At 44.0% G+C, this 144,179-nt stretch overlaps 2 pseudogenes; both read right to left on the reverse strand.

The window, feature by feature from the left end:
- Positions 1-27,667: 27,667 nt before the first annotated feature.
- LOC134730181 (small nucleolar RNA SNORA70) lies at positions 27,668-27,782 on the reverse strand (annotated as a pseudogene).
- A 33,443-nt stretch (positions 27,783-61,225) lies between these two features.
- Positions 61,226-99,890, reverse strand: LOC134730170 (protein FAM27D1-like; annotated as a pseudogene).
- Between the last annotated feature and the right edge of the window lie 44,289 nt (positions 99,891-144,179).

A 144,179-nucleotide genomic window follows, 5' to 3' on the forward strand; every position in this document is an offset into this window, starting at 1 on the left:
GTGGTAATGCATGTTGAAGAAAAGAGTCAAACTCTGTGAAATATTTGAAGAGATTTATTCTGAGGCAAATATGAGTGACCTCGGCCTGTCACACAGCCCAGGAGATCCTGAGAACATGTGCCAAGGTTGTTGGGCTACAGCTTGGATTTATACATGTGAGGGAGACATAAGACATCAATCAGTACACCTAAGATATACATTGGTAAAATCGGGAAAGGTGAGACAACTCAAAGCAGGCGGGGGTGGGGTGGGTGAAGGCTTCCAGGTTAAAGGTGAATTCGAAGATTTTCTGATTGGCATTTGACAACTGGCTAAAATAATTTATCTAAAGACCGGAATCAATAGACAGGAGTGTATGGGTTAAGATAAGGTGTTTTAGAGACCGAGGTTCTTATGCAGATGAAGCTTGCAGGTAGCAGGCTTCACTGAGAATAGATTGTAAATGATTTTTATCAGACATAAAAAGGAAAAAGGACTTGGAATCAGGAAAAATCAGGAAAAAGACTTGGAAAGAGAAGGGGATTCTCTACAAAATGGAGATTTTCCCCACAGAAACAGCCTTGTAGGGCCATTTCAAAATATGTCAAAGAAATGTATTTTTGTGGTGAAATACTTTGATTTCTTTCAAGGCCTGCTATCTGTCATGTTGATATCTTATTGCTATGAAGGGTCTGTTTTGTCATTCTTAAGTCTCTACTTTAATGTTAACACTGTTCAGCTATGCATGAATTCCAAAAGGATGAAAGTAAATAACGAAGCATGTTCAACCACCCATTTCCATCATGGCCTCCATTACTGTTTCAGGTTTAGTTTAAAATGCCCTTGGCCAAGATAAAGGGCCCATTTAGTTGGTTAACGGACATTGAATTTTATTTTTGGCTTACATGCAGGTGCCATGCTCTCCTTAGGTTGCTCCCTGCCAGTGCTGAGCAAGGAAGATATTATAGGGCTTTTCATTCTTGTCCCACATGGACTCATCTAAAGGTCAAAGTTCACTTTGTGCTCTTTCAGTGTGGCTGACAGTTTCTCAGATCTGCACTCTTCTCTGAGGCTCCTCCTTTCCAATTATCTCTCATGCTCTCTCTTCTTTTGAGGTGCCAGGCTTGCATCATGATCTGGAGGCTCTTGCAGCCTCCTTTTGCTCTATCTTCTCTTTATTCTTCAAAGATGTTTTCTCTGGTTACTCTCTTATATGTGTAATTCCATCTTGGTGTCTGATTCTTGGGAAACCCAAACTGGCTTATAATTTTTCTTACTTTCAGTAAAACCTTCTTTGCTGATGCATCATTCATTAATTCATTAAATGTATTGTGTTTTGTATGGGAAAACAATGATGCCAAAGTGTCTATAGCTGTATAGTCTGATATGTGCTATAATAAGAATTTGGAAAAAGTATTATTGGTTCACAAAGGCAGAAATTTAGGAGGTTAGATACATTTAAAGTAAAATTTGATTAAAAAGTGTGAACTTAAATAGATTAAGATAACATGGGTTGTTTGTAAAATATATTAGTAAAATACAATGACATACCCAAAGTCCTGTTAAATCAAATTAAATATGGCCTGAGAAAAACACCATACTTCTATATTTCAGTCCTTGTGAATGAACTGCAACCTAACTCAATAGGTACACAAGACTAAAACCTAACTTAGGAATATGCACCTGTAACAATCGCTGAGTCTTGGCCAATTCCAGCAGCCATACTTCAACTAGTCACATACAGCTGAGTGTTCAAATAATGCAAGTGCCAAGCTGTAACCAATCCAGCTGTTTCTGTACCTCACTTCTGATTTCTATACGTCACTTTACTTTGTATTGTCTATAAATTCATTCTGACCATGAGACACCCCTGGAGTCTCTCTGAATCTGCTGTGATTGTGGGGGCTTTCCAATTTATGAATCATTCATTACTCAATTAAACTGTAAATTTATTTTGGCTGAAGGTGTTTTTTTTTGTTTTTTTTTTTTTTTTTAGCAGTCCTCACCATAATGATCCATACACGTAAGTGTCTAATATAGTCTTTCTAGCTTTCTTTTTTGGTTGTGTTTAGTCATACTGTTGCTGATTCAGCTTTGTATAAAATGTCAGAGCAAAATGGCTATCAATAATATAGAGATGTGCAAGAATTCCCACACAGGTGAAATATGCATGGTGGAAAGAGGCAATTCTTAAGGCAAAGAGCCAAGCATGTACCAAACACCAATGCCCTTGTATACCAAAGCTAAAGATTCTACAATTTGCCAAAGATAAGAATGTACCTTTCACAACAGCAAGGACCTCATATATTGTCTTATTATATATCCCTAAAATCTAGCACAGTGTTGAATAAGAGGAAGTAGAAATAATTTTGAGAAGGAATTAAACATGTATTTGTAGAAGTCAAGCCTTACCCATTGAAAAAATATCTCCCCCATATTTGTAATTCATTAAATTGTTTGGAAGGGAAAAGAAACTAAAGGGACTACTCCATAGAGAAAGTTGTTTCAGAAATTATGTAAATTTATTCTAATAACTAAGAAATAGTGAAAATGTATTAGAAAGGTTAGGTAGAGGCACATTTCAGATTTAGACTAAGGTGCAAATGGCTTTCTACTTAATGATAGAGAAAAGCATAAATAAAAGTACATTGTATACATGAAATGGTTTTGTTTGAATTGGGTATAGAATATCAAATGAGAAATATATAGGAAGGAATTGAATATATGGAAATACAGATATAGACGGCCAGAGCACCTACTTGTAGCTCTTGATAGAAGAATTATCAGTCAACTGAAAAGATATTTTAAGACCTCCAAGAATAAGTAGATAATTTCTATTCTGTATTTTGTTAATGAAAGAAAACCAGGGTAAGAACTGCTTGAATTTTCATCACTAGCATGTTTCCTACATACATAAACATAGTGAGTAGTGAGTATATTCACATATAAAGTAACAAAGAATTATAGTAAACCCCAACATCCAATCGGGAAAAATGTTGTAACTCTATATATTCATTAAATTGTTCACAAACTGACATCTTTTAGCATATAATATGGTTTCCTTTAGCTTGTTAAAGAGCATGGACTCATGACTAAAACATAAGAACACCCAATGAAGTTCAACTAAATCAATTCAACTATGAAAAATAAAATGACTAGTGATCATCTCTTTATTATTATTGGAAGAATAACTTACAAGTAAAAACATTCAATTTTTGAAAACAGCTTTATATTTATTGAATTTATGCATATAATGTTAGTTGCATTTCAAAATAAAATGGCTGCCTTAAAAGTGATGCAAAATTACATATTTATACATTCTCTGAATTAAGCAGGATTAATTGAAAAGTGGTTATGAAGGCATGACTGCAAGCTACAAATTGAGCCTATTTTTAGTAACTTGCTCTAGCTGAGATGTTATATGTTCAGATTTGTTGACACGAAGCTTTATTGAGAAGCATTACTTATTCCCAATAACTCAAGGAGGAGCCTGTTTTGGGAGGAAAAACCACATCAAGTATGTTTTGTTGAATCAAGAGGATTTTATTTTTAGAAAACTACTAATGATTTTTACTGAAAACGTGACTATTTTGAAATCTAAGAAAAATCAAATATTTGATACTTAACATAATTTGCAACTTGACATAAAACTACTCAGTTTAGTTGGTGATAATATACTCATTCCTAACTTATTCCACTTTACAAAAAAAGTAAAAGAAAAGCATAAATAAATAAGTAAGGAAAGAGAAACAAACAAACAAAAAACATTGGAAACGTACTAGGTAAAAATTTATAGAATCAAGGATTAATTTCCACCAATTATGGCATGAGTAAAACCAATCAACTAAAATATATTTTAAAAATCAAGAAGATAGTAGGAAAACAGCCTCTGAGGACCCCTGGAACAGTAATTAGGCGGGCACTCTGTGCCTGTTGGACATTACCATTTTCTTTAATGTTTGTATGAAATGACGCCAATTTATCTTTAAGCAATTTATCTTTAAGTTGCTAAAGTGATGCAAACAGCTGTCATGTAACAATCACCAAGAGAGGACCCATTCTAGTTCACAAACTGCCCTGATGCTTTTTATAAAAAACAATCCACTTCAGGATAATGTGTTGTTCCTGGTTCCTATGTCTCTTTAACTTCTTTAAATCAGAAGCATTCCATAGTCCTTCTTCAACCTTCATAGCATCCTAAACATTTTTTGAAGGTAATATTCCAATGGATTCTATTTTTAGAATGTCTCCCAATTTCGATTTGTCTGGTGTTTTCTCATAATGAGATGTCAAGACATGCATTATTGGCAATAAAATCACCAACATGATGCTATGCTCTTCTTATCATATTTCTTCAGGTTATATATGAAATTAATTTTTCCCATCAGTGGTGATTTTAATTTTGATCATTTGAAAGGTAATGTCTTCCAGATTTCTCTATTGCAGAGGTACTCCTCATTTTCTTTATATTAATATAACATGACATAAAATGATATTTTATATATAGACTATCTATTGTATACATGTATATATACATGTAATTAATCTAAAATTAAGTGTTTTGTGGACAGATACTTTGAGACTGTGAAAATATCCTGTTTCTTCTCCAACATTTACCCACTAGGTTTTGCATCCATTGATGCCTCAACACTCAATCAAATACAATGTGAAGATTTTCAAATGATAATTTTTTAACATACAATATCAACCCTTTTCCTTTTATTGGTTGGCACTCTGTGGGAAAATAATAGTGTTTCCTTCTTTTATTCATTCATTAATTCATGGATTTATCTCACGTGGACCCATGGATTCCTATTTCTTTCAGTGGCCCATGATCTGTTCCTTTACTTATTTTATTGATTCAGTTTTGCTAATTTTGTTAGTAGGAACTATTCAAGTTTCTCAGCTCTTTTAACATGTCTTTCTTAGCATTTGAGCACTCCCTTATTTTCCTTGTTTTTTTTTATCTCAGATTATGAATGGTCATTGCAAATCTATCAAAATATACTGGATTTCTGTATATTATTATTATATCCTGTGATCTACATAAACACACAATTTTACTAACTTTTTTGAAAATATCTTTTTTATTTTCTGCACAGAATATAATAATATCTGTGAAGAAAGACATCTTTCTTTCTAAATTGTATGTATTCTTACCTCTCTCAATGCATTGCTAAGACGTGTAGTATAAGCTTCAAAAGAATTTATCAGAGGAAGCATGCTTGTCTTTTTCTAGGTATCAGGGCAAAAATATTCAGTCACCTTAATGTTATTGGAAAGTTAAGGTACATAGTATAAACCTTAGAGCACCTAACAGGACAAAATAAGCAAAAACATATGACTAATAATCTTATTAGTTGAAATAAAATAAAATTAAAAATTAAACACTTAATCCAAGATAAAGCATCAAAAGTGGAAAATAGTAATAAAGAACAGATTAAATTTTATGGAAAATAAATTTTATGATAGTAGATTTAAGGCCAAAATATAGATAACAATATTAAATATAAGTAGTCTAAAACTACTATTTAAAGTAGGAATTTTAAGACTAAATTTAAAAAGTAATGTTAAATCAATATAAAGACAAAGATTGGTCAGAATAAATAGGTTGAAGATAGCTGTACTTCACCATGATACAGTAAGAGGAACTAAACTAAATTCTTTACAAAACAAACAAACAAAAAACAAAAACACACACACACAAATAAAAACTAACTGCAGACAAAATACAATCAACAGTGATTTTTTAACCATTGACAAGAAGCTGAGGATGCTGATCCCTGACAAAAGAAAAAATAAAATCTGACTTATCCCAAGCTTTCTCTCAGTTTCCAGAAGACACAGTGAAAGGATAATCCAAAGAAAGGATAACTCTCCCTGTACATTGAGAAATTGAAGATTGGGGCTTAGAAAGGAAAATTTAGCTAGAATTGCAGAGCTAAATAGAAGAGAGAGAGCATTTGCACAGAGATGGTGATATGGTATGGCTTTGTCCCCACCCACATCTCATCTTGAATTCCCATGTGTTGTGGGAGGGACCAGGTGGGAGATAATTGAATCATGGTGGCAGGCCATCCCATCCTCATGATAGTGAATAAGTCCCACAAGATCTTATGGTTAAAGAAGAGGGAGTTTTTCTGAACAAGCTCTCTCTTTGCCTGCCTCCATCCATGTAAGATGTGACTTGCTCTTCCTGGCCATCTGCCATGATTGTGAGGTTTCCCCAGCCATGTGGAACCATAAGTCCATTAAACCTCTTTCTTTTGTAAATTTCCCAGGCTGGGGTATGTCTTTATCAGTAGCATTAAAATGGATGAATACAGGAATATAGGAAGTGTCTGCTTTTTCCTGGCTTTTATCTTCGCCTGTAACATTCCACCCCAGAGACTCACATGGCTTCTCCTTTCTCTTCAAGTCTTGCTAATCATTCCTTGTTGATTCCTTAAAATCAACACATATAAATGTGTATCCCTTTCTTAAGCAAGAGATCCCTTTCATCCTTTACCTTTCTGTATTTGTTAGTAGAATTAACCATCTGCTAGTATACTATAAAATTTACTTATGTATTATATATATTATCTATTCTAGTGATATGATTTGGCTCCATTCCCACACAAAATCTCATCTTGAATTATAATCAGATTTATAATCCCCATGTGTTGGGGGAGGGATCTCCGGGAGGTGATTAGATCATGGGGTGGTTCTCCCATGTTGTTCTCATGATAGTGAGTGAGTTCTCATGAGATTTGGTGGTTTTATAAAAAGCTTTTACCCCCTTCACTCTGCACTTTTCCTTCCTGCCACAATGTGCAGAAGGACATGGTTTGCTTCCCCTTCTGGCATGATTGTAAGTTTTCTGAGGCCTCCCCAGACCTGCAGAATTCTGAGTCAATTAAGCCTCTTTCCTTTATATATTAACCAGCATCTAGCAGCTCTTTATAGCAGTGTGAGAATGGACCAATACAACAAGTGAACAGGTATTTTTGCTTATTGTCCATTGTCAAAACCACTTATTTATTTTTACATTGACTATTGTCTATCTTCTATGGTTTGTTACCTCCAACAATAAGGTAATCAAGGGTCAAAATTTTTTGTTTATTCAGTAAAATGTTCTCAGTGAATTGGGCATTGGGTGGCACAGAGTATTTAATGTATCTATTAATTTTGTATATAAATGAATAAATTTTCTAAATTTTCCTAATAATGTTAATAGAAGACCTAAAAAGTATAATCAGTAAATTAGTTGTATTTTGAAGAAAAAAAAGTTAATCTATGTAACAAATTATTGTAAAAATTCTCAGGATATACACTTGAGTAATAATCACTGTAACATTTAGCTATTTAAAAAGAATGAAATTTAACAGTGAAGGCACCTGAGTCTGGAATTTGTTTCCCCTAAGAAGGTATTAAATTAAAATTCAGTATCTTTAACAAATCTAAAGATATGAAGAAATTTTATTTATTCTAGAGTAATTATAAAGATTATTTTGCTAACGATACAATTTATTCAACCATTATCAAATTTATTGGCATACAGTTTTTATAATTTAAGTTATTATCATTTTGATATTTGTAGTATCTTTACAACACCCACCATCTTCCCAACCTTGCCCACTTTATTTCCTGAAAGTGGTTGCTGACAGATTTCTGTCTTGTATCTTTCTCAGACTATCGAGAATTTAATTCAGTTTATTCCTTTTATCAAAGAATCAGTTTTAAATTTCATCTTTTCCTTTTGTATTTCTGTTATGTCTTTATAAAATTTTAGTTTTTCTCTATATTTTACTTTCTACTTCTTGTTTAATTTGGTTTTCTTTTCACTTTTTCTGGTAGACATTTGTGTCATTAATTTTAGACATTTCTCCTTTTTCTAATACAAACATTAAAAACTTCGTATTTCTCCAAAGGATTCCTGAAGTTGTAGTGTTTTTATTTTTATCCAGACCAAAATACTTTCTAATTTATCTTTTGATTTACTATTTGCTTCAAGGCATCATTAGAAGTTTATTATATCTAACTATTTGGGGATTTCATTGTAGTTTTGGTTTTGTTTTTTATTTTAAATTTAATTCTATTGGATCAGAGAACATACTCTCCATGATCTAATCCTGTTAAATTTGTTGAAACTTTATTACTTGTTGCCTAACATGTGATGAATGTTAGTGCATGTGGAAAATAAAATAAGTTTTTGCTGGTGATGAGTATAATATTCCATGCATCCTAGAACTTGTTAGGTTATAATGTCATTAAATTTGTAGATATTTTCTTTAAAATTTTTTATTTACTTGTTTAATAATATCAGAAAATAGTTTTCAAATCTTTAAATATATTGTGGATTTGTATATTTTTCTTCTCAATTCTGTAAGTTTTTGGCTTGGGTATTTTAAATGCAGAATTGTTTGTTAATGTGTGAAAAAACATTTTGCATTATCAGGTTCTCTTGATGAATTGGACCAATTATATTGATCTTTATCCTGCTAAAAATATTTCTTGATTTGTGGCCCATTTTGTCTGATATTAATAGAAGTCTTCAGTTTTTATATACTTAGTGTTTATACCATAGAAACACTGCCATCCTCTTATCTTAAAAGGCTCCAGAAATTTGAACTTTCATGTAAAATATTTTCAATATTAATTTATAATATTTTATAACATTACATAGTAATTTTGAAAAAATATTTGTTATTTATATAAAAAGCCTACTGAGATTTGGACTGATATTGCAATTAATCTAGAAATCAATTTAGTAGAACTACCTTCTTAACACTATAAAGCATTCAAATTATTGAACTTGGTTTATCTCTCCATTTATTTAGGTCTGCCTTAATGTCTCTCAGCACTGTATTGCAGTTTTCTAAGTATCAAACAGAATGGTTCATAGTGGATATTTTTGCATTCTTTCTTATAGTAGGAGGAACCATTTGGCATTTCACTATATTAACTATTTTTATATATGTTTATTACTTTTGAAATAATTTGTTTCTCTTGCCTACTTTTCTGTAAGTCTTTATTATGAATATGTGTGAAATGTCATCAAATGCTTTTCTACTTTTAATAAAATAATCCTATACAAATTTTTTAAATCAAAATGTAGGTCTGTAGTTTTCTGTTAATCTCTACCTATTTTTTTCCTTTAGGGTAATCTGTACCTCATATAATGTACTGTTAGGGTTGCTTCCTCTTTTATTTCTGAAAGACTTTGCATAGAATTGTTACCATTTATTCTTTAAACATTGTGAGAATACAAGAGTGAAACCTTCCTGACCTGGAATTATTTTGTGTGTGAGTTTCAAATTATAGATTTAATGTATTTAATAGATGCAGGATTATTCATGGTGTCTCTTTATTTTTAAGTGAATTTTGTAAACTCTTTTCTCTCAAGTAATGTGTCCGTTTACCAAACTTTTAAAATGTATTTGCATAAAGTTTAAACATTGTGTGTTTACTATCATTTTATAACCTACAGTATAATTAGTGACAGTCTTTCATTACTGGCTTTAGTATTTAGTATTTTTTCTCTTTTTTGTTACATATAGCTAGAATTTTTTCATGTTTTAATAAATTAGCTTTTTATTTTATTGATATTCCATTTTTGTGTTCTTTCAATTTTTATTGATTTTTGTTCTTATATGTATTTTATTATTTCTTTGTACCTTAGTACATTTCGACTGCAATAGAAAAATACCTTTTTGTTGTGGCTTATAAACAACATAATTTTATAATTTATAATAATATAAACTTATAACTTATAAATTTACTTCTCATAGTTCTGGAGGCTGAGAGGTCTGAAATCAAGGCTCTCAAAGATTTGATGTCTGGTGAGGGCCCATTTCCTGGTTCATAGATGGTTCCTTCTCTCTGCATCTTCACATAATGGAAAGAGCAAGGTAGCTCTCTGGGGTCTCTTTTGTAAGAAAACTACTCATTTACTATCCTTAATGTAGTACTAATTTAGTACCCTTATAAAAGAGCCCCAGATCTCTACTTTCATGATCTAAGCATCTCCCAAAAGACCCCATCCCCTAATACCATAAGTTTGGGAGTTAGGATTTCTACATAGGAAATTCGAGGAGACACAAACATTCAGACAACAGCATTCTGTTTTGTTTGGGTTTAATTTGATTTAGGAACTGATTAGATTCTTTTTTCTTTTCTGACATAAATACATGGCACTATTACATTTATCTAATTATTTATTTCTAAAAAATTTTTAATTATTATGGATACATAATAGTTGCACATATGTATGGGGTACATATGCATACAAGCATACGACGTACAATTATCAAATCAGGATTCTGATATTCATCACCTTAACATGTATAGTTTCTTTGTGTTAATATTGTTTAGTTATCTTAATAAATTGACCCCTTTATAATCAGTGAGTATATTTTCTATCACTGGTAATATATTTCGTTCTGAAATATATTTAGTTTGACATTAATATAGTAACTCTAGTTTTCTATAAATTTTTGTTTGTACTACACACACAGATATCTATGTATTTATATTTACAGTAGAATTTTAGTAGACAGAATTAGATTTCTGATTTTTCATTGATGTGTATGAATGATTTACATGTAATGTAATGTGATTATGAATAAGCTTAGGTTTAAATATACCTTCTTGCTATGTTTTCTATTTATCTTATAGGCTCCTTGTTCAATTATTTATCCTTTTTTTACATTTTGTAGATTAGTTAAATATGTACTTCATTATTTTATGTTACTTCTATTATTGGTTTACTAATGTACTTCTTTTTTAGGTTCTGCTTTAAGGTTTAAAATATAAATACTTCTGTTTTAAGGTTTAAAATATAAATACTTCTGTTTTAAGGTTTAAAATATAAATACTTCTACTTTAAGTTTTAAAATATAAATACTTAACTCATCACTGCCTATTTTCAAATAATGGTATATCACTTGATATGCAGTAAAATACACTTCCAGTTTTTTCTGCAGACACACATATACATCTCATAAAATTTTACTTCTGCCTTAGGACCCTTTCTTATAAATGACAATGGAGGATGGCTGACAATGAAATTCTTTAGATTTTGTTCAGTGCTGAGACAACGTTGAGATGAGCAAATTACCTCTGGTGAAAAACTTAATGAGGCATTCTCTCGGGTCACACAAGGCACAAGTCTTGCACTCTCAATCTCAAATATATAACTCTGAAAGTGAATAGCTCTTTAGGTTTTGGGACCTAGTTGTGTCATTTACTTTACCCTAGTTCCAAACCTATTTTTAATTTTCTAAAAATAAACGAGCCCTATTTTACTTTAGTGCTTAAAATTTTCTACTTGTTATAAAAATGTAGATAAAGCTGTTTTTTATTATTTAATTATTTATGATCGCTCCATTGTCTCCAAGCTTTCATAGTTTCTGAAGAAAATTGCCCGTATTTTTGTGGTGTGTGTGTATTTCTTTTGATGTGGATTATTTTTTCATCTCTGATGCCTTTTAAGATTTTTCTCTTTATCACTGATTTTCAGAAATTAGACAATAGTTTACCTTGCCATTTTGTCTTTATTTGTGATTCTAATAACATTTTGGCAATCGTTTCTTCGAATTTTTGGTTTTGTTCTTCCCTACCACATACTCACACACATACATCCACTCAGTGTTCTTCTGGGACTCCATCTCTTCTTGTATTATGCTGCTTGATATTGTCCAACACAGTGTGGTTGTTTTTTCAAATGTGTCTATGTTTTCTGTTTTGGATAGTTTATATTGTTATGTTATCAAAATCACTGGTATCTTTTCTACAATGGTTAAAGTGCTGTTAAATTTATTCATACATTTTTAATCTAATATACTTATTTTTTCTGTTTTAGGAGTCTGCTTGTTTTTATTTCTTCCATTTTAATTTTCTCATAATATACATATTTTCCCATCTTATTTGAAAAAATAAAGCATATTTTAACATCTGAATTAACATGCTTCAACGCTAATTATTATGTTCACCAAAACCAGATATTGTGAATTCTATATTGTTATGTGATGGATTTTGTTGAATTCCTTTTGTATATTTGTATTTTGTTCTCAAACACAGTTAAATTATTTGGAATCAGTTTGATGCTTTTAGAGATTGCTATAAAATTTTCTTAGAGAAGATGTAGAGTTGCTTTAGGTTTAGGAATGAGTGAGTTCCATCACAAAAGCAGGATTCTTCCAAAGATTCTACCTAATAGCTCATATATGACCCTGTCTTCTACTTTGGTTTGTGGCAACAATAATATTTGCAGAGCTTTCTGAGCTTTGAGAATTGTTCTTCAAACCCTTTGTGTTGGCATTTTACCCCAGGCTTCAGTTATTTTCTCTCATGTATTCACAGTTTAGTATTCGATGAAGGACTCAATAATTTCCTAGGAAGGTCTGCAGACACACGGTCATCTGTATTCATTAGCGTGGGCTGCTATAACAAAATGCCATAGACTGAGCAGCTTATAAACCACAGAGATGTATTTCTCAGTCTAACCTCACATGGTGGAAGAGGGAGGGGTCTCTCTGGCACCTTTCATAAGGGCTCCACTCCCATGATCCAGTCACCTACCAAATTGCCCATTTTTTAATATTATCAACTTGGTGGTGAGAATTTTAATATACAAATTTGGGGAGGTCAATTAGACCAGAGCATAATTCTTGGCAGATAAAAGAAGCCATAAGAAATCTGGTGTGATCAGACCAGAATGAGCCAGAGGGAAGTTTTAAGATATAATAAAATATTACACTAGACTATTAAAGTACTTTGTCATTAGAAATTATATCTTTCAGATGAAATCTACCCAATCCTCGCTTGTACATCTTGCTAAAGTTTTAACTTTTCCATTGATTTCATTATATTTGTCATGTCTTTCCTATCAATTTAATTTTCAATTATCTTCACTTCTTATACATACTGCTATATATTATTTAATCATTCTGTGTTAAATTATTTTGTGTACAGTTATAATACTTCAGCCTAGTTTACTAGGAACTCATTACAGTTCTTCCTCTGTATTTGTGGGGTACTGGTTCTAGGAACCCTCAGACACAAAAATCTACAGATGCTCAAGACCCTTCCATAAAATGATGTATAATAGTATTTTATACACCTACATCCACACTGTCACATACTTTAAATCATCTCTAGATTTCTTAAGATACCAAGTACAATGTAAATGCTATGTAGGTAGTTATAGTGTGTTCTTTAGGGGATAATGACAAGGCAGAATTCCATGTGTGTTCACTTTTTCATAAATGTTTTTCCAAATATTTCTCCATGGGTGGTTGAATCCACACATGCAGAACCTATGGATATGGAGGGTCCACTGTAGTTTTTTCTATCCTCCTAACTACATATTGGTTTCTATTTTTGTCTTTATTAAATCTTAATTGTAGTCATACTACAAATTCGATCTTTTCTATTGTTTCATTTTTTTCTATTTCTTGAACAGTATTCTGTTTCTGTTTCAATGCATTAGTATCCACTTATTTATGTTTACCAAAATATTATACAGTCAAATAATTCAGGAAGACTTTGAAAATTTAAAGTCAACAGATTTGTATTAGCCTCAATTATATCATCTGTAATAAATCAGATTATCCTGTCATTAGGATTAAATATTAAAATCTATTTAAGACATCTTAAAGAATATTTGAGATATTATGTATACTTAATATGGATATTTGTTTTCTTTCCTTCATTTTCTGATTTATTTTAGCCTTTTCATTTGTATTGTTTTATGTACCTTACAGTTACATAAACTCCTTAGTATCTGGAAACTTGTCTTCTTATTTTAATGTGCCATTCATCTCCTTAGCACAATTTCTTACACATATATGTTCTACAAATGTTTATTAAATGAATTAGTGTCAACTACATGCATGCTTTATTCATTAAGCTGTCAAAGGATTGATCTGCTTTACAGCTTTGTCAAACTATAGAACTTTAATTCTTTTGCCATATTTTAAAAATAATACATGTTTAGGTAATAATAAAATCAATATTCATACTCACAAAATAACAGATTGTAAAAGCATTGTAGGCTAACCACATACATTTTGGAAAAGAAACTGAAATTAATTCTTAAATTCTTTCAAATTCTTCATCTTATTTACTCTTTTTGTAAAGTAAATGTTTATCTTGTATTTTAGTTTTAAGCTCTTAGAATCTTCAACAATATAGTTTTTTGTACATAAAATATTTAAATCAACTTAATCTATGTACATGTTATCAACTAAGTTCAAGTAAAATTACATAAAATGCAACAATGCATTTTATTTTTCTATTCATATTTTTCTAATAAATCTTGTAAGTTTAAGTAATTATTTTAGTTAACGCTATGAAATTCTACCTAGGCAGGTTAGGTGTTAATTTCCCAATTTGTATGCAAACTGAACAATTTTCTCTGGGCTCTTCATCATTTCATCTTTCCACTTAACTTTCTCTATTTTAACCAAATAATATTTATTGTATTTTGCCCCATTTAAACTAATGAATAAAAATTTCCCTCAGTGTAAACTCTATTTTGATGTTTCAAATAGAATATTTTATTCCCTGTGTGTTTTGAGTTGTAGCACCTTTAATGTTTTATCTATTTATATTTGTACAAGGCATATTACACATCTGAAATGAACACAGTACTAATTAGCATAAAGTCAATGTTAGCCTTAGACTTTACAGGTAAGTCTACAGAATACAGAAAGAAAAAATATAATGTCAAATGTACTTCTTAAACAGTTGTATCAGTGGAAAAACCGATGATGCATTCATGTTTTCCTCAATATTTAGTGAGGAGAGCAAAAATGAGTAATAAGAAGGCAAGAAAAAATATCCACTGCATCACTGTAACAGGCACTAGATGATGAGGTCATAGAATGTATTCATCTTTATTTATTCAGAAATTAGCTCCATACCTAGCACATAAACACTCCCATCTCAGGTCTCAGTTCACTTGTGCTTCTGTAACAAAATAGCTGAGACTGATAAGAACAGAAAATTGTTTCTCACAGTCCAGGAGGCTGAAAAGTTCAAAACCATGGTTCTGGCAGGTTTGGCACCAAGTGAGGTCCCAGTTTCTGCTTCTAAATTGGTAACTTGAATGCTGTGTCCTTACATTAGCTAGTTCCCTTCAGCCCTTTTGTAATGCACTAATCCCATCTATGAGTACAGAGTTCTCATGGCCTAATTACTCCTAAAGGCCTGACTTCCTAATACTGCTGCATTGAGGATTAAGTTTCAAAATGGCTTTTAGAGGGGAGACAAACATTTAAGCTAAAGTACAATAATCCATAATTTTTGAATGAATGAACAAAAAGTCACTTGCATTTAAATGTGAAAAGGTAGATACTTTTGGTGTCAGTTATTTTCTGTACAATTGCAATTATTCCTCATAAAAATTCAGAGCAATAAGTTGGCTTTCAATTAAATTTACACATTAGTTATAAACATTTTAAATGTTAACTCTGTTTCTACCCTTCATGATATTTAATATGTATATTAATTTTACAAGAATTACTTAAATATTTTTCTTCCAATTTTCTAATTCTCTTTCCCTTGTTGAAATGAGCAAACACACAAAATATCAAGTGACAGACAATGCATTGCTAATGTCTTACTTTGGTAAGACACTTTCATTAGTATTTCGAATAGAACTGAGATTTTTATTTTTATATATTTGTTAACCAAACCCGACTCATATTATAGATGATCTAAAGTATTATTGCAATACAAAACCATTGTATTTCTTGGCACAAAGAAAAAACGTGGGTCATGTCAAACACCTGCCATGACAGTAAAATCATGTCACAAATAGATAAGCTAATTATGTGGAAAATGATTATGCACACACTATGTAAAGCATTGTCCTTTTCCTTTGTTGGAGGGCATTTATTCATAGACATCATGTGTACTTTCTTCCCAAAGGGTAAGGTTGACCTAGAACCCTATGGATGACCCTTTATAGTTAAGCTTGCCAACTACTTGTCAGAAATGATTAGTAAGAAATGTAGGAAAGAAAATTTCCCCTGTTGATAACAGGGGGCAAATAGAAGATGCCCTGAAGTTGTCATAAGGAATCACATTTTTTTCAATAAGAGTATTTTTTATTCGATAATATCTAATATCACAGATCAACCTTTATTTATACATATTCTAGACATGTGTTGAACTTGACAGGTTTCGGTAATAGAAAATTCTGTAGCAACTCACAAAAGAGTATGTGTGCATTGTAATCATTTTTATTATAAATAATAACTGTGTCTTTTTTTGATAAAATGAAGATATAATAAATCATGATTTCCCCTCAATCATATCTTTAAGAAACTGAGTTTATGTTTCTTTGGATTTATAATAATCCCAAACTCACATTTTATGTTAAAATACTCATTAAAATGTGATAATTTATTACAACTTTATTTTGGATTATATTCTGAATGTGTTACAACATGAAAGCTAAAGAATGCTATACATTATTTGAAACAGATTTACATAAGCCTCACAGTCTGTATTATGAAATTATTAATGTTAGAGTGACATTTTGATCTACTAGATTCATAAAATTAGTGAGAATTCTTCAGCTATTATTTTGAATCCTCTCTATATCTCTTAATAATACAGATAACACAGATTTGAGCTACAGGAAAATGTAATATGCATTGTGTTTGAACAAAGTGTGTTATAATTTTGGATGTACATCAACCTATACTGTATCCCTATGTTGTGTAAGATGAATATCCTAGATCATATTGGATTATTACAGTTAATAATATTTTACATTAAACATCAAAAAATAATATGGCATTCATTTATAACCCAGAAAAAGGAGTAACTCCCAGGAGAAATTTAGTTTTCATTGCTCCTTATGCTAACAACTTTAAAGTTCAAATGCTAACTTTCTATCTCCATTTTATTTAGAATGTATAATAAATCTTTCATGAAAAAAGATGAATTTCTATTTTTTTTTTTTTTTTGAGATGGAGTCTCTCTCTGTTACCCAGGCTGGAGTCCTGTGGCGTGATCTCGGCTCACTGCAAGCTCCACCTCGTGGGTTAACACCATTCTCCTGCCTCAGCCTCCCAAGTAGCTGGGACTACAGGCACCTGACACCATGCCCGGCTAATTTTTTTTGTATTTTTAGTAGAGGCGGGATTTCACCGTGTTAGCCAGGATAGTCTCAATTTCCTGACCTCGTGATCTGCCCGCCTTGGCCTCCCAAAGTGCTGGGATTACAGGCGTGAGCCACCACGCCTGGCCTCTATTTTTGAAAGTTACCTTTTGTCATTTTTTTATCTGCAGTAGTATGGATTAGAAACCTGGCTCAGTCCTACCACTAAAATAATTCTTAAAAGTTGGATGAAACATTAAAAAAATCTTGCTTTAGTGTCACAATGATCAGGCAAGAAGACAACAATTTTATGAAAATTAAGGTTTTATGTTGAGAGCATTCTCTGGTCCTGATAAGGATGAGGCCATGTTTCTTGGGGCTGTAAAAAGCAGGGGACCAGAGACAAAGCTCAAAGTCCAGCCAAATTGGAAGTGTAGTAAGAGAACACTCTTACACTATTGGTGGGAGTGTAAATTAGTTCAACCATTGTGGAAGACAGTATGGTGATTCCTCAAGGATCTAGAACTAGAAATACCATTTGAGCCAGCAATCTTATTACTGGGTATATACTCAAAGGATTATAAATTATTCTACTCTAAAGACACAGGCACACATATGTTTATTGCAGCACTATTTACAATAGCAAAGACTTGGAACCAACCCAAATGTCCATCAATGATAGACTGGATAAAGAAAATGTGGCACATATACACCATGGAATACTATGCAGCCATAAAAAAGGATGAGTTTGTGTCCTTTGCAGGGACATGGATGAAGCTGGAAGCCATCACTCTCAGCGGACTAACACAGGAACAGAAAACCAAACACCACCTGTTTTCATAAGTGGGAGTTGAAGAGTGAGAACCCATGGTCACAGGGAGAGGATCATCAGGGAGGGGCTGTAGGGGGTGGGGGCCTAGGGGAAGGATAACATTAGGAGAAATACCTAATGTAGGTGACGAGTTGAAGGGTGAAGCAAACCACCATGGCACATGTATACCTATGTAACAAAACTGCAGGTTCTGCACATGGACACAGGGAGAGGAACATTACACACTGGGACCTGTTGGGGGTGGAGGGCAAGGGGAGGGAGAGCATTAAGACAAATACCTGCATGTGGGGCTTAAAACCTAGATGATGGGTTGATAGGTGCAGCAAACAACCATGGCACATGTATACCTATGTAACAAACCTGTACGTTCTGCACATGTATTCCAGGACGTAAAGTGAAATATATAAAAAAAAAGAATGCCCTTTTCTGGGATTCTCACTAATATGACCTGTGTAACTTGAAAATCCTCAAGACAGAAATTTAAAGTGATCTCATTCTGTTTATAACCCTGGGCCCTTGGTACAAACAAATTTATATAATCCTTTTGGGAACCCTATTTCAATTCTATCCTAAAATTATTTGCATAAATATACTTCCATTAGTTAGGAATTGACAGTAAAACAAAACAAAACACACAGAGAAAGATGGTGCATGAAAAGAATATAGGAGGAAAACAGGGAGATAAAAGAATCACATGAAGAAAGACTCCAGATACTGGAATTATAAGAATGTATAACAAACAAGTTTGAATTAAGTAAGAATTAAAATGAATGATTTAAAAGTTTAATTCAAACAATAGTAAACACACAACTGACACATTCATAATATATTAGAGATAGCTAAAGTGAGAATAACCACATAACGTAAAACATAGTTAAATTCACTGTGACTATTAAGAGATGTATAAAAATGAACAATAAAGAGAAAGGATTCAGTGATATGAAAGACAGAATGAAAATGACTATCATATATTAAACTGGAGTCTAATATATTCATTAGTGAGATTTACTGACATCCCTAACGAAAGACATCAAATTCTCAGATTCAGGAGAAATAAGACATTACACTCAAGATACATAAGATGAATTCATTCCTCGGCACACCTAAGTTTTTATCATAACCTGTACCTTCAATCATCTTCATTCTTCCTGACCTGATCTATTTTTCTTGTCGTATTTACCACCTTCAAACATATGGTACACATCCTATTTACTTTGGGTATCTTATATTACAATATAATCTCAAAACAGATTTTGTTGATTTTATCTACAAGATGTAATCAAAGGGCCTAGATTATCTTTATAGCATAGTACATGTTCAAAATTTATTACCAAATAAATATAAAGTACATTTATGAAAGGTGAAGGAGAATATAAAACGAGGGAAGATCTTCAGAACTACCACAACAAAATGACACATAACTTAAATGTCAAAATACCAACACTGACTTCTTATCAACAGCAATAAAAAGTAGGAAAAAATTTGGAAAATATCCTCAATGAGTTTAGACACACTTCTATACATTAGAGGTTTATAAAACACAAAAACTCCTTTTATAAATGAGTCAAAATAATGACATTTTAGACAAAGAATAACAGAAAATTTATCATCCAAAAGCACCTTCTAAAGAAATCTCAAAAGACAAATTTCAAGCAAAGGAAAATGATCACAGATAAAAGATTTCGGATAAAATAAATAATAATGAGAAAAATAGAATACATATGGGAGGTATAAAAAAGAAAATAAAATTTACTTGAATACAAAATTGAAATGTGTAAAGATATTTTGGTGGGGGTCTCCATTGCTCTTCAGCTTTGATTATTTATTTAAAAAACTCTCAGAACTCAGAGAAGCAATTATACTCATGTTTACAGTTTATTAAAACAAAAGGATGCAGAGTCATATCAACAAAGGAAAAAGATTCTCAGGGCAAAGTCCAGGAGACTCCAGGCACAAACTTACAAGTGTCCATCACAGTAGAATCACATGCAGATACACTTCAATCTCCCAGTAATGCTGCATACAACCACATGTGAATTCTTGGCAATTAGAGCAGCTTATTTATTCTTTGATGTCCCAGGTTTTTATTGATGGTTAATCACATAGGCATGCAATGCCCACGTGGCAAAACTCAGCAAATTCAGCTTCCTTTCCATGATCCCTCTAGAACAAAACCAGGCATTCAGCATAAATCATATCTTAGAATAAATGTATCAGGTTAAATTGATACCACATGGTTCAAATAAATACAGCATGGCTCAGGGCCTCAGGCATATAAAGTCAGTCATTCACCATAAACCCAAGGCCTCAGATATACAAAAACACTCTTCACGGTAAGACTATTTCCAGAACTCAGAGGCTAGCAAGTCCTAAAACCAAACCTTACCTTTGAATGTGCAGGGTTGAAGAAACCCTGGCCTGCTGAGTTAACACATTCTTGCCTAATCCATATTTATTGTCCCTGGTCTAATCTCTCCTGTAGCAAAACAGTCATATTTTTCTGAGCATCTACATTGAATACGGCATTTATATGACAGTAACAACAGTAATATTAACATGAATATGCCTAGCATTTTATGAACACAGTGTAGGGTAAAGATTGATTTTTAAAAATTACTAATGCATCCTACAAGGCCATTACATACACTTTAATATTTTGTACAAACGAAATTACTCATTCCTCCTCTCAGTCTGCTTTTATTTGTACTTTCTGATAAATATGTGCAGAACTAGCATTGAAATTAGATAATGGTTAGCTAAATTCTGTTTTCTCAGGCCATTTATTATTCACCCAGATTACATTCTGAAGAGGCTTTAACTCAATATCTTAATACATTTGATTATCAATATAAGCATTATATAACTTCTCTACATAAGATAGTTGAATCTTACCAACAATGCTAGTGTAATGTCATATTGCAGTATGATCATGTTACAATTCAGTTTTATTACAGAAAAAGTTATTACGAATGATAGAGCTATTTGTTACAGCTACTCAACATAATTGGTTCTTGTCTTTATACCGTATAGTATTATAAATAAGTGTTATTACTACTTAGCATGATTTGATTATTTCTGGGTTTCTAACGGGTTGTGGACTTAGCCAGTCACCCTGTCTCAGTTCACAGGCCCTAATTGACAATGGTCTCTACTATATGCTGTCATACACCAGGATACACTCCCTTCCTATAGACAAGACACAAGAATAAGAATAGTTTATATCTCTGCTACCTGTACTACAGGGTGTCTTATCCTTATCTATTCTTGGGGCAATGGCAATAACAATGAATTAATATAAATTATGAGTGACCTCAGAGATGGGGTCCCTAAGATTATATAAATGTGTCCTTCTGCATCTAAGAAGAACCATTGCCCTATGGTTATTTAGGCCTCCATCTGTGTTAAAGTGATAAAGTGATGCTATTGAGTCATAATACAAGCTCATTACCAGTGTTGGGTCCTAGCATTATCCATCATTAATTGTTGAGTCTACCTTACCAAGTTCACTAAAACTTCATCATTTTTTCCAGGTTGAATCCCATCCCTCCCTCCCTCATAGATGAGAATTCCCTCTAATCTATTTATTTTAGTTAATAAATCTTCTTTCCTTAAAAGCCATTCATGATTAAAAATGAATTCAGCTTTTCTCACAATGCCTAGATCAGCATCTATCTCCCTGAAGGTTTTTTTCCGTTTGTAGGCCAATGCTTAACCCAAGATGGTTGTTGTCATTGTGTACTAGATTTAACTGAAATGAGGAACCATGTTTTGCACTCCAGACTGTTTGGTTCTCAGTATGAGGATAAAAATAAGAAAAAACAAAACAACAAACAAATAACAACAAAAAACAAGAGTTCTCTACAATTTTCGAGAAACAGAAGAGGAAGAAATGCTTCTCAATTCATTTTATGAAGCAAGCATGACACTTAAACAGAAGAAGACAAAGATGATAAAAAAAAGAAAAGGAAAACAAAGAAACAAACAAAACTTTAGACCAACATAACCTAGATGCAAATCTACAAATATACCCTAGATGCAAAATCCTCAACAACTTGAATATGACACTATGTAAAAAAGTGACACATGACCAAGCCATGTTTATTCCAGAAATGCAAGACAGTTGCAATATTTTAAAAAATCTAATAATATAGTTCATCATATTAATATTCTAAAATAGGAAAATGCATGATCAGTTCAATAAATGCAGGGGGAAAAGACACTATTCAAGAGTTACTTGTGATAAAAATTCAGCAAACCAAAAATAGCAGAAAATTCCTTCATCTTGATAAAGAGCATACAAAAAATCCATCATATTTAGCTGTGAAACACTGAATGTTTTCCACATGTATGCTCAGGAATAAAGCAAAGATGTTTGCTTTTATCACTCTTTTTCAACAAAATACTTAGAGTTCTATCCAGTGTGTAAGGAAAAAAAGGAAGAATAAAATAAATGCAGACTGGAAAGAAATAAGTAAAACTCTTCCTATTTGTAAATAATATGATTATATATGTGGAAATCTATACAGCATTTAGGAGAGAGAAGGAATGTAGAAAAGGGAGAGGAAGGGGGAGGCAAAAACAAAGGGGAAGGAGAAAGTAAAAGAACAGTGGAAGGAGAAGCAGTGTCTCATAAAATTAAGAAGGATTTAGCAAGATTAGGACAAAAGGTAAAAACAGGTTTCCTGATATTTTTAATTGCATTTCAATAGCTTTCCAAACATAAATATTTCTCAGGTAGTTGAATGCTTTGGTCAATTTCGAGAGTGATGGAAGGCTGTTTTAATGAATTTCTAGTGGCCTTTTGTGTAGAGGATTTGCTGGTCTTTTCAAGTGACCATAGTCCACGTTGATGGGTTGATTGAATGTGGAAACCATCTTGAGCTCCCAAGATAAACGCCAATTAGTAATGATATATTTTACAAACACACGTGCATGCACACCCATACACACACAGACATGAGAGGATTTAATTGGATAATATTTTGCTGAAGTTTTTGAAATCTAAATTCATCATCTCAATACATATTTGTCTACAGGACATTTTCTTGAAATGTCGTTTTTATGGTTTTGGTATGGGGATAATGGTAGACTCATAAAACATGTTGAAAAGTGTTTCCTCTTATTATTTTGAAATACGTCCCATCAATACCTAATTTATTGAGGGTTTTTAGCATGAAGGGTTGTTGAATTTTGTCAAAGGCTTTTTCTGCATCTATTGAGATAATCATGTGGTTTTTGTCTTTGCTCTGTTTATATGCTGGATTACATTTATTGATTTGCGTATATTGAACCAGCCTTGCATCCCAGGGATGAAGCCCATTTGATCATGGTGAATAAGCTTTCTGATGTGCTGCTGGATTCGTTTTGCCAGTAATTTATTGAGGATTTTTGCATCAATGTTCATCAAGGATATTGGTCTAAAATTCTCTTTTTTTGTTGTGTCTCTGCCTGGCTTTGGTATCAGAATGATGCTGGCCTCGTAAAAAGAGTTAGGGAGGATTCCCTCCTTTTCTATTCATTGCAATAGTTTCAGAAGGAATGGTACCAGTTCCTCCTTGTACCAAATGCTCATCATCACTGGCCATCAGAGAAATACAAATCAAAACCACTATGAGATATCATCTCACACCAGTTAGAATGGCAATCATTAAAAAGTCAGGAAACAACAGGTGCTGGAGAGGATGTGGAGAAATAGGAACACTTTTACACTGTTGGTGGGACTGTAAACTAGTTCAACCATTGTGGAAGTCAGTGTGGCGATTCCTCAGGGATCTAGAACTGGAAATGCCATTTGACCCAGCCATCCCATTACTGGGTATATACCCAAAGGACTATAAATCATGCTGCTATAAAGACACATGCACACTTATGTTTATTGCGGCATTATTCACAATAGCAAAGACTTGGAACCAACCCAAATGTCCAACAATGATAGACTGGATTAAGAAAATGTGGCACATATACACGATGGAATACTATGCAGCCATAAAAAATGATGAGTTCATATCCTTTGTAGGGACATGGATGAAATTGGAAATCATCATTCTCAGTAAACTATCGCAAGAACAAAAAACCAAACACCGCATATTCTCACTCAGAGGTGGGAATTGAACAATGAGATCACATGGACACAGGAAAGGGAATATCACACTCTGGGGACTGTTGTGGGGTGGGGGGAGGGGGGAGGGATAGCATTGGGAGATATACCTAATGCTAGATGACGAGTTAGTGGGTGCAGTGCACCAGCATGGCACATGTATACATATGTAACTAACCTGCACAATGTGCGCGTGTACCCTAAAACTTAAAGTATAGTAAAAAAAAATACAAAGCAACCTCTTATTAAAAAAAAAGTGTTTCCTCTTTTTTATTTCTTAAGCTTTTGTGTAATGTATAAATTATATCTCCTTAAATATTAGTAAAATTTGTCAGTTCGTTTATCTAGGTGGGTATTAATAAATTTAAGACATATATATAGGGATGTGCATGTTATTGCTTTCTTTTTGAGTTTGCCTTAGTTTGTATCTTTTGAGGGATTTATACACTTAATCTAAATTAACTAATTTACATTTATAAATTTCATCATGGTATTCATTTAGTTATCCTTAAACTGTTGTAGGACAATGGAAATGTTACTTCTATCATTCTTTTTTTGTTGTTTGTTTATTTGTTTTGAGACAGAGTCCCGTTCTGTCGCCCGGGCTTGAGTGCAGTGGCCTGATCTCTACTCACTGCAAATTCCACCTCTCAGCTTCAAGCAACTCTTGTGCCTCAGCCCCCTGAGTAGCTGGGAATGCAGGCATGCGTCATCACGCTCAGCTAATTTTTGTATTTTTAGTAGAGACAGGGTTTCACTATGTTGGCCAGGCTGGTCTGGAACTCCTGACCTCAAACGATCCGCCTGCCTTGGCCTCCCAAAGTGCTGGGATTACAGGCATGAGCCACCACCCCCAGCCACTTCTATCATTCTTAAAATTTGTAAATTATTTATTTCCTATTATTTTCTCCTTAGTCTGGCCAGAGATTTAACAATTTTATTGATCACTTCAAAGATCTAAATTTAGTTTAATTTACTTAGCTATATAGTTTTTCTCTGTTTAATGTTGTTTATTTCTTCATTAACCTTTATTATTTTCTTCTTTCTGATTGCTTCAGAATTAATTTGTTCTCATTTTTATAATAACAAGTTGGAAGCTTTCATCATAATTTCAAGGTAATTTTTCTTTTCTAATGCAAGCTCTTAATGGGATAGATTTTTCCCTAAACACAGAAATTTCCACATTTTGATATGTTATACTTTTATAAATTTCTCTTACTTTTGGCTAGGTTCATGTTTAAATATACATATGTGCAAGAATATTTTCCCTTGATTTATACGGATTTAGAGGTTAAAAAAAGGCAAAAAAATTATTTTGGAAATTTCTAGGAGACTTAGTTCACCATAATTGTTACATAATTGTGCATATGTTGCAAGTAATGTATTGAGAAAAGTATTTATATCTGTATACACATTTGGTCCTTAATGACGAAATTAATGCACAGTTGTCTAACTATAATAATTTCCTTATAATCACACTGGTTTTCCTTTGGTGCCACAAGATGATGAATCTCACTTTAGTGTGACCAAGCAAAATGAGGTACAAAAACAGTCCAATCAATGTGAAAATATCTCAAATTCATATGAATTTTTAAAATATTTTATATGTAAATTAAATTAGAAATTAAATATATATAATATATTTTATTTCAGACATATTTGCTTGCCTTTTGGAACTCAAAGTTCAAAACCTTCTATTGTCATCTTTAAATAACTAATTTTTAAGTTAATTTCTACTTGGTTCTATGAAAATACTACCACACAATGTGGAGATAAAGAAAACATTTACAGAAAAATTGTCCATATGGACACATTTTAAACAGATGATCTAATTAGCATAATAGCCACCAAACTGGTAAATAAACAGTTTTGTTGATTTGCTGCTTAATCAGCATCTATTCAGAATTCTGTAATATTGTTTAGTAAAACCGTTTATTTCCATCCATAAATGTGTTTTATAAATTTATGCCCAGTAAACTTCCAGGTAAACCATCGAAATATTAACTGTTTTCTACAAGTGATGGTCTTTTTTTTAAGCTGCTTTCTATAGTGAATTGATGAGAGTGAATGAAGATTAAAATGCTTATTCTGTAATAAAAGCCAATGCCAGCATGCTGATATATAATCTCTATAGATCAAAAAATATTCATGACTTATTCTCAGATTTTTAATAGTGGCTCTAAGCAGTCTTAAAAATTTATTATTTAGACACCCTATCCTATATTTTAAAAATATTTTCTTAGTATGCTGTGGATGTTATACAAGTCATATAATGGATAGAGAATTTCTTACATAAATTTACAATATAATTTTTTTAAATAAAACTTTTGTGAAATTATTTTCAAATGTTATAAATGTTAATGAGTTTTGTTATATTGGTTCCAATATTTCTCATATATGGAAAATGTCATTTTCCCTGGGAATTAATATTTGGAGCTGGTGTTTAAGAAAAACCATGTTTAATGTTGGAAAATGCTATGTCCGGTATAACTATAGATGTTTGGAAAGCAGCTCAGTTATGCTAAAGATAAAGAAAGGAGAGAAAAATGACAGAAGGGGAGGTTTGAACAAAACAAAATAATACCTGAAAATGTTGAATGGATATGTAATATTTGTGAATGTTTATGTTCTCTATTTCACCATTATTTAAACATTTATATTTTCAAAGGGAGACAATCATTATATTTTGAAATCATTTTATTTTTTTATAGAGTGCTGTATTTTTTCTTTTCAATTTCAATTTGGTGAGCAAACAAAATCAGTCAGAATATTATACATAATTAGGTTTCCTTTTTGAGATTTGTTGAAACTCTTTATCCTTTATGTATGTATTTCAAGTAGTATAATAAAAAAGAAATATAAAATGATTAGATATACATAAAAGTATTGTAGATTATGTTTTTCATATTTTCTTTCTTTTAATGTATTTTGCAGATATAGCCATTCCAGATTATGATTTCACAAACTAAGATGATTCTCAGCAGGGAAGCTTTACTGCATGTCGTTTTCATCAAAGGGAGCTTAGTTTATTTGCCTGTCTGAATATTGACATTATATTACTAATTTACACATTGGGGAAAGGGTCAAGAGAACTCCAAATTTTTGTTGACTTGATATTAACCTGAAAGGGGAATGTTAATAACTGACAAAATATATCCACGGTAGTTAGACATCAAGTTGTGTTTATTTTTTAATCTACTGCATATTATTGAATTATTTATATAGATAGATAGATAGATAGATAGATAGATAGATAGATAGATTTATTAGATGTACAGGAAATAGAATTCACTGGTGGGCATGCGTAAAGAGGGGGCAGCTCTTTTCTAATGCAGGGCTAGCTGCTTGTCCAGGGGCCCATGATTCCAGGGCTATATTTGGCCCCACAGCCATCCAGGATGAGTTGTTTCTCAGCCACCAAGTCTTAAAATGTATATGCATTAAACTTAGTAAAATCGCACTTCTTTGAGATGTGGCTTTTTGGGCATTCACTGAACTTGAATTTGGCCCTAAATAAGGCCTCAATCACATGCTCCAGGGTTTGCAGCTTGGTATGGATGAACATGGCCAATGTGAACTCTGACCTCTGGGTCCTGAGGCTTTCCAAAGGCATACTACATCCGGTCTTAAACCTAGACTAGGGAAAGCACTAGATCCAAGACATAAATGTCCAATGGCAAAGGCTGTTGCACACAAGGAACAGGCTGCTGTACACTACCTAGGATGCTGCTGTTTGCAGCCCTTGCACACCAGGCCCCATGTGGCTTAATTGATTGTAGAAATTATTTTATATATTAAGTTTTTGGGGATTCATATCTTTTATTCAAGATAGCTAAATGTAATTTATATTAGACCATATACAGTAAGTTGTAAATTATAGAAGTTGTGCTTATCAAAATCATATTCAGTGGGCAATATGGCCTTTAATATAATGAAGTTTACTGATAAAAATTAAAATAAAATAAAGTGGTTTTGTAGTGCTCTTGTATGTCAACTAAAACAAATTAACAAAACCTATTGAAACCCATAATCATTTAGACTATATACTTACACTTTGGGAGGCCAAGGTGGGCAGATCACCTGAGGTCAGGAGTTCAAGACGAGCCTGGCCAACATAATGACATCCCATCTTTACTAAAAACACAAAAATTAAACAGGCGTGGTGGTGCATGCCTGTAATTTCAGCTACTCAGGAGGCTGAGGCAGGGAGAACTGCTTGAACTTGGGAAGGGGAGGTTACAGTGAGCCAAGACTGGGCCACTGAACTCCAACCTGGGTGACAGAGGGAGACTCAATCTCAAAAACAAACAAACAAACAAACAAAAACACAACAAAAAAACTATCTACTTAAATACCATTCTATTAAAATAAATATTTTTCTGTGATCTTAGGTTTGTTTTGTCTCAATAATATAAATAGTGTATTGGTTGTCTCAAAGTGTTAAATGGAAGCATATTTTATGGCATTGCTGAAATATCTACCAACTTTTCTTACTGTAAGTTATGCAATGGTGCATTGATTAATGCATTGGAACTTGTTAAGCAATTTGCATGTCTGAAAAACCAAGGTTCAGAGGTATGTAGGTTAAATCCGGCAATCAAATATCAGAGATATTTCAGAATATTATTTTTGTATACCAGAAAACACTTTTCAAAAAAAAAAAGTAAGGTCATTAGGAAGGCATTGTAAGGTTAATCTTTTCCAGCAAAGCTATTACATTTATTTTTCTGGAGTTCTTTAGTTATAAAAAGTAGAATGTAGTTATAGGATCTAGTCAGCGTTAAATTGATTGAAAAAATGAAAAACACTGTTTCATTTTTAAATAGATTAACAATTAAGCAAGTTGTTTATATTGTCCCACTGATATACTAGAATGTGCTACATTCTTTTGGGCATCTTTTAGACCATAGGGCAAAAATTTTGAGAATGACAGAGAGACAATTAGGAGCTCAGCACAAAGCAAAATGTTATGAATCAGGAAAATAAATAGAACAGAGATCAAAATTAGATAGATGCAGAATTGGAATGATACTGAAAACAAGAGATGGAACTGCAGAAAATACTATGGCAGATCATTCATTCCTTTGAATGGTGAAGGTAGTTAATACAATGGCTAACAATTGAAATGAAAAACCAGACCCAGATGAAAAAATGCAAACCAGTAAACTTACCTAGTCCTATTATTTTACTCAATTGTAGGAAATACATGAAAAGAAAGTTGTTCATTATGAATCCTTTGTTCTAACATGGGCAGAAGGCACCACTAAACATTTCTCATTTTTTTACTCAAATGTTTGTGTTTTCTCATAGAACTTATAATTTTAATTTATTTTTCAATATATGTTTCCCGTACAGTCTAGTTGGATTCATAGTTGCAATGTTTCATGTGGTATATTTGCTCCCTATGGAATAGAACATAATATTAATCTTTAGATGTGTCACTAGAGATTTATATATCCACATAAATCTACAGTTGCAACTAGAAAAATTATCCTGTGAAAATTTTGTGATATGAATGTCTTTCAACTTTTTAAAAAGTAAAGAGAAAGTGATGAACAAATATGAGTTGGAAATCAGAATGAACAAATCATGAAATTATAGTGTACCCCTTCAAAAATTTGGAAAATTAAGAGAAATCGGTAGAACAGCTGTATTATCATTTACAAAAATGTTTCTCTACCTATAGAACAAACAATTACTTTGTCTTCTAATTTCCAAATAACTTACAGAACATTTATTTCCTACTGTCACTGGAATGGCAGGCTGGCAGGCTCAGTTGGTAGCCCAACTGGTTCCTCACATCAAAAGATTCCCTTTATTATTTCCTTATTTTCTCTTTAATTCTGGCACTCCTTCATGATTGAACTTACAGATGTTCTTTTGTCTGCTAATTTTCGAGTAAGCCTGTGCTCTCTATAACTTTCAGTCTCAATATCCTTCTACCATCAGCCTTTTGTCTAAACATTCTTATTCTGGTTTGTTTCCCTGAACTCTTGACATCGATCTCCGTTCCTTCAATATTCTGTTTCTTCTACTGGAAGCACTCTTTCCCAGATTTCACCCACTTTACTCTTCTCAATCTCTGTGTCTGAGTTAAATGCTTCCTTAGGTTTCTATGTAGGACTGTCTGTCCATCTGTAATTTTTCTATATCTATCATGTTAACATACTTACATCCTTTACTGAAAAATGTCTCCTTTAAAAAAAAAAATCAATGTGTTTGTTTACTTCCTTAAAATGCCCTCTAAACTGCAAGGTCAAAGAAGGTAAGTATGATATTTGGATATTAATATCTACCACTTAATACAGAAACTATTCTAGCACTTGTATAGGCAGTATAAGACATAATTTTAGAACTCTAAAATAAAAACTCATAAACTGAAGTTAAATATCCATTTCCCACTGCTATCTCCTTTTCCTTTTAACACATTGATATCATTTGGATCTGTGTCCCCACCCAAATCGCATGTCAAACTGTAAGTCCCACTGTTGGAGGTGGGGCCTGTTGGGAGGCAATTGGATCATTGGGCGGTTTCTCTTAAATGGTTTAGCACCATCTCCTTGGTGTTGTTCTTGTGACAGTGAGTGAGTTATTGTGAGTCTGGTTGGTAAAAGTGTATAGCACCTCCCCACCTCTCACTCTTCTTCCTGCTTCCAGCCATGTGAAGTGCTGGCTCCCCCTTCACCTTCTGCCATGATTGTTAGCTTACTGAGGCCCCTGCAGAAGCCCAGCAGATGCATCATGCTTTCTGTATAACGTGCAGAGCCATGAGCCAATTAAACTGCTTTTCTTTATAAATTACCCAGTCTCAGGTATTTCTTTAGAGCAATGTAAGAAAGGACTAATATAGAAAATTGGTAGAGGAATATGATATTGTTGTAAACATACTGGAAAATGTGAAAGTGGCTTTGAAACTGGATAGTGGGCAGAGATTGGAAGGGTTTGGAGAGATCAGAAGAAGACAGGAAGATGAGGGCAAGTTTTGAACTTACTAGAGTCTTGTTACATTGTTGTGACCAAGCTACTGATAGAGACACACAATGAAGTCCAGGCTGAGGAGGTCTCAGATGGAGATAAGGAACTTAATGGGAACTGGAGCAAAGGTGACTTTAGTTAGGCATTAGTAAAAAGGTTGGCTGCACTGTGCGCCTGCTCTAGGGATCTGTGGAATTTTGAACTTGAGAGTATCTCAAGTTCTGGTGGGTATCTGGTGGAAAAAATTTCTAAGCAGCAAAGCATTCAGGAGGTAATCTCACTACTTCTAACAAACTATTTTGATGTGTGTGAGCAAAGAAATGACCTCAAACTGAAACTTATATTTAGAAGGGAAGCAGAGTGTAGAAACTTGAAAAATTTGCAGTCTGGCCATGTGGTAGAACAAAAAGCCCATTTTCAGGAGAGAAATTCAAGCAAGCTGCAGAAACTTGCTTAACTAAAAGGAAGGCACATGCTGATAGCCAAGAAAATGAGGGATACCCTCCAGGACATTTCAGAGACCTTTGTGGCAGCTCCTCCCATCACAGGCTCAGAGGACAATGAAGGAAGAATGGGACACCACTACATGCATCTCATCTGTTGCAGCTCTAGCCATGGCTCCAAGTGGCCCAGGTACCACTCAGGATGCTGCTCCAGAGGGTTCAAGCCATAAGTCTTGATGGCTTCCATGTGGCATTAAGCCTGAGGGTGCACAGAGTACAAGAGTTGAGGCTAGATTTCAGAGAATGTATGAACAAACCTAGATGTACAGTCAGAAATCTGCTGCAGGGTCAGAGCCCTGATGGAGAATCTCTACAAGGGCACTGAAGAGGGGAAAGGTGGGGTTGGAGCCACCACACAGTGTCCCTACTGGACCACTATGTAGGGGAGCTATGAGAAGAGGGACACTATCTTCCAGACCCCAGAATGGTAGATCCACCAGCACTTGTACCGTGTGCCTGGAAATGGTGCAAGCACTCAACACCAGCCCTTGAGAGCAGCTGTAGGAGCTGAACCCTGCAAAGTCACAGGAGTGGAGCAGCACAAGGCTTTGGGAGCTCACCCCTTGCAGTGGTATGCCCTGGATGGCATCAAAGGAGATTGTTAAGCTTTAAGACTTAATAACTTTCCTACTGGGTTTCAGACTTGCATGGGGCCCGTAGCCCCTTACTTTTGGCCAATTTCTCCCTTTTGAAATGGGAGTATTTATCCAATCCCTGTACCCCCATTATACATTATATCTCGGGAGTTTTTTTTTTTTTAATTTTACAGGGTCTTAGGCAGAAGGGGCTTGCCTCATCTCAGATAAGACTTCAGACTTTGGATGTTTGAGTTAATGCTGAAGTGAGTTAAGACTTTGGGGGACTGATGGGAAGGCATGATTATATTTTGCAAACTGAGAGAGACATAAAATTTGGGAGGGACTAGGGCAAAATAATATGGTTTGGATCTATGTTCCCAACCAAATCTCATGTCAAATTGTAATACCCAGTGTCGGAGGTGGGGCCTGATGGGAGGTTATTGGAATGTGGAGTGGTTTCTTTTTAATGGTTTAATACCATTTCCTTGGTGCTATTCTTATGATAGTGAGTGAGTGAGTTATTATGAAATCTGGTTGTTAAAAGGGTGTAGCACCTCCCCACCTCTCACTTTTCTTCCTGCTCCCAGCTATATGAAGCACCGGCTCCCTCTTCATTTTCCCACCATGGTTATACATTTCATGAGGCCTCCCCAGATGCCCGGCAGATGCAACATTCTTTCTGTACAGCATGCAGAACTGTGAGTCAGTTAAACCTCTTTTCTTTATAAATTACCCAATCTCAGGTATTTCTTTATAGCAATGCAATAATGGACTAATACACACCTAATAATATTATTTCCTTGAATCACGCAATCAATTACCAAAATTCTCTGTGTGAAATGGCTGGCTTCGGAGACTAGCGGAGGAGCCAAGATGGCCGAATAGGAACAGTTCCTGTCTACAGCTCCCAGCGTGAGCGACGCAGAAGACGGTGATTTCTGCATTTCCATCTGAGGTACCAGGTTCATCTCACTAGGGAGTGCCAGACAGTGGGCGCAGGCCAGTGGGTGCGTGCACCGGGCGTGAGCCGAAGCAGGGCGAGGCATTACCTCACCCGGGAAGCGCAAGGGGTCAGGGAGTTCCCTTTCTGAGTCAAAGAAAGAGGTGACGGACTCACCTGGAAAACCGGGTCACTCCCACCCGAATATTGCGCTTTTCAGACCGGCTTAAAAAACGGCGCACCACGAGACTGTATCCCACACCTGGCTCGGAGGGTCCTACACCCACGGAATCTCGCTGATTGCTAGCACAGCAGTCTGAGATCAAACTGCAAGGCGGCAGCGAGGCTGGGGGAGGGGCGCCCGCCATTGCCCAGGCTTGCTTAGGTAAACAAAGCAGCCAGGAAGCTCGAACTGGGTGGAGCCCACCACAGCTCAAGGAGGCCTGCCTGCCTCTGTAGGCTCCACCTCTGGGGGCAGGGCACAGACAAACAAAAAGACAGCAGTAACCTCTGCAGACTTAAATGTCCCTGTCTGACAGCTTTGAAGAGAGCAGTGGTTCTCCCAGCACGCAGCTGGAGATCTGAGAACGGGCAGACTGCCTCCTCAAGTGGGTCCCTGACCCCTGACCCCCGAGCAGCCTAACTGGGAGTCACCCCCCAGCAGGGGCACACTGACACCTCACACGGCAGGGTATGCCAACACACCTGCAGCTGAGGGTCCTGTCTGTTAGAAGGAAAACTAACAAACAGAAAGGACATCCACACCAAAAACCCATCTGTACATCACCATCATCAAAGACCAAAAGTAGATAAAACCACAAAGATGGGGAAAAAACAGAACAGAAAAACAGGAAACTCTAAAATGCAGAGCGCCTCTCCTCCTCCAAAGGAAGGCAGTTCCTCACCAGCAATGGAACAAAGCTGGATGGAGAATGATTTTGACGAGCTGAGAGAAGAAGGCTTCAGACGATCAAATTACTCCGAGCTATGGGAGGACATTCAAACCAAAGGCAAAGAAGTTGAAAACTTTGAAAAAAATTTAGAAGAATGTATAACTAGAATAACCAATACAGAGAAGTGCTTAAAGGAGCTGATGGAGCTGAAAACCAAGGCTCAAGAACTACGTGAAGAATGCAGAAGCCTCAGGAGCCAATGCGATCAACTGGAAGAAAGGGTATCAGCAATGGAAGATGAAATGAATGAAATGAAGTGAGAAGGGAAGTCTAGAGAAAAAAGAATAAAAAGAAATGAGCAAAGCCTCCAAGAAATATGGGACTATGTGAAAAGACCAAATCTACGTCTGATTGGTGTACCTGAAAGTGATGCGGAGAATGAAACCAAGTTGGAAAACACTCTGCAGGATATTATCCAGGAGAACTTCCCCAATCTAGCAAGGCAGGCCAACGTTCAGATTCAGGAAATACAGAGAACGCCACAAAGATACTCCTCGAGAAGAGCAACTCCAAGACACATAATTGTCAGATTCACCAAAGTTGAAATGAAGGAAAAAATGTTAAGGGCATCCAGACAGAAAGGTCGGGTTACCCTCAAAGGGAAGCCCATCAGACTAACAGCGGATCTCTCGGCAGAAACCCTACAAGCCAGAAGAGAGTGGGGGCCAATATTCAACATTCTTAAAGAAAAGAATTTTCAACTCAGAATTTCATATCCAGCCAAACTAAGCTTCATAAGTGAAGGAGAAATAAAATACTTTACAGACAAGCAAATGCTGACCGATTTTGTCACCACCAGGCCTGCCCTAAAAGAGCTCCTGAAGGAAGCACTAAACATGGAAAGGAACAACCAGTAACAGCCGCTGCAAAATCATGCCAAAATGTAAAGACCATCAAGACTAGGAAGAAACTGCATAAACTAACGAGCAAAATCACCAGCTAACATCATAATGACAGGATCAAATTCACACATAACAATATTAACTTTAAATGTAAATGGACTAAATTCTCCAATTAAAAGACACAGACTGGCAAGCTGGATAAAGAGTCAAGACCCATCAGTGTGCTGTATTCAGGAAACCCATCTCACGTGCAGAGACACACATAGGCTCAAAATAAAAGGATGGAGGAAGATCTAGCAAGCAAATGGAAAACAAAAAAAGGCAGGGGTTGCAATCCTAGTCTCTGATAAAACAGACTTTAAACCAACAAAGATCAAAAGAGACAAAGAAGGCCATTACATAATGGTAAAGGGATCAATTCAACAAGAGGAGCTAACTATCCTAAATATATATGCACCCAATACAGGAGCACCCAGATTCATAAAGCAAGTCCTGAGTGACCTACAAAGAGACTTAGACTCCCACACATTAATAATGGGAGACTTTAACACCCCACTGTCAACATTAGACAGATCAACGAGACAGAAAGTCAACAAGGATACCCAGGAATTGAACTCAGCTCTGCACCAAGCGGACCTAATAGACATCTACAGAACTCTCCACCCCAAATCAACAGAATATACATTTTTTTCAGCACCACACCACACCTATTCCAAAATTGACCACATACTTGGAAGTAAAGCTCTCCTCAGCAAGTGTAAAAGAACAGAAATTATAACAAACTATCTCTCAGACCACAGTGCAATCAAACTAGAACTCAGGATTAAGAATCTCACTCAAAGCCGCTCAACTACATGGAAACTGAACAACCTGCTCCTGAATGACTACTGGGTACATAACGAAATGAAGGCAGAAATAAAGATGTTCTTTGAAACCAACGAGAACAAAGACACAACATACCAGAATCTCTGGGATGCATTCAAAGCAGTGTGTAGAGGGAAATTTATAGCACTAAATGCCCACAAGAGAAAGCAGGAAAGATCCAAAATTGACACCCTAACATCACAATTAAAAGAACTAGAAAAGCAAGAGCAAACACATTCAAAAGCTAGCAGAAGGCAAGAAATAACTAAAATCAGAGCAGAACTGAGGAAATAGAGACACAAAAAACCCTTCAAAAAATCAATGAATCCAGGAGCTGGTTTTTTGAAAGGATCAACAAAATTGATAGACCGCTAGCAAGACTAATAAAGAAAAAAAGAGAGAAGAATCAAATAGACGCAATAAAAAATGATAAAGGGGATATCACCACCGATCCCACAGAAATACAAACTACCATCAGAGAATACTACAAACACCTCTACGCAAATAAACTAGAAAATCTTGAAGAAATGGATACATTCCTTGACACATACACTCTCCCAAGACTAAACCAGGAAGAAGTTGAATCTCTGAATAGACCAATAACAGGAGCTGAAATTGTGGCAATAATCAATAGTTTACCAACCAAAAAGAGTCCAGGACCAGATGGATTCACAGCCGAATTCTACCAGAGGTACAAGGAGGAACTGGTACCATTCCTTCTGAAACTATTCCAATCAATAGAAAAAGAGGGAATCCTCCCTAACTCATTTTATGAGGCCAGCATCATTCTGATACCAAAGCCGGGCAGAGACACAACCAAAAAAGAGAATTTTAGACCAATATCCTTGATGAACATTGATGCAAAAATCCTCAATAAAATACTGGCAAACCGAATCCAGCAGCACATCAAAAAGCTTATCCACCATGATCAAGTGGGCTTCATCCCTGGGATGCAAGGCTGGTTCAATATACGCAAATCAATAAATGTAATCCAGCATATAAACAGAGCCAAAGACAAAAACCACATGATTATCTCAATAGATGCAGAAAAAGCCTTTGACAAAATTCAACAACCCTTCATGCTAAAAACTCTCAATAAATTAGGTGTTGATGGGACGTATTTCAAAATAATAAGAGCTATCTATGACAAACCCACAGCCAATATCATACTGAATGGGCAAAAACTGGAAGCATTCCCTTTGAAAACTGGCACAAGACAGGGATGCCCTCTCTCACCGCTCCTATTCAACATAGTGTTGGAAGTTCTGGCCAGGGCAATCAGGCAGGAGAAGGAAATAAAGGGTATTCAATTAGGAAAAGAGGAAGTCAAATTGTCCCTGTTTGCAGACGACATGATTGTATATCTAGAAAACCCCATTGTCTCAGCCCAAAATCTCCTTAAGCTGATAAGCAACTTCAGCAAAGTCTCAGGATACAAAATCAATGTACAAAAATCACAAGCATTCCTATACACCAACAACAGACAAACAGAGAGCCAAATCATGAGTGAACTCCCATTTACAATTGCTTCAAAGAGAATAAAATACCTAGGAATCCAACTTACAAGGGATGTGAAGCACCTCTTCAAGGAGAACTACAAACCACTGCTCAAGGAAATAAAAGAGGATACAAACAAATGGAAGAACATTCCATGCTCATGGGTAGGAAGAATCAATATTGTGAAAATGGCCATACTGCCCAAGGTAATTTACAGATTCAATGCCATCCCCATCAAGCTACCAATGACTTTCTTCACAGAATTGGAAAAAACTACTTTAAAGTTCATATGGAACCAAAAGAGAGCCCACATCACCAAGTCAATCCTAAGCCAAAAGAACAAAGCTGGAGGCATCACACTACCTGACTTCAAACTATACTACAAGGCTACAGTAACCAAAACAGCATGGTACTGGTACCAAAACAGAAATATAGATCAATGGAACAGAACAGAGCCCTCAGAAATAACGCCACTTACCTACAACTATCTGATCTTTGACAAACCTGAGAAAAACAAGCAATGGGGAAAGGATTCCCTATTTAATAAATGGTGCTGGGAAAACTGGCTAGCCATATGTAGAAAGCTGAAACTGGATCCCTTCCTTACACCTTATACAAAAATCAATTCAAGATGGATTAAAGATTTATACGTTAGACCTAAAACCATAAAAACCCTAGAAGAAAACCTAGGCCTTACCATTCAGGACATAGGTGTTGGCAAGGACTTCATGTCTAAAACACCAAAAGCAATGGCAACAAAAGCCAAAATTGACAAATGGGATCTAATTAAACTAAAGAGCTTCTGCACAGCAAAAGAAACTACCATCAGAGTCAATAGGCAACCTACAACATGGGAGAAAATTTTCGCAACCTACTCATCTGACAAAGGGCTAATATCCAGAATCTACAGTGAACTCAAACAAATTTACAAGAAAAAAACAAACAACCCCATCAAAAAGTGGGCGAAGGACATGAACAGACACTTCTCAAAAGAAGACATTTATGCAGCCAAAAAACACATGAAAAAATGCTCATCATCACTGGCCATCAGAGAAATGCAAATCAAAACCACTATGAGATATCATCTCACACCAGTTAGAATGGCAATCATTAAAAAGTCAGGAAACAACAGGTGCTGGAGAGGATGTGGAGAAATAGGAACACTTTTACACTGTTGGTGGGACTGTAAACTAGTTCAACCATTGTGGAAGTCAGTGTGGCGATTCCTCAGGGATCTAGAACTAGAAATACCATTTGACCCAGCCATCCCATTACTGGGTATATACCCAAGTGACTCTAAATCATGCTGCTATAAAGGCACATGCACACGTATGTTTATTGCGGCATTATTCACAATAGCAAAGACTTGGAACCAATCCAAATGTCCAACAATGATAGACTGGATTAAGAAAATGTGGCACATATACACCATGGAATACTATGCAGCCATAAAAAATGATGAGTTCATATCCTTTGTAGGGACATGGATGAAATTGGAAACCATCATTCTCAGTAAACTATCACAAGAACAAAAAACCAAACACCGCATATTCTCACTCAGAGGTGGGAATTGAACAATGAGATCACATGGACACAGGAAAGGGAATATCACACTCTGGGGACTGTTGTGGGGAGGGGGGAGGGGGGAGGGATAGCATTGGGAGATATACCTAATGCTAGATGACGAGTTAGTGGGTGCAGCGCACCAGCATGGCACACGTATACATATGTAACTAACCTGCACATTGTGCACATGTACCCTAAAACTTAAAGTATAATTAAAAAAAAAAAAAAAAAGAAATGGCTGGCTTCCTTTTATTGGTGGTTAACCGCTAATTAAACAATATTTTTGGCATTTCAATTTTGTTGTTATTATTGTTCAAAGCTTGTACAAAGCCTCCATCAAGTAGTCCAATTCTCCAGCTTCTGTCACTCCTGGACAACATTTGTATTTAAAAATACCTTTCAGCCAGGTGACACACACCTGTAGTCCCAGCTACTCAGGATGCTGAGGCGGGAGAAACACTTGAGCCCAGGAGTTCTGGGTTGTATGCACTATGCTGATGAAGTGTCTGCACTAAGTTTGGCATCAATATGTTAGCTTCCAGGGAGCAGAGGACCACCAGGTTGCCTAAGGAGTGGTCAACTCAAAAACTGAGCAGAATAAAACTCCTCTGCTTATCAGTAGTGGGATGACCCCTTTGAATAGTCACTGCACTACAACCTGGACAACATAGTGAGACCCTATTTCTTAACAAAAAAAAAGAAAGAAATACCTTCCATATTTCTGCAAGTATGTGAGTTATCTTTGATGTAGTGTTACCTTTTCGCAGTGAATGAAGTGTAATAACCTCTTGCTCATTTTGTTTACAAAAATAAATAAATAAATAAAAGCAGGCACATTCTAAGTGGAATCAAGTTCCAAGTAATACAGACGTAATACTATTTATAGAATAATTCAATTTTATGATATATTTCATGTGTTGCTATCCTCAGTTATATTTACTCATGTATAGTTACACTTGTCAATGTCCTAGCTATAATCACCTATTTTTAGATTTTAATAAATATAATTAAATTAATAGCATTTCTATTTTTATAACAAGTTCTAAAATTAAGCCACAGTTGAAAATTCATGATAAGATTAAGTTTGATTTTTATTTCACTTTTATATGTATGAATCTTAAGAATTTGGTATTTCCTATCTAATATTTGTCTTCTGTTCTTGGAAACTAATTTCAAATTATTTACAAGTTTCAGAAGTATGCAGCCAGTGAAAAATCCAATATCATTTTGTTCAATATACCTATAATTTGAACTTAAATATGTATACTTCCACAAATGTCACTGAAGCAAGTATTTCAAGTATTTATTTCCAGGTATAATTTCAATTATGGGGTATTCAGATATCTTGTTATATCAACAACTAAACATAATATATTAAATTATTTGAGATATAAAAAGTATATCTTGAAAACAGTGCAGTTCTAAATCTTTAAGGTAGGAAAGCAGCTCAACAAATGTTTTCCTCCACTGTCCATGAGGCAAATATCTAATGACTGTACACACACACTCACACTCACACACATACATACACATTCTGTCTCAAATATAGATATATATTCACACTCTGATTCAATGAATTCAACCTCATGACTAAGGATTTGAGTAGTGTTTTTTAACCTTCATCCTTTCCTCTACTGCAATTTATAATTGAATTAGCTTACTTATTTCCTAGTAAAAACATTCCAGCATTGTGATACTATGATAAGGTTAAGATGTGAAAGTGTTTTTTACCATTTATTGTAGAAAAACTATCTTATTTTCAGATTTATAACAACCTTTTCAAATCCACTAAGGAAAAGTGTCTATGCCTTATAGATTGAAAAGCTCATCTTTACCAGTTAATTTACGTTTTACTTTTTCCTAAAATAAAAGGCGCTCCATATCTGTAGGTACACAGTTTGACTTAATTATCCTATGTTATATCTTGTATATAATTATATGAGAGGTAGTGGAAATTTAAACAAATAAAATGATGGCTATTTCTTTTTATTAACTTCACCATATTTCACTGAGGTTTTCCTTACTTTAGGCTTCCTTGATGGCTGCAATGTATGCTAAAAGTAAATTTTTATGTGAAATGTTTAAAATATTTGAAAATGATGCTTATTGTTTGTCAGGTTTTGCCACTATTAGCATGACTCAGTACCCATAGAGTCTGTCTCTTAGGGATGTGAAGCAAATGATTTCTCTGATCCAAAACTTTTCATATGCCTTAAAAGTCAAACAATGCAAAGATGTGATATTTAGAATACTAGTTACATAATAATGGATAATGACTTAGCTTTGAAAACAACTGCTTTAAACATGACACATTTAAAGCTAATTTGTAACTTTCATATGTTTCTGAAACTTTTACAGTCATTAAATAATTTGAGTAAAGCAAATGGGTTTCAGACCGATTACAATTTGGAAAGATTGATTATAAATTTTGAATAATATGTAACAAAGAAAAATGTGGTCACTTGGTTATATACCTCTTACCCAAGATCAAGTAAATACTTTATCAATAGAAAAAAGAAAGAAAAGCAAAAAGAAAAGAAAAAGAAAGCAACACTGTTATATAGAACATTTTTTTTTTCTAAATGGAATCCAGCAGCAAAAAAAAAAAGATAATTGAAGATACTATTAAAAGATACAATTTAATATTAATATTGACCACATTTATAAATTCACATAATTTTATAAAACATATGCACTTCTGAGTATAAAACACACATAATACAAAAAGATTATTACATTTTAAATTGTTAAAATTTCCTCAATAGTTTTTCCACACCTGATGATTACTCTCAGTCTCAACAATATAATTATAAATGATGTTTATTATTCAAAATAGATTATTCTGTGTGTGTGTGTTTTATTCAATTAGGTGGTAAATTATAAGATTTTGCCAGGTGATTCAGAGAAGTAGCCTGGAAAAGTTTATATAGATGGTACTAAATGAAAGATAGAAAATTACAAATTTATAGTTAAATTTATTAGAAACTTAAAATTCTTTAAAAAAATTATAGTTAGGTAAATAAATCAACTAAATTTTTCCTTTTTCCTTCATATTGCAGAGTGTATTATTCCAGCTGGTTTACAATGCAGGCTTCCCATTTTGATACTAATTTTAACCTGACTTTTATATATCAATATTAAGGAGACGAAAAATAAATGTGATTTTCTCCAGCTCTATATCCCTCCAAGGAGAGCTTTGGAACTGAAATCCTAATCAGGGGTTACATTTTTAATATTTTTGTCTCAAATGAATTTGGAGTCCTCCATAGTATTTCCAAAGTTGCAGAGCAGAAGAGGTTACCAATAAAATTGGGTAGTTCTCATCCCAATTACAGAATTAGGCCAAGTTATCAGATATGCAACAAATATCCACTCGGAAAGATTGAATATTTAAATATTTTAATTTATGAAGTATTAGCCTATTGCTCAGTTAAAGTATTTTGGAAATTTTTCTTTAAAAAAATGTATCAAACTTGTGGCTAGATGACATTACTGACTCATTTTGCATCTGATCAAAACAAATAATGCATAAAACAAAGCAATGTAAGTTATAAAGCATTTTAAAATTGAAATAAGAGAACTTTATTTCTGTTGCATATCAAATGGGATTTATTGACTTCCTTTTCTCAAAAATGTCATATAGAAAACATTTCTACCCTCTAAAAATTACTAATAACATTAGCATCAATGACTTACAAGTAGACACAAGTAAGATGAAACACAGATTAACTCATACCATCAAATTCATATGGTCAAGTATAATCCCATTATATAACTATTTTCTATCACTAAGCATAGTCCAGCTATAAGTGTAAAAGGATGACGAAAAATGTTGCTAAAACATTAAGTGAAAATATACTGAAAAGAATCCCCAAAGACAAGAAATACAAGAACACACCAATTTGCCATCACACTTTATGTTCAGCCCTTTAGTGAAAAAAAAAGTTTTCTAATTAATATTTCATTTACATTGGGGACAAGTACATAATGTAGTCATCAATTTGCTTAGATACTGAAATACCATTCATTTATGTACATATTTTCTCTATTCAAATGTACTATTCACATCACTTGTCAATTTGCATATATTAAATCATCATGCAAAATTTACCATATTTTGAATATTTTATTAATAATGACCCTTTTCTACAATTTTTATATGCACTTAAATTTTAAACAGCCAAACATTCAAAGGCTTAAAAATCAACACTTGAATTTTAAAATACTATTTGTATGAAATGAAATATTTAATTACAAATGCTAACTATATGTTATTGTTGTAACTATTGGGATAGACAGTGGGCAGTTAGTATAAACTACTTTGTTAATAAATAAAATTTTAAAAATAATCAATGGAATGTTCATTTCAAACTACTTTGTTATCTCATTTCATTTAAATTTAGCATAAACTTTACTTCGGCAGCCAATTCCTTAGTTGTTCTTCTCCATTAACTCATGACTACTTTAGCTCTTGATGCCAAGCATCTCTCCATATATATATATGAATTGTTTGGCTCATTATAATCTTACGGGACCACTGTTCTGTAGGTAGTTCATCATTGACCGAAATGTTGTTATTAGGCAGGGCATGATTGTATATTATTTTTATTTACCACTGAATGGCAATATTAAATATGTTACAAGAATGGTTTGGATATTAAATCCTTATTATTCTTATTATTGTTATTGAGACAGAGTCTTGCTCTGTCGTCCAGGCTGGAGTGAAATGGCACTATCGTCTCGGCTCACTGCAACCTTCGCCTCCCGGGTTCAAGTGATTCTCCCGCCTCAGCCTCCCGAGTAGCTGGGACTACAGGCGCACTTTACCATGCCTGGCTAATTTTTGCGTTTTTAGTAGAGATGGGATTCACTCACCACGTTGGCCAGGCTGGTCTCAAACTCCTGACCTCAGTTGATCCACCCGCCTTGGCCTCCCAAAGTGTTGTGATTACAAGTGACCACTCCCAGCCTTAATTCCTTGTTATGAAGACATGTAATTCATATAACAAAAGCAGTAAAAGTGTCTAGAATCCTATGTACTTTCCAGAATGCTGTCAAGAGCTAAGCTGCCATGGAGTTGAAATAGCTAATTAAAACAATAAGCCAAAATGACAGTAACAGTCAAATCTTTACTAACTGAGATAGTTTAAGTAAGAAACTAAAGAGGAGAGATCACTAGCTCCTCCAATGTTCCATTTTGTCCCATGAAACAGCTCCAGGCCAAGGTCATGTAGATCAGCACAAATGCAGATGTGGGAATTTTCTCAGCAAGGATCTTTTGACCAAGGAACCATGAACAAAAAGCTCCTTTCATCTTATGGACCTGGGTCCTTGGGACAGAAAGAGGAGGAAGGGCTAAGAATGGGAAAATACTGAGTTCTGATTCAGAATAGAGAATAATGATTTCAGGGTTTCCCCTTTCTCCTCTCCCTTATCCTTCTCTCCCTATCATAAGGAGTTCTCTGCAGAGGTTTTCTATTGAGGGTCCCTGATAAGGATAGCTCAGATGGGGGTGCCTGAGACTTGAATGGCAGAATGCACAGGAGGATGGTTGGCTAGCGGGGAATGAGTCCTAGACTGCAGCTCCCATTAGACATTGTAATGCACTGGCTGTTTGCCAATTCTGGTATAGGGAGAGTATCTTTCTCTAGTGAGGCCTGCCAGGTAAAGCCATTGTCATGGCCTATGGTTAGGCCTGAAAGACTACACATAGGGTTTCTGCCTGGAGTTGGACTCCTCAAATGCCTTTTGGATTTTCTGTCAAGTGGTAAACATTAATGGAAGATTAAAACAACTCCAATTTGACAAGACAACTAAGGGCACTGTTCATGAAGAGTGGGCTCTTGCTGTGGAAACTTGGATAATTTAGGATACTATAGAGAAGTGTGGAATGAATAATATAAAAAGAATGGTACAAATACCATCCACAGTTCCATGATCAGTTATAAAATTAAGTATGTAATACATTCTTGGGTTTTCTTCTCTTCTGCATTGTCATGTATATAATTGTTTGTCTTATTTTATCTTCCATTTTTCCCATCATTTTTAGGGTAGGCTGGTTTGAATAACTTCATAATTTATTATCTTATTTCAGGATATTAAGACATAGTTGAGACTGAAGCTGAAGAGGAGTGAATATCATGGATACCTATTTTGGATAGGACCACTGCATTTTAATTTGTGCAACATATATTTGAATTTTATTTGACAGGATCATGTACTTGTTACTGTTACTCTTTTGAAGTTTAAGCTTTAGAAAAGGCAGGTGCATGGACATTGAATAGTCTTAAGCTGGACCATTGGCTATTTCAGACTGGCTTACTCAGGCATATTCCAAAACTCTGGTAGTTTGACTAAGTACTTGCTCAATTTGGAACAACTAAAAATGATATCCCCAGGCTTACTCACAATTCAGGTTTTACATTAAACCTACCTTCTTTAAGGAAAAGAGCCTGAGATAGAAGGTGCCTTCCTATTCTTTTTCCTGACAAGCAGTGTAACAAAACCATTTACTTTCCTGTAACGACAGTCACAAAGTACCAAATGTCCAGTCCTTAGTTCTGTGGCCAACATTCTGTGTTATTCAAATATGAACCATGGCTGAGATCCTATGATCAAGAAGCAAGCAGCTATGACAGAAGTATTTTAATGCTTAGAGGAAAAAAAAAAACGTGAGTTAGGGTTAGTCTGCAGATACCTGGATTAAGATATTTTAAGCCACTGTGTGGTCCCTGGCTGACCAGTGTGAGTTCATTTATATCTATCTCCTCTATTTGGATAACAATAAAAACATAACAGAGGGAGATGGATTCCATAAATATGACTGTTGAAAATGTTATAGCTACAGAGGATCTAAGATGTATGTTTGGTAGTTGGACTAATGTATTGTTTGGATCAAATAAAATATGTGTTAGAGAATGCAACTGTTTATTCACAGTATAGGGGCACAGTTTAGGCCCAGATCAGTCAGGAAGGTAGCAAACTGTTTCACACATTTCCTGCCATGTAAATCAGAAATGTTGTGTAGAACAGAACTTATATACGAGCTAAAATAAGTAAACACAAAACAAAAGATAGTGACCAAAATCTTTAGCAAGAAGAGGTGCATCACAAAAGGAAAGAGGAACAGGAATGACCTGATATGAAACTATAAGGTACCCCTTTAAGAGATATGAATGGAGGCTGCTACAGTAAGTCTAAGGCCAACAATGTAGAGAGAAACAGATGAAATTTTTCTTTGTGTTGTTAAATTAAAATGTAAACATTCGAGCTCCCCAGCTTCCACATCAAAGTAGAAAAAAAAAAAGAAATTTGCATTAGAAATGTGTGTCTAACTTCTATGAAGGATGACAGAAAAATTATTGTTTCTCAAAGCAGTTTTTCTAAAAGTACATTTGTAAAATGGACAATGTGCCTCAAGTTACAAAAAATTATTTTATTATTCTCTATGTAAATATGTTTCCCATGAGTACATTTAATGATGTTTAGACTAACAATTTTGTTTAAATTTTAAGTTAATAAGATAAACTTTGAAACTGGGAAAAAAACAAATAGCAAAGTTAGCATAATTTTAGTGCCAGTGGTTGCACAGGAGATCCTGATTCTCCAGCTTCTCAGTCATGGCAAAAGGAACAACAGTCCCAGCTCTGTCGTTTTTCTGGAGGAGTTCTAGCAATCATTTAGAAGATCAGCCCAAAACCTGCTCCACCAACTCTCCAATCGTGTAAGAAACTAATTCTACATATTAAATTTTGTTTGCCTATATTACCTAAAGATTTATTCTTATAATCTATAATGGAAAATTGAAATATTGAGTATGCTGATGAAAAAGGTTACATTTTCTTAAACAAATGTTCACTCCTAAATGATAAATTCAATTATAGGAACAAATTTAGGTAGGCATAAAAAGAGAAAAGTGAAAATACAACTGAAAAATTGAGGCCGGGCATGGTGGCTCACACCTGTAATCCCAGCACTTTGGGAGGCCGAGGCGGGTGGATCACGAGGTCAGGAGATCGAGACCACGGTGAAACCCCGTCTCTACTAAAAATACAAAAAATTAGCTGGGCGCGATGGCGGGCGCTTGTAGTCCCAGCTGCTCGGGAGGCTGAGGCGGGAGAATGGCGTGAACCCAGGAGGCGGAGCTTGCAGTGAGTGGAGATCCCACCACTGCACTCCAGCCTGAGCGACAGAGCGAGACTCTGTCTCAAAAAAACAAACAAACAAACAAAAAAGAAAAATTGAAGCAACTCCACATGCATTCCAGCTTTACAGAGTGAAAGTGTACATGAAATTTAATTAAGAGACAATAATTTATAATGCATAATTAACTCAAGAATTATTTGACACAATTTTGAGCATACTAAAAGGTAACTGGATTTTATAATCTAATTAAAAAGTCATATAAGTAAATACAATGACTATTACCTTTATAAATACTTTAAGACGCATTCGAGTATATGCTATAATGGAAATATTCGGCCGGGCGCAGTGGCTCACGCCTGTAATCCCAGCACTTTGGGAGGCCGAGGCGGGCAGATCACGAGGTCAGGAGGTTGAGACCATCCTGGTTAACATGTTGAAACCCCGTCTCTACTCAAAATGCAAAAAAAATTAGCCGGGCGTGGTGGCAGGCGCCTGTAGTCCCAGCTACTCAGGAGGCTGAGGCAGGAGAATGGCATGAACCCAGGAGGCGGAGCTTGCAGTGAGCCGAGATTGCGCTGCTGCACTCCAGCCTGAGGAACAGAGCGAGACTCCGTCTCAAAAAATAAATAAATAAATAAATAAATAAATAAATAAATAAATAAATTAGTAAATTTTGCATAAGTAAATTATACCTCAGTAAATCTGGCTAAAATACAATGTAAATATGTGTATCAACCACCATTAATTTAAAAATTCTAGGGCCAGGCATGATGGCTTATACCTGTCATTTTGGGAGGCTGAGGCGGGAGGATCCCTTGAGCCCAGGAGTTCAAGACAAGCCTGGGTAACAGGGAGAGCCTCATCTCTATAGAAAATTAAAAAATTTAATTAGCCTATCGTGGTGGCTCACACCTGTAATCTCAGATACTTGGGAGGCTTTTTTGAGGTTATACTGAGTTATGATCCAGCTACTGTACTCCAGCCTGGTGACAGAATGACATCTTCTCTCTATAAAAATAAAAATAAAACCTATGACATTTAACTGATTACTTATTTAATCAATTAATTGGAATAAATGATATCCTGATTATGACATTTCAATAGACATATTATTATTTATTTTAATATTTGAATAGATAAATAAAGTCCTATTTTTCTTTCAATTTGTCATTTATTTTATGTTGCTTTGAATAGAAAACTAATGCTGCAATTGTGTACACCATTAAATCATTAGGTTCTAATTTCCTTGATCTATTACGGAAAGTGATTTTCAATTTGAATATCAAGGGCATTATTTGCAGAATATTGTTATTCTGCAAATATATTCTGCAAATACATTCTATAATATTTAAATATCATAATCAAGCAAACTCTTAAATGTGACACCTGAAACAATTATAGGCAAAGAAATTACTAGTAATATAGCTCACAGATAAAGCTTATTTAGTATAAAGTATGCAAGGAACTTTGGATTCAGACAATATGGCACAGATCCATGTTTTTCCCGCCTCTTTTTGTTATGCACAACTCTATATTTTGAAAATGACACATGTGACTAACATGAAAAAGCTCTAAGAGATGGAGGTAAACAGAAGAAGAGTTAGTTTGATATGCAAGGAATGGTGAAACAGCACAACAGCAAGGCATCTTGTGTATCCTCACTGGACAGAAGAAGGCCTTCAGACTTATTTTTCCTAATCCCCCAATCTAGCAACAGAAGATACCTCAAGTAAGCTCCTTCCTCCCTTGGATCAATCAGGAGCCGCTAGCTTGAGACACCCACCACCATCCAGGAGAAGCAGCTAGGAGAAATGGTAAGAGAGGTTCTCTCCTTCCCAGTACAGCTTGAGGCTTCCTTTTCTACCAGGAAGCACAAAGGTGGGAAAATAGAACCAGGAAGAGGGATCTAGTAGAGAAAGTGGCCTGGCTTAAGAAGATGCTTTGTCCCTGCAGGCCTAAGACTCTCTTCCCAATGACCCCAGAGTAGCCAGGGGACATTGGTTGGGGGATTCTACCACACCCCTCACAACATACCTCAGACACCTGGTAGCCTAACCTGGAGAAACTGCTTCCACTGCCATAGGCAGCACTAACAGGGAGCAGTGGAATTCCCAGCAGCACCATATTAATCAAAGAGTCTGAAATCACAATGCAAAAGCTCTAAACATTAAGGTGGTATTGAAACTACAGCCAAAACAATTGGCCAGTGCAGGACAGCTCTCCATGTGGCCTTGGATTGACCCAGTTCTCTTCCCTTTCTTCCTTGTAGGTCTTAATAATTACTGTAGATTATGCTGGGAATACATTATGGTGAGATAAGGAGGGGCTGACTGGACTAGCTGGGCCTGTTGCTCTTTCCTCTGGAAGCAGGATGTCCTTCAAAGCTTTAAGTCAATGTTTCACATTGGCTCTGAGGTATATAACCCTGAACAGGCTGTCTTAAAGAGTCCTGGCTGGGCGTGGTGGCTCATGCCTTGTAATCCCAGCACTTTAGGAGGCCAAGGTGGGTGGATCACCTGAGGTCAGGAATTCGAGACCAGCCTGGCCAACATAGTGAAACCCTGTCTCTACTAAAAATACAAAAAACTTAGCGTGGTGGCAGGCGCCTGTAATCCCAGCTACTTGGGAGGCTGAGGCACGAGAATCGCTTGAACCCAGGAGGCAGAGGTTGCAGTGAGCCAAGACCATGCCATTGCACTCCAGCCTGGGCAACAAGAACCAAGCTCCATCTCAAAAAACAAAAAAAAAAGCCCCTCAGCTGTGGTGCAAGTGGGGAATGCACAGCTGAGACTCGATGTGCCCTAGGCAGCTTTCTTGAGTCTTCAGGAACCAGCTCATCATAGATCCTAGCATTCTTTTTGTCCCTTGCTGCCTACCTGTAAGTCACAAATCTGCTTTGTGTAACTTGTTGCATATGAATGTATTCTGTCTCCTGCACTCAGACAAGCTGGTAAGCAGCACACAGCAAACCTAATACACAAAATGCGTCCAGCAAGCAGGGCCCCATCTAATGTAATCATAGCTTATTTGAGAAGCAGGAGGGGTGATACTTCCTAGTACCCAGCCCAGGGGAAAGACAGCAGCCTGGGGGCATGGGGATTGAATATTTTCAGAGGAAGGAAGGGTGATAAGTGGGATGTAGGTCTGCCACTTCCCACAAATGTGAATGAGATGGCTGCATGGATCAAGGCAAACAAAAGGCAATGAGGAAATAGAGGAGCATAGGTCCCTTGGTTGGGGATATTTATTTAATTAACCTGTCATTCATGGGGGCAGAGAGTGAGGGAAGTGTGTACTCAACCAGACACTAAGGCACCTGAGAGGGAAAGAAGAAAGGGGTCCTCAGATCTTCCTTGAGGCATCTGAGAAGGAATCAATACATGTGATAAAGGCCTTCACAGAAAGGGAGACTCATTATCTAAAGGACAGATATAGAGAAAGGCCAGGTATGTTTCTTTGATGAAAGGACATTGCAAATCCAATGTCTTGGGCTGAATGGCAGAGTCAGAAATGGGACCAAGGTCTCAGGGTCCCCAGATGGAGGCCAAAGGCCTTACATTTCTGTCAAGGTAAGAGGAGAAAAGAAAGAAATTCAGACTTTTTTTTTTTTTGATACAGGAGTCCACATAATATTTCCAGGTCCTGTTAGGGAGAAAAACTGGTGACATTGGAAAGTTTTAGAATGAATGCATTGACCAGTAGTGCTTATCTACCTGTGATATGGCTTTGGTCCATATTGGATGTCAGTGAACATGGTTCTCACTTGTGAGTGCATTATTGTCATTGACCCCCCGACTTCTTGTAGCACAAAAATCACCATTACCTGAGGGGACATACTCTTTGACAACTCAGAATTCAAGCCATAACAGTGGGGCATATCCTGCCTGCCACCTAAACTACCCAAGCCCCAGTGGATTATTTAACAAAAGCAGTACTACATGGTAGGTGGATAACAGGACATTACTTTATTAATTCAGGACTACAACAAACTATCCCTTTTAAGCAACCTGTAAGGATCCATTGGATTCTCCTGTGGTGACCTGGGGCCCAGGACTCAGAGACATGCTTACGGACAGCATGGCATTGTCATGCATCAGTTCATCAGTGTGAAGAGACCACCAAACAGGCTTTTTGTGAGCAACAAGACTGTTTATTTCACCTGGGTGCAGGCAGGCTGAGTCCAAAAAGAGAGTCAGTGAAGGAAGATGGGGTGGGGCCATTTTATAGGATTTGGGTAGGTAGTGGAAAATTACAATCAAAGGGGGTTATTCTCTGGCAGGCAGGGGTGGGGGGCACAAGGTGCTCAGTGGGGGAGCTTCTGAGCCAGGAGAAGGAATTTCACAAAGTAATGTCATCAGTTAAGGCAGGAACCAGCCATTTTCACTTCTTTTGTGATCCTTCACTTGCTTCAGGCCACCTGGATGTATACGTGCAGGTCACAGGGGATATGATGGCTTAGCTTGGGCTCAGAGGCCTGACAGGCATGGTTAACTGATAGCTCTGCCAGACGACATGCACTGGACCACCATTCAGCCAGTGGATGGCTATCTTTTGACTGAGACTGGACATGGGCATTCTACCCAATGGGCCAAACTAAATGCAGTGGTGATGGCCATGCAGGCTACCTCTATCACATATCTTGCTATATTTTCAGTGACTTATGGGCCATTGCCAAAAGCCTAGCCATCTGATCAGGACAATGGCAATGGAAGGATTGGACTGTTAGAGGATATCCATGTGAGGACAAGGACTAAGAAAAACAGCTTGTTGTCTGAAAAAGACAAATATATGTCAATCATATGGGTGCTGAGGCAACTATAGCCACACTTGAGAGGAATTTATGCCATCCTTTTACATAGCCCATGGGATTTTACTTGGACCAAGGAATATTTTTTGCTATTCAAGCAACTAGATAATGGGTACACATTAGTGAAAAAAGATGGGCTTTTTAAATACATTGTCATCCTCAGGCCAATAGAGTTATTGAATAATGGAACTCACAAAGCAACTGAAGAAAGAACATCAAGATGTCCTGCTAGTGAGGGGGTAGCCCACCTGACTAGGGCAGTAGGAACACTAAACACTATGCACCAATGCAAAGGAAACAGCACTGCAGTGCATATTGAGGGACACTGAGCTCGGTTGGGTTGGAGGTGGATGAGAAACCCACCTGACTCGGCTGTCTGTGCCTGTAAAGTCTCAGTCTGTGTTCTCAACCATTCTTTTTCCTTTTCCCCTATAGAGTACATGTCCTGGGGATGAATTGCAGTTCAGGGTGCCATAGTACCCCAGAGAGGCCACCCTGTCTCTAATCTGGAGTTTATACTTCCCTTGGGTACCTCCCCTATAAGGGGATTCCACAGGGGTGGAGGACAGGACTAAGGAATGACAGACTGCTAGAATCCCTCTAATGATGCTGGATACCTCTGATCCTTCCATTTGGGTGGATGATGTTATGAGATATGCCAACTTTGTACTGGAGTGGATGATTGAGGCAGAAAGGTTTGAGTCAAGCAACAAGGGCAATGGGTGTCTGCAGAAGTAGCTTGGGACTAAAACAGACAGACCGGGTTGCTATACCAACTCAGCCTAATTCTTATCCAATAGGTAGAGAACATCTGAGACCCTGGAAAGGGTGAGAGGTGGGCATTAAACTGTCAGTCTGCTTTTCCACAAGGATGGGGCATTATAGGCCTGTGAGCATAATGCCTTAGTGGCCTCTTCCAAAGTGCCATGGTTACACCATGGGTAACCTGACAAAGTGCTGGATGCTCCATCCACGACCTCGTTCTCTCATTGACTAGAATGATCCTTTCATCTTGCCAGTGGTTAACTACTCCAGCACTCCTAATGCCACAGAGTACAGTAATGGACCCTAAGTCCTAGCTTACTGAGTGAGGACCTAGCACATGCCACATAGGAAGAATTCAAAGGTGCTATCTTTTAACTTAAATAACTTTGTGGAAAAATGTCATGACCACAACTAACGAATCTTTGGTGGGCAGGTGCTTTGATGCACCAGGCTCCTTTAATTCCAAAGATGTGTGTTCATGATGATGAAGAGAACAAGTATCGGAGAGTGCTAGCCCTCTGCGTAGAGGCTTTAGGATTGTATGGGGTAAACTGTATGAGGAAAACTCAGGCAACTACTGCCATCAATGAGACTTAGCTAGTGAGTGCCAATACCTTCATCCTCATAAATAATACTAGCACAGGGGGTCTGTGTGTGCCAGAGGGCTACATCTTTATCTGTGGGCAATCTGGGGTGACTCAAATGCGGGGTGGGCAAAGTCATGCCTGGAAAACTTACAGGTCCTACCCCATTGAGTGTGCTAGGGATGCTCCTAGAATTCACCCCCAAAATGAAGTGCTCCATTGACTCAGGAGCCTAATGCTGTATACCAGACTTACCAAAGACCTGACTGGATGTGTAACTGACTTTGGGTTTATGTCTTTTATGAGATCTTTGGTACCATTCATAGGAGTTATTGCTCATAAAAAATGAAAAGAAACCTGCCCCAAACCATGGCAAATATTGCCTCCTCCATTGCCACTGTCTTAGAAGCCAAGGAAACATCTCCCAGATCCACCCAGAAAGTTATTTTAAACAACAGAATTGTTCCAGACTTTTTTTGTTTGAGATGGAGTTTCACTCTCATTGCCCATGCTGGAGTGCAGTGGTATGATCTCAGCTCACTGCAACCTCTGCCTCCCGGGTCTAAGTGATTCTCTTGCCTCAGACTCCAGAGTAGCTGGTATTATAGGTGTGCACCACAACTCCTGGCTAATTTTGTATTTGTTTTTTGTAGAGACAGGGTTTCTGCATGTTTGTCTGGCTGGTCTCGAACTCCTGACCTCAGGTGATCCACCTATCTTGGCCTCCCAAAGTGCTGGGATTACAGGCATGAGCCACCACACTCGGCCCTCCAGACTTTCTTTTAGCTCAACTTGGAGAAGTGTATACAATTGCCAACACCTCTTACTGTATTGGGATAAACATCTTAGGTATTGTAGAAACATAGGTAGAGGAGATCCAGAAGCTGACCCATTGGTTGTAGACAGTGGGGCCACCTGAAGAATCCTTCTTTAACCTCTATGGCCACCTCTTACCTAGATCTTTGAGACCCAGGGCTAGATTACTACTGCAGAGAGGTCTGGCTGTGCTGCTAGTGGTAGTAGTCCTCCTGGGACTAGTAAAATGTATTCTGGCTATGACTCAATGATGTTTCACTGAGACAGAGTCAGCCAAGGTGTTACATTGATCTGACAAGACAAACCTCCACCTCCAGATCTGGAGAGGTCAATGGGCATATGAAATACACCAGCTTTTCTAAGGGAAATATCTCGGTTGGAGCAGGAGACTGCAGGTCAACTTTCCAGGTGTCCTTGGACTGACCCAATTATCCCATCTTTCTTGCTTGCAGTTGTCAAGAGCAACTGTAGTGTATGCTGAGAATGCAATATCCTGAGACAGGGAAGAACTGCCTGAAAGAGCCTAGGCCTTGTTACTCTCTCCCTTGACAGAGAATGTTCTTCAAAACTTTAGGCCATAGTTTCCCATTGGTCCTGAGGTGTATAACCTAGGGCAAGCTGTCTTGTGGGGCCCCTCAACTGTGGTACAAGTGGGGCATGCACAATCACTGCATCCACCTCAGGCACTTCACATGCACTCCATCCACTTCAGGCAACTTTGTTGAGCCTTGAGCTACTGGCTCATAATGGACCGGCTCACATAGGTACCTGTTGTCTCTTGCTGTTTGTCTGTAAATGATACATCTGCTTTATGTAATTTGTTGCATATGAGTGTGTTCTGTTTAACCGAACTCAGACAAGCTAGTAAATAGTACACAGTGTACCTGCCCCACACCCAGGATGTACATGCTAAAGCTAAACAGTGTGACTGCCTGCCAAAAGGAACAGTTTAAATAGAGCTCAGAATTGTCTGCCATGATAGACAAAATGTCCAGAATATAATTACAAATCACCGATCATACAAAGAACCAAGAAAATAACAATTTGAGCGAAAAAAGACAGTTAACTGACACCAACACCAAAACGCATCAGATGTTGGAATCATCTGAATATGATTTTAAAATATCTAGCAAAAATGTTTCAACATCAAATAGAAATTATCTTAAAATATATAACAAAATCGCAAAATATTAACCAAACTTGAGTTGTAAAAAAACAACAAAAAGAACTAAATGTAAATTATAAAAGCAAACAAACACAGTAACAGAAATGAAAAATGTGTTGGATGGAGTCAATAGTGCCATTGAGATGCGAGAAGGTAAAATCAGTGAATGTGAGGGCAGAATAGTAGAATTTAACCAATTTGAACAACATAAATAAAATAGACTGATACATAAAATGAACACAGATGTAGGTATGTGTGAGGCAACAACAAAAGATCCAACATTTTTATTACGTGTACCAGAAAAGAAGTAAAATGAGGTTGAAAGAATACTTGAAGAAATAGTGCTTCAAAAAAACCTCAAATTTGCAGAAGACACAAATGTATAGATTCAAGAAGCCTAAGATACCCTACACGGAATAAACACATTTCAAGAAACATTTTGATTAAACTTTTAAAAACTAAAGACAAAATATTTTATTTGGTAGTTTAGAAACATAAATCTATCATTTTAAAATTATAAAGGTCAGAAGTCTTAAATGGTTTTCATTAGGCTAAAATCAAGGTGTCAGCAGCACTGCTTTCCTTCTGGGGACTCTAAAGGAGCATACATGTTCTTGCCTTTTCCAGCTTCTAGGGGCTGTCTTCATTTCTTGTCTCTTGTCCACTTCCCCATTCCTTGTCTCTTGGTTCTTTCCTCCAGTACAATTAACAATGTAATATCTTTAAATATTTTCTACCACACTCTTCGACATTTAAAGGATCCTTGTGATTAAATTGGCCCCCCTAGATAATTATGATCTCTTATTTTAAGTTCTGCTGTTTAGTAAGCTTAATGTCATGTGCAACCTTAATACTTTCTTGCATTGTAACAACATATATTCTTATATAACATAGCATATCCTTCCTGACATGGAGAATAGGACAGGGACAGACTTGTCGGAGGTGGGGGGGGCATTATTCTGCTTATCACAGTTAGCAAACAAAGATTTTGTGCCATGAAAACATGGAGGAAATACCCTTATCCTTATTTTTCTTCAGTCTTTCTCATCAAATAGATCTTTAGATCCAAAAGAGAAGACTCAACATTGCTTTTAATTAAATCTCAAGATGAACGAAGAGGCACTATGAGCTCTGGTCCCTAGTATTGGAGTAGAACTCACTCCAAAACAATAAGAAAGTTTAGGAAAGAGATTTTTAAGTTGCTCTATATATCTTTGAGGATTATGGAGAATAGTAAAAGTTTTAGAAGACAAGAAATGGGCAGTGTACTAATTTTTTAAAGGAAGATAGATCTCATAAACTATAGGTGAATGAGTTTGACATTACTTCTGGAAGCAATTTTAAGAAGCATGAAAACAATACTTTACAAGCACTTAGAAGAACGCTTTGCAATCATGAAACAACATGGGCACACCGAGAAGAAATTGTATCAGAAAAATGATATTTCTTCCTATTTTTTGAATCTTTATCTTGTCCTTTTATTGTTAGTTGGCATGCAATAATTGTACATATTTATGGAAACAGAGTGATATTTTGATACAGGTGTACAATGCATAATGATCAAATCAGGGTAATTAGCATTTCAAACACCTCAAACATTTATCATACTTTTGTGTTGACAACATTCAAAATCCTCTCTTCTAGCTTTTTGAAAATATACCATAAATTATAGTTATTTCCATGCGACCAGCTATAGAGCACTACAACAGAACTTATTCCTCCCATATAGCTATAATTTTGTGTCCATTAACCAACCTCCCCTCCCACATCCTTCCCAACATCTAATAACCACAATTCTACCATTTACTTTAATGAGCTCAAATTTGTTTAGCTCCTGCATATGGGTAAGGACAGACAGTATTAATTTTTCTGTGTCTGACTTATTCCACTTAACATAATGTTCGCTAGTCTTATCCATCATTCTGCAAATGACAGAATTTCATTCTTTTTATGGCAGAATAGTATTCATATATATAATATATATATATGAATGTATATACAAATTTGATATATGTATATACCACATTTTTTATCTATCCACCCATTGATGGATATTTAGCTTAATTCCATATCTTGGTTATTGTGAAGACAGCTGCAATAAATATGGAGGTGCAGATGCCTCTTAAGTGTAATGATTTCCTTTCCTTTGGATAAACACCTAGTAGTGGGATCACTAGATCATATGGTGTCTCTATTTTTGTTTTGATAAGTGAAATAATTTAACTTACCACCAACAGTGTATGGCAGTCTAATTTTTCATGTCTTACACTTCAATTTTTAATCCATTTTGAGTTTATTTTTGTATAAGGTGAGTGATAGGAGTTTAGTTTCATTCTTCTGCATATGGATATCCAATTTTTCCAGAAGCATGTATTGGAGATTGTGTCCTTTCCCAAATGTAGGTCCTTGACAAAACTAAAGACAAAGTCTTAAAAGCAGCCACATAGAAACAGTCACCTACAGGTGAAACATCACCTATAGAGGAAAACGAATGTAAATGAAAATACGTTTTTTCATCTGAAACAATGGAGGTCAGAAACAAGTTACACAATATTTTTCAGGTAGTGAAAGAAAAGAGCTGCCAACTCTGAATGCTACAGATGTTGTAACTATGCTTCTGGAGTAAAGGAAAATTATATTTTTTGAACTGTTTAAAAATTTGTTGTTAGCAAGCTTACCATTAAATGTTTATTAAAACTGTTATTCAAACAAAATAAAGAAAAAAAGGAATTTTGAACATCAAGAAAGAAGGAAGGTATATTAATAGAATTAGCAGAAATATGAATACATCCAATAGATGTGTTTTCCTAGTGAGTATTATAAATCATAGTTGATGATAGAAACAAAAATTATAACTCCACTTGATACTAAAGGAAGTGATACTTAAAAGTATAGAAGATAAAGGAAAATAAATATAAGCTGAGCTTCCTTGCTTTAATCAAAAGGGTAAAACCATTGGTATTTATATATTGTTTTATAAATTGGATATTAAATCAGGTATTAAAATATGAAGAGTAGCATAAAAAGTATATACAAATTTCCAAAGCAAAGAGTGTATATTGTAGATGTATTCAAACATTGTAAGTAAAGCATCATGAAAACTCGAGTAGCACAGAGTAAGTCCAAAAAAAAAGGAAAACTGAAAAATGAGAACAAAACAAATGAATATGTAGTAAATAATAAAATGAAATGCTTAGGTTTTAGTACATTAATAATTACATTAAATATAAGTGACATAAATACACCAATCAAAAGAGAAATTAGCTGAATAAATAAAAAAATGCAACCTGAACTATTGCTATAGTAAGAAATACACTTTAATTCAATAGTATCAGTAGGTTGCAAGTAAAATAATATAAAAATACATACCATAGAAATATTTATCAATAAAAGGGCAAAAGTGGCTATATTAATATCTGATAATCTAGAAGTTAGATTCAAAAAATCTTACAAAGAACATTACTAACAACAGAGGAGGCAGTTAGAGGCTGGCAAGGCAGATAGAGAGGAAGGGTCTTGGGAGAAAGACAGTGCCCATGGGAATGAACCTGCACTACCTTTGTGGTGTAGCTAGAATGTGGAAATGTGGTTAACAACTTCCTTTTATACCAAGATGTCTCTCAGAAGGGACAGTCCCAATTATGTTTCAATAAATCAACTAAATGTCCTTAACTTGATCCAGAGATAATTGTAATATCATTAGCATTGCAGTTTTGGTGTCCCCATGAATTTTGCTTAGGCACTTATGCCTAATAATCAAGATGGAGTCACTACTGCCAACCCTAGGTATGCACAGACAGAACACTCCCAGCAGGGAATTTTACCCCTTCCATTAAGGCAGGACCCACAAAGGACTTTCTTGTTTCTGTCACATAAAAGAATCAGAACTCAGCCCCATTTCTGGCAATGCTTGTTTGGGTCCCCTCTTGCTGCTGAGAGCTTTTCTGTTGCTTAATGAATGCTAATTTGCCTTACTCACTCTCTGGTATTTGTGTGCCTTATTCTCTTGGTTGTGGGACAAGATCTTGGACCTCACTAAATTAAGGAGTGAGGAGACTGCAACACTAATTATAAATGGATCAATTCACCAGTAAACATAACAATTCCAAATATATATGCACCAAATAACAAAGTCTTAAACAACATGAAGAGAAAAATTATAGAACTAAAAAATAATAAATTATAGTTGTGGGTTTTAACAGCCTTATCTCAGCAATTGATAGAATTATTGGACAAAAATTTAACAATCAGCAAGCATGTAGAAGATCTGTACAGCACAATCAACCAACAAGATTTTATTCACACACACAAACACACACACACACACACACACAGACACACATATATAGATAAATATATATGTCAATTATATATATATATATCTAAATACAGAATCAGTCCACACAAAACAGCAGAATATACAGTTTTTCAGGAGCTCATGAAATATTAACTAAAATACTAGATGATTTCTTGCACCATAAAACAAACCCTGATACATTTAAAAGAACTTATGTCATATAGAGTATGTTCTCTGACCATAGTGGAATTAAAATAAAAGTCAGTAACAGAAAGACAGCAGGAAAATGTTTAAATGCATTTTAACTACACAACACAGTTCCAAATGATCTATGGATTCAATATAAAGTCTTAAATAAAAATCCAAAAATATATTTAAACAAATGAAAGAAAAATACAACATATCAAAATATAGGAAATACAGCTAAGGCTGTGGTGGGAAAGAAATTTATAGTACTAAATGCATCATTAAAAATGAGAAAAGATCTCAAATCAATAACATACACTTGTATCTCAAGAAACTAGAAAAAGAACAGAGTAAACTGAAAGCAGGCAGAAGAAGAAAAATAATCATGACAATAACAAAAATTCACGAAATTGAAAACAGAAAAAAATGTGAAACAAAAAGCTGGTTTATTGAAAAAATCAATCAATTGATAAACATCTATCAAAACTGACAAAAATAAATAGAGATGACACAAAACTCAACAGCAAATTTTTCTAATAAAATGCAAATGATCCAATTAGGTAATGGACAAAAGACATCAATGGACATTTTAACAAGAAAAATATTCAGATGTCAAATAATCCATGAAACATGTTCAATATTATTAATCATCATGGACATGTCAAACAAAACCATAGTGAGATATTTCTACACACCTATCAAAATGTCTTTTAAAAAATGTGAAAATAGCAAAAGCCATTCAGGATGTAAAAAATAGGATCACTCATACATTGCTAGTGGAAAAGTAAAATAATAGAGCCACTCTGAAAAATAGTTGACAGTTTTTGAAAAAGACAGACATGTTATTCATTCTTTCCACATTTTTTTTCTGCTGATTAACCTTCTCTACCTCCTCTCCAATGCCCCAGTATCCTTACTAGCTTCTGTGGGCACTCAATGTACCCAAAAATTTTTAAGAAAATAATTAAAAATTTTTCAAAGTAAAATAAAAACCAGATATGCATAGACCATAGATCCCAGCAATTGCAGTTGTGGGTGCTTAATTTGGAGTAATGAAACTTGTGTTCCCACAAAAACTTGTTCATAAATGTCTACAACAGCTTAATTTGTTACAGTTGAAAAGGTCAATAAGCCCAGGTGAATGTTTAATTTGTGGTGAATTTATACCAGAAACCATGAAATAGTATTCAGTCATCAAAGGAACAAAATATTAATTAACGCAATCATTTGGATGTATTTTTAGGAAATTTTGTCGAGAGAATAAAAGTCAATTATATACATTATGTACAACAGTACAAGTAGGTCTTGAGAGGTAGGGGATCACTCTGTGCTGCAGCGAGGCCATGCCTGCCTCACCAGATGTGGTGAGCCCATCCTATCCCACTCGGAGGGGTCCAAAATCGGATCTGAATGGGAGTCCGGAGAACACAGCAGACATCCTGAAGCTCTCCCTCGGTGGAAGTCGGCTAAAGGAGGTTCTGAGGACAGGACTCCCGGGGGTTTGGCCCTGGGACAGGACAAGACACTCGCGGGCCCCTCTCCCAACGCCGCCCCAAACAGGACCCCGGATCCAGCCGCAGCCGCGGCGGCAGGAGGAACCTCGCTGCCGCTGCGCGGCGGTGGCGGTATTTAAAGGGGACACAGCCTGACTGCCAGGAGCAGAGCACGAGTCAGCCCAGCCAATACGCATGCGCGAGGCGCAAGCGGCTTCCCCCATCACAGTGGTTCCCAGGGTTGTCTTAGAAACCAGTCCCCGAGGCTTGGCAAAGCAGCAGCCTTCCGGGGCAATGCATGGGTGTCGGGGCTCTGAGGCTCCGCCCTGAACTCTCCACGGGGTCGACAGGAACATCTCCGGATGCCATGAGTCGCAAAGTGCCGACCATGATGAGGAAACCCCAGGCGAGGATTGGGGAAGTAGCACGGGATCCCAGGCTCAGGCCGGCCCGGACGGTGTTGGTAGGGGTGAGTCTCCAGAAAAGCCGTGCCGCCATCCGTGATTTCGAGGACAGGTCGGCCTGCGTGCCCCTGGGCTGCTCTCTCACGCGAGGGTCTTTCTCCTCCAGAGCAGAACTCCGCAGACTCATGTGGTGCCTAGGGGTGTGTGTTTCAATTCCTCTGCTGCATGACTCTGCGTGTGTGTGTGTGTCTGTGTGTGTGTAGGTGTCTCTGTGAGTGTCTCCCATTCTCTCTTCTCTCTCTGCCTCTCAGTCTTTGTGTGTTTCTTTCCCACTGTCTGTGGGTTTGTGCCAGCCGAAGTTGCGTCATGGCTACCAGGTCAGTGGAGGATTGGGGGTGTTGCGAATTTTGCAGAAACCTCTTTGCTCCTCTGGTAGGCATTTGAAAACGTGGCTTGGGTCAGGCACAGGCGGCCCCCCCAACCCCCGGGTCACAGGTGTTCTTTGATTTTCCTTGGCATTGATGGAAACCTCAGCCGTTTAACCCTTCCACCGGCACTTACCTGGACACCACCCTTTGTTTCGCCGTCGCCCCGTATGCCTCCGGTGACACACATTAACACCAACTGCTGTGGGATTGGCCAGTGCCACGCCTGGTCACATGGTCTCCCCCTCGGATTCGCCTGTGTTCCTCATTGCAGGTGTCCTCGAAAGCGCGGTCGGCTTTCCGGAACGCCAGGGATTTTACAAGCCGGGCAGGCCACTGCTCTTTCAAAGGAGGAGGGAGGCAGAGGGCTGATGGATGAGTGAATTTGCAGCTGACACTAGGCCTTGAGACCTATGGGATCATTCTGTGCTGCAGCCAGGCCCTGCCGGCCTGACCAGATGTGGTGAGCCCATCCTTTCTCACTTGGAGAGGGCCAAAATCGGATCTCAACGGGAGTCCGGAGAACACAGCAGGCGTCCTGAAGCTCCTCCTCCCTCGGTGGAAGTGGGCTCAAGCAGCTCCTGAGGACAGGACCCCTGGGGGTTTGGGCCTGGGACAGGACGAGACACCCGCGGCCTCCTCTCCCACGCCGCCCCAAACAGGACCCAGGATGCAGCCGCCGCCGCGGCGGCAGCAGGAGCATCTCGGCCGCCGTGCGGCGGCCACGATATTTAAAGGGGACACAGCCTATCTGTCAGGAGTGGAGCGCGAATCGGCTCAGCCCATGCGCATGCGCGAGGCGCGAACGGTTTCTCCAGTCACAGTGGTTCCCACGGTTGTCTTAGAAACCAGGCCCCGAGGCTTGGCAGAGCAGGAGCCCTCCGTGGCAGTGCTTGGGTGTCGAGTCTCTGAGGCTAAGGCCTCACCTCTCCACGGGGTCGAAGGGAAGGTCTCCGGACGCCAGGAGTCGCAAAGGGCCGACCATGATGATGAAACCCCAGGCGGAGACGGGGGAAGCAGCACGGGATACCAGCCTCAGGCCTGCACGGATGGTGTTGGTTGGAGTGAGTCTCCCCCAAAGTCGTGCCGCCGTCCGTGATCTCGATGACGGGTCGGCTTGCGTGCCCCTGGGCTGCTCTCCTCTGCTGTATGACTCTGTGTGTGTGTATGTGTGTGTGTGTGTGTGTGTGTGTGTGTGTGTGTGTGTCTGTGAGTGTCTCCCATTCTCTCTTCTCTCTCTGCCTCTCAGTCTCTGTGTGTTTCTTTCCCACTGTCTGTGGGTTTGTGCCAGCCGAAGTTGCGTCATGGCTACCAGTTCAGTGGAGGATTGGGGGTGTTGCGAATTTTGCAGAAACCTCTTTGCTCCTCTGGTAGGCATTTGAAAACGTGGCTTGGGTCAGGCACAGGCGGCCCCCCAAACCCCCGGGTCCCAGGTGTTCTTTGACTTTCCTTGGCATTGATGGAAACGTCAGCCGTTTAACCCTTCCACCGGCACATACCTGGACACCACCCTTTGTTTCGCCGTCGCCCCGTATGCCTCCGGTGACACACATTAACACCAACTGCTGTGGGATTGGCCAGTGCCACGCCTGGTCACATGGTCTCCCCCTCGGATTCGCCTGTGTTTCTCATTGCAGGTGTCCTGGAAAGCGCGGTCGGCTTTCCGGAACCCCAGGGCTTTTACAAGCCGGGCAGGCCACTGCTCTTTCAAAGGAGGAGGGAGGCAGAGGGCTGATGGATGAGTGAATTTGCAGCTGACACTAGGCCTTGAGACCTATGGGATCATTCTGTGCTGCAGCCAGGCCCTGCCGGCCTGACCAGATGTGGTGAGCCCATCTTTTCTCACTCGGAGAGGGCCAAAATCGGATCTCAACGGGAGTCCGGAGAACACAGCAGGCATCCTGAAGCTCCCCCTCCCTCGGTGGAAGTGGGCTCAAGCAGCTCCTGAGGACAGGACCCCTGGGGGTTTGGGCCTGGGACAGGACGAGACACCCGCGGCCTCCTCTCCCACGCCGCCCCAAACAGGACCCAGGATCCAGCCGCCGCCGCGGCGGCAGCAGGAGCATCTCCGCCGCTGTGCAGCGGCGACGATATTTAAAGGGGACGCAGCCTATCTGTCAGGAGTGGAGCGCGAATCGGCTCAGCCAATGCGCATGCGCGAGGCGCGAACGGTTTCTCCCGTCACAGAGGTTCCCACGGTTGTCTTAGAAACCAGGCCCCGAGGCTTGGCAGAGCAGGAGCCCTCCGTGGCAGTGCTTGGGTGTCGAGTCTCTGAGGCTAAGGCCTCACCTCTCCACGGGGTCGAAGGGAAGGTCTCCGGATGCCAGGAGTCGCAAAGGGCCGACCATGATGATGAAACCCCAGGCGGAGACGGGGGAAGCAGCACGGGATACCAGCCTCAGGCCTGCACGGATGGTGTTGGTTGGAGTGAGTCTCCCCCAAAGTCGTGCCGCCGTCCGTGATCTCGATGACGGGTCGTCTTGCGTGCCCCTGGGCTGCTCTCCTCTGCTGTATGACTCTGTGTGTGTGTGTGTGTGTGTGTGTGTAGGTGTCTCTGTGAGTGTCTCCCATTCTCTCTTCTCTCTCTGCCTCTCAGTCTTTGTGTGTTTCTTTCCCACTGTCTGTGGGTTTGTGCCAGCCGAAGTTGCGTCATGGCTACCAGGTCAGTGGAGGATTGGGGGTGTTGCGAATTTTGCAGAAACCTCTTTGCTCCTCTGGTAGGCATTTGAAAACGTGGCTTGGGTCAGGCACAGGCGGCCCCCCCAACCCCCGGGTCCCAGGTTTTCTTTGATTTTCCTTGGCATTGATGGAAACGTCAGCCGTTTAACCCTTCCACCGGCACATACCTGGATACCACCCTTTGTTTCGCCGTGGCCCCGTATGCCTCCGGTGACACACATTAACACCAACTGCTGTGGGATTGGCTAGTGCCACGCCTGGTCACATGGTCTCCCCCTCGGATTCGCCTGTGTTCCTCATTGCAGGTGTCCTGGAAAGCGCGGTCGGCTTTCCGGAATCCCAGGGCTTTTACAAGCCGGGCAGGCCACTGCTCTTTCAAAGGAGGAGGGAGGCAGAGGGCTGATGGATGAGTGAATTTGCAGCTGACACTAGGCCTTGAGACCTATGGGATCATTCTGTGCTGCAGCCAGGCCCTGCCGGCCTGACCAGATGTGGTGAGCCCATCCTTTCTCTCTCGGAGAGGGCCAAAATCGGATCTCAACGGGAGTCCGGAGAACACAGCAGGCATCCTGAAGCTCCCCCTTCTTCAGTGGAAGTGGGCTCAAGCAGCTCCTGAGGACAGGACCCCTGGGGGTTTGGGCCTGGGACAGGACGAGACACCCGCGGCCTCCTCTCCCACGCCGCCCCAAACAGGACCCAGGATCCAGCCGCCGCCGCGGCGGCAGCAGGAGCATCTCCGCCGCTGTGCGGCGGCGACGATATTTAAAGGGGACGCAGCCTATCTGTCAGGAGTGGAGCGCGAATCGGCTCAGCCAATGCGCATGCGCGAGGCGCGAACGGTTTCTCCCGTCACAGAGGTTCCCACGGTTGTCTTAGAAACCAGGCCCCGAGGCTTGGCAGAGCAGGAGCCCTCCGTGGCAGTGCTTGGGTGTCGAGTCTCTGAGGCTAAGGCCTCACCTCTCCACGGGGTCGAAGGGAAGGTCTCCGGATGCCAGGAGTCGCAAAGGGCCGACCATGATGATGAAACCCCAGGCGGAGACGGGGGAAGCAGCACGGGATACCAGCCTCAGGCCTGCACGGATGGTGTTGGTTGGAGTGAGTCTCCCCCAAAGTCGTGCCGCCGTCCGTGATCTCGATGACGGGTCGTCTTGCGTGCCCCTGGGCTGCTCTCCTCTGCTCTATGACTCTGTGTGTGTGTGTGTGTGTGTGTGTGTGTAGGTGTCTCTGTGAGTGTCTCCCATTCTCTCTTCTCTCTCTGCCTCTCAGTCTTTGTGTGTTTCTTTCCCACTGTCTGTGGGTTTGTGCCAGCCGAAGTTGCGTCATGGCTACCAGGTCAGTGGAGGATTGGGGGTGTTGCGAATTTTGCAGAAACCTCTTTGCTCCTCTGGTAGGCATTTGAAAACGTGGCTTGGGTCAGGCACAGGCGGCCCCCCAAACCCCCGGGTCCCAGGTGTTCTTTGACTTTCCTTGGCATTGATGGAAACGTCAGCCGTTTAACCCTTCCACCGGCACATACCTGGACACCACCCTTTGTTTCGCCGTCGCCCCGTATGCCTCCGGTGACACACATTAACACCAACTGCTGTGGGATTGGCCAGTGCCACGCCTGGTCACATGGTCTCCCCCTCGGATTCGCCTGTGTTGCTCATTGCAGGTGTCCTGGAAAGCGCGGTCGGCTTTCCGGAACCCCAGGGCTTTTACAAGCCGGGCAGGCCACTGCTCTTTCAAAGGAGGAGGGAGGCAGAGGGATGATGGATGAGTGAATTTGCAGCTGACACTAGGGCTTGAGACCTATGGGATCATTCTGTGCTGCAGCCAGGCCCTGCCGGCCTGACAAGATGTGGTGAGCCCATCCTGTCTCACTCGGAGAGGGCCAAAATCGGATCTCAACGGGAGTCCGGAGAACACAGCAGGCGTCCTGAAGCTCCCCCTCCCTCGGTGGAAGTGGGCTCAAGCAGCTCCTGAGAACAGGACCCCTGGGGGTTTGGGCCTGGGACAGGACGAGACACCAGCGGCCTCCTCTCCCTCGCCGCCCCAAACAGGACCCAGGATCCAGCCGCCGCCGCGGCTGCAGCAGGAGCATCTCGGCCGCCGTGCAGCGGCGGCGATATTTAAAGGGGACGCAGCGTATCTGTCAGGAGTGGAGCGCGAATCTGCTCAGCCTATGCGCATGCGCGAGGCGCGAACGGTTTCTCCCGTCACAGAGGTTCCCACGGTTGTCTTAGAAACCAGGCCCCGAGGCTTGGCAGAGCAGGAGCCCTCCGTGGCAGTGCTTGGGTGTCGAGGCTCTGAGGCTAAGGCCTCACCTCTCCACGGGGTCGAAGGGAAGGTCTCCGGATGCCAGGAGTCGCAAAGGGCCGACTATGATGATGAAACCCCAGGCGGAGACGGGGGAAGCAGCACGGGTTACCAGCCTCAGGCCTGCACGGATGGTGTTGGTTGGAGTGAGTCTCCCCCAAAGTCGTGCCGCCGTCCGTGATCTCGATGACGGGTCGTCTTGCGTGCCCCTGGGCTGCTCTCCTCTGCTCTATGACTCTGTGTGTGTGTGTGTGTGTGTGTGTGTGTAGGTGTCTCTGTGAGTGTCTCCCATTCTCTCTTCTCTCTCTGCCTCTCAGTCTTTGTGTGTTTCTTTCCCACTGTCTGTGGGTTTGTGCCAACCGAAGTTGCGTCATGGCTACCAGGTCAGTGGAGGATTGGGGGTGTTGCGAATTTTGCAGAAACCTCTTAGCTCCTCTGGTAGGCATTTGAAAACGTGGCTTGGGTCAGGCACAGGCGGCCCCCCCAACCCCCGGGTCACAGGTGTTCTTTGATTTTCCTTGGCATTGATGGAAACCTCAGCCGTTTAACCCTTCCACCGGCACTTACCTGGACACCACCCTTTGTTTCGCCGTCGCCCCGTATGCCTCCGGTGACACACATTAACACCAACTGCTGTGGGATTGGCCAGTGCCACGCCTGGTCACATGGTCTCCCCCTCGGATTCGCCTGTGTTCCTCATTGCAGGTGTCCTGGAAAGCGCGGTCGGCTTTCCGGAACCCCAGGGATTTTACAAGCCGGGCAGGCCACTGCTCTTTCAAAGGAGGAGGGAGGCAGAGGGCTGATGGATGAGTGAATTTGCAGCTGACACTAGGCCTTGAGACCTATGGGATCATTCTGTGCTGCAGCCAGGCCCTGCCGGCCTGACCAGATGTGGTGAGCCCATCCTTTCTCTCTCGGAGAGGGCCAAAATCGGATCTCAACGGGAGTCCGGAGAACACAGCAGGCATCCTGAAGCTCCCCCTCCCTCGGTGGAAGTGGGCTCAAGCAGCTCCTGAGGACAGGACCCCTGGGGGTTTGGGCCTGGGACAGGACGAGACACCCGCGGCCTCCTCTCCCACGCCGCCCCAAACAGGACCCAGGATCCAGCCGCCGCCGCGGCGGCAGCAGGAGCATCTCCGCCGCTGTGCGGCGGCGACGATATTTAAAGGGGACGCAGCCTATCTGTCAGGAGTGGAGCGCGAATCGGCTCAGCCAATGCGCATGCGCGAGGCGCGAACGGTTTCTCCCGTCACAGAGGTTCCCACGGTTGTCTTAGAAACCAGGCCCCGAGGCTTGGCAGAGCAGGAGCCCTCCGTGGCAGTGCTTGGGTGTCGAGGCTCTGAGGCTAAGGCCTCACCTCTCCACGGGGTCGAAGGGAAGGTCTCCGGATGCCAGGAGTCGCAAAGGGCCGACCATGATGATGAAACCCCAGGCGGAGACGGGGGAAGCAGCACGGGATACCAGCCTCAGGCCTGCACGGATGGTGTTGGTTGGAGTGAGTCTCCCCCAAAGTCGTGCCGCCGTCCGTGATCTCGATGACGGGTCGTCTTGCGTGCCCCTGGGCTGCTCTCCTCTGCTCTATGACTCTGTGTGTGTGTGTGTGTGTGTGTGTGTGTAGGTGTCTCTGTGAGTGTCTCCCATTCTCTCTTCTCTCTCTGCCTCTCAGTCTTTGTGTGTTTCTTTCCCACTGTCTGTGGGTTTGTGCCAGCCGAAGTTGCGTCATGGCTACCAGGTCAGTGGAGGATTGGGGGTGTTGCGAATTTTGCAGAAACCTCTTTGCTCCTCTGGTAGGCATTTGAAAACGTGGCTTGGGTCAGGCACAGGCGGCCCCCCCAACCCCCGGGTCACAGGTGTTCTTTGATTTTCCTTGGCATTGATGGAAACCTCAGCCGTTTAACCCTTCCACCGGCACTTACCTGGACACCACCCTTTGTTTCGCCGTCGCCCCGTATGCCTCCGGTGACACACATTAACACCAACTGCTGTGGGATTGGCCAGTGCCACGCCTGGTCACATGGTCTCCCCCTCGGATTCGCCTGTGTTCCTCATTGCAGGTGTCCTGGAAAGCGCGGTCGGCTTTCCGGAACCCCAGGGATTTTACAAGCCGGGCAGGCCACTGCTCTTTCAAAGGAGGAGGGAGGCAGAGGGCTGATGGATGAGTGAATTTGCAGCTGACACTAGGCCTTGAGACCTATGGGATCATTCTGTGCTGCAGCCAGGCCCTGCCGGCCTGACCAGATGTGGTGAGCCCATCCTTTCTCTCTCGGAGAGGGCCAAAATCGGATCTCAACGGGAGTCCGGAGAACACAGCAGGCGTCCTGAAGCTCCCCCTCCCTCGGTGGAAGTGGGCTCAAGCAGCTCCTGAGGACAGGACCCCTGGGGGTTTGGGCCTGGGACAGGACGAGACACCCGCGGCCTCCTCTCCCACGCCGCCCCAAACAGGACCCAGGATCCGGCCGCCGCCGCGGCGGCAGCAGGAGCATCTCGGCCGCCGTGCGGCGGCCACGATATTTAAAGGGGACACAGCCTATCTGTCAGGAGTGGAGCGCGAATCGGCTCAGCCCATGCGCATGCGCGAGGCGCGAACGGTTTCTCCAGTCACAGTGGTTCCCACGGTTGTCTTAGAAACCAGGCCCCGAGGCTTGGCAGAGCAGGAGCCCTCCGTGGCAGTGCTTGGGTGTCGAGTCTCTGAGGCTAAGGCCTCACCTCTCCACGGGGTCGAAGGGAAGGTCTCCGGACGCCAGGAGTCGCAAAGGGCCGACCATGATGATGAAACCCCAGGCGGAGACGGGGGAAGCAGCACGGGATACCAGCCTCAGGCCTGCACGGATGGTGTTGGTTGGAGTGAGTCTCCCCCAAAGTCGTGCCGCCGTCCGTGATCTCGATGACGGGTCGGCTTGCGTGCCCCTGGGCTGCTCTCCTCTGCTGTATGACTCTGTGTGTGTGTATGTGTGTGTGTGTGTGTGTGTGTGTGTGTGTGTGTGTCTGTGAGTGTCTCCCATTCTCTCTTCTCTCTCTGCCTCTCAGTCTCTGTGTGTTTCTTTCCCACTGTCTGTGGGTTTGTGCCAGCCGAAGTTGCGTCATGGCTACCAGGTCAGTGGAGGATTGGGGGTGTTGCGAATTTTGCAGAAACCTCTTTGCTCCTCTGGTAGGCATTTGAAAACGTGGCTTGGGTCAGGCACAGGCGGCCCCCCAAACCCCCGGGTCCCAGGTGTTCTTTGACTTTCCTTGGCATTGATGGAAACGTCAGCCATTTAACCCTTCCACCGGCACATACCTGGACACCACCCTTTGTTTCGCCGTCGCCCCGTATGCCTCCGGTGACACACATTAACACCAACTGCTGTGGGATTGGCCAGTGCCACGCCTTTTCACATGGTCTCCCCCTCGGATTCGCCTGTGTTGCTCATTGCAGGTGTCCTGGAAAGCGCGGTCGGCTTTCCGGAACCCCAGGGCTTTTACAAGCCGGGCAGGCCACTGCTCTTTCAAAGGAGGAGGGAGGCAGAGGGCTGATGGATGAGTGAATTTGCAGCTGACACTAGGCCTTGAGACCTATGGGATCATTCTGTGCTGCAGCCAGGCCCTGCCGGCCTGACCAGATGTGGTGAGCCCATCCTGTCTCACTCGGAGAGGGCCAAAATCGGATCTCAACGGGAGTCCGGAGAACACAGCAGGCGTCCTGAAGCTCCCCCTCCCTCGGTGGAAGTGGGCTCAAGCAGCTCCTGAGGACAGGACCCCTGGGGGTTTGGGCCTGGGACAGGACAAGACACCCGCGGCCTCCTCTCCCACGCCGCCCCAAACAGGACCCAGGATCCAGCCGCCGCCGCGGCTGCAGCAGGAGCATCTCGGCCGCCGTGCAGCGGCAACGATATTTAAAGGGGACACAGCCTATCTGTCAGGAGTGGAGCGCGAATCTGCTCAGCCTATGCGCATGCGCGAGGCGCGAACGGTTTCTCCCGTCACAGAGGTTCCCACGGTTGTCTTAGAAACCAGGCCCCGAGGCTTGGCAGAGCAGGAGCCCTCCGTGGCAGTGCTTGGGTGTCGAGGCTCTGAGGCTAAGGCCTCACCTCTCCACGGGGTCGAAGGGAAGGTCTCCGGATGCCAGGAGTCGCAAAGGGCCGACCATGATGATGAAACCCCAGGCGGAGACGGGGGAAGCAGCACGGGATACCAGCCTCAGGCCTGCACGGATGGTGTTGGTTGGAGTGAGTCTCCCCCAAAGTCGTGCCGCCGTCCGTGATCTCGATGACGGGTCGTCTTGCGTGCCCCTGGGCTGCTCTCCTCTGCTCTATGACTCTGTGTGTGTGTGTGTGTGTGTGTGTGTGTGTAGGTGTCTCTGTGAGTGTCTCCCATTCTCTCTTCTCTCTCTGCCTCTCAGTCTTTGTGTGTTTCTTTCCCACTGTCTGTGGGTTTGTGCCAGCCGAAGTTGCGTCATGGCTACCAGGTCAGTGGAGGATTGGGGGTGTTGCGAATTTTGCAGAAACCTCTTTGCTCCTCTGGTAGGCATTTGAAAACGTGGCTTGGGTCAGGCACAGGCGGCCCCCCCAACCCCCGGGTCACAGGTGTTCTTTGATTTTCCTTGGCATTGATGGAAACCTCAGCCGTTTAACCCTTCCACCGGCACTTACCTGGACACCACCCTTTGTTTCGCCGTCGCCCCGTATGCCTCCGGTGACACACATTAACACCAACTGCTGTGGGATTGGCCAGTGCCACGCCTGGTCACATGGTCTCCCTCTCGGATTCGCCTGTGTTCCTCATTGCAGGTGTCCTGGAAAGCGCGGTCGGCTTTCCGGAACCCCAGGGATTTTACAAGCCGGGCAGGCCACTGCTCTTTCAAAGGAGGAGGGAGGCAGAGGGCTGATGGATGAGTGAATTTGCAGCTGACACTAGGCCTTGAGACCTATGGGATCATTCTGTGCTGCAGCCAGGCCCTGCCGGCCTGACCAGATGTGGTGAGCCCATCCTTTCTCTCTCGGAGAGGGCCAAAATCGGATCTCAACGGGAGTCCGGAGAACACAGCAGGCATCCTGAAGCTCCCCCTTCTTCAGTGGAAGTGGGCTCAAGCAGCTCCTGAGGACAGGACCCCTGGGGGTTTGGGCCTGGGACAGGACGAGACACCCGCGGCCTCCTCTCCCACGCCGCCCCAAACAGGACCCAGGATCCAGCCGCCGCCGCGGCGGCAGCAGGAGCATCTCCGCCGCTGTGCGGCGGCGACGATATTTAAAGGGGACGCAGCCTATCTGTCAGGAGTGGAGCGCGAATCGGCTCAGCCAATGCGCATGCGCGAGGCGCGAACGGTTTCTCCCGTCACAGAGGTTCCCACGGTTGTCTTAGAAACCAGGCCCCGAGGCTTGGCAGAGCAGGAGCCCTCCGTGGCAGTGCTTGGGTGTCGAGGCTCTGAGGCTAAGGCCTCACCTCTCCACGGGGTCGAAGGGAAGGTCTCCGGATGCCAGGAGTCGCAAAGGGCCGACCATGATGATGAAACCCCAGGCGGAGACGGGGGAAGCAGCACGGGATACCAGCCTCAGGCCTGCACGGATGGTGTTGGTTGGAGTGAGTCTCCCCCAAAGTCGTGCCGCCGTCCGTGATCTCGATGACGGGTCGTCTTGCGTGCCCCTGGGCTGCTCTCCTCTGCTCTATGACTCTGTGTGTGTGTGTGTGTGTGTGTGTGTGTGTAGGTGTCTCTGTGAGTGTCTCCCATTCTCTCTTCTCTCTCTGCCTCTCAGTCTTTGTGTGTTTCTTTCCCACTGTCTGTGGGTTTGTGCCAGCCGAAGTTGCGTCATGGCTACCAGGTCAGTGGAGGATTGGGGGTGTTGCGAATTTTGCAGAAACCTCTTTGCTCCTCTGGTAGGCATTTGAAAACGTGGCTTGGGTCAGGCACAGGCGGCCCCCCAACCCCCGGGTCACAGGTGTTCTTTGATTTTCCTTGGCATTGATGGAAACCTCAGCCGTTTAACCCTTCCACCGGCACTTACCTGGACACCACCCTTTGTTTCGCCGTCGCCCCGTATGCCTCCGGTGACACACATTAACACCAACTGCTGTGGGATTGGCCAGTGCCACGCCTGGTCACATGGTCTCCCCCTCGGATTCGCCTGTGTTCCTCATTGCAGGTGTCCTGGAAAGCGCGGTCGGCTTTCCGGAACCCCAGGGCTTTTACAAGCCGGGCAGGCCACTGCTCTTTCAAAGGAGGAGGGAGGCAGAGGGCTGATGGATGAGTGAATTTGCAGTTGACACTAGGCCTTGAGACCTATGGGATCATTCTGTGCTGCAGCCAGGCCCTGCCGGCCTGACCAGATGTGGTGAGCCCATCCTTTCTCACTTGGAGAGGGCCAAAATCGGATCTCAACGGGAGTCCGGAGAACACAGCAGGCGTCCTGAAGCTCCCCCTCCCTCGGTGGAAGTGGGCTCAAGCAGCTCCTGAGGACAGGACCCCTGGGGGTTTGGGCCTGGGACAGGACGAGACACCCGCGGCCTCCTCTCCCACGCCGCCCCAAACAGGACCCAGGATCCGGCCGCCGCCGCGGCGGCAGCAGGAGCATCTCGGCCGCCGTGCGGCGGCCACGATATTTAAAGGGGACACAGCCTATCTGTCAGGAGTGGAGCGCGAATCGGCTCAGCCCATGCGCATGCGCGAGGCGCGAACGGTTTCTCCAGTCACAGTGGTTCCCACGGTTGTCTTAGAAACCAGGCCCCGAGGCTTGGCAGAGCAGGAGCCCTCCGTGGCAGTGCTTGGGTGTCGAGTCTCTGAGGCTAAGGCCTCACCTCTCCACGGGGTCGAAGGGAAGGTCTCCGGACGCCAGGAGTCGCAAAGGGCCGACCATGATGATGAAACCCCAGGCGGAGACGGGGGAAGCAGCACGGGATACCAGCCTCAGGCCTGCACGGATGGTGTTGGTTGGAGTGAGTCTCCCCCAAAGTCGTGCCGCCGTCCGTGATCTCGATGACGGGTCGGCTTGCGTGCCCCTGGGCTGCTCTCCTCTGCTGTATGACTCTGTGTGTGTGTATGTGTGTGTGTGTGTGTGTGTGTGTGTGTGTGTGTGTGTGTGTCTGTGAGTGTCTCCCATTCTCTCTTCTCTCTCTGCCTCTCAGTCTCTGTGTGTTTCTTTCCCACTGTCTGTGGGTTTGTGCCAGCCGAAGTTGCGTCATGGCTACCAGGTCAGTGGAGGATTGGGGGTGTTGCGAATTTTGCAGAAACCTCTTTGCTCCTCTGGTAGGCATTTGAAAACGTGGCTTGGGTCAGGCACAGGCGGCCCCCCAAACCCCCGGGTCCCAGGTGTTCTTTGACTTTCCTTGGCATTGATGGAAACGTCAGCCATTTAACCCTTCCACCGGCACATACCTGGACACCACCCTTTGTTTCGCCGTCGCCCCGTATGCCTCCGGTGACACACATTAACACCAACTGCTGTGGGATTGGCCAGTGCCACGCCTGGTCACATGGTCTCCCCCTCGGATTCGCCTGTGTTGCTCATTGCAGGTGTCCTGGAAAGCGCGGTCGGCTTTCCGGAACCCCAGGGCTTTTACAAGCCGGGCAGGCCACTGCTCTTTCAAAGGAGGAGGGAGGCAGAGGGCTGATGGATGAGTGAATTTGCAGCTGACACTAGGCCTTGAGACCTATGGGATCATTCTGTGCTGCAGCCAGGCCCTGCCGGCCTGACCAGATGTGGTGAGCCCATCCTGTCTCACTCGGAGAGGGCCAAAATCGGATCTCAACGGGAGTCCGCAGAACACAGCAGGCTTCCTGAAGCTCCCCCTCCCTCGGTGGAAGTGGGCTCAAGCAGCTCCTGAGGACAGGACCCCTGGGGGTTTGGGCCTGGGACAGGACAAGACACCCGCGGCCTCCTCTCCCACGCCGCCCCAAACAGGACCCAGGATCCAGCCGCCGCCGCGGCTGCAGCAGGAGCATCTCGGCCGCCGTGCAGCGGCAACGATATTTAAAGGGGACACAGCCTATCTGTCAGGAGTGGAGCGCGAATCTGCTCAGCCTATGCGCATGCGCGAGGCGCGAACGGTTTCTCCCGTCACAGAGGTTCCCACGGTTGTCTTAGAAACCAGGCCCCGAGGCTTGGCAGAGCAGGAGCCCTCCGTGGCAGTGCTTGGGTGTCGAGGCTCTGAGGCTAAGGCCTCACCTCTCCACGGGGTCGAAGGGAAGGTCTCCGGATGCCAGGAGTCGCAAAGGGCCGACCATGATGATGAAACCCCAGGCGGAGACGGGGGAAGCAGCACGGGATACCAGCCTCAGGCCTGCACGGATGGTGTTGGTTGGAGTGAGTCTCCCCCAAAGTCGTGCCGCCGTCCGTGATCTCGATGACGGGTCGTCTTGCGTGCCCCTGGGCTGCTCTCCTCTGCTCTATGACTCTGTGTGTGTGTGTGTGTGTGTGTGTGTGTGTAGGTGTCTCTGTGAGTGTCTCCCATTCTCTCTTCTCTCTCTGCCTCTCAGTCTTTGTGTGTTTCTTTCCCACTGTCTGTGGGTTTGTGCCAGCCGAAGTTGCGTCATGGCTACCAGGTCAGTGGAGGATTGGGGGTGTTGCGAATTTTGCAGAAACCTCTTTGCTCCTCTGGTAGGCATTTGAAAACGTGGCTTGGGTCAGGCACAGGCGGCCCCCCCAACCCCCGGGTCACAGGTGTTCTTTGATTTTCCTTGGCATTGATGGAAACCTCAGCCGTTTAACCCTTCCACCGGCACTTACCTGGACACCACCCTTTGTTTCGCCGTCGCCCCGTATGCCTCCGGTGACACACATTAACACCAACTGCTGTGGGATTGGCCAGTGCCACGCCTGGTCACATGGTCTCCCCCTCGGATTCGCCTGTGTTCCTCATTGCAGGTGTCCTGGAAAGCGCGGTCGGCTTTCCGGAACCCCAGGGATTTTACAAGCCGGGCAGGCCACTGCTCTTTCAAAGGAGGAGGGAGGCAGAGGGCTGATGGATGAGTGAATTTGCAGCTGACACTAGGCCTTGAGACCTATGGGATCATTCTGTGCTGCAGCCAGGCCCTGCCGGCCTGACCAGATGTGGTGAGCCCATCCTTTCTCTCTCGGAGAGGGCCAAAATCGGATCTCAACGGGAGTCCGGAGAACACAGCAGGCGTCCTGAAGCTCCCCCTCCCTCGGTGGAAGTGGGCTCAAGCAGCTCCTGAGGACAGGACCCCTGGGGGTTTGGGCCTGGGACAGGACGAGACACCCGCGGCCTCCTCTCCCACGCCGCCCCAAACAGGACCCAGGATCCGGCCGCCGCCGCGGCGGCAGCAGGAGCATCTCGGCCGCCGTGCGGCGGCCACGATATTTAAAGGGGACACAGCCTATCTGTCAGGAGTGGAGCGCGAATCGGCTCAGCCCATGCGCATGCGCGAGGCGCGAACGGTTTCTCCAGTCACAGTGGTTCCCACGGTTGTCTTAGAAACCAGGCCCCGAGGCTTGGCAGAGCAGGAGCCCTCCGTGGCAGTGCTTGGGTGTCGAGTCTCTGAGGCTAAGGCCTCACCTCTCCACGGGGTCGAAGGGAAGGTCTCCGGACGCCAGGAGTCGCAAAGGGCCGACCATGATGATGAAACCCCAGGCGGAGACGGGGGAAGCAGCACGGGATACCAGCCTCAGGCCTGCACGGATGGTGTTGGTTGGAGTGAGTCTCCCCCAAAGTCGTGCCGCCGTCCGTGATCTCGATGACGGGTCGGCTTGCGTGCCCCTGGGCTGCTCTCCTCTGCTGTATGACTCTGTGTGTGTGTATGTGTGTGTGTGTGTGTGTGTGTGTGTGTGTGTGTGTGTCTGTGAGTGTCTCCCATTCTCTCTTCTCTCTCTGCCTCTCAGTCTCTGTGTGTTTCTTTCCCACTGTCTGTGGGTTTGTGCCAGCCGAAGTTGCGTCATGGCTACCAGGTCAGTGGAGGATTGGGGGTGTTGCGAATTTTGCAGAAACCTCTTTGCTCCTCTGGTAGGCATTTGAAAACGTGGCTTGGGTCAGGCACAGGCGGCCCCCCAAACCCCCGGGTCCCAGGTGTTCTTTGACTTTCCTTGGCATTGATGGAAACGTCAGCCATTTAACCCTTCCACCGGCACATACCTGGACACCACCCTTTGTTTCGCCGTCGCCCCGTATGCCTCCGGTGACACACATTAACACCAACTGCTGTGGGATTGGCCAGTGCCACGCCTGGTCACATGGTCTCCCCCTCGGATTCGCCTGTGTTGCTCATTGCAGGTGTCCTGGAAAGCGCGGTCGGCTTTCCGGAACCCCAGGGCTTTTACAAGCCGGGCAGGCCACTGCTCTTTCAAAGGAGGAGGGAGGCAGAGGGCTGATGGATGAGTGAATTTGCAGCTGACACTAGGCCTTGAGACCTATGGGATCATTCTGTGCTGCAGCCAGGCCCTGCCGGCCTGACCAGATGTGGTGAGCCCATCCTGTCTCACTCGGAGAGGGCCAAAATCGGATCTCAACGGGAGTCCGGAGAACACAGCAGGCGTCCTGAAGCTCCCCCTCCCTCGGTGGAAGTGGGCTCAAGCAGCTCCTGAGGACAGGACCCCTGGGGGTTTGGGCCTGGGACAGGACAAGACACCCGCGGCCTCCTCTCCCACGCCGCCCCAAACAGGACCCAGGATCCAGCCGCCGCCGCGGCTGCAGCAGGAGCATCTCGGCCGCCGTGCAGCGGCAACGATATTTAAAGGGGACACAGCCTATCTGTCAGGAGTGGAGCGCGAATCTGCTCAGCCTATGCGCATGCGCGAGGCGCGAACGGTTTCTCCCGTCACAGAGGTTCCCACGGTTGTCTTAGAAACCAGGCCCCGAGGCTTGGCAGAGCAGGAGCCCTCCGTGGCAGTGCTTGGGTGTCGAGGCTCTGAGGCTAAGGCCTCACCTCTCCACGGGGTCGAAGGGAAGGTCTCCGGATGCCAGGAGTCGCAAAGGGCCGACCATGATGATGAAACCCCAGGCGGAGACGGGGGAAGCAGCACGGGATACCAGCCTCAGGCCTGCACGGATGGTGTTGGTTGGAGTGAGTCTCCCCCAAAGTCGTGCCGCCGTCCGTGATCTCGATGACGGGTCGTCTTGCGTGCCCCTGGGCTGCTCTCCTCTGCTCTATGACTCTGTGTGTGTGTGTGTGTGTGTGTGTGTGTGTAGGTGTCTCTGTGAGTGTCTCCCATTCTCTCTTCTCTCTCTGCCTCTCAGTCTTTGTGTGTTTCTTTCCCACTGTCTGTGGGTTTGTGCCAGCCGAAGTTGCGTCATGGCTACCAGGTCAGTGGAGGATTGGGGGTGTTGCGAATTTTGCAGAAACCTCTTTGCTCCTCTGGTAGGCATTTGAAAACGTGGCTTGGGTCAGGCACAGGCGGCCCCCCCAACCCCCGGGTCACAGGTGTTCTTTGATTTTCCTTGGCATTGATGGAAACCTCAGCCGTTTAACCCTTCCACCGGCACTTACCTGGACACCACCCTTTGTTTCGCCGTCGCCCCGTATGCCTCCGGTGACACACATTAACACCAACTGCTGTGGGATTGGCCAGTGCCACGCCTGGTCACATGGTCTCCCCCTCGGATTCGCCTGTGTTCCTCATTGCAGGTTTCCTGGAAAGCGCGGTCGGCTTTCCGGAACCCCAGGGATTTTACAAGCCGGGCAGGCCACTGCTCTTTCAAAGGAGGAGGGAGGCAGAGGGCTGATGGATGAGTGAATTTGCAGCTGACACTAGGCCTTGAGACCTATGGGATCATTCTGTGCTGCAGCCAGGCCCTGCCGGCCTGACCAGATGTGGTGAGCCCATCCTTTCTCTCTCGGAGAGGGCCAAAATCGGATCTCAACGGGAGTCCGGAGAACACAGCAGGCATCCTGAAGCTCCCCCTTCTTCAGTGGAAGTGGGCTCAAGCAGCTCCTGAGGACAGGACCCCTGGGGGTTTGGGCCTGGGACAGGACGAGACACCCGCGGCCTCCTCTCCCACGCCGCCCCAAACAGGACCCAGGATCCAGCCGCCGCCGCGGCGGCAGCAGGAGCATCTCCGCCGCTGTGCGGCGGCGACGATATTTAAAGGGGACGCAGCCTATCTGTCAGGAGTGGAGCGCGAATCGGCTCAGCCAATGCGCATGCGCGAGGCGCGAACGGTTTCTCCCGTCACAGAGGTTCCCACGGTTGTCTTAGAAACCAGGCCCCGAGGCTTGGCAGAGCAGGAGCCCTCCGTGGCAGTGCTTGGGTGTCGAGGCTCTGAGGCTAAGGCCTCACCTCTCCACGGGGTCGAAGGGAAGGTCTCCGGATGCCAGGAGTCGCAAAGGGCCGACCATGATGATGAAACCCCAGGCGGAGACGGGGGAAGCAGCACGGGATACCAGCCTCAGGCCTGCACGGATGGTGTTGGTTGGAGTGAGTCTCCCCCAAAGTCGTGCCGCCGTCCGTGATCTCGATGACGGGTCGTCTTGCGTGCCCCTGGGCTGCTCTCCTCTGCTGTATGACTCTGTGTGTGTGTGTGTGTGTGTGTGTGTGTGTAGGTGTCTCTGTGAGTGTCTCCCATTCTCTCTTCTCTCTCTGCCTCTCAGTCTTTGTGTGTTTCTTTCCCACTGTCTGTGGGTTTGTGCCAGCCGAAGTTGCGTCATGGCTACCAGGTCAGTGGAGGATTGGGGGTGTTGCGAATTTTGCAGAAACCTCTTTGCTCCTCTGGTAGGCATTTGAAAACGTGGCTTGGGTCAGGCACAGGCGGCCCCCCAACCCCCGGGTCACAGGTGTTCTTTGATTTTCCTTGGCATTGATGGAAACCTCAGCCGTTTAACCCTTCCACCGGCACTTACCTGGACACCACCCTTTGTTTCGCCGTCGCCCCGTATGCCTCCGGTGACACACATTAACACCAACTGCTGTGGGATTGGCCAGTGCCACGCCTGGTCACATGGTCTCCCCCTCGGATTCGCCTGTGTTCCTCATTGCAGGTGTCCTGGAAAGCGCGGTCGGCTTTCCGGAACCCCAGGGATTTTACAAGCCGGGCAGGCCACTGCTCTTTCAAAGGAGGAGGGAGGCAGAGGGCTGATGGATGAGTGAATTTGCAGCTGACACTAGGCCTTGAGACCTATGGGATCATTCTGTGCTGCAGCCAGGCCCTGCCGGCCTGACCAGATGTGGTGAGCCCATCCTTTCTCACTTGGAGAGGGCCAAAATCGGATCTCAACGGGAGTCCGGAGAACACAGCAGGCGTCCTGAAGCTCCCCCTCCCTCGGTGGAAGTGGGCTCAAGCAGCTCCTGAGGACAGGACCCCTGGGGGTTTGGGCCTGGGACAGGACGAGACACCCGCGGCCTCCTCTCCCACGCCGCCCCAAACAGGACCCAGGATCCAGCCGCCGCCGCGGCGGCAGCAGGAGCATCTCGGCCGCCGTGCGGCGGCCACGATATTTAAAGGGGACACAGCCTATCTGTCAGGAGTGGAGCGCGAATCGGCTCAGCCCATGCGCATGCGCGAGGCGCGAACGGTTTCTCCAGTCACAGTGGTTCCCACGGTTGTCTTAGAAACCAGGCCCCGAGGCTTGGCAGAGCAGGAGCCCTCCGTGGCAGTGCTTGGGTGTCGAGTCTCTGAGGCTAAGGCCTCACCTCTCCACGGGGTCGAAGGGAAGGTCTCCGGACGCCAGGAGTCGCAAAGGGCCGACCATGATGATGAAACCCCAGGCGGAGACGGGGGAAGCAGCACGGGATACCAGCCTCAGGCCTGCACGGATGGTGTTGGTTGGAGTGAGTCTCCCCCAAAGTCGTGCCGCCGTCCGTGATCTCGATGACGGGTCGGCTTGCGTGCCCCTGGGCTGCTCTCCTCTGCTGTATGACTCTGTGTGTGTGTATGTGTGTGTGTGTGTGTGTGTGTGTGTGTGTGTGTGTGTGTGTGTCTGTGAGTGTCTCCCATTCTCTCTTCTCTCTCTGCCTCTCAGTCTCTGTGTGTTTCTTTCCCACTGTCTGTGGGTTTGTGCCAGCCGAAGTTGCGTCATGGCTACCAGGTCAGTGGAGGATTGGGGGTGTTGCGAATTTTGCAGAAACCTCTTTGCTCCTCTGGTAGGCATTTGAAAACGTGGCTTGGGTCAGGCACAGGCGGCCCCCCAAACCCCCGGGTCCCAGGTGTTCTTTGACTTTCCTTGGCATTGATGGAAACGTCAGCCATTTAACCCTTCCACCGGCACTTACCTGGACACCACCCTTTGTTTCGCCGTCGCCCCGTATGCCTCCGGTGACACACATTAACACCAACTGCTGTGGGATTGGCCAGTGCCACGCCTGGTCACATGGTCTCCCCCTCGGATTCGCCTGTGTTGCTCATTGCAGGTGTCCTGGAAAGCGCGGTCGGCTTTCCGGAACCCCAGGGCTTTTACAAGCCGGGCAGGCCACTGCTCTTTCAAAGGAGGAGGGAGGCAGAGGGCTGATGGATGAGTGAATTTGCAGCTGACACTAGGCCTTGAGACCTATGGGATCATTCTGTGCTGCAGCCAGGCCCTGCCGGCCTGACCAGATGTGGTGAGCCCATCCTGTCTCACTCGGAGAGGGCCAAAATCGGATCTCAACGGGAGTCCGGAGAACACAGCAGGGGTCCTGAAGCTCCCCCTCCCTCGGTGGAAGTGGGCTCAAGCAGCTCCTGAGGACAGGACCCCTGGGGGTTTGGGCCTGGGACAGGACAAGACACCCGCGGCCTCCTCTCCCACGCCGCCCCAAACAGGACCCAGGATCCAGCCGCCGCCGCGGCTGCAGCAGGAGCATCTCGGCCGCCGTGCAGCGGCAACGATATTTAAAGGGGACACAGCCTATCTGTCAGGAGTGGAGCGCGAATCGGCTCAGCCAATGCGCATGCGCGAGGCGCGAACGGTTTCTCCCGTCACAGAGGTTCCCACGGTTGTCTTAGAAACCAGGCCCCGAGGCTTGGTAGAGCAGGAGCCCTCCGTGGCAGTGCTTGGGTGTCGAGGCTCTGAGGCTAAGGCCTCACCTCTCCACGGGGTCGAAGGGAAGGTCTCCGGATGCCAGGAGTCGCAAAGGGCCGACTATGATGATGAAACCCCAGGCGGAGACGGGGGAAGCAGCACGGGTTACCAGCCTCAGGCCTGCACGGATGGTGTTGGTTGGAGTGAGTCTCCCCCAAAGTCGTGCCGCCGTCCGTGATCTCGATGACGGGTCGTCTTGCGTGCCCCTGGGCTGCTCTCCTCTGCTCTATGACTCTGTGTGTGTGTGTGTGTGTGTGTGTGTGTAGGTGTCTCTGTGAGTGTCTCCCATTCTCTCTTCTCTGTCTGCCTCTCAGTCTTTGTGTGTTTCTTTCCCACTGTCTGTGGGTTTGTGCCAACCGAAGTTGCGTCATGGCTACCAGGTCAGTGGAGGATTGGGGGTGTTGCGAATTTTGCAGAAACCTCTTTGCTCCTCTGGTAGGCATTTGAAAACGTGGCTTGGGTCAGGCACAGGCGGCCCCCCCAACCCCCGGGTCACAGGTGTTCTTTGATTTTCCTTGGCATTGATGGAAACCTCAGCCGTTTAACCCTTCCACCGGCACTTACCTGGACACCACCCTTTGTTTCGCCGTCGCCCCGTATGCCTCCGGTGACACACATTAACACCAACTGCTGTGGGATTGGCCAGTGCCACGCCTGGTCACATGGTCTCCCCCTCGGATTCGCCTGTGTTCCTCATTGCAGGTGTCCTGGAAAGCGCGGTCGGCTTTCCGGAACCCCAGGGATTTTACAAGCCGGGCAGGCCACTGCTCTTTCAAAGGAGGAGGGAGACAGAGGGCTGATGGATGAGTGAATTTGCAGCTGACACTAGGCCTTGAGACCTATGGGATCATTCTGTGCTGCAGCCAGGCCCTGCCGGCCTGACCAGATGTGGTGAGCCCATCCTTTCTCTCTCGGAGAGGGCCAAAATCGGATCTCAACGGGAGTCCGGAGAACACAGCAGGCATCCTGAAGCTCCCCCTCCCTCGGTGGAAGTGGGCTCAAGCAGCTCCTGAGGACAGGACCCCTGGGGGTTTGGGCCTGGGACAGGACGAGACACCCGCGGCCTCCTCTCCCACGCCGCCCCAAACAGGACCCAGGATCCAGCCGCCGCCGCGGCGGCAGCAGGAGCATCTCCGCCGCTGTGCGGCGGCCACGATATTTAAAGGGGACGCAGCCTATCTGTCAGGAGTGGAGCGCGAATCGGCTCAGCCAATGCGCATGCGCGAGGCGCGAACGGTTTCTCCCGTCACAGAGGTTCCCACGGTTGTCTTAGAAACCAGGCCCCGAGGCTTGGCAGAGCAGGAGCCCTCCGTGGCAGTGCTTGGGTGTCGAGGCTCTGAGGCTAAGGCCTCACCTCTCCACGGGGTCGAAGGGAAGGTCTCCGGATGCCAGGAGTCGCAAAGGGCCGACCATGATGATGAAACCCCAGGCGGAGACGGGGGAAGCAGCACGGGATACCAGCCTCAGGCCTGCACGGATGGTGTTGGTTGGAGTGAGTCTCCCCCAAAGTCGTGCCGCCGTCCGTGATCTCGATGACGGGTCGTCTTGCGTGCCCCTGGGCTGCTCTCCTCTGCTGTATGACTGTGTGTGTGTGTGTGTGTGTGTGTGTGTAGGTGTCTCTGTGAGTGTCTCCCATTCTCTCTTCTCTCTCTGCCTCTCAGTCTTTGTGTGTTTCTTTCCCACTGTCTGTGGGTTTGTGCCAGCCGAAGTTGCGTCATGGCTACCAGGTCAGTGGAGGATTGGGGGTGTTGCGAATTTTGCAGAAACCTCTTTGCTCCTCTGGTAGGCATTTGAAAACGTGGCTTGGGTCAGGCACAGGCGGCCCCCCCAACCCCCGGGTCACAGGTGTTCTTTGATTTTCCTTGGCATTGATGGAAACCTCAGCCGTTTAACCCTTCCACCGGCACTTACCTGGACACCACCCTTTGTTTCGCCGTCGCCCCGTATGCCTCCGGTGACACACATTAACACCAACTGCTGTGGGATTGGCCAGTGCCACGCCTGGTCACATGGTCTCCCCCTCGGATTCGCCTGTGTTCCTCATTGCAGGTGTCCTGGAAAGCGCGGTCGGCTTTCCGGAACCCCAGGGATTTTACAAGCCGGGCAGGCCACTGCTCTTTCAAAGGAGGAGGGAGGCAGAGGGCTGATGGATGAGTGAATTTGCAGCTGACACTAGGCCTTGAGACCTATGGGATCATTCTGTGCTGCAGCCAGGCCCTGCCGGCCTGACCAGATGTGGTGAGCCCATCCTTTCTCTCTCGGAGAGGGCCAAAATCGGATCTCAACGGGAGTCCGGAGAACACAGCAGGCATCCTGAAGCTCCCCCTTCTTCAGTGGAAGTGGGCTCAAGCAGCTCCTGAGGACAGGACCCCTGGGGGTTTGGGCCTGGGACAGGACGAGACACCCGCGGCCTCCTCTCCCACGCCGCCCCAAACAGGACCCAGGATCCAGCCGCCGCCGCGGCGGCAGCAGGAGCATCTCCGCCGCTGTGCGGCGGCGACGATATTTAAAGGGGACGCAGCCTATCTGTCAGGAGTGGAGCGCGAATCGGCTCAGCCAATGCGCATGCGCGAGGCGCGAACGGTTTCTCCCGTCACAGAGGTTCCCACGGTTGTCTTAGAAACCAGGCCCCGAGGCTTGGCAGAGCAGGAGCCCTCCGTGGCAGTGCTTGGGTGTCGAGGCTCTGAGGCTAAGGCCTCACCTCTCCACGGGGTCGAAGGGAAGGTCTCCGGATGCCAGGAGTCGCAAAGGGCCGACCATGATGATGAAACCCCAGGCGGAGACGGGGGAAGCAGCACAGGATACCAGCCTCAGGCCTGCACGGATGGTGTTGGTTGGAGTGAGTCTCCCCCAAAGTCGTGCCGCCGTCCGTGATCTCGATGACGGGTCGTCTTGCGTGCCCCTGGGCTGCTCTCCTCTGCTGTATGACTCTGTGTGTGTGTGTGTGTGTGTGTGTGTGTGTAGGTGTCTCTGTGAGTGTCTCCCATTCTCTCTTCTCTCTCTGCCTCTCAGTCTTTGTGTGTTTCTTTCCCACTGTCTGTGGGTTTGTGCCAGCCGAAGTTGCGTCATGGCTACCAGGTCAGTGGAGGATTGGGGGTGTTGCGAATTTTGCAGAAACCTCTTTGCTCCTCTGGTAGGCATTTGAAAACGTGGCTTGGGTCAGGCACAGGCGGCCCCCCAACCCCCGGGTCACAGGTGTTCTTTGATTTTTCTTGGCATTGATGGAAACCTCAGCCGTTTAACCCTTCCACCGGCACTTACCTGGACACCACCCTTTGTTTCGCCGTCGCCCCGTATGCCTCCGGTGACACACATTAACACCAACTGCTGTGGGATTGGCCAGTGCCACGCCTGGTCACATGGTCTCCCCCTCGGATTCGCCTGTGTTCCTCATTGCAGGTGTCCTGGAAAGCGCGGTCGGCTTTCCGGAACCCCAGGGATTTTACAAGCCGGGCAGGCCACTGCTCTTTCAAAGGAGGAGGGAGGCAGAGGGCTGATGGATGAGTGAATTTGCAGCTGACACTAGGCCTTGAGACCTATGGGATCATTCTGTGCTGCAGCCAGGCCCTGCCGGCCTGACCAGATGTGGTGAGCCCATCCTTTCTCACTTGGAGAGGGCCAAAATCGGATCTCAACGGGAGTCCGGAGAACACAGCAGGCGTCCTGAAGCTCCCCCTCCCTCGGTGGAAGTGGGCTCAAGCAGCTCCTGAGGACAGGACCCCTGGGGGTTTGGGCCTGGGACAGGACGAGACACCCGCGGCCTCCTCTCCCACGCCGCCCCAAACAGGACCCAGGATCCAGCCGCCGCCGCGGCGGCAGCAGGAGCATCTCGGCCGCCGTGCGGCGGCCACGATATTTAAAGGGGACACAGCCTATCTGTCAGGAGTGGAGCGCGAATCGGCTCAGCCCATGCGCATGCGCGAGGCGCGAACGGTTTCTCCAGTCACAGTGGTTCCCACGGTTGTCTTAGAAACCAGGCCCCGAGGCTTGGCAGAGCAGGAGCCCTCCGTGGCAGTGCTTGGGTGTCGAGTCTCTGAGGCTAAGGCCTCACCTCTCCACGGGGTCGAAGGGAAGGTCTCCGGACGCCAGGAGTCGCAAAGGGCCGACCATGATGATGAAACCCCAGGCGGAGACGGGGGAAGCAGCACGGGATACCAGCCTCAGGCCTGCACGGATGGTGTTGGTTGGAGTGAGTCTCCCCCAAAGTCGTGCCGCCGTCCGTGATCTCGATGACGGGTCGGCTTGCGTGCCCCTGGGCTGCTCTCCTCTGCTGTATGACTCTGTGTGTGTGTATGTGTGTGTGTGTGTGTGTGTGTGTGTGTGTGTGTGTGTGTGTCTGTGAGTGTCTCCCATTCTCTCTTCTCTCTCTGCCTCTCAGTCTCTGTGTGTTTCTTTCCCACTGTCTGTGGGTTTGTGCCAGCCGAAGTTGCGTCATGGCTACCAGGTCAGTGGAGGATTGGGGGTGTTGCGAATTTTGCAGAAACCTCTTTGCTCCTCTGGTAGGCATTTGAAAACGTGGCTTGGGTCAGGCACAGGCGGCCCCCCAAACCCCCGGGTCCCAGGTGTTCTTTGACTTTCCTTGGCATTGATGGAAACGTCAGCCATTTAACCCTTCCACCGGCACATACCTGGACACCACCCTTTGTTTCGCCGTCGCCCCGTATGCCTCCGGTGACACACATTAACACCAACTGCTGTGGGATTGGCCAGTGCCACGCCTGGTCACATGGTCTCCCCCTCGGATTCGCCTGTGTTGCTCATTGCAGGTGTCCTGGAAAGCGCGGTCGGCTTTCCGGAACCCCAGGGCTTTTACAAGCCGGGCAGGCCACTGCTCTTTCAAAGGAGGAGGGAGGCAGAGGGCTGATGGATGAGTGAATTTGCAGCTGACACTAGGCCTTGAGACCTATGGGATCATTCTGTGCTGCAGCCAGGCCCTGCCGGCCTGACCAGATGTGGTGAGCCCATCCTGTCTCACTCGGAGAGGGCCAAAATCAGATCTCAACGGGAGTCCGGAGAACACAGCAGGGGTCCTGAAGCTCCCCCTCCCTCGGTGGAAGTGGGCTCAAGCAGCTCCTGAGGACAGGACCCCTGGGGGTTTGGGCCTGGGACAGGACAAGACACCCGCGGCCTCCTCTCCCACGCCGCCCCAAACAGGACCCAGGATCCAGCCGCCGCCGCGGCTGCAGCAGGAGCATCTCGGCCGCCGTGCAGCGGCAACGATATTTAAAGGGGACACAGCCTATCTGTCAGGAGTGGAGCGCGAATCGGCTCAGCCAATGCGCATGCGCGAGGCGCGAACGGTTTCTCCCGTCACAGAGGTTCCCACGGTTGTCTTAGAAACCAGGCCCCGAGGCTTGGTAGAGCAGGAGCCCTCCGTGGCAGTGCTTGGGTGTCGAGGCTCTGAGGCTAAGGCCTCACCTCTCCACGGGGTCGAAGGGAAGGTCTCCGGATGCCAGGAGTCGCAAAGGGCCGACTATGATGATGAAACCCCAGGCGGAGACGGGGGAAGCAGCACGGGTTACCAGCCTCAGGCCTGCACGGATGGTGTTGGTTGGAGTGAGTCTCCCCCAAAGTCGTGCCGCCGTCCGTGATCTCGATGACGGGTCGTCTTGCGTGCCCCTGGGCTGCTCTCCTCTGCTCTATGACTCTGTGTGTGTGTGTGTGTGTGTGTGTGTGTAGGTGTCTCTGTGAGTGTCTCCCATTCTCTCTTCTCTGTCTGCCTCTCAGTCTTTGTGTGTTTCTTTCCCACTGTCTGTGGGTTTGTGCCAACCGAAGTTGCGTCATGGCTACCAGGTCAGTGGAGGATTGGGGGTGTTGCGAATTTTGCAGAAACCTCTTTGCTCCTCTGGTAGGCATTTGAAAACGTGGCTTGGGTCAGGCACAGGCGGCCCCCCCAACCCCCGGGTCACAGGTGTTCTTTGATTTTCCTTGGCATTGATGGAAACCTCAGCCGTTTAACCCTTCCACCGGCACTTACCTGGACACCACCCTTTGTTTCGCCGTCGCCCCGTATGCCTCCGGTGACACACATTAACACCAACTGCTGTGGGATTGGCCAGTGCCACGCCTTTTCACATGGTCTCCCCCTCGGATTCGCCTGTGTTCCTCATTGCAGGTGTCCTGGAAAGCGCGGTCGGCTTTCCGGAACCCCAGGGCTTTTACAAGCCGGGCAGGCCACTGCTCTTTCAAAGGAGGAGGGAGACAGAGGGCTGATGGATGAGTGAATTTGCAGCTGACACTAGGCCTTGAGACCTATGGGATCATTCTGTGCTGCAGCCAGGCCCTGCCGGCCTGACCAGATGTGGTGAGCCCATCCTTTCTCACTCAGAGAGGGCCAAAATCGGATCTCAACGGGAGTCCGGAGAACACAGCAGGCGTCCTGAAGCTCCCCCTCCCTCGGTGGAAGTGGGCTCAAGCAGCTCCTGAGGACAGGACCCCTGGGGGTTTGGGCCTGGGACAGGACGAGACACCCGCGGCCTCCTCTCCCACGCCGCCCCAAACAGGACCCAGGATCCAGCCGCCGCCGCGGCGGCAGCAGGAGCATCTCCGCCGCTGTGCGGCGGCGACGATATTTAAAGGGGACGCAGCCTATCTGTCAGGAGTGGAGCGCGAATCGGCTCAGCCAATGCGCATGCGCGAGGCGCGAACGGTTTCTCCCGTCACAGAGGTTCCCACGGTTGTCTTAGAAACCAGGCCCCGAGGCTTGGCAGAGCAGGAGCCCTCCGTGGCAGTGCTTGGGTGTCGAGGCTCTGAGGCTAAGGCCTCACCTCTCCACGGGGTCGAAGGGAAGGTCTCCGGATGCCAGGAGTCGCAAAGGGCCGACCATGATGATGAAACCCCAGGCGGAGACGGGGGAAGCAGCACGGGATACCAGCCTCAGGCCTGCACGGATGGTGTTGGTTGGAGTGAGTCTCCCCCAAAGTCGTGCCGCCGTCCGTGATCTCGATGACGGGTCGTCTTGCGTGCCCCTGGGCTGCTCTCCTCTGCTGTATGACTGTGTGTGTGTGTGTGTGTGTGTGTGTGTAGGTGTCTCTGTGAGTGTCTCCCATTCTCTCTTCTCTCTCTGCCTCTCAGTCTTTGTGTGTTTCTTTCCCACTGTCTGTGGGTTTGTGCCAGCCGAAGTTGCGTCATGGCTACCAGGTCAGTGGAGGATTGGGGGTGTTGCGAATTTTGCAGAAACCTCTTTGCTCCTCTGGTAGGCATTTGAAAACGTGGCTTGGGTCAGGCACAGGCGGCCCCCCCAACCCCCGGGTCACAGGTGTTCTTTGATTTTCCTTGGCATTGATGGAAACGTCAGCCATTTAACCCTTCCACCGGCACTTACCTGGACACCACCCTTTGTTTCGCCGTCGCCCCGTATGCCTCCGGTGACACACATTAACACCAACTGCTGTGGGATTGGCCAGTGCCACGCCTTTTCACATGGTCTCCCCCTCGGATTCGCCTGTGTTACTCATTGCAGGTGTCCTGGAAAGCGCGGTCGGCTTTCCGGAACCCCAGGGCTTTTACAAGCCGGGCAGGCCACTGCTCTTTCAAAGGAGGAGGGAGGCAGAGGGCTGATGGATGAGTGAATTTGCAGCTGACACTAGGCCTTGAGACCTATGGGATCATTCTGTGCTGCAGCCAGGCCCTGCCGGCCTGACCAGATGTGGTGAGCCCATCCTTTCTCACTTGGAGAGGGCCAAAATCGGATCTCAACGGGAGTCCGGAGAACACAGCAGGCGTCCTGAAGCTCCCCCTCCCTCGGTGGAAGTGGGCTCAAGCAGCTCCTGAGGACAGGACCCCTGGGGGTTTGGGCCTGGGACAGGACGAGACACCCGCGGCCTCCTCTCCCACGCCGCCCCAAACAGGACCCAGGATCCAGCCGCCGCCGCGGCTGCAGCAGGAGCATCTCGGCCGCCGTGCGGCGGCCACGATATTTAAAGGGGACACAGCCTATCTGTCAGGAGTGGAGCGCGAATCGGCTCAGCCCATGCGCATGCGCGAGGCGCGAACGGTTTCTCCAGTCACAGTGGTTCCCACGGTTGTCTTAGAAACCAGGCCCCGAGGCTTGGCAGAGCAGGAGCCCTCCGTGGCAGTGCTTGGGTGTCGAGTCTCTGAGGCTAAGGCCTCACCTCTCCACGGGGTCGAAGGGAAGGTCTCCGGACGCCAGGAGTCGCAAAGGGCCGACCATGATGATGAAACCCCAGGCGGAGACGGGGGAAGCAGCACGGGATACCAGCCTCAGGCCTGCACGGATGGTGTTGGTTGGAGTGAGTCTCCCCCAAAGTCGTGCCGCCGTCCGTGATCTCGATGACGGGTCGTCTTGCGTGCCCCTGGGCTGCTCTCCTCTGCTGTATGACTCTGTGTGTGTGTGTGTGTGTGTGTGTGTGTGTGTGTGTGTGTCTGTGAGTGTCTCCCATTCTCTCTTCTCTCTCTGCCTCTCAGTCTCTGTGTGTTTCTTTCCCACTGTCTGTGGGTTTGTGCCAGCCGAAGTTGCGTCATGGCTACCAGGTCAGTGGAGGATTGGGGGTGTTGCGAATTTTGCAGAAACCTCTTTGCTCCTCTGGTAGGCATTTGAAAACGTGGCTTGGGTCAGGCACAGGCGGCCCCCCAAACCCCCGGGTCCCAGGTGTTCTTTGACTTTCCTTGGCATTGATGGAAACGTCAGCCATTTAACCCTTCCACCGGCACATACCTGGACACCACCCTTTGTTTCGCCGTCGCCCCGTATGCCTCCGGTGACACACATTAACACCAACTGCTGTGGGATTGGCCAGTGCCACGCCTGGTCACATGGTCTCCCCCTCGGATTCGCCTGTGTTGCTCATTGCAGGTGTCCTGGAAAGCGCGGTCGGCTTTCCGGAACCCCAGGGCTTTTACAAGCCGGGCAGGCCACTGCTCTTTCAAAGGAGGAGGGAGGCAGAGGGCTGATGGATGAGTGAATTTGCAGCTGACACTAGGCCTTGAGACCTATGGGATCATTCTGTGCTGCAGCCAGGCCCTGCCGGCCTGACCAGATGTGGTGAGCCCATCCTGTCTCACTCGGAGAGGGCCAAAATCGGATCTCAACGGGAGTCCGGAGAACACAGCAGGCGTCCTGAAGCTCCCCCTCCCTCGGTGGAAGTGGGCTCAAGCAGCTCCTGAGGACAGGACCCCTGGGGGTTTGGGCCTGGGACAGGACAAGACACCCGCGGCCTCCTCTCCCACGCCGCCCCAAACAGGACCCAGGATCCAGCCGCCGCCGCGGCTGCAGCAGGAGCATCTCGGCCGCCGTGCAGCGGCAACGATATTTAAAGGGGACACAGCCTATCTGTCAGGAGTGGAGCGCGAATCTGCTCAGCCTATGCGCATGCGCGAGGCGCGAACGGTTTCTCCCGTCACAGAGGTTCCCACGGTTGTCTTAGAAACCAGGCCCCGAGGCTTGGCAGAGCAGGAGCCCTCCGTGGCAGTGCTTGGGTGTCGAGGCTCTGAGGCTAAGGCCTCACCTCTCCACGGGGTCGAAGGGAAGGTCTCCGGATGCCAGGAGTCGCAAAGGGCCGACCATGATGATGAAACCCCAGGCGGAGACGGGGGAAGCAGCACGGGATACCAGCCTCAGGCCTGCACGGATGGTGTTGGTTGGAGTGAGTCTCCCCCAAAGTCGTGCCGCCGTCCGTGATCTCGATGACGGGTCGTCTTGCGTGCCCCTGGGCTGCTCTCCTCTGCTCTATGACTCTGTGTGTGTGTGTGTGTGTGTGTGTGTGTGTGTAGGTGTCTCTGTGAGTGTCTCCCATTCTCTCTTCTCTCTCTGCCTCTCAGTCTTTGTGTGTTTCTTTCCCACTGTCTGTGGGTTTGTGCCAGCCGAAGTTGCGTCATGGCTACCAGGTCAGTGGAGGATTGGGGGTGTTGCGAATTTTGCAGAAACCTCTTTGCTCCTCTGGTAGGCATTTGAAAACGTGGCTTGGGTCAGGCACAGGCGGCCCCCCCAACCCCCGGGTCACAGGTGTTCTTTGATTTTCCTTGGCATTGATGGAAACCTCAGCCGTTTAACCCTTCCACCGGCACTTACCTGGACACCACCCTTTGTTTCGCCGTCGCCCCGTATGCCTCCGGTGACACACATTAACACCAACTGCTGTGGGATTGGCCAGTGCCACGCCTTTTCACATGGTCTCCCCCTCGGATTCGCCTGTGTTCCTCATTGCAGGTGTCCTGGAAAGCGCGGTCGGCTTTCCGGAACCCCAGGGCTTTTACAAGCCGGGCAGGCCACTGCTCTTTCAAAGGAGGAGGGAGGCAGAGGGCTGATGGATGAGTGAATTTGCAGCTGACACTAGGCCTTGAGACCTATGGGATCATTCTGTGCTGCAGCCAGGCCCTGCCGGCCTGACCAGATGTGGTGAGCCCATCCTTTCTCACTCAGAGAGGGCCAAAATCGGATCTCAACGGGAGTCCGGAGAACACAGCAGGCGTCCTGAAGCTCCCCCTCCCTCGGTGGAAGTGGGCTCAAGCAGCTCCTGAGGACAGGACCCCTGGGGGTTTGGGCCTGGGACAGGACGAGACACCCGCGGCCTCCTCTCCCACGCCGCCCCAAACAGGACCCAGGATCCAGCCGCCGCCGCGGCGGCAGCAGGAGCATCTCCGCCGCTGTGCGGCGGCGACGATATTTAAAGGGGACGCAGCCTATCTGTCAGGAGTGGAGCGCGAATCGGCTCAGCCAATGCGCATGCGCGAGGCGCGAACGGTTTCTCCCGTCACAGAGGTTCCCACGGTTGTCTTAGAAACCAGGCCCCGAGGCTTGGCAGAGCAGGAGCCCTCCGTGGCAGTGCTTGGGTGTCGAGGCTCTGAGGCTAAGGCCTCACCTCTCCACGGGGTCGAAGGGAAGGTCTCCGGATGCCAGGAGTCGCAAAGGGCCGACCATGATGATGAAACCCCAGGCGGAGACGGGGGAAGCAGCACGGGATACCAGCCTCAGGCCTGCACGGATGGTGTTGGTTGGAGTGAGTCTCCCCCAAAGTCGTGCCGCCGTCCGTGATCTCGATGACGGGTCGGCTTGCGTGCCCCTGGGCTGCTCTCCTCTGCTCTATGACTCTGTGTGTGTGTGTGTGTGTGTGTGTGTGTGTGTGTAGGTGTCTCTGTGAGTGTCTCCCATTCTCTCTTCTCTCTCTGCCTCTCAGTCTTTGTGTGTTTCTTTCCCACTGTCTGTGGGTTTGTGCCAGCCGAAGTTGCGTCATGGCTACCAGGTCAGTGGAGGATTGGGGGTGTTGCGAATTTTGCAGAAACCTCTTTGCTCCTCTGGTAGGCATTTGAAAACGTGGCTTGGGTCAGGCACAGGCGGCCCCCCCAACCCCCGGGTCCCAGGTGTTCTTTGATTTTCCTTGGCATTGATGGAAACCTCAGCCGTTTAACCCTTCCACCGGCACTTACCTGGACACCACCCTTTGTTTCGCCGTCGCCCCGTATGCCTCCGGTGACACACGTTAACACCAACTGCTGTGGGATTGGCCAGTGCCACGCCTTTTCACATGGTCTCCCCCTCGGATTCGCCTGTGTTCCTCATTGCAGGTGTCCTGGAAAGCGCGGTCGGCTTTCCGGAACCCCAGGGCTTTTACAAGCCGGGCAGGCCACTGCTCTTTCAAAGGAGGAGGGAGGCAGAGGGCTGATGGATGAGTGAATTTGCAGCTGACACTAGGCCTTGAGACCTATGGGATCATTCTGTGCTGCAGCCAGGCCCTGCCGGCCTGACCAGATGTGGTGAGCCCATCCTTTCTCACTTGGAGAGGGCCAAAATCGGATCTCAACGGGAGTCCGGAGAACACAGCAGGCGTCCTGAAGCTCCCCCTCCCTCGGTGGAAGTGGGCTCAAGCAGCTCCTGAGGACAGGACCCCTGGGGGTTTGGGCCTGGGACAGGACGAGACACCCGCGGCCTCCTCTCCCACGCCGCCCCAAACAGGACCCAGGATCCGGCCGCCGCCGCGGCGGCAGCAGGAGCATCTCGGCCGCCGTGCGGCGGCCACGATATTTAAAGGGGACACAGCCTATCTGTCAGGAGTGGAGCGCGAATCTGCTCAGCCTATGCGCATGCGCGAGGCGCGAACGGTTTCTCCCGTCACAGAGGTTCCCACGGTTGTCTTAGAAACCAGGCCCCGAGGCTTGGCAGAGCAGGAGCCCTCCGTGGCAGTGCTTGGGTGTCGAGGCTCTGAGGCTAAGGCCTCACCTCTCCACGGGGTCGAAGGGAAGGTCTCCGGATGCCAGGAGTCGCAAAGGGCCGACCGTGATGATGAAACCCCAGGCGGAGACGGGGGAAGCAGCACGGGATACCAGCCTCAGGCCTGCACGGATGGTGTTGGTTGGAGTGAGTCTCCCCCAAAGTCGTGCCGCCATCCGTGATCTCGATGACGGGTCGGCTTGCGTGCCCCTGGGCTGCTCTCCTCTGCTCTATGACTCTGTGTGTGTGTATGTGTGTGTGTGTGTGTGTGTGTGTGTGTGTGTGTGTGTGTGTGTCTGTGAGTGTCTCCCATTCTCTCTTCTCTCTCTGCCTCTCAGTCTCTGTGTGTTTCTTTCCCACTGTCTGTGGGTTTGTGCCAGCCGAAGTTGCGTCATGGCTACCAGTTCAGTGGAGGATTGGGGGTGTTGCGAATTTTGCAGAAACCTCCTTGCTCCTCTGGTAGGCATTTGAAAACGTGGCTTGGGTCAGGCACAGGCGGCCCCCCAAACCCCCGGGTCCCAGGTGTTCTTTGACTTTCCTTGGCATTGATGGAAACTTCAGCCATTTAACCCTTCCACCGGCACATACCTGGACACCAACCTTTGTTTTGCCGTCGCCCCGTATGCCTCCGGTGACACACATTAACACCAACTGCTGTGGGATTGGCCAGTGCCACGCCTGGTCACATGGTCTCCCCCTCGGATTCGCCTGTGTTCCTCATTGCAGGTGTCCTGGAAAGCGCGGTCAGCTTTCCGGAACCCCAGGGCTTTTACAAGCCGGGCAGGCCACTGCTCTTTCAAAGGAGGAGGGAGGCAGAGGGCTGATGGATGAGTGAATTTGCAGCTGACACTAGGCCTTGAGACCTATGGGATCATTCTGTGCTGCAGCCAGGCCCTGCCGGCCTGACCAGATGTGGTGAGCCCATCCTGTCTCACTCGGAGAGGGCCAAAATCGGATCTCAACGGGAGTCCGGAGAACACAGCAGGCGTCCTGAAGCTCCCCCTCCCTCGGTGGAAGTGGGCTCAAGCAGCTCCTGAGGACAGGACCCCTGGGGGTTTTGGCCTGGGACAGGACGAGACACCCGCGGCCTCCTCTCCCACGCCGCCCCAAACAGGACCCAGGATCCAGCCGCCGCCGCGGCGGCAGTAGGAGCATCTCCGCCGCTGTGCTGCGGCGACGATATTTAAAGGGGACGCAGCCTATCTGTCAGGAGTGGAGCGCGAATCTGCTCAGCCTATGCGCATGCGCAAGGCGCGAAGGTTTTCTCCCGTCACAGAGGTTCCCACGGTTGTCTTAGAAACCAGGCCCCGAGGCTTGGCAGAGCAGGAGCCCTCCGTGGCAGTGCTTGGGTGTCGAGGCTCTGAGGCTAAGGCCTCACCTCTCCACGGGGTCGAAGGGAAGGTCTCCGGATGCCAGGAGTCGCAAAAGGCCGACCATGATGATGAAACCCCAGGCGGAGACGGGGGAAGCAGCACGGGATACCAGCCTCAGGCCTGCACGGATGGTGTTGGTTGGAGTGAGTCTCCCCCAAAGTCGTGCCGCCGTCCGTGATCTCGATGACGGGTCGTCTTGCGTGCCCCTGGGCTGCTCTCCTCTGCTGTATGACTCTGTGTGTGTGTGTGTGTGTGTGTGTGTGTGTGTAGGTGTCTCTGTGAGTGTCTCCCATTCTCTCTTCTCTCTCTGCCTCTCAGTCTTTGTGTGTTTCTTTCCCACTGTCTGTGGGTTTGTGCCAGCCGAAGTTGCGTCATGGCTACCAGGTCAGTGGAGGATTGGGGGTGTTGCGAATTTTGCAGAAACCTCTTTGCTCCTCTGGTAGGCATTTGAAAACGTGGCTTGGGTCAGGCACAGGCGGCCCCCCCAACCCCCGGGTCACAGGTGTTCTTTGATTTTCCTTGGCATTGATGGAAACGTCAGCCGTTTAACCCTTCCACCGGCCCTTACCTGGACACCACCCTTTGTTTCGCCGTCGCCCCGTATGCCTCCGGTGACACACATTAACACCAACTGCTGTGGGATTGGCCAGTGCCACGCCTGGTCACACGGTCTCCCCCTCGGATTCGCCTGTGTTCCTCATTGCAGGTGTCCTGGAAAGCGCGGTCGGCTTTCCGGAACCCCAGGGATTTTACAAGCCGGGCAGGCCACTGCTCTTTCAAAGGAGGAGGGAGGCAGAGGGCTGATGGATGAGTGAATTTGCAGCTGACACTAGGCCTTGAGACCTATGGGATCATTCTGTGCTGCAGCCAGGCCCTGCCGGCCTGACCAGATGTGGTGAGCCCATCCTGTCTCACTCGGAGAGGGCCAAAATCGGATCTCAACGGGAGTCCGGAGAACACAGCAGGCGTCCTGAAGCTCCCCCTCCCTCGGTGGAAGTGGGCTCAAGCAGCTCCTGAGGACAGGACCCCTGGGGGTTTTGGCCTGGGACAGGACGAGACACCCGCGGCCTCCTCTCCCACGCCGCCCCAAACAGGACCCAGGATCCAGCCGCCGCCGCGGCGGCAGCAGGAGCATCTCCGCCCCTGTGCTGTGGCGACGATATTTAAAGGGGACGCAGCCTATCTGTCAGGAGTGGAGCGCGAATCTGCTCAGCCTATGCGCATGCGCGAGGCGCGAAGGGTTTCTCCCGTCACAGAGGTTCCCACGGTTGTCTTAGAAACCAGGCCCCGAGGCTTGGCAGAGCAGGAGCCCTCCGTGGCAGTGCTTGGGTGTCGAGGCTCTGAGGCTAAGGCCTCACCTCTCCACGGGGTCGAAGGGAAGGTCTCCGGATGCCAGGAGTCGCAAAAGGCCGACCATGATGATGAAACCCCAGGCGGAGACGGGGGAAGCAGCACGGGATACCAGCCTCAGGCCTGCACGGATGGTGTTGGTTGCAGTGAGTCTCCCCCAAAGTCGTGCCGCCGTCCGTGATCTCGATGACGGGTCGTCTTGCGTGCCCCTGGGCTGCTCTCCTCTGCTCTATGACTCTGTGTGTGTGTGTGTGTGTGTGTGTGTGTGTGTGTAGGTGTCTCTGTGAGTGTCTCCCATTCTCTCTTCTCTCTCTGCCTCTCAGTCTTTGTGTGTTTCTTTCCCACTGTCTGTGGGTTTGTGCCAGCCGAAGTTGCGTCATGGCTACCAGGTCAGTGGAGGATTGGGGGTGTTGCGAATTTTGCAGAAACCTCTTTGCTCCTCTGGTAGGCATTTGAAAACGTGGCTTGGGTCAGGCACAGGCGGCCCCCCCAACCCCCGGGTCACAGGTGTTCTTTGATTTTCCTTGGCATTGATGGAAACGTCAGCCGTTTAACCCTTCCACCGGCCCTTACCTGGACACCACCCTTTGTTTTGCCGACGCCCCGTATCCCTCCGGTGACACACATTAACACCAACTGCTGTGGGATTGGCCAGTGCCACGCCTGGTCACACGGTCTCCCCCTCGGATTCGCCTGTGTTCCTCATTGCAGGTGTCCTGGAAAGCGCGGTCGGCTTTCCGGAACCCCAGGGATTTTACAAGCCGGGCAGGCCACTGCTCTTTCAAAGGAGGAGGGAGGCAGAGGGCTGATGGATGAGTGAATTTGCAGCTGACACTAGGCCTTGAGACCTATGGGATCATTCTGTGCTGCAGCCAGGCCCTGCCGGCCTGACCAGATGTGGTGAGCCCATCCTTTCTCACTTGGAGAGGGCCAAAATCGGATCTCAACGGGAGTCCGGAGAACACAGCAGGCGTCCTGAAGCTCCCCATCCCTCGGTGGAAGTGGGCTCAAGCAGCTCCTGAGGACAGGACCCCTGGGGGTTTGGGCCTGGGACAGGACGAGACACCCGCGGCCTCCTCTCCCACGCCGCCCCAAACAGGACCCAGGATCCAGCCGCCGCCGCGGCGGCAGCAGGAGCATCTCGGCCGCCGTGCGGCGGCCACGATATTTAAAGGGGACACAGCCTATCTGTCAGGAGTGGAGCGCGAATCGGCTCAGCCCATGCGCATGCGCGAGGCGCGAACGGTTTCTCCAGTCACAGTGGTTCCCACGGTTGTCTTAGAAACCAGGCCCCGAGGCTTGGCAGAGCAGGAGCCGTCTGTGGCAGTGCTTGGGTGTCGAGTCTCTGAGGCTAAGGCCTCACCTCTCCACGGGGTCGAAGGGAAGGTCTCCGGACGCCAGGAGTCGCAAAGGGCCGACCATGATGATGAAACCCCAGGCAGAGACGGGGGAAGCAGCACGGGATACCAGCCTCAGGCCTGCACGGATGGTGTTGGTTGGAGTGAGTCTCCCCCAAAGTCGTGCCGCCGTCCGTGATCTCGATGACGGGTCGTCTTGCGTGCCCCTGGGCTGCTCTCCTCTGCTGTATGACTCTGTGTGTGTGTGTGTGTGTGTGTGTGTAGGTGTCTCTGTGAGTGTCTCCCATTCTCTCTTCTCTCTCTGCCTCTCAGTCTTTGTGTGTTTCTTTCCCACTGTCTGTGGGTTTGTGCCAGCCGAAGTTGCGTCATGGCTACCAGGTCAGTGGAGGATTGGGGGTGTTGCGAATTTTGCAGAAACCTCTTTGCTCCTCTGGTAGGCATTTGAAAACGTGGCTTGGGTCAGGCACAGGCGGCCCCCCCAACCCCCGGGTCACAGGTGTTCTTTGATTTTCCTTGGCATTGATGGAAACCTCAGCCGTTTAACCCTTCCACCGGCACTTACCTGGACACCACCCTTTGTTTCGCCGACGCCCCGTATGCCTCCGGTGACACACATTAACACCAACTGCTGTGGGATTGGCCAATGCCAAGCCTGGTCACACGGTCTCCCCCTCGGATTCGCCTGTGTTCCTCATTGCAGGTGTCCTGGAAAGCACGGTCGGCTTTCCGGAACCCCAGGGCTTTTACAAGCCGGGCAGGCCACTGCTCTTTCAAAGGAGGAGGGAGGCAGAGGGCTGATGGATGAGTGAATTTGCAGCTGACACTAGGCCTTGAGACCTATGGGATCATTCTGTGCTGCAGCCAGGCCCTGCCGGCCTGACCAGATGTGGTGAGCCCATCCTTTCTCACTTGGAGAGGGCCAAAATCGGATCTCAACGGGAGTCCGGAGAACACAGCAGGCGTCCTGAAGCTCCCCCTCCCTCGGTGGAAGTGGGCTCAAGCAGCTCCTGAGGACAGGACCCCTGGGGGTTTGGGCCTGGGACAGGACGAGACACCCGCGGCCTCCTCTCCCACGCCGCCCCAAACAGGACCCAGGATCCAGCCGCTGCCGCGGCGGCAGCAGGAGCATCTCGGCCGCCGTGCGGCGGCCACGATATTTAAAGGGGACACAGCCTATCTGTCAGGAGTGGAGCGCGAATCGGCTCAGCCCATGCGCATGCGCGAGGCGCGAACGGTTTCTCCAGTCACAGTGGTTCCCACGGTTGTCTTAGAAACCAGGCCCCGAGGCTTGGCAGAGCAGGAGCCCTCCGTGGCAGTGCTTGGGTGTCGAGTCTCTGAGGCTAAGGCCTCACCTCTCCACGGGGTCGAAGGGAAGGTCTCCGGACGCCAGGAGTCGCAAAGGGCCGACCATGATGATGAAACCCCAGGCAGAGACGGGGGAAGCAGCACGGGATACCAGCCTCAGGCCTGCACGGATGGTGTTGGTTGGAGTGAGTCTCCCCCAAAGTCGTGCCGCCGTCCGTGATCTCGATGACGGGTCGGCCTGCATGCCCCTGGGCTGCTCTCCTCTGCTGTATGACTCTGTGTGTGTGTGTGTGTGTGCGTGTGTGTTTGTCTGTGTGTGTGTCTCCCATTCTCTCTTCTCTCTCTGTCTCTCTGTCTCTGTGTGTTTCTTTTCCTCTCTCTATGGCTTTGTGTGTGTATTCCCGTGTACGTGTGTGTCTTTGGCCGAATGTGCCCTTTGCGCCACAAAGCAGTTCGTGGCATGGTGGCCTGTCTTTGGCCAGCCTCTTTCTGCGTCTCTGCCTGGGTCGTGAGGCCGGCTGTCAATCGTTCTCACCGTGGAGGATCCGCTTGGTGTGTGTGAAAGCCTGTCCCACGTGAGGAGATGCGTCGCTCCCGAAGCAACTGAAATCTCATCCCCATCCTGTGTGTCCTCTTTTCTAGGATCAAGATGAACACACTGCAGCCGAGGACAAGAGCCCCAGAGGAACTCTTTGTCCCACAGGAGAGCAGTGGAACAAGAAAAGACGCTTTTATCTTTTCACGGCTCTTCTCTGAGAAATGAAGCCACTCCACGATACAGTCAGCAAGAGGAAACCGGGAATGGAAGATGGCAACAATCCCTGTCACTGGAATGCTGGCCTCTCTGGACAAGCCACCCTTTTGTAACCCCACCCTTACGCCCGTGGCAGTGGCACGGTGCTGTATCCTACCTGGGCTTTGGCCTCTGCTCTCTCCTCCCTCTGGCTCTGCCTCCCCTATTTCTCAGGGGCCTGGATGCCTTTCGCTCTGACCGAATGCCTTCAACAAAGATGACTTCCCAGTCCGTAAGGGAGACACTTCCTGGAGGTCCGTGTGATGATCGTTTCTCTCTCCAAACCTGTTTCTGCTTAATTGGGCAGGTATCATGACCCAGGAGCTCTTGGCTTCCATACGTGTCTCAGGCAGGGAAGCTTCCTTCTTCCCCACGTTTCCCCTCATGTGTGGGTGGATTGCCTAGAATGAGCGCTATGAGACCGTGACTGGCCTTGTCTTCCAGGACAGGTGGTGTCCCATTTCCTCTGCATTTCCTGTCTCATTCTTGAGGGACATCCTCTCCTCTGCTCCTGGGTGGCCTGACTCCCTTGATCTTCTGGAAGAGCTGATGTGGACTTGAAGCCCCATCTGCGACAATAAGAACACAGTGACTCGTGACTATGTCTTGACTGAAATGCAGGCCTTGAATCTAATCATTATGTTGAAAAGAGGTGTTGAGCCTACGAAATGAAGGCATGTCTGGAAAAAGAGACACAGCAGTATGTTACAGCCAAACTATAACCTAAATCCCACGAACGTATGTCATCCCACCTGCTATTCGTTTCTGTCAGAGCTGTCACCCAGTGATCTACAAACGAGAAAGGGGAGCAACAGCTTTGAAAAGAAATGCTACCTTTTGGGTAGTGAAGGCCGCTATGTGGCTGATACCTCATGCTCCTTGTGTTATTTCCACCCCTTCGGTGGTACTCCATGAATTTCACCCCACATCTGAGAAATGGCTGGTTCAGCAAGCTAACAGCATACAGATCCTACTCTTTTCTATTTTAACCAAAAAAATTCCTAAGTGGTATTCCTTAAATCTTGAGCAAGTACGATTCCTTAAATCTTGAGCAAATCTTGAGAAAACTGTGTCCTACTAAAATTAAAAGGTATTCTCCTGGGAAGTGGGCCCTATGTCTATTAAACATACTTAGCAAAATCTCTTGCTGTGTCGGTATTTCCAGAAGGTCCTTAGCACTCACCAGGAACAGTGGTTGCCTCTAGGAATGAAATGGGATGACGGAAGACCTGGGGAGCCGTAGCAGAAGGAGACACTCATGATGCACCTTTTGGCCATTGGTAGTTATTTTCCAAATGCATGGTGTGCCTTGTATTGAACCAGAACTAGTAATTATAATACCTTGCATTTATATAATGTTTTGCAGCTGTATTAATGTCTTCATATCAGTTCTCTCATTTGAGTCTCTGTTGTTTGCATGAGGTTGCATTACCAGCCCCATTTTGCCACTGAGGAAATTGAATTCAAAGAATTCAAAGGGCTTTAGAGATTTACTATGAGGAAATATTGGAGGCCAAGCTAAAACATAAGCTACCAAACACTGAGCAAATCTTTCTTCCACCACACCACATTACTCTCAAGGAGGAGGGAGAGAAGAAATGAGGAAAAAAAGCCAAATTTTTTCCTTCAAATGTAAGTAGTTAGAATCATCAGTTTTGGAATGTATTATCAGTAAATGAACCAAGGTGATCTTCCTGAGGCCAATTTAAAATCTAATTCAAATTATTTTAATTATTAAACAGTAAGATGTCTTCCCTTTACGTTTAATTCAACAAGCATAAAGAACAGCATAAATTTTAATTATCTGAGAATAATTAGGAACACATTTCTTTCCTATCACTCTTAGGGCCAAATCACATTTCTAAAGTGAAACCTAATCTAAGAACTTTCCAATACAATATCATATAATTAGGTAATTTAAAAATATATTTTGAAAATGAAATCTCTAAGCATCATTCATTAACAGACTCTGATATTCCCTTCAGTCACTGTCATGGCTAAGAAAGCAACTGCAACCCACACACTGCAAATATGAAGGACCACGAAAGGCACGCAGGCTCTGGTTTGCATAGTGAAGATGAGCGTCCGTGTTCCTAAGCATGAAGGAGGACCACATGAGTATCCTGGACACCTACTGCATGAATGTATTTGCCCTTTCAGGTCTAGGGACCTGGTAACCATTTATTATTTGTACTCTGATTTTCTTCCATTTCTTTCTCCAGTCCATAAATGTAACTTAAGTGACTTATTAACACTGATGGTTTGATCACCAATAGCAAGTTCCAGTTTCAGTCTTAGTGTAGGTGCCCTTATTACAGACTTGAGATAAAGTCCAGGGCTAACCACTCTTACAAATTTACACTTTGCTAAAGGGTACCTTGGGACAGAGGGAGTGCAGAGCAGAGAATACCTACCTGTGCAACTGAGAAGGCCACTCAGGCCACGGGGACAGGGCAGGAATGCTCTCAGGAGTGTCCGCTGAACCTGAACTTGATTTCACGCCATCACCTTCCGCCTCTTAACCAGCATCTCCTGGACAGTCAGCCGAGTGTTTCCATGATACCAGCCATACCTGATGCCAGGAGACTCGCTACACTTGGAAGATCTTCAAGGTGGGACTTTCTGTCTTGTTCAGTTTTTCATTCTCAGTAGTCAACACAGGACCTTATACTTAAAGGAAATAAGTATAATGTCCTAACAAGTGCTTCTGGAATAAATGATCATGGCTGAAATGAGCATTTGAAATGATGATATATCTAGAAAGAACAGAAAATATACACTGGATGTATTTTAGGTGGCTGAGATTATCGAATGGGAAAATAGTGAGATCTTACAATTGAATGGGTATCATAAATGCTTCCTGTATAATATCTGATTTTGCCCTTATCACAAAGAATTCATATAACCAAAACTATCTCCCTAAAAATGTCTTCCTAAACATGAAAACAAATTATTTGACCTCATAATGCCACTTTTTACCCCAAAGTGTCTGACCCTTTCACTAAACATTACTCGGTATTAAATAGTATAGATATAATTTCTCTGAAATTCACTGAATATGATTTTCAAATGCTGTAATTCCTAAAAATAATATCTAGGCTGCCTTTAATTTCTCATGTCAGTAATAATTAATGTCCCTACGAAGCTTATGGGCAATCAGAAACATTTGTTTATAACATACTGAAGAATTTTTAAACAACCACAGAATATGAATATAATAAGATAAAATATTAAATATTTCCAGGCATGCTTATCTTTGTGAACTGAATCTTGGAGAAGCAGGATTGAAAATAAGAGCTATCTTTGAGGCTCTAGCACCTACAAGAGACACCCTCCCTCTCCACCGTGGATCACCTGTCTCACCCGTGTGAGTCTCCACACAGAAACCAGTCACGGCCCTGCCTTTGCCCCCCTTGAAATCACCCAAGAGGATGCTTCAAACTCAGGCAAGCACAACTGATACTCACTATGCATGCGACAGCAGGGGAGTGACCTTACAAGAAACTAATGGGCCTCGCTTCCTGAGAATCACTGTCAGAGCCCATAACATAAGATAAATCACAGCCAAGGATTTTTGAAAAGTTTCCTGATGAGAGAACCATGACCTTTCCAAGGGTAGTGATGGATTGATCAGGGCAAGCAATAGGTAGATTTTTTAAAACAAGCCTGGCAAAAAAACAATTATATATATCTACCAAAGTTGGCTAGAATACCTGGCTGATGTCCCAGTCAGGAAACACAGGAAAAGGTTACATCTGTAGAAAAAAAAAAAACAGCTTGTTAAGCAAAACAATGCAGTCAAAAACCAAGCTCTCTGTAAGAAATGCCGCGTGGGCCAGCGGGGACGGCCATGCCGAAAGCGCTCAGTGCTCTTGAAGCTGGGTGGCAGGTGTTTTCACACACAAAGGCCTTCCTTGCTCGGGCCATGGGATAAGCCTTTGAGTGGAGACCTAGCAAGGAGCTTTGAAGTTTGCGTTGGGGGTGGAACGTGGCAATCCCCTTAGACAGCTCTCCCTGGTGTGAATTTATGAAGCCCCATGCAGACTGTGACTTTTAAAATAATCACTTAGTTGGTTTTAGCACATATGGCAGGTTTCATTACAGGCTGCCCCTTAACGAGCATTGTAACCTGGAGGAAAGAATCCAAATTCTTTAGTCACCACCTAACTCCACATTCATTACCTTGTTGCCCAGGGTGGAGTCCAAAAGCGGCAACTATGTTTATTTCTCCATAGAAAATAAACGTTCACCAAGGCACGTCTGTTCTATTACTTTTTTATTCTTAACTAGACCGTTAATATAATTGTTGGTTGCATTGATTTCAACTTCCCCACACGATGCAATCGGCTTTCTGCCGTATTTCAATCACACTAACCAAGAGAGACATCAGACGTTCAAAAATAGACTCTGGACCAAAACCGAGGGCAGGGGAGAGGTGGGCGGGCCAGGCACAGCTGTGCTGAAGCACTGGTTTGACATGTCGAGTTGAAGTGTTTCTACTCAAAACACCTGTCTCCCTGCCAAGGTGAAGGCTAGATGGTAAAAAAGAAAGTTCCCTTTTTTCTGATAAACTAGGCTCTCTCCATAGGAAGTACCCTGAAGGTCCCCAGCTCCGACTCCGAGAGCAGAGCCCAGACTCTCCTACTTTGAACGGACATGAGCTCTATGCCTCTTGGGGTTTCTCTGCCTGCCCAGTCACCCTGGATAACGTGCTTGCCCTAGATTGTCTCCTAGGCCAAGTCCTCTCCAAGTTCTTGGCCCTTTGTCCTAAGGTTGGATCTCTTCCTCTCGCTTCCCTTGCTCCGAGCTGTGTCTCTGGATACACCCCCTGCAAACTACGCTTCCTGAGCTCGGCTGGCATCTGGCTGTGTTCAGCAAATGGGAAGCCCAGACAGGGGACTGGAGAGCAGGAAGACGGGAGAACAAGGAGATTTCTCCTCCTTCAGCAGCCACAGCAGCAACGGCGTGTCCTCCACAGTTAACTGGAAGAAAAAGCCTGAGTCCTGGTCTCCTCCTGGATTGCCAAAGGGTCTTCTCCTTAGACATGTAAATACACAAATATTTGCATTTTTTAGTAACCCTTTAAAGATTTAACTGCCGGAATTTAACACCAGTAAAAACAAATGTAGCAATATGAAATTGCAACTCACTGAGGGCATTACGATTCAGAAAGTGAATAAATGCGGGGCCAGCTCCAGCCGCAGCGCACCTGTCCAGGAGTCCGGCCGCAGCGCACCTGTCCCCAAGTGTCCACCTCTAAGGCAGTGTTCTTCAACACGCACCACGCGCATCCTCGGCTGGGCATTTCCAGAGGGAGCAAGTCTCTGAGAGGCAGGTCTAGCGCTAAGCTTTCAACAAGTCGCAGGCTATACTTCCGAACACAAAGAAATGAGAATGACTTCACATCTCAGCAGAGCCAAAAGCAGTAGACAAGCAACAATGAGATTTGTTTTTTTTTTTTCTTCCCTCTTTCCGGACACTCACTCCTGCCTTCCATCGTACCGTCCAGGAAACAGGAAGAAGGTGTGTATCTTGCTACAAGCATCAACTATGCACAGGTCCACTTTAATGGGGGAAAGGACAGGGAGTGAGATAAATAAATATGATGCGATGTCTCCAAAAGAGGAACATTACACTGAGAACATCCATACACGGTTCAAAATTGCATCCATATTTAGTTATTACTTAGAAATCATCAAGGAAATAAATGCTTTCTTTTTTTTTTTTCTAGGACTTCTTTAAAGAGAGTTTAGGGAAAGCTTTCAGTTATATTTTCTGTCACCTTCCGCAATTTTAAATTGGATGAAATAGTGGGAGACTTTGTTTTTATGGCTTTCTCCTTTCAACTATTGTAACAAACAGCTACCTATGCTTAGCATGCTTAAAGGCTGGATGGGACCATCTCTATATTATGGCCCAAACAAAATTGGCTTCTGGAACAAGTGTGGCTGTTTTGAACTCGATCCACTTGAGTCGGAGATGAGGTTGACAGAGGGAGGACCAACTGTGTATAAAGCTCCTTTAGGGAATATCCTGCTAATGTGATCTACATTTCAAAGTGGAAACCAAATATTCACTGCCACTGGAGTCTTGATATTTCTGGGATTATCAAAAGTACTTTCCTCTGACACAGGAGATATCATAACTTGACTTGGGGTTGAATTCAAATGCTGCCACAAAATAGCTGTGCATGACACCTCATCTTTTTTTCATCTTTAAGATGAAGTCCTGAAATTTCAGGATACTTCCAACTTCAAAACGTTCATTCCATGCAACAGAAAGGCAACATGTGGATGACTCCTGTCCGGAATCATATTCTATCTTGTACCTTTCTATCAGTCGGTAAAACTGCAGATGCTGACTTAGACAACAAGCTTCATATCATTGACTACCAAACAATGTCAGGTTGAACTTTGTATGAAGGGGTAGGTTGGTAAACACCTGGCCAGTGCGGTGAAGTGTGGCTGGTGTTGGAGGGAAAGGAAGAGGAGATGACAGTCACATTAGGAAGCTGCTCTGCCCTGAGATGAGCTCAGTGATTCACAAAACGCCATCACCAAACCTGGCACCTACTGCCAGTCCCCAGTGACTCCCTGGGTAATAAAGAAATTCCGGGGCTCTTAAGAGTCGTCATCTGTTTGAGGGGTAGCTCTAATGTGCCTAGATCTAAACAGAACCACTTAAAATGCCGACAGAATAGAGAAACCTGTAGTGGAATCCCCTGACTTCCCAGCTTTCTAGGGCCTGCTCTGAAGATTCTGGTCCTGGTCCCCACCTACAGCTAAGAATAGATTTCAGAGGCCGAGGCAGGTGGATCACGAGGTCATGAGATCAAGACCATCCTGGCTAACACCGTGAAACCCCGTCTCTACTAAAAATACAAAAAATTAGCTGGCTTGTTGGCGGGCGCCTGTAGTCCCAGCTACTCGGGAGGCTGAGGCAGGAGAATGGTGTGAACCCAGGAGGCAGAGCTTGCAGTGAGCCCAGATCTCGCCACTGCACTCAAGACTGGGAGAGAGAGCAAGACTCCAACTCAAAAAAAGAATAGATGTCAGGTGGGCACAGGATCCAAACTGTGGACTAAAGTTGCCATTAGAGGCTTGCTCTGAAATTGCTTTACAATCCTGTACTCTTTCTATCCACCAATGGGATATGAAACTTTACGTTTAAACTCAGTATCACCCTTTCATGTGAATTCAGAAATTCCAAGTTGGTGATCATTTTTATGTGACGTTAGCAACAATTAAACTAACGTCTCTTTGCCTGGACTTCTTTTCCAGAAAGTGTCCTATGTGGTGGAGGGTGGAGGAGTGAAAGGGGGCTAGGAAGAGAGTGTCTAATTTAGTCTTGAAATATTACAGTGGCTTCAATACTGTTGTGTACAGGGATCTTTACTGTTTTACATATTATTTCATGTGTGCATGGGCTCAATTACTTTTGAAACAAATTAGCCAAAAAAGATAACTGATGCTTAAGCCTATCACTTAGCTAAATACATATAAGAATAGCTGTATTTCAATAGGCATGAAGACAAGAATAAGGATGAGATCATGTCCTTGGGTGAAGCAAATTTTGGCTTAGTTCTCTATTGAATATTTTATCAGAGGAATCAAAAAGTTTAGAAGATTCCGTTCTGCCATGTAAACTAAAAGCCACCCAGTAGATGAGAAATTGAAAACCACAAAGCTTGGGGAAAAAAATGAATGCTTTAGAGCATAAATTTTTCCATTAAATTATGCCAATAAACTTAGGACCTTGAAAGTTACTATGCTCAAATATATTTCAAAAGGAAGAAAATGCTCTTTTCAAAGTAGGGACTAGAAATTGAATGTATAGAGTAGCAAGATTTTTTAATTCCACTAGCATAAATAAACCAATTTATTACTTCCTATTAATTCAATATCAATCTGTTTGAATTGAATGTACATTTATTAATATAGAAGATACCTTTGCAAATTACTCAATTAAAATAAAAACAAGCCTAGGTATATGACTATCTCTATATTTTCTAAGCTTTCCAGATGCATACTTGTTTTCCCACTGGTTGTGTAAGAATACCAAACATTAATTGAGGGTTGTTATATCAAAAAGAGTAAGAACAACTCCTGAGATTCGAAAGCCATGGGAAGTTGCTGAGCTCAAGTATTCATCTCATACTAGTCAAAGTTAGGGATAGTAGAAGAGGAGGGGTTGGGTTAAAGTGTAGGAACCCATGTTGCTGCAATGATTGGAAGCTCCTAATTAACAGGAACTATGAAGTGGAATAAAGTGAACTTATCATGGGGACCCTGGTGTTCCCTGTAGTGCTTTCTCCTCCTCTCTACTGGACACTCTTTTTCTTCTTTGTCTTTTTCCATTCAATAAAAGCAAGCCATTTATATGATTCAATAGACTGTGGATTGAGAATCAGAATTTTGGAGTTGTTAGTAATTAACAAAGTAATTATCCAAGCATTTAATTTCACTGGACATGATAGCAGTTGAAATGATGATTTCTTGTTATTCCTTGATTCTACATGTGTTTTTTGGCTGCATAAATGTCTTCTTTTGAGAAGTGCCTGTTCATGTACATTTAAAACACATTATTGTCCCATTTTATTTCAAGGAGGAATAAAATAGGAGAGAGAAATATAAAGCAAAGGGAAATGAAGAAAGAAGCTTAAAATGAAATGTGAGACATAATCCCAGGATTATCTTCAGAAAAATTCTTAAATCTTAGTTTGGTTGTGTACAGTTTAATCTATGTAGGCCCTCCTTCTGGGATTTTCTTATCTGTAATAGAAATATTGATTCCACTATGACCTCTGTCTCTCTTGGCTGTTAGAACTCCAGATGCCAATAATGCAGGAAAAGGCACAAAGTGAACATTTTTGTCAAGAGCCATGGATACAGCAACTGCTCACTATATGGTGAAGGGAATACCCTTCTCTGTAGCTAAAAGATGACTCAATTTCTAAGTTGTTATTTCCACAAAAATATCACATTCTTCCAACTTTCCATCATCATCCACTCCTACCCCAGTGCAACTTATGCAAATGTCAGCACCCTACACCACCCCTTTCCTACACCAAACCTTTCCTACACCAACCGTTTCCTACACCACCCCTTTCCTACACCAACCCCTTCGTACACCAAATCTTTCCTACATCAACCCTTTCCTACACCACCCCTTTCCTACAACACCTCTTTCCTACATCAAACCTTTCCTACACCAAGCCTTTCCTATACCAAACTTTTCCTATACCACCCCTTCCCTACACCACACCTTTCCTACACCACCCCTTTCCTACACCACCCCTTCCCTACACCAACCCTTCCCTACACCACCCTTTCCTACACCACCTCTTTCCTACACCACCCTTTCCTACACCACCTCTTTCCTACACCACCCCTTTCCTACACCACCCCTTTCCTACACCACCCTTTCCTACACCACCCCTTTCCTACACCACCCTTTCCTACACCACCCCTTTCCTGCACCAACCCTTTCCTACACCAACCCTCTCTTCCTGCCTGCTCATCATTCCCTCTTACATGTGTGTGGTCTCATTCACCCTGTGCTCCACTCCCTATCCCTATCCCTCACATGATCTAACTTACAAACCAGGACTCCTTCTCTTTCACATGCCCCAATCCTTCCACCATCCCCACCCAAATCACCTCCCTCAATAAATACACAGAAGTTGGCCAGGCGTGGCAACTCACCCATGTAATCCCAGCACATTGGGAGGCAGAGGCAGGCAGATCACTTGAGGTCAGGAGCTCAAGACCAGCCTGGCCAACACGGTGAAACCCTGTCTCTACTAAAAATACAAAAATTAGCTGGGCATGGTGGTGTGTGCCTGTAATCCCAGCTACTTGGGAGGCTGACATGAGAATCATTTGAACCCAGGAGGTGGAGGTTGCAGTGAGCCGAGATCGCGCCACTTCACTTCAGCCTGGACAACAAAGCAAGAATCCATCTCAAAAAAATAAATAAATAAACAAATACACAGAAGTTATGCAGACAGCTGCACTATCATGAACAGATAACACATTAACTAACATTTTAGTAAGGACACACCGGGAGTGAGTGTTCAGTGGCTGGAGCAAAGGAAGTCATGGAAATAAGTCAGTAGAAACGTTCCAGTTTTGGAAACATGGCATCATGCATGAGATGGGATTTCCAAGACTAGGAATCAGATTTAGTTTTCTTAGGCATGCTGGGACTAAGCATCCTTTCATAACACCAGTGTTTGTGGTATTGGGAATCCCAGTGACCTCACATTGCAATCCTTCATTACCATCATGTGCAAAGCAGCTTTGAAGATGTCTCTGCTCTGAATTGCATTGTCTTCACAGAAAAGTGTGGGGAAGATCCCACTTCTGAGGCTGCAGGACACACAGAATGACCTTTCCTCTGCCATTCCCTGTACGGTGCCATTGGTTGCTTTAAACACATTTTTATTAGAATTGAAACTTTAAACATAGCCTTGCCAGTAGCTTCAAAAAGACACCAGCTAATCTACAAGCATATATGGCCCACCATTTTCTCAAATAGCAATGAGAGTAAAATAAATAGGGTAATATGGTTTATCATTGCCTCAAGCAATGTGCAGAATTGTTAATAGTAGTAATTCCTCTCCCAGAAGGAAATGAAAAATTTAAAATACGTGAAGCAGCCTTAACAACAACAACAACAAAAGCTAACAATGTATTTGTTTTTGAACATCTGCTAAATTCTTTCCCACTATTGCAGCCGGAAGCTATGCCACGCACAGCCAGATAATGTGGGCAGAGAGCACAGAGTCCAGGCACTGTTTAAATGCTGAGATAAGGGAACGTGAGGGCTTCTTTGCTTCAAATGTCCTAAATCAGCTTATTTTTAATTAGCAACAATCATCATACACACACACATTGACATTGAAGCTTCCATAATAGTGTTCTTACATTTTCAATCTGGTTAATTGAATGAGAAAACAAATTCTCCTACTAGATATGTGCTCCAAAGTGAAATTTGTGTTTTCTGTGGGATGAGGAATGCTTTCAAATGGAACATTTCTTGATTAAAGAGCCTGGACCATACAATTCATGTTGTGGGGAGGAAATGTGGCTTCAGAACATAATGAGAACTGGTTCGGTCTGCAGCTTTTCCCGTTCTCATTACGATCTTCACTATGAGAACAGATTCATATTATGGCATTTTCAACTCCTATTGTCAGCTTCTGACACAATATGAGGTATTAGGACAGTAACTGGGGTGATGCCCAGTAAGTTCTGGCCACAAATCCTACACCAATATTATGGTATGCTTCTGGAAAGAGAAAGTACTTGGACATATTGGCAAATCCCACCAGTCACAGAGCAATAAACAGGGAAGACTGGAATACCAGCCAATCAGATCAACAGATAGGATTTTAAAACACCAAGAGCGTATCACTTTGCATCTTGGAAAACAGTGACTATTTAAATTCTGATCTTGTATTCTCTAACAAATGAGAACAATGAATGTTGCACCCCAGGACATGCTCAGGACCAAAGCACAGTTCAAATTCTGGAAGGACATCACCATGATCCTAAAGTGGGAGGAAAAGCCTCCTCCCCAGTCCTCAGCAAGGACATCACCATGATCCTAAAGCGGGAAGAAAAGCCTCCTCCCCAGTCCTCAGCACTGGACATAGCCAACAGCACACTGGAGTAGGTAGAAGGCAGTAAAATAGCTACTGAAGAGCCACACATGTTTTGGAAAGCAGGTGTATAGTTTGCAACAGTTTTCTTTCCAGAGATACGTTTTCTTTTTTATATCAGAGTTTACAAATTTCAGACCCAGTGTTGACTTCACTTGTTATTAGCTTCTGTGTGCCTTTTCCTCATTCATAAAGTGAAGATAACAGTACCTGCCTCACATACCTAACAGAATCTTGGCAAGCATTAAATGAGATGGTATATATGCAAGCACTTCGATAAGTACAAAGCGTCTTTACAAACATGACACAGTCATTTAAAAATCATCCTTAAGTTAGGCACACACTGCAAAGTGAGGCCTTATTTGAGGATGTTGTTATAAAATTCATAACTGAGGCCTCCAATTTCAAGGCAAAGTGGTGACAGAAACCTGTGGTGTACAAAATCCCATCGAGGCAAGGGACAGGTATGGGACAGAAGGCTTCATGCACCCCTTCAGGCATGTCCTCTGCAAGCCTCCGGAGCAGGCCCAGAAGTCCTTCTTATGTGCTCTGTGATTTTTCCTTCCAACCGCTTCCCTGACATGGTTGAAAGATGTGCACACCAAGGAAGATAATGCAAATGCTACGATGTAGTCACTTTGTAAATGCTGCAATGTTGTCACTCGCCACACCAGCCAGCACTGGCTCTGGGAAAATGAAAAAGCCTCTGACACATTGAAACTTAGCAGCAACATTCTAATTGGGTTGAAGACAATATTCTTAATCCTCCCTAGAAAGATCAAATTAAATCAGCAGCAGGCTCTGCCTGACACAGCTCTGTGTCACTGACTGTTCCGAGGAAAAACCTAGAGAAGTCTGCAGCTCTTGACTTTGTAACTCGTGTCTTTCTATAGATATTCAGTGAGCAGTGATAAGACATCCCTGCATAAGGATTAGCTCAAGACAGGGAAACGCTGTTAGAGGAGAGAGGTGGAGAACAGACACACATTTTGCCTGCCATTTAATTCAGCTAAAAGCCATCAAATTTCATGGCTAAACTTCAAACAAGACTCAGTCTGAGCTTTGATTTTCCTTCCCTTTTCAGCAAGGCAACACATCTGTATATTTCAGCCCAAGCAGCTATGTATTTTAGTGAGTGTATAGTAAAAGCAGATTCTATTAATCATTAATAATTCAGAAATTAGGGGTGCATCCATTAAAAGTTCTACTTAATGTCAGTTAAAACTCGAGAGCAGTGGTTTGCAAACTTGACTGTGCATAAGAAACATCTGGAAAGCATAAAAAATGCAGATTCTAGGGGCCCACCTGCAGAGTCTCATTGAGTAGATCTGGAATGAAATCCCAGAAATTGTGTTTTTTAACAAGCACCCCAGGTGAAATGCATCCCACAGTCTTTCTATCTTAATGCGATTTTTATAATCCAAATTGCATTTAAATTTTTTGAAGAAAATGGAAGTAGGGAGACAATCCAAAATGCATCTTGACAGTTTTGTAGATAGTCTTTCTCTGGCTTTTAGAGATTTTAAATCAAAATTTTATGGCATATCAAGCCATAATATGAATGCTTTTTTTTTGAACCAAACAAATCAAACAAAGAAAAGATGTGTCCTCAGAAAATTATTCAGCTCCCCCAAAGCAAGCTTCTTTTTAGGTGGGCTATTTCAAGGAGCTGAGTTTCATATGCTCGTGTTAACAATCTTAGCCACATTATTTAATTTAAGCATAAAGCTTTAAGTTTTTGCATTCAGAATGGAAGTATAAAAGTCGTGCAACCAACTCAAGATGCTCACATATCCATGGCATATTCAATCAACAGTGAAATATGACTTCAACTGTTCTGCAATATGAACCCCAATATTTGCCATCATAGTACCTACATTTTTTTTTATTTTAAAAGTCCGAGATCCTAACTACTAACTTTACGTAATAGTAACATTAAGCGCAGCAAATCTAACTAGACCAATGGTATATAACACTAGTCTGTATAGTAATTGCTCTTTTCAAATCATCTTCTTCTTGGTCTTGGGAGGAAATATTACATTGTCTTCAGCAACTTAGAAATCTGTGAGGTATTGTTTTGTTTTGTTTTGTTTTTTGTACTTGAAATTGGGTTTTACTTTCTACAGTTTTTAAATTTTTTTTTCTTTCTGCTTTTTCACTAGGCTTCATAGATCTCCCTTGCACATGTGCAATTTTGCTGTGAGCCAGAAATTTGCATAGTTCATTCTTTGAATTTGGGTCTCATGCTTTCTGAGGTTGGCTTGTTGCCAAAACTTTCCTTTTAAATTTTTAGCTGTTTTTAAGGTCTAAATTCTCATTTCTAGCACTTTTAATCAGGGACTTCATTTTTTTCTCCAGTAATAAAAATTTTAATTTTCTACTGATACATAATGGATGTACATATTTTGGTAGTACATGTGATAATTTAATGCATTCATATAATTTGTAAAAATGAAACTAATGTAATTGACTATCCAACACCTTAAATATTTGTCTGTTTTTTATGCTAGAAACACCTGAATGATTATCTTCTAACTATTCTGAACTGTACAGTAGCTTGTTGTAAACTATGATTTCTGGGCAAGACCAGCTCCACGGCTACATGATCAGTGTGGCTGCAGAGACAGGCACTTGGTTTTATGCTCTACTTCAAAGTCTTAGAATTCTTAATAATTTTTGAACAAGGTACCTCACATTTTCATCGAGCCTTGTAAAGAGTGTATCCAGTTAGTTTCCTTAATAATATCGAGGTGTGATATTTAATGTTTCTTTCAATAAACATTACCAGTGTGAATACGCTGCTCGGTGTGGCCATAATGCACTAACGCATTTTTGCTTTGTACCTATGTTATTGCCAACTACTGAACTAAAGAAGGGAATAAAGATATAATCCTTGCCCCCAAAGCATTGCAAACATATTGGAGGAACTTAGTGTCTCTGTATCAGATGGCATGCATTAAATATTCCCCATGAATACCCTTCCTGAATGCATAGTCACAATTTTATATGAATTTATTCATGCACTAACAGACACATTGTACCTATTATTCTAAATGCGTGGAGGTTGGGATGATGTCTAAAACTCAGGTCATATCAGGCATTTTGTATCATGGAAAAGAACAGAATGATTCACTATCTAGTTGATGATGGTGGAGTTGGGTGGACATAGCTACAGCGGTTCACAGTGGCCCAACGACTCTCTGGAAGTATTTTTCAGTAACACCAGGAGATGACCCTGAAGACGCAAATAATTTTCTCTCCCTCCGTTTGATACGGACACAGGTTTATCCATTAACAGGATTCCGGAGCTAATCAGAATTACCTCTGATTTGGGTTTTACTCACACACGTGCTGGAAATCCATGCATGAGCTTTGTGAGAAACGGCACAAAGGAAACCAGCCTGAAGTCTGCAGGGGCCACACAGTGCGAGCCAACAGCAGAGCTGACACAGATGCCAGAATGGTCAAAAAGGAACATTTACAAAGCAATTATTGCTATATCCCGCATCTTCAAAAGGTTAAGTAGAGGCATGAGAGATTAAAAAGGCCCAAACTGAACTTTTAGGGAAGAAAACTACAGTTTCCTGAGGTCAAAAAATACACAAAGTGGAAATTACAGCAGATTAGACATTGCAGGAAAAAAAATTGTAAATTTGAAAGTGTGGCAATAAAAACTCCATAATGTAACATAGAAAAAATAATAGTTAAAAAAACTGAGAGCATTAGTGGGGCTAATCACAGAATGGGAGACTACTCCAAGTAGTCCAATATACATGGAATTAAAATCCTCAAAGATGGAAAAAGCAGAAGTACTAAACCCACAGATCCCAGAAGTTTAGCCCCAAACACAAGAACCAAGAAGAAAACGACACCAAGACATGTGAAAACCAAATTGCTCAAACCAGAAATAAAAAGAAGACGCTGAAAGCCAGGAGATGTGGGAGAGGGGAAGTCATGTATATATATGTATATATAAAATTATTTTTTTTTTGAGGAGTCTTGCTCTGTCGCCAAGATGGGAGTGCAGTGGTGCAATCTCCTCTCACTGCAACCTCTGCCTCCCAGGTTGAAGCAATTCTCCTGCCTCAGCCTCCCAAGTAGCTAGCACTACAGGCACCCGCCACCACGTCCAGCTGATTTATTTTTTTATATATTTTTAGTAGAGATGGGGTTTCATCATGTTGGACAGGCTAGTCTTGAGCTCCTGACCTTGTGATCTGCCCGCCTCAGCCTCCCAAAGTATTGGGATTACAGGTGTGAGCCACAGCACCTGCCTAGTCAGATTCTACACAGAGGAATGAAGATAAGGATGGCCGTCTATCTCTCATCTCAAACAAGGGAAGGGAAGAGACAGAGGAGCAAAATCTCTCCAGGGTTGAAAGGAAAAAAGTCAACCTAAAATTCTCTACCAGAGAAAATATCTTTCAAAGATCCAGGTAAAATCGAGTTTTTCAGACATATAAATGAAGAAATAATTCGTTACCAGCAGAACACACCACAAGAAATGCTGCAGATGGTGGATCCAGGAACATGGTTAGGACTGAATTGTCCTCAGGGATTATTGAACTAGTGTTTATCTTACTCCTAAATGAAGTGGTTCCAGTGGGCTGTTTTTCTTAATGTTTCAGTTTATGTTCCCAATGTTATAATTTTGTAGTTTTCACAAAACCACTAATAGCCTTTAGCTACCATTTCTCACACTTACCACTCTCATTTTCTGTAACAGTCCCTCTTTTCTGTCCTAATTTGCTGCTTCTAATCAGTGGCCCTAGAAACCAGATAAGAACATGTATTCGAAATGCGAATAAGTTAAAATAGCCCCATAAATTGTACCATAGATTTTGTGTGATATACTTAGTCACTCAGAAGCTTTTTCCCAATCTATATTCTGAAAAATATGATATAACAATTATTATAAGGAAAACTATTACATACTGAATGGCCACTGTGTGTTAGTCATTATTCTAAATATTTCATTTATTATTTGTAATCTTTTTTATGGACTCTAGATTCTACTTCCAGAGTATATAATGTGTATATAAAGAGACAGAATGATAAAGTGTTTTTTTTTCTTTTTTTGTTTTTTGAGATGGAGTCTTGCTCTGCCACCAGGCTGGAGTGTAGCGGCATGATCTCAGCTCACTGCAACCTCCACCTTCCTGGTTCAAGCGATTCTCCTGCCTCAACCTCCCAAGTAGCTGGGACTACAGGTGAACACCACCATGCCCAGCTAATTTTTGTATTTTTAGTAGAGACGGGGTTTTACCATGTTGGCCAGGATGGTCTTGATCTCTTGACCTTGCGATCCACCTGCGTCGGCCTCCCAAAGTGCTGGGATTACAGGAGTGAGCCACCATGCCCAGCTGGTAAATTGTTTTAAAGTACCAGCTTTGAACACAGACATCTCTGATTAAAAATCACGGCTGTGTTGCTCCCGAGAACTAAACCTGTGAACAGGTTGCCCAGGCTCTGTTATTTATGTAGGCAACCCCAAGGCCAGTACATGACCCTGTGATTACTGGAAGCACAGTATATGACAGGGGATTCAAATGGTAAACTAAGGATATTTAGAATTTATTTACCTAATGTCATAAAGTAAACACAGGAACACTAAAAATTACCACTGACTTAAAAGTTATCTCCCGACTGACTTGTCACTTTGATCTTATTTCACCAAATCCAGGAAATAGAAAATTTCAAGTACATAAATCAGATTTCTCTGAGATACCTAGATTGATAATCGGCCTCTAATAATCTCCCAAGTATAGCAAGTGCCACACAGTTTCCTTAAGGAATCCCCAAAGTCAGCCAAGGAAATCAGAAAAGAAAATTGGGCCTAGCTGCATGATGAATGGGTTGGATTCCACCTGCCACTCCAAAGCATGCTGCTGGAATAATCTCCAGTGGCAGGGGCTTAGCAAGGAGCCATGACTCAAGTTCCACAACCAGCAGACATGCTGCTAAAATAACCCCTATTTTGGGCTGATCCTCAAGACAGTGAGAGGTGCACTGTGCAAGTTTGAAGGCACATTAATTTTATCAGTGTTCACTCAGCATTTTACTGGCAGCAGTCTGCAGGAATACCATGTCATTTTTGCTTTTCAGATGTGTATTGAATTTGCAGAAGGCCTCTTTTCCAAATGATCAATGAATTTCAACACCAGAGTCTTGGAGTCAGACAAGGAAACTTTCAGTACATAGGTAGATCTAACCCTTTGTTTGATTTCATTTGGACCTGAAATTAATATTGCTCTCATCACTGACACTGCAGTTCATGGAGTAAGTTATACTCTGTGGGGTTATTATGACATCCCTTTTCAGTGCAGCATCTCTGAAAGCTAAAAATGAAGAAGAGTGAAATATCTCTGAATACAAGCCAAAGAGTTACTCATTTCAATGTGTGTTGGGAGGATTTGTACTGGACTGAAGGCCGGGGACCAAGTCAACCCAAGAGGCCATTTCCTAACACCTCATATTGACTACTCATCATCTTCTTATACCAATTCCCACATCTGTCTTGTACCTTCCTTTTTCTCTTCTTCTGTCTTTGTGTTTTTCTCTATTGATCTGTTATCACGCTCTATTCTTTTTTCTCTCTCCTTTTCTCTTTTCTTCCATTTCTTTGGCCCTTAGCACTTCTTTTTTTCTATCCTTCATTCTTTTTACTACTTTTCACATAATATAGAATTAAGTCTAGATGTTGTATTCATCATGTTTTAGTGTCCTACTCTTCTGAAAATTGGAGCAAACGAAAAGGTTTGCCCATGTCTGAAAAATTAAGCAGTTTTTCATGTGGCCCATGATGCTTTTCTTTACAGTCAATGGGCACTTTATAAGGAAGCACAAATACAAAGCTGCTTTTCATTCAGGGCCCCAAGAAAGTCAAGACTAGTTGTATTAGTCCATTCTCATGCTGCTAATAAACACGTACTAGAGACAGGGTAATTTAGAAAGAAAAGAGATTTAATAGACTCATAGTTCCTCAGGACTGGGGAGGATTCCGGAAACTTACTATCATGACAAAAGGGGAAGCAAACACTTCCTTCTTCACATGGTGGCAGGAAGGGGAAGTGCTGAGTAAAAGGGGAAAAGCCCCTTACAAAACCATCAGATCTCATGAAAACGTACTCACTGTCACAAGAAGAGTAGCATGGGGGTAACCACGCCCATGATTCAATTACCTCCAACCAGGTCACTTCCACAACCCCTGGGGATTGTGGGAACTACAATTCAAGATGAGATTTGGATGGGGACACAGAGCCAAACCATATCACTAATCTTAGTCTCAATTTTCCCGTCATCAGAATACTGTCAGCACTTACTCTAATACCCCATGCGTTCATGTCCCTTTTGTAATTCACTCTTTCTAAAGAACATTCTTCTCTTTGGCTACACAGCCTATCTTTCCATCTTTTTTTTTTTAAGTATAACTTATGTAAAAACTTTAAGGCTTCTGTGTCTTTTCTACATTTTCACTGGCTCTCTGAGGGGTCATCTCAGGTGCCAACGAAGGCAGTCTTCAGTCTGGATTCCTTTCAAGGATATGAAAATTATCTCTTCAAAATACATTAGGTAATGTCTGCCTACTTTGGATTTTGTGACGGCTTGAAACAATGCAGTCCACATTTTAACTGACAAGTTTAGAGGTGTCAGTGGTATTTGAGCTTTCTGTGCCTCAAAAATTCACCATCTCACACTGTTCATTGTCACCAGATCTAATTGTGTCTCAGGTGACTTCATAATGTTCTCAAGGCCAGGTGCTGAGGCAGGAGGAAAGGACACACCCCAGAGGCAGGACTGTGAGTTTGAAGTCACCGCCAGCGTCTGCCCATTGCACTGTGCCCAGGACTCCTGTTTCCATGGCCTGGGCTGGACCATGCTGTAGCCCTGGGCACTGCCTGCACCTGAGAATTATCCAAAGCACTTGCAAAATGTGTGAATCCCTTGCCCTTAGCCTAAGGAATTTCAATTTATAAATTATTTCTGCCTGTGGGTCTCGAACATGGATAATTTAAAAATCTTCTTAAGAAATGCTGATGTGCAATCAGGGTTAAGGACCACAGAGCGAGAATGCCCAGAAGGCTTGGCGGAACTCAGATTCTTGGGCCCTGGGTTAAGGGCCACTGAGGGAGAATGCCCAGAAGGCTTGGTGGAACTCAGATCCCTGGACTCTGGACCATCATAGCAGTCACAGATCCAGGATGAGGCCACAGATGAATCCCCAGCTGAGGTGATGCTGCTGGCCTGGGACCACACGTCGAGGACCACTCAGCTAGAAGATGCTTAGCACTTCTCTGCCTCTTTTTAAAATTCCTTCTTCTGGGAAGAGAGACTAATCTTACCATTGAGTGTGGGAGAAGAAACAACATGATTAGCAGAATGCCATCCCCTCTCTCTTTTCAAATGTGTGAGCCTGGAGAGAGTTCTATTCAATGTGTGAGCCTGGAGAGAGGATGCTTTTTTATCCACTGTGAGGATGGCTTTTCAGGGCAAGCTCTGTCTGCATGTGCCGGGGGACAACCTCCAATTTTGTTCTGTTTTCCTTTGTTTTGTTTTGCTTTGTTCTTCTTTGCTTTGAGAAGCCTTAGCGTAGACCTAGGGGAAGTGTTAGACCATAGAGCTAAAGTCATCTTCTTTGGCATGATTAGAATTTTCAAAATACATAACAAATATTTTAAAATTTTGATCTCCATTTATCTTTCTTCTGGGTCCTCTCTTAATATATTGTGAATGCAAGATGGAAAAAATTAGTGTTACATGTCAGCTTTCTAAAACCCCAACATAATCCTATCTCTTTTCAAATGGTTTCACTTCTTGGCCCTTTGAAAGCAATATAAACAATTTCACCGACTTAGTAAGCAGGGCTCTAAGAACTGAAGAGAAAACACGCCAATGCTGGATGGCATCAATTCTTTGAAAGAGGAAGGAGGCAAATAGACATGACACATCCACAATAAACAGTCGCTAAAATGTATGGTAATGCTCTGTGCTGCGCCTCTCTGCAGGCTTTCACCTTATTTAGCTCCAATTTTCTAAGACTACTACAAAAAAATGTACAAGAGAGGCCCCCTGGACACTAGCTAGTAAGAGCACCAAATCACACATATTTATGGAACCCTAATTAATAATAATAATGGTTGCCTCTTCAAACCCCTGCTGTGAGCCATGTATTGTCTTAACCACCTTCTGCTCTGTATCATTCTACTAAAGTACCTGCATAAGTAGGTATTACTTAGTAAGGAAACTGGGGCATAGCTAGCTGGATTAATACCTGGCAAGAAATAGGAAGTGAAGATGGGATTTGCTCCTTGTGTGTGTGGGTGGAAAGCAAAGGCTCTTTCCGCAGTGCACTGTGTACGTAAACTTGCAGCCAAACACCGTTATAAAGGCTGTGAAAGATGCAGAGAAATGCAACACTTCTTATTAGTTTCCTAATCTCAAAATGCAGGTAGCCTAGTTAAGGAGATAAAATTACATATAAGAAAAATTAAGTAACAACACAAGATCTGAAGATTAATATAGTATCTTTGACTCCAATCTAAAAATATTCCAAAAATGGTGAAATGATTGGGAGAATTCCAAATGCAAACAATTGGAGTACTATAAAATGTGGTTGATCCCACAGAATCCAGTCTGCTTCAGGAAATACTTTTCCTAATTTGAGCCTCTGAGAGACTGAAATCCATTCTGCGAAGTGTATTCTAGCTCTTCCATAGTCTCCCAGTGACTCTTGCCTCAGAAGGCTCTGTTAATTTGGTTGATCACTTCTGGTTTTTCTCTATATTTCATATATTGATCAAATTTTGTAATACAATCTTCAGATCCGCACTACCCAAAAGAAAAACACGCTTCCTGCTATCATTTTTTTTATTTCCCTCTAAATAAGTAGGAGCATGGTACTTTGATCGATAAGAATGAAAAAAATTATTAGGGAACTTGCCATCATATTCCAGGAGAAATGGAGTATGGCATGCACCCAGCACTGACCTTCAATCAGAATTAAAGCACGTCAGAGAAAAGGAATTGTATAGAATTGCTGGGATCAAATGTAACACAAAAACATCGGAACTATAATAGGATCACGAAGCACAATCACCACTAAAGTCCATCTCATGATTCAGCAGCAGGAGCAGGGGAGCACAGCAGAAAGAAGCGTGGGTGAAGGGATCCGAGAGTCAATCCTACCTGGCAAACAGGAGTGTGATCCTGGCATCCAGTTTATATCTCAGAGTCTTTGTTCCCAGGTAGAACTGGGAGATTGAGCTAGATCAGGGGTTCTTAGAAATCAGTTGAGGGGATCGTGAACTTAATGAAAGAATGAATCTTTATTTCCTATAATCTTTAACTAAAATGTATAGCACTTCCTCCAATTATGAATGTAAGTCATAAACCACAATACTACTAACCGTACATGTGATATTGTTCCAATACAAATTACAGATATTTTCACATTAGTATAATTTTTAGTTATCTCAAAATATCATTTATGATCACTAGCTCTTCAAATTTACAAAGATCATCTCAGTCACAGCTCTTTCCCTTTACTTAATGCATTGGGAAAGAAGCACATGCATAACTGTATCATAACATCCTTAAAAATGAATTGATTAGTGTTTGAGCATAATTGGCTTCCTCTATAATCAAACGTGTGCTAGCTGACGCTTTCTGAAATGTTTTTCTTAGATGTGACTTTATCAGACTGCCTATATGGTCCCCTTATACAGTGCCTAAGGGCCATTTCCTTGAACATGGTGGAATTCTCAGCCTCTTGTCTCAGAAGCAGAGATGCCTAACTGGCTGGGATGCATTTCAAGGATAAGCAAGAGCAGGAGACTGGAGTAACTGCCATATGGTGGGAGGTGACAACTGGAAACAACAGTGGTATTAAATTGATCCAAATGCAGCCTCAGGGCATGTTAGTAACTAGGAAATACTAAGAGGGAACAGAGTAAGATGGAACAACTCAGATCATCAGTAAGAAATGCCTGGCCAGGGCCAGGTGTGGTGGCTCATGCCTGTAATCCCAGCACTTTGGGACGTCGAGGTGTGTGGATCATTTGAGGTCAGGAGTTCAAGACCAGCCTGGCCAATATGGTCAAACTCCATCTCTACTAAACATACAAAAGTTGAACCCGGGAGGCAGAGGTTGCAGTGAGCTGAGATCATGCCACTGCACTCCAGCATGGGCCACAGAGTGAGACTCCATCTCAGAAACAAAAAAGAAAGAAAAAAAGAAAACAAAAACAGAAATGCTCGGCCAGCAAATGCACCAGGCAGCCAGACCGATACAGGTTCCAGAGCCGCCTACTCTGTCAAAAAGTACAACAGTGTGGTACTCCGAGCACTCATTGACAATCATTTCCTCACATGGGCTGTTAAGTAATAGAAAGTAACAGGTGAAAAAGCACAAGAAACGCTATGGTTACACAGATTACAACTTTGGTGGAAGCATATGTATGATGAGAACTAGAACCGCACGCTCGGTTATGTTAAATCCGTGGCCATTGTGTAAGTGCTTATGGTAAAACCACAGTGTGCTAGAGGTATGAGCCTACTGAAATGAGACGTGTGAACTTCTGAGAAAATCTATCCCAGCTTCTGCTGGCAAAGAAAACAACTAAAAGAGTCATCTACAAAGAGATGCATGAGTTAGCTGAGGTGGCTCCTAGCAGTGAGACAGAGGTGTAGAAGGGAATGTGTGAGTGGTGTCTCCAGCATCAAGGTGTTAGGTGAAAATGCAGAGATTCTGAATCAGGGGATCTGGAGAATCAGGGGATCTGGAATGGGATCTTCAAAACCTGCATTCACTGGGCACCCCAGGCATATTAGGATGCAGGGGATCTGCAAACCACTTTGAAAGAAACCAGCTGCGGCTCCTGGCTGAGGTATTTTGAGTCTGAAAAACAAAGCAAAACACCATTGTTGTGAGCCCCTACATACTGCAGCTCAGCCCCAGCAGGTGCAGGACGCTGTATATGGGTAAAAGACCAGTTATGTGTTCAAAATACAGTGATGAAGAGGCCAATGAGAAGGTGGTTGTAAATGAAGAGATAAAGAGCATGGTGCAATAAAGGGTGATAGGATCCTCTCTCAGCCATCACACGATTTGCTTTCTTCAGCCAGCTCCGTCAAAAGTATCCCCTATTAGAAATGCTGTCCCCTTAGAGAGTAGGTTGTTGAAGGTTTCTAACAGAAAAAGACAAGGCTCGGACACTAGCAGCCCTGCAGGAAACAGTTGTATTCGAAGCAGACATGAAAACCCTGTATCATGTGATGCACTGCCAATGCAACAGCACCTTCAAGTACTAACTTCGATAGACCCTCAGCCTCTGGGATGATCTGGCATTTCCCTCTATCTATGTGAACTCACTGAGGCCTCCTTTAACAATTTAGTAACTCCTTTTGGCATGGTGCACTGGCCCAATGGACTAAGTGTCCTATTGAAGAATGCAATAGAAGCAGACAGCGAGATTGGCCTCAACGGGGTTGCAGAAAGCCCTGTCTCAGCCTGGTCATGAATTCAGGTCAACCAGTGCCACTTTTATGAAAAGAACTGTAGAAGGGAAATCCTTGGAAACAAATACACTGGCAAATCAGTCCATTGTGTGACTTCTTCAGAACAAAACCTGCACTTGGAACTCAGAGAAAGGAGAAAATCACAACCTTTCACGTAAATTATATCTGAGAAATAAAACTTTTGAATTTGAAAGAAGGCTCACTAGATAATACCACTGGGAGGATACCAGGAATTAGTATTTTTTTGACCACATAAGTGCCAAGCTTTGAGCTATGTGCTTTGTATCCAACATCTCATCTCATCTGTTGGTAACACTACCAACAATTCAGCTCAAAGAATCACATTGTCAGAGCTGGAAGGGTCCTCAGAGATTATCAGGTCCAAACTGTTCATTTGCATGTGAAAAACCTGAGACCATGGCAGGACACAGTGGCTCACACCTGTAATCCCAGCACTTTGGGACGCCAGGAGGGCGGATCATGAGGTCAGGAGTTCGAGACCAGCCTGACCAATGTGGTGAAACCCCATCTTTCCTAAAAACACAAAAATTAGCTGGGCATCCCAGCTACTCAGGAGGCTGAGGCAGGAGAATCTTTTGAACCCGGGAGGCAGATGTTGCAGTGAGCCGAGATCATGTCACAGCACTCCAGCCTGGTGAAAGAGCAAGACTCCATCTCAGAAAAAAAAAAAAAAAAAGGAAAAACCTGAGACTAAGAGAAGATAAGTAGCAGAACAGAACTCAATGTCTTCTTGTGCTTCTCTGACTTAACGTCTTTCCAATGCACCATGCAGCCTCCCACATGAGCAATCAGATATGTACATCACTAGACCCTAAGAAAGTAAGCTCTTCATTTAGCTCTTTAAAGTTAAAATGCATTTGTGGATATAAGCCTCAGTCCAGAAATTAATGTGAATAAGTTGTGTTTCTTATTTTTTTTAAAAATAGTTAGCTTGTGATTCTATTGGAATAAAGAAAAATCACTGTCAGTATTTCCTCTCTACCTTTCTAGAAGTTGTATCTAAGTTCCAGGGCACCATGGTTTGGGGGAGCACCTGGTCCTAGATGTCATCTGTTCACTTCAGCATCCAATGAGATGCTGCCATCCTCTTCGGGTGCTCCCTCATCCACACACACACACATGCCACCTATGGCCACACACTTCTGTACATGTGTTCTCTTTCTGGTTGGTGGATCTCTTGACTGCTTCTATACCATAGATGGAGACACAGGATCTGGCCTTACATTTCTGTGCCACCCAACATTATGGGAGACTTCATGACTGTTTCTATGGCATTTATGCCCAGGCTCTCTGCAGCCCTCTCCCTCCACCTCCTCACCACTCTTTCCAGACAGAGGTCATCTCTGCTCTCAGATCTCACAAAGCTTTCTCAGGATTTGCAGACAACCCAGAGCTGTGGCTGATAGACAAAAAGCAGGCCTTTCCTCTCTAGGAACCCCTACCTAACACTAGCGTGCCCTGCTCCACACAGAGGGGCTCTTCCAGTCTTGGAAATGGGAGAGTGGGAACCCTTTTCTTCTCTTTGCTTCCTGGACTCCTCTTCTGATTCCATAACAGCATTGATGTTTATAAGAAACTCAAGGAAGCCAGACTTTTCTAGATTTTCCACACTGTCATATCTTGCCACTGAAGCAAGGACCACAGAATGGTCCACAGGCTTGGATTCAGTAGGCTTGGATTAGGAGGGAGCAGAAGGGCTACAAATAAATGATTCCATGTACTCACTTCTGCTGTGGTTTATCACAAAGACCAAAGCCAATGGAAAATGAGGAGAGAGCAACAGAGATCCCTGGGGGAGGGGGGCCATTTGAAATGTATCAGGCTGTAAGAAATGGTGCTTTTAAAAACATATTGAATAACATGATGGAGAGAAAGATTTTCTTGTTTTTGTTTTTGTTTGAGACAGAGACTGGCTCTGTCTCCCAGGCTGGAGTGCAGTGGCACAATCTCGGCTCACTGCAACCTAGGCCTCCTGGGTTCAAGTGATTATCCTGCCTCAGCCTCCCAAGTAGCTGGGATTACAGGTGCCCACCACCGTGCCTGGCTAATTTTTGTATTTTTAGTAGAGACAGGGTTTTGCCATGTTGGCCAGGCTGGTCTCAAACTCCTGACCTCAGGTGATCTGCCTGTGTCACCCTCCCAAAGTGCTGGGATTATAGGTGTGAGGAACTGTGCCCGGCCAAGATTTTAAACAAATATAAGCAGCTTACCTTTAATATCAGAGAATCATTTTATTTCTCCTTCTTCTTTGCTGACCTTCCACACCCCATTCCTGTGTCTGGTGTGCCTTCCCTGAGGGCTTAGCCATTCCTGCCAGCTCAACCTTTGAAAAGCCCAAGCTGAGCGGGAAGCACCTCAGTATTGATCTGCCCAGTTATGGCCTATGGAGGCGCTGGAGGTCCTGTTAGAACAGGATGGGCTTTCACTTAATTTAACTCTTACTCAATCTACAAGAGAGTTACATTCTCAACAACTGGAAAATATTATGAACAGACTTCTGAATCCTGTGGTTTATCTGAGAATTATTATACTTATTTTAAATAAATTTAAATTTTCCATTTGTTGCCATAACAGCATTTAGAGACCTGCTAGTTTTGGGGTGTTTACTAGATTTTTGTTGATAAGCTTAATGATGAAGGGGAGCATTAGGGCTTTCTAATGATGCTTTCTAGAAATTTTTGACATACTTTAAAATATGACATTCATTTCTGCCTGAAGACCAAAGTAGGTTTTGCAGAGGCAAATTGAGAGCACGTTTAAAAGATTCATCTTGTGCCTAGGTTTAACAGCCTCCCAGGATGTCAACTGGAAGATCATGCCACTCCTGACAATGAGAAGGTAATAACGAATTTTCAACCAACTCCACATTCATCCTGACACATCCCTTTGGCACATTTTTAAGGTGAAACTTGTGACTCCATAACGTTTTCTTTTTAGGCAAGGGCTTCTGTGGTGGTAATCATGACCTAAAGAGCCCAATTCTACAGTCTTCAGAGAGCCAGGATTCCTGCCCAAAGTTAGATAGGCAGCATTTGAAGCAAAGTTTACTTCACGCAGTTCCTACTTCTTCTGACTATTCGTTTTTTATTTATTACAGCAGATTTATCATGTGCTAGATAATTTCACATTCATGGCTTTTCTAGTGCTCAATTTATCAAGGACAATGGTGCCACATATTCTTGTATTTTATCGCAAGTACCATCAGGATAAGAGAGACAGTTTCTCTCCTGCAGTGACTGCCACGAAATCATGATTCATAATGATAGATGCGTCTTCCCCGGGTTCAATTTTTAATGTTTCCCTTTTTGGGATGTTTACATAACAGAAAAAAGAGGGAATTATATATGAGTCACATTCCTATCACTCATGTGTTCTTTACTGAGAGAATGAAACTAGATACCTGAAAAATAATCAGTGATTTCAACTACTCATTTAGGACATTTTTTATAAAGTTGCCCACTTTTTCATTGTCAAAGACAGGAAAAATGAAAAGAAACTGAAGTGGTCTGAAACCATGACTTTCATTTTCCTTGTTCAGAGAGTGAGGTGGCTGGAGATACAGCACGTTGATTATCTGTGACACGATCAGTCAGAAGCAGGACCACATGAATTCTCCATCAGCAAACAAAATGACTGGCTTTCTGTGTGATTCTTCACATTGTGAATGCAGCTACTAATAACACCGATTTTACTTCAGGCAAGAGAAACAGAGCCTCTCATTTTCCCTTGAGAATAATGATTGTTTCTTAATACTTTTCTTTTTCCCCATTTCCTTACAGAGGAGTTCCCTGTGCAAGGGAAGCACATGGTAGGGTTAATGCTACACGGAACATGAACTCTGAAGATCCTCATTTTGGTTTCCATTAAGGTGGTGAAGGTTCTCCAAATAAAAGCATTTCCAATAAGGGTGAAGAGTAGAGAGCAGTGATGTTCCCAAAAAGTTTAGAATTCCTCCTTCAAATGACTTCCTAATGACTATCAGAAGGCAATGTGTGGAGTCACAAGTCATTGGAATGGCACCCACTGTGTAATTTCAACAAAACACTTCATCCCTCTGAGCCTCTGGTGGCTCATCTGTAAATTAAGGCAAATTCTATCTTCAAATTTCTTCACTCTTTGATCAACAACTTTTATTCAACTTTGTTGAAAAGAACAAAAAAATTGCATCTCTGGTTGAATTTGGTGGCTCTTTTTCTGGTTAATATAAAACGTGACTGTCAGAATCCCATCTCTAAATCTTTGTCAAATTCATGTGGCCTCCTTTGTGTGCAGTTTACTAGTACAGCCCCATAATACTGGATAAGATTTTCCCGAAACTTCTGTGATTTAAATGAGATGGCGGTTGCCTGCACTCAGACTGGTAAATGGGTTGGTCCCGAGAACACTTACAGAAGCACCTTGCCTTGTTATTTGGCTTTAGCATTGTATTAAAAAGTTAGTAGATATTTGGAAGCATTCTAGAGATCATTTAATACCTACTCACTCTTTAAGTTAAATTCTTGTCTATGTAACAGTGACCTAAATTGTTCATTGAAAGTAATTTCAGTCCTGAGGTAAAAATAATCTTAATATTACCATCTTAATTACAATAATAAGGGCTCAATGACTTTAGGATCATCCAATAAGCCATACGTTTATAAAACAGAAAGAGCTCAACAGATGACATTAAAGTAGGAAACAGCCTTTCAATAGGAGAAGAAACACCCAATCTGGAGCAATCCAATGCTTGTGGGCACCTTAGTGAACACATTTGCCCAACTCAATGCAGAAATTGCTGTTTGCAACATGGCCCCAAAATATGCTTTGCATAGGGGAATGCTGACTTTACATAATATCCACTAAATAAATGTTAGCTCTCACAGTACAACTTTCATTACACAGCCTGAGGCTCTGTTTTCCTGCTGGAGAAATTTCTACCACTGACATAGATTTGTAAATACTTCTAGTTCTTGTTTCTTGTCTGTTCTGCCTCAAGAAGAACTTACTTGTGAGAAAGATACTCAATTCTACTTCCTCACAAACACTTTAAATGAGGTGCATTTTTCTGGATTTTGTAGTGGTGGTGGTTGTTTCAGTTTAGTTTTAATTATTTCTTGTCATTTTTTGACAAGCATACTAGCCACTTAATACCAAAACCATTTTTTTCTTAGGACCTTTGATGTCTCCCACTGAAAGATTCTTTCCATTTAAAATAAAAAACCATTAAAAGTTGTATGCTAGGTAGCTTAGTACATGAAAGTACGTCCCTGCTGCTCCTCTAAGTTTTCTATCTGTAGGCTGTTAAGGAGTGGAAGGCCTGATAAAGCATGTGCATGCATGCATGGATATAGATATGCATGGGTGTACAGCTGTCATCTATATGTGCATATCTCTACATGCAGGATGTCAATTCAGATTTTAGAGGCAGGTCACAGTGGCTCATGCCTGTAACCCCAGCAATTTGTGAGGCTGAGGTGGGAGAATCCCTTATGCAGGAGTTCAAGACCAGCCTGGGCAACATAGTAATAGTAAGACCTCGTCTCTACAAGAAATAAAAAATAAAAAATTTAGCCTGGTACAGTGGTGTGCACCTGCAGTCCTAGTGACTTGGGAGGCTGAGGAGGGAGGATCGCTTGAGCCCAAAAGTTGGAGGTTACAGTGAGCTATGATAATGCCAGTGCACTCTAGCCTGGGCAACAGAGCTACATCTTGTCTTAAAAAAAATTAAAAAGTGTTATTGTCTAAGAGATGGGATGAGATCATATATTCTTTTTATCATTAAAAACTTTTGTTTTCTAAATTTCCTATGAGGAATATTTATTTCTTTATAAACAGTATAAACAACTAGCTTTAAAAAATAGTGTGTCTAGCCTATGAAGAAAGAACAAGTAATAATCTTCATTCTACAGCAATGGTAATTTCCCCAAGATCGTTAACTCTTCCAAACCTGTTTTCCCTGGATCTCAAATTGGAGCCTAGAGAAGGCATTTTTGCTAAAGGTTAGTTTGCCGCAAGGGCTCAGATCAATGAAATTTTTATCAGCTTGAGTTTGGCTGAAAGGCTGGTTTTTGGGGTGTGCGGGTTGGTGAGAGGGCAAAGTCTTAGTCTATACTTATAAATAAATAAATATATATATTTACATAAATACATTACACACGTATATATTAACAAATATATATTATTTCTGTACAATATTTTACATATATATGTAACTTGATAAACTTTTGGTATGCATGGGAGTGGGTTACCTAAAAGCATATTATACAGAATTGTTCTCTATTAATATTGGAGTATTCTTTCTACCAGTGTGAGGTCATACTGTGCACACTGCTTTAGAGTCTCTCCTTTGTACTGTGAACACTTCCAATGACATCAAATATTTGTATAAATAACAATTCTAAAGTTGCCTAACAGATATATCAAATTACTTATTGCATCCTTAGGTTTAATCTTTTATATAATTTCAAATTTTTCTCCATTACAAATAGGACCACCATGAGCACCCTTACATGAATACGCTTTTGTAAATATCAAAGAGATTTCCCCTAAGATCAGTCTCTGAAGTGGCACTGGTGATGAAAGGATGTGAACATGGGATTGAAATGTACAAGCCGATGTTGGGTTTCAGTTTCTCACTAATGCTAAGCCCTGAGACATTCCTCTAACACAGCATAGTCATTTAGAGTCAGGCAGACCTGGGTTCAAATCCCATTTCCAACTCCCTAGCTTGATGGCCTTTATACAACGTGGTCTCTAAACTTTAGTTCCTTCATATGGAAAATGGGGTAACGACCACGTTTCACAGCTGTTGTGGGAACTACATGAGACCATGTGCAGAAGCTTCTGAGCACAGTTCCTTTACTATACCTCAAGAGTCAAGAGCTATTTCACCAAGAATTTGCTTGAGGTGAAGGCTATAAATCTAAATGATTCAAATTTTTAAAGTTGGGGTTCTTTCCTGACATTTTAGTAAAACTTACCACATGTGAGTACATGTCTTCCAGGAGTAGAACAGCTCACTTTGACCTGAGAGATTGTCAATGAGGTATTCAGGCTCTGCAGTTACAAGCATAATCTTCGGTGTGGCCAATGGAATGACTGACTCCAATTCATCCTGCCTTCCTCATCCTGACTCAGATTACCTATGGGTGAATGCACCTCCTCCCTCACTGACTCTGAGCTTAGCCTTCTGACTTGCTTTGGGCAATGACACATGAGCAGACTTCCAGTACACCGTGTCCAACCAGTGGCTCCCAAAGAGCTCATCAGGTGCAGCTTGCCTTCCATGCCATGAGAGGAACATGCCCCTGGGCCTGCTCTCCAATCTGGGTCTGGATATGAAAGGCACATGGAAGAGTCCTAACTCAACCACAGGCAGCCCGCACAGCAACCTGGGAGAACAGAACGTTTGTTATTGTAAGTCACAAGATGCGGAGCCCTAGCAGGCTGACACCCTGGCTGTTAAATTCCACCCACAGAGGCATGCTGGACTGCAGAACAGAACAGAGTCAGTGAAGGAAAGGAAAATGCCTTTGGAGGGGGCGTATTTGTCCAGAGACATTTATTAAAACTACGTCCACTACAATGCCCCAGCCCTTCTTTCCCCATAATAAAGGCACGACACCACAGGGTGCCAGCCAGGACAATATACTTGAGAATCTAGAGCCGAGGTGGACAGGCTGGTAATGGAAGTCTGCCTTGTCACTGCAGTTATTTCTCTCCAGGGGTGATTTACAAGGTGATAAAAGACTTCAAGATGCAAAAAGTACTTAGGCTGTTAAAAACCAGCCTTTTATCATCCCTTGTTCCTTATAGTATATGTTTTTTCATTAATCAAATGCTTATTCTATTAGAAGTCCCAAACCTTTAAGATGGTGGGACATTTCATTTATATTGTCCTGAAGTGGCATTAAAATCCACATGGTCCTCAGCAGGCCACTGGTGAATTCCTCATGTTCGAACTCATTCCACCCTCTGTCTTCTCTGATCCTATCTATTTTGTATTACTCTTTTAGAAGAATTTTTTTTCTTTTTGTGTTCATGCTGGGATAGATGCTGAACTGTTAGCCAAAAGCCTTTTTTTCCTTCCCCTGCCTGTATTTGAAGTCTGGAGCCAGTCGCTGATGTCATTCTCAAGCCCATGTTTTTGCACTGTGGATCTCATCTCTTTTGGCCTCTTCTGCTGGCTCTGTCTTACCATCAGTGGGCAAAATTCCATGTTCCCATTTGGTTAGCCGAGAGCAAAGCCTGTCCTTGTCCTCTCCCTTGTCTATGGTGGGTTTCATCAAGGAATATCTTACTGTATATTTTAATGACCAAAATGATGAAAATTTGTCATTTAGATTGATATTTTCTAGTTTTTAAGACTATTCAGAGTAAATTAATGATTATTTGTAAATATCAATAGTACAATTTGTAATCATTATATAATAGCATCTCAAATCAAGTTTTAGAAATAAATGGAGTATGTATTCAGTAGATAGACAAACCGACAGAGCACAGATCAACTAATAGAGATAGCATTGCCATTAAATTATAATAGATCAACTAATAGAGATAACATTGCCATTAAATTATAACTCATAAATGCTTTTAGAAAAAGTTTCCAGACAACTGCCTAGCCTGTAAAAGCAAGGAATTAAAGAATTTCTAAAGAAACGGCAGACTCCATGTCTGTTTTTAGAAGTAAAGTTTTCTTAGAGCCCAGCCACATCTATTCGATTATGTGTTTGTCTGTGGCTGCTTTCACAACACAAAAGCAGAGTGAAGTAGTTGCAACAACTTAACTATATGGCCTTCAAAGCCAAAAATGTGAGCAATAAATTATTTTTTAATTTTTCTACTGTTAATTTTATGTGTAGGAAATGGTCTGCTTTGCTTAAAACTTGTGGCTCCTCTACTCACTGATCATATCTTTAATTAGCTCACTTTTCCCAAAATGTTTTTCCATCTTTTGTTTTTTATGCTTTCTTATCCTGCCTAAGCCACACCCTATCTGTTTTTCTGAACAAGCTTAAGCCCTACTTGCTGGATGACAGCTGTAACCAACGGTGTGACTTCCTTTCAAATCTCTAACTGTGCTTCACTATCTGTCCCATGCACATGGGCTCTTGACTCCTCACTAAGTATTTGCACAGCACCTACTGAGTACTGAGCCTTATTCTAGATCCTAGGAATACGAAAGCAAGCATATAGATGTGAGCCCTGCCCTCAGTGGGTGGATGTTTGTTGGAGGAAGAGGCACAACCACATCACCACAAGGTAGTGAATTCCAGATATTACAGAAGAGGAGTTGCTATGGAGGAACCAACAGCAGGGACATCTTCCCTCCTTGAGGAAATCAGATCTGCCCTCAGGGAGAAGTAGAAACTGAAGAATGAGGAGCAGTTAGCTGATGAATGAAAGAAGTGGGGGCTGGGGGTGCTGTGGGGAGGGCTGGACGAGGAAGGGGAGGTTGGTAGCATAGGAGAGAAGCATATTTCAAGGACACGATATGGGAGGGAGTATGGCATGTTTGAGAAGCTAAGTGATAGGTTACAGTGAGTGTCACGATCTTGGGGACAGAGTGTGAAACAATTTACGGAAGGCTATGCAATCCTTGTGGTTTTCATCTCTGGAGTATGCTGGAATGGCTCCTGAGCCAGGCAATGATGGGATCAGATATTTATTTATTTATTTATTCATTTATTTTTGAGACAGAGTCTCGGTATGTCACCCAGGCTGGAGTGCAGTGGTGCAATCTCAGCTCACTGCAACCTCTGCTTCGGAGTTCAAGTGATTCTCCTGCCTCAGTCTCCTGAGTAGCTGGGACTACAGGCACCCACCAACATGTATGGCTAATTTTTGTATTTGTAGTAGAGACAGGGTTTCACCATATTTGCCAGGCTGGTCTTGAACTCCTGACCTCAAGTGATCCGCCTGCCTCAGCCTCCCAAAATGCTGGGATTACAGGCGTCAGATTTTATGTTAGAAAATGCACACTCGGGGCCGGGCGAGGTGTCTCATTCCTGTAATCCCAGCACTTTGGGAGGCCAAAGTGGGCAGATCACAAGGTCAGGAGATTGAGACCATCCTGGCCAATATGGTGAAACCCTTTCTCTACTAAAAATACAAAAATTAGTTGGGCATGATGGTGGGTGCCTGTAATCCCAGCTACTCAGGAGGCTGAGGCAGGAGAATCACTTGAACCAGGAAGTCAGAGATTGCAGTGAGTCGAGATCGGGCCACTGCATCCCAACCTGGTGACAGAGCGAGACTCTGTTTCAAAAAGAAAGAAAGAAAGAAAGAAAGAAAGAAAGAAAGAAAGAAAGAAAGAAAGAAAGAAAGAAAGAAAGAAAGAAAGAAAGAAAGAAAGAAAGAAAGAAGAAAGAAAGAAAGAAAGAAAGGAAAAAGAAAATGCATGCTCAGTTGCCTCCATAGAGAGAAGAGATGGGAGTGAGACTGAGGGAAGACCAGCCAGGAGGCTGCTGTGTCCAGTGAAGGCTGAGGAGAGCTGAGAGGGCCGGGCAGGGGAAATGGAGGGGAGGGAATAGGTTTGAGAGGTTTTGGAGAAAGAGCCCATAGCACATGAGATGGCTGTATGGAATGAGGGAGAGAGAAGAGTCTGGAAAGTCCCTGGTTTCTAGTTGGACAACTTGGTGATGATGCTACTTACTATGACAGGGACACAAAAGGGGAAGGTAGAGATGCGGGCAGGGGATGGGGAACTGCAATTAGACAAGATTGCTTTAAGCTTCATGCAGCTGTGAGATCTCCAAGCCACAGTGCCCAGGGCCAGTCAGAGCTGGCCCCTGACACTCAGGAACATGCAGTCCTGGGCATCACCCACTTCAGTAGAGCTGTGGAGTCTAGGTCCCCTCTGCCAAGCTGGCAGAAGCTATGACCATATACACCAAATTTGCATATAATTTCAAGGAACTCACAGGCCCAAAAGTTTATCCATGGACTCTGGGTTCATAATTTCTGCTGTGGATGATAATAGAAGCCGTACGACTGGATGAGATGATCCTGGGAGAGAATAGAAGAGGGAACGTAGGACTGAGCCCCAGGGAAGCCCAGGGCTAAAGGAACCAGCAGAGGGAAGAGGAGAGAAGAAGACTTCAAAGCAGACCAGGAAAGAAGAGCTGACGTGGTGAAAGAACAACTAAAAAAGGAAAAAAGGAGCCACGTCCTAGAGGGAAGGTGCGTTTGCATCAGTGGCATTCGGTCCATTATTTCCATATAATAAGTTGGCGAGCTCTTTAGAGGCAGGGCTCCTTCTTCTTTTGTATCCCTGTTATCTCAAAATTGATGCTCATATCACAAACACTCAGTTGACACAGTGTATTTAAATAAGATTGCAGATAATGAGGAATTAGTAGGTTAGGCCTGACATACCTTGAAAATAGTCAAACAACAATTAAGCTAGGAAATGAATATTGTGACTATATGGAGGCTTCGCTAACACAGCCTAGAACATAGTCTGCCTTCAATACATGTCTGTGGGATCAGCATGGAACGTTTCTATGGATTAACACAAGCCGTGTCACTTTAGCACGGGAGTACACTAACTCCACGGGACCCTCACGTGCAGCCGTGGGGTCACTGAGCCAGGAATCAGGAAAACTGGATTCCAGGCTCGATTCTGCCACTAAGCAATAGTGTTACTTTGGGCTAGTTTCTACATGCCCCTGAGTCTGAGGTTCAAGTTCCGAAGCTCGGTATTTTTCCCTCTATGCCTTCCTATTGACCATCAGGTCTCCTGCAGGTGCTAAGGTGGATGATGGGTGCTGGTAGCCAACAGCCTATAAATTTCAAGGCACCTCCTGTACATTGCAGCACAAAAGCTATTGTTATCAAGCATTGCAAATCTGCCAAAATGTTCTTAGGTTTACAAAAGATGGATCATTTCTTTTCTAAGTAGTGTTTGTACTGATTATTTTGGCCAATGAGCAATTTCTAAGAGTGGGTGACTGTGATTAATTGCCAAATGGTTCTAATCTATTATCTAACAACATTCTTCTAATGGAAAAGGGAAAATGAGTAAATTTGCCACTAATGTAAACCTAACATAAGTAGTAATTAATTTTCTTTATAAAAAGCTGAGCTCTTTGACTATATTGAAAGTATAAGCAGGAAAGTAAAACATGACCCTAACAACAAACAGATGGCATTCCCTTTCATGTGCCTGTGCACACTTTTGAAGTTTGAGAGAAACCACACAACACTCATGCTTTCAATTATGTTTCCAACAGAGACAGACCCCAAATGTATTTTTTCTTTATAACTGATTGCTCTTCCACGTCAGTCCATATGCCTGAGCTGGAAATTTACCTCAGCAAAGGAAAGAGAAAGAAACCTCAGCAACCTCCTGACTTGGCACCCTCAGAAATACTAGAATAAATTTAAATCATTATTTGGCTAAGTCCCTTCTCCTCCTTTATTTTCTTCAAGGGAAAATAAAGGTACTTAAAGAAACTGGATCCAATTAAACTAACTTTGTCTTTTCTTTTTCTACTGGAGAAATTTGCTACACTGATAAATATTAAACACATATGGACTGTTGTTTCTTTCTCTGTATCTTCCTGACTGTATCTTTTCTGCCCAGGCTGAAGGAACATCCACAGATACAGATGTGGCATGTTTATTATCCTTGCCTGGAGCTTCTAAGTCGTGCACAGTATCCACTGCAGTTTCTTTGGAAGTAGAGAACAAGAGAAATAAGTAATTGGAAATGTGTAAAAATAATTCAAAGGATTAGTAAGAAAAATGCATTTGGGTTCATTTACTTACTCATTCAAAAAGCATTTATGGAGTGCTTCATTTGTTCGGGTACTTTTCTAGGGCTTGGAAATATGGCAGTGAGGATGACAGATGGGCTGTTTGTTGCCTTCAATCACCTTTTATTCTACTACGAGTAGAGAGACAATGGACAGGCCAGCAAACACTCAGTCAAGATAATTGTAGATGGTGGGAAGTGTGGTGGAGAAAATAAAAAGGGTAATGTGATAGGGACTGCACATTTGGTAGGGCGGCTGGGAAACTCTCTGGGAAGCAGTGCTTGAGAGGGAATGAATGAGAGTTGGCCATGCAGACAGCAGGGCAGGCTGGCGATGGGGAGAGAGGTTCAGGCCTGGTGGGAACAACTACAAAGATCATATGGTGGGCAGAGCGCTGTGCATTTCTAGTAGGCACATCCAAAGATGACAACGACTGGTCAACTGTTTCCAGGTATCATTTGTTTTAGCTACGTAGTGATCTAGGAGTTAAGAAGAAATCACTTAGGCAGACAGAAAGGGTAGGGGAGTCCTTGGTAAGGCCTTTGTTTTCAATGAAAAGCAGCCCCACATCATATTCTATCAAAGAGCAGCCTGTAAAGTTGAGCTGCAGACATAGACTAGCCACCTGGGAGCTTGCATGGTGAATACTGGCAGGAACTAGGGACTAGACATGTTCAAGATGGGCTCCATCTTCCCTTCTCTTTACTAGACATGTTCAAGATGGGCTCCATCTTCCCTTCTCTTTGTCAACCACCTGTACTGTAAGGAGCAGACAAAATGGCACTGATCAACTGGAAAGGCCATTTGCATAATAAGATTGGGGTAGGGCGACCAGCCTTCCCGCTCACTATGTAAACGTCATACCTGATGGAACCAATCCCTGAGCCCTAAGGAAATCAGACCCCGCCTCCTCAAACCTGATGATAAAATTGGGTGCATCAGCCACCCGTCCCCTCAAAGGCCCCTTTCTCTGTGGAGAGAGCTGTTTTCTCTTTCTCTTCTCTTCTGCCTTTTAAACCTCCACTCCTAAACTCCTCATGTGTGTCCATGTCCCAAATTTTCCTGGCACGCAACAAGAAACCCCAGGGTATATACCCCAGACAATGTAGCCACTTCAGTCGCATATCTTAATCTCCTAAGAACTCCCAATATCCCCATTTTACAGGAGAGGAAACCAATGGCCAGAGAGATGCAGCTTTCCAAGATCACCCAGGAAATAAAGGATGGAGTTAAGAGTGGGTCACTTCCCAACTCAATTTATGCTACCTTGTCTCAGAAGAGGATGCCTCTGAGGCAGGCATGTGGTTGCCCCTGCAGGACCAAGACAATGGGGCCAGCTGGATTCCATTTTATACAACCAATATGGTCTGTGTCTGTTTGGATTTCTATCTCAGAATGCAATAGACAGAGTGGCTTATAAGCAATGAAGGATTTATTTCTCACAGTTGTGGAGGTGAAGGAGTCCAAGGTCAAGGTGCAGGGAGATTTGGCATCTGGTGAGGGCTACTGTCCTGGCTTCTGGATGGTGCCTTCTCACTGTGGCCTCTTGTGGCTGAAGGGGACAGGAGCCCTCTCCTTTATAAGGGCAATAAGCCCTTCCTGGCCTAATCGCCTTCCAAAGGCTATGCCGCCTAATACTGTCTTCCTGGGGATTAGAGTTTTAACATGAATTTGGGAGGGACTTAAACATTCAGTCAAGAGCGGATATTATGTCCCAGAATCCTCTGGCTGCGATGGAGCCACACCGACCTGTGTGGTCTCCGCACATCCGCAGTGCAGGCCAGATGTCTTCTGACTCAGCTCCAGCCGCAGAGCCCTGCTGCTCTCACAAACAGCCCTGCTGTCTGCGACCGTAAAAGCACAGCCTCCAACTGGGGAGAGTGTGAAGGATGTTTTCACAGGTACACCGTTTTAGTCATAATTTATTATGCTTTTGATTATGAAGACATTTGAATGGCTCAAACCATGATGCCAAGGAAGGAATAACATGTAAAATACATTTACTCGATATCATGCTCTGAAATCCCTCAAGCTCCTACACAGAAAAAATAAATTATACTTGTGAATAAAGCCTGTGGTAGGAGGAGGTACTGTTTCCAATCTGTCACGGTTCCAGCTCCTCAGGCCTTGCAGTCTCAACAGCACTGACCCCAGTAGCTGCCTCCTGTGGACTCTTGACTTGCCACAGAAGCTGATTTTTTTTCCCAATTAAATCTTCAAGGTTTGCTGATGATTTATTGATGTAACAATCATACATTGTGGTGCCTTATAAATACACAGTATCGTAATAGCAAACATAGATGCCAAGTCAAATGAGACATGTCCCTGAGCTCAAGAAGCTCATGGGTGTGATGGTGGAAAAAAGAGGCTTATCGTGGCAGATGGTAGCATAAAAGGAAGCTCACAGGGGGTGATGGTGGTAGAAAAAGAGGCTCATGGGGTGAGTTTTAATGAGTGTCCTGACAACAGAAGCACCAGGAGTCATGAAGATCTAGGATTGCAGGAAGGCCCCTGCACTGCATGACCTCACTTTTCTCTTCTTTCTTTCTTTTTTTGTAGGTATGGGGTCTTGTTTTGCCGCCCAGGCTGGGGTGCAGTAGCGTGATGATGGCTCACTGCAGCCTGGGACTCCTGGGCTGAAATGATCCTCCCACCTCAGCCTCCCAAGTAGGTGGGACCACAGGCACGTACCACCACATCCAGCTAGTCTTTTATTTATTTTTTGGAGTGATGACATCACACCGTGTTGCCCAGGCTGGTCTGCAATTCCTGGCCTCAAGTGATCCTCCTGCCTTGGCTTCCCAACATGCTGGAATTACAGGTGTGACCCACTGCATCCAGCATCACCTCGCTTCTCTATGTTAACCTGTGGCAGTCTGATACCTGCTCCCAGGCCACCCCCAGGTCTGTTCTTGGTGAGCCAAACTGCCTGAATGAGTGATCATTTGGGTCATCAGGAACTTGACCATATTGCCTGTCAGTTTTGTTTCAACGGCTCTTCATGTTTCAGTTCTTTTGCAGGCCCCCTCCTTTTTGAAGATCTTTCTTTCCATGCTTTTGCCTGACTTCATGGCTCCTCGCTCCCCGCATCACGCCGTGGTTGTGCCTGGGTGCGTGACGATGTACGGACCACATTCTGCGGCAATCACTGTTCGTGAAACTGCCTCCCCTCCTAGACTGAAAACTCTTCGAAGATGGGACCATATGGTTTCTATCACCAAAACCAACATAATAGCAAAGAGTAGGCATTTGATAAGTGTTTATAAAAGGAAAATACACAAATAGTACTTGTCTACCCAAATAAGTGATTGTATTTTTCCGGATGCATATGATCAAAACCCACAGTGTCTGTGCTTTGTAACCCTGTCCCCAAGCCCTGGGCTCAACAATACAGCTAACACAACTTACTGCATTTGAGTGTAAAGGTTAGTGTATAGCCCTAGGAAAGCATTTTCACCCACAGTATGAGTGGTGCATATTCACATCCACTGTGACAGCTCCATGCATGTTATCACCCTGAAGACCTTCCAGTGGGACAAGATGTGGAGGTGGAAGGCAGTGCTATTGATGATCCTGACCCTGTGTAGGCCTAGGCTAATGTAGGTGTTTGTGACTTTGTTTATGATGAGCTAGTTTACAGAGTCAAAAAAAAATTAAATACAAAAAGGCTGAAAGAATAAAGATATAAAGAAAGAAAATATTTTTGTACAGCTGTACAATGTGTTTGCATTTTAAGCTAAGTGTAATTACGAGTCATTTTTGTAATTAAAAAGTTTGACATTACAGTGAGCAAAGGTTAATCATTATTGAAGGAAGAAAAAATATTTCTTATAAATTTAGTGTAGCATGAGTGTCTAGTGTTTATAAGGGGGTGCACAATAGCATCCCAGGCCTCCACATCCACTCGCCATTCACTCAGAGACTCACCCCAGCAACTTCCACTCCTACTAGCTCCATTCGTGGTAAGTGCCCTATAAAAGTGTACTATTTTCCACTTTTTATACCATGTTTTTACTGTACCTTTTCTCTGTTTATTATGTTTAGATACATAAATACGTACCATTATGTTCCAGCTGCCTGCAGTGTTCAGTAGCGTCCCCTGCTGGGCAGGTGTGTATCCCAGGAGCAACAGGCTCCTGGGCCCGGGTGTGGAGGAGGCTGTGCCGTCTGGGTTTGTATGAGTGCACTCTATGATGTTCACACAACGGCAAAATCACCTAAGGATGCATTTCTCAGAACGTATTCCCTTCATTAAGTGACACGTGACTGTACATATAATTAGATTATTCTAGAGGTGACTAAAATTACTATTTGGAAATGTTAATTAAGCAACACATGTGACAAATATATACCAAGATTTCTGTGAAATTCAGCCCTCCGTGGCTGAGGTCCGCAATACACAGCCGTCTCTAAGTACCTGGCTTGAGAGTTCCCGCAAGGCAGTAGCCTTGGCTTTGGCCTCTGTGTACCCTATCACCCTGCACAGTTTCTGATACGTTGAAGGCTTCCAGTAAAGGAAACACTAACACTTAATAGTATGTATGAGGAATCCAGAGTTCTTTGTTTATTTACAGTTTTAAACAATGAAGTCCACAAAAACTAAAAGAGTAAGAGGTTGCCTGTTTATTAAAAGCAGCATTCTATTAGGAAAGCATGTATGTACTGCTGCTGGTGCCTTTGCCGACTTTGAGTGTGTGTGTGCGTGTGTGTGTCAAACTGTGGGAGTGAACTGCAGCACACAAATCCCAGAGGAGGCTTCTCCAAGTGCGCAAGCTCAGCAGAGGAAGCCTCAGCCCTGCAAAAGCTCAGGGAGGGTGAGGGCGCGAGCTCAGCAGAGGAGGCCTCAGCCCCGCCGAAGCTCAGGGAGGGTGAGGGTGCGAGCTCAGCAGAGGAAGCCGCAGCCCTGGGGAAGCGGAAGCTCAGGGAGGGTGAGGGCGCGAGCTCAGCAGAGGAAGCCTCAGCACTGCGGAAACTCAGGGAGGGTGAGGGTGGAGGCTGGGAGATATTTCCTCACAGCTCCTCTTGTGCCTTCTCTCTCTTCCCTCCCTACTTGACCCTACCCACTCCTTCAGTCCCTCATTGTAACCCACTGTCTTTTCAAAGGTACATCATTCTTACATTTGGATTTTAAAATGTGTGACGAAAGCTAGAATGCAACCCAGGAGCAGGAGCTCTGCACTAACAGGAGAGGGCTCCTTCTGGTTCCCATGTTCCACACACCTTTTTCATTAGGCCAAAAGTCACCAAGGATGCAATGGGAACTGGACTATGCTGTTCCCTTTGACAACATGATTTCACAGAGTGCTTCCTGCGCCGATGCAGAGAACTGTCGCCAGATTCGTGAGCAATAATGGTATGAACAGACATTAATTAGAGAGGGAGATTAGCTTAAACAAAAGGGGATTAAATTTAGACCCACTCATTATCTTTTCTACTGTTAGCTCTATTGAACTCCATTGTGGGTGGGATAAGAACAAGAGAAATGGGGATTGTGTGGAGTATGAATCAACACATATATGCCTGCTGTGTGCACACATTGCCCTTTAAGAGATAAAGAAAAATGAGACATGATGGTAGAGAACATACACACACAGAGGTAAAGACGAAAAAGACAGACTCAGATTCCACCTTTTTCTTTCTTGATTATGGAACCTTGTTTTTTCTCTATACTTAGCTGTAGCCCCTCTCCTCCTCTCAAACATAGAGTTCTACATAGAAACTTTTTCTTCTGCCCTAAAATCAGTAAGCTCTCTTGGGACAGTTTGCAAAGTATTAGATTTTACCCAATTAGAATTGTTCGCATAGGGCATGGCAGAGTGGTTCTCATTCCTATCAGACCAAGGCCCTCTTTAAGACATAAAACTGTTTGTGTTTTACCTTGAAATGAAATCATTAGATAATGTAATTTACCTGAACACCAACTTTAATAACAACATAAGAAAACTCTCAAGCATTGTTTATATAATAGTGAACATAGCTGCTTTCCAAATTACAAAAAGAAAACAAAAATCAATATAATGCCACAACAGTGAATATAGAAGAGAAATAAAAGGAAGAAAAATAACATTTAAGGAATAGTAAGTGTATATTTAATTTCTCTGATTCTTTTCTTTTTTTCATACAAGATGGGTAATTTTTAGATTATCTCTTATTGAAATGATGAGTAGTAGATTGTCTTTAAAATACTTTAACATACTATTAACCAGAAAATCAAATGATAATAATTTCTGCACCTTTGCCGGGACACACACTTTTTTGATCATCAGATGGACTTTTCCCCATCAAAAATGTGCAAATGCACACAACACTTACACACAAACGTTTCTGTATGTTCTGTGACCCAGATCCCCCGGCATCCCAATGACGAGGACTTCAGCATCACTTTCAAATGCAAACTGACTATGCTTACTACACCCTTCCTTCCATTGTCCATCATTCAAACTGACTATGCTCACTACACCCTTCCTTCCATTGTCCATCATCCAAACTGACTATGCTCACTACACCCTTCCTTCCATTGTCCATCATTCAAACTATGCTCACTACACCCCTTCCCTCCATTGTCCATCATTCAAACTGACTATGCTCACTACACCCTTCCTATCATTGTCCATCATTCAAACTGACTATGCTCACTACACCCTTCCTTCCATTGTCTATCATTCAAACTGACTATGCTCGCTACAGCCTTCCTATCATTGTCCATCATTCAAACTGACTATGCTTACTACACCCTTCCTTCCATTGTCTATCAATCATTCCAACTGACTATGCTCACTACAACCCTTCCTTCCATTGTCCATCATTCAAACTATGCTCACTACACCCTTTCCTCCATTGTCCCATCATTCAACTAGACATGTATTCAGATATTTAAGGTTATCTATAAAGGTTTAATTTGTTTTTCCTAATGTCTGTCTACCCCTTCCCTCAATTGTCCCATCATTCAACTCTATACATATTCAGATATTTAAGGTTATATATAAAGGTTTAATTTGTTTCTCCAAATGTCTCTGTACAGGTACAATATTAAGAAATTGTCATCTAAAGTCCATATTTTTAAAAATCATTATAAATATATAATAATTTTATGAGCACACCAAAGTACAGTAATTCCTTCTCATCATGGTTCTCTTTATGCAAAATTCGAATGGGTACAGATTTCTGTTTGAATACCTTTTTTTCTTAAATGTGGG

This window comes from Pan paniscus, chromosome 23 (assembly GCF_029289425.2).
Source record: "Pan paniscus chromosome 23, NHGRI_mPanPan1-v2.0_pri, whole genome shotgun sequence".
NCBI lineage: Eukaryota > Metazoa > Chordata > Mammalia > Primates > Hominidae > Pan > Pan paniscus.